This window comes from Parambassis ranga, chromosome 19, assembly GCF_900634625.1.
Source record: "Parambassis ranga chromosome 19, fParRan2.1, whole genome shotgun sequence".
In the NCBI taxonomy this organism is placed as follows: domain Eukaryota; kingdom Metazoa; phylum Chordata; class Actinopteri; family Ambassidae; genus Parambassis; species Parambassis ranga.
In genome coordinates, this window is record NC_041039.1 from 18021263 (window position 1) to 18165441 (window position 144179).

Below are 144179 nucleotides of genomic sequence, written 5' to 3' on the forward strand. Positions count from 1 at the left end.
TATAGAGTACAGATTTGTTGTCTAAAGGGAAGTTGCTTTAAAGGAGCAGTATGTTACAGCGCTCTGGTTAGCATGCTCGCTTTACCGCAGCATCACAGATGTCTTTGACGAATCAGGACAAAATATTGCTCATCTAATTCTTGTATGTGTGTATAGCTCTTTTCAACAATTACACTCATGCCATGCCTACCTAAAAACTGATCAAGATAGAGACTTTAAAAAGTTTGATCGATACTAGTTGGGGATTTTCTACCTTTTTTTCCTAACTGTGCAAGAAAGCTTGTCCATCAGCTTGCTGGCTATACTCCACACACAGCCGTGCACACAAACACAGACACACATTTCTTCCCTCTTTTCATGTCGACCGCAAGGTTGACCTGCTGGCCTCTATTTCCTCTGAAGAGGATATCCCCCTTCAGTAGAGCCTTAAAATCCATCACAGCAGACGACTTGAGATCCTGATGCATGTGCCCCCTCCTTTATCGTCTTTGAAGCGTTGGAAGGCTTTGGCTGGGCCCTGCCACAGCGATGATTGCCGTCTGATAGTTAAGCTGTTACTAACATGCTCCGAGCTGGCTGTGTGTCTGATGCCTTCTGTGTTTGATGGGGAGAAAGGTTCTGGCTCATTGATAAGTGTAATTAGGAAATAAGGTTTCGGTAGTTGCGCTTGCTGTCTTTAATTACTGCTGCACCTTGTTTCCCTCCATAGTTACTCAACCAAAGTCTGAATAGTTTCCCAATGTTCTAAACTGAGAACCATAAGTGAATGCGTTTACATGTATATTACAGCTCACCTAAGGGCCACGGGAGGACAGGCTGTTACTATATGCCTTCAGATATTATTGGGTGCAAAATAAACAGTGCTCTAAACGTCACCTTGGAGACGGACTTGCCACAGAAAAGTAAACCAGCCGAGATAGTTCTGTTCCTGTGTCTCTGTTTGTTATCTAATATTGACAAAATCTGAATTATCTAAATCAACTTGATTTCATCACCCAAGATATTACAAATCTCACAGGGTTTCCGTGACCTTAGTACACCAAGGAAAATTATAATCATAAATACATGTCACTGTGAGGAAATACTGAAACAAATACTGTAACTAAAATAGTGTTTATTCCATAGAAAACAAAACCTACGTCATCCAAGGCACACTGGAAGAAAAAAGTGGGTGTTACAATAGCATAGACTTATTGTGTCATGAGAAGTATATCTTCTTATTTTTCCTAGACCTCTCTATATGCATGCACGTTCAATTTAAAATAGATATGAAAGAGATTCATAATAACATAACGTTTCTCAACATTTGTGCACTTAAGACTGAGCTTGCCATTGAAACAAAAAGTCATGCTCTCATCCGAAGCAGCTTCTCAGCAAAAAAGAAAAACCTTGACACTGATTTATGCATTGATGTAAGAAAACCAATGCGAATGATGGTTGTCTTAATACTGTGTAGGTGAAATCTGGCAACCTGGCCTTTTAGAACCAAAACTCAGAGACAAAGACATGAACGTTGATGATGTTCTGGCCCGAGTCGCCCTGAGTGTTCAGGTTGCGCATGGAGAGTTTCAGTATTGTTGCCAGTGGACCAATCAGAGACTTCACCTGGCGAACAACACCTAAAAGAGACAAAGATCATAAAAAAGGTGTCACAAAAAAAAGAATATGTTTCTGTTTGTAGATATAGTACAAAAGGTCACCCTCGAATATGGCCTCTCTGTTACCCCTAACGATGCAGATAGTTTTGGTTTGTACTGCTGAGACTGAGAAATCCTTCTGCCACTCCAACACAACGAGAATACTGGAATTTATTTTGTGGTGTTCTGCCCAAAAATTGTATTTGTCATTTAGCAACAAAGCCTCTATTGAAAAACAGTGTGCTAGTCAGAAGCTGTCTAAAGCAGACACTCTTCAGTTGTTCGTCTCACACTTCTGACAGTTCTGCCAGTGTTTTATTTCCCTCAGTTTTATACAATACAGCTGTCCACATGGCTTTCACAAACAGCTCAGTCTTTATGTTTATGCATATTTCTCTTCATGTGTATTTACTTCTAACTAGGTTGATTGAGTGCACAGCTGTGCATCTAGAGTCAATGGTGTAGACATGATTTCATGCTGCGGATTATATCATTGATCCTGTGCATTGGATCACAAATGGAAGGCATTTAATAAATTCAAGTGTCGACAATCACCAATAAGCACCCTTTTTGAAGTACTCTGGGTATCATTAGATCACATACGTTACTATTGTTTTTTTAGCTGGTGGGTGCATTGGGGGCATCAGTGGTAGAACAGGGTTGTCCAATAACCAGAAGGTTGGTGGTTCGATCCCAACTCCTCCCTAGTCATTGTTGTGTGTCCTTGGGCAAGGCACTTTGCCCGCATTGCCCCCAGTGCACTCACTGGTGTGTGGCGCTCATTGCTGGGTAGCCTTAAGCAATTTCCCTGATGGGATTATTAAAATAATTTTAAGTAGAGGTGAAAATTTTAAAAGGCCACCACCACCAAATTATCAGCAGGTGCACCCGGCAGCCAAATTAACACATGATTTCTGATGAATTCTATAAGTAACGTGATAACTGCATGCCTGTAGGTGTGTGCACATTGTGACAGTAGTGTAATCTGTAAATTTGAATTGGCTTTAGGTGTAATGTGAACATGGCTGTCTGTCTCCGTGTTAGGTCTGTGATTAACCAGGTTACTTGTCCAGTTTGTACACCACTACGCCCAGTGTTAGGGTAGGCTTCATCAACACACCCCCTTTAAAACACAGCCTAACTCTGAACCTTCACTCCTTTTTTTTCAAAATAATATTAACAAGCTAAAGGCCTGCCCATAACAAACCTCATGAACAGTAATGGTAAAACAGATGGAAGAATAAATTTCCTGCAACCGAGCATTACTGAATTCCCATGGAATTCACTGGGTGCTCTTTTTAAGTGAACATGCGATTACAGGAGGGAAAAAATGCCAGTGTTTATACAGGCTGTCAGTGGACCTTTCTCTGCAGAGAGCTGGTGACATTTCAGCTCTGGCGTGTTTGAACAGCTATCACCAGAGTGCAGTCAGGCAGCACAATCACATGACTGTCCTGGTATCACACCTTCAAGCACCTTCTGCCTTTTTCCGATTGACTTGTGTTGTTCTTATTCATTACTGAGTCAGTAAAATGTCCAAGTTTTTAGTAGGATGACTTAAGAGTTTAGCTCAGCATGGATCAAAATGATGACAGATCACTGCCTAGATCATGCTGAATTATGAGGCTCTTTGCTGTGGTACTTGTAACAAAGCAGTAAAACCCATTTGGTTGTCATTCACTATGGGGGGATGATGATCCATTCTGCGCCATCCGCTGGGTCCTTTGGGACACTGGCATTGTATGATGGCAAATCCCCCCACCCACTCTTTCTCTTTTTTTTTCCCCCTCCGCTCTCTGCGCTTCCTGAGGGGGGCCTGGTGTTTGTGGCACCATCACTGTGGCCCACAAGGATAAATGAGTCCCATGTGTTTGATGGAGGGGAGCAGTCGCAGTCACGCGATACAGCCATGGAGGCATTCCTCCAAGAATCCATCTTTAACTCACTGTAGGAACGTGAACTGCTGTCTCTTTTTCTCTCTGTCACTTTATTCTGCTCTCTTGTCCTTCTTTTAGTAGGATCTGTGGGCACACGGCAGATTCCAGAAGATTCTGCCGATAAGCACTTGGAGGAGTGTGGAATGGGGCCCACTCCTACCAGGGTTGCCCCCTTGTTTTGGTGTTTTGGGATTCTGTTGCATAGTGACACTAGGCTGAGGGGCGCGGGTCTGAGATTTTATTGTTTCCAAACCATCAGAAAGAACTAACCTTTGCTTAAACTTAACAGCAGATGCAATATTAAGAAAATAACTGACATGGAAAAACAGTCCGAAAATCATTTTCAGACGCAAGCCAGTCGACATGGCACGCAACTCTGAGTTGACCGATGCAAATACTGTTCCAAAAGTTTCTTATTTGTCCATGTCCTTAAATCACAGAGAATCAATCCATGATGGGTTGAGGAAGCACGCAATGAAGACGAGTAAGATGTCATTATGAGCACAATATGGACCACCTCAAAGACATGAGTCCACATTAAGGCGTCTTTTTTTTTTTAAATTGCAATGTACAGTAAGTGGGGCCTATTTCTAATGAGGACTACACACTTTATAAAGAAGGTCAACGGGGGTGTGTTTTCCTCTGAAACTCCTGTTTCTATGAAAAGAAGTCTAACAGTCTCACCACATAAACATACAAGCACACATCACATCTAAAGTGGAGTTTCTTTTCTTTGTCTAAACAGGGCAGTATGTGGAATGTGTCTGAGGCTCATTAGAGTTTTGTAAATTTGTTTGTGGTCTAATTAGTACATGCAGAGGACACAAATGTGCTCAGAAATTGTTTTATGATGCCCAATAGCGCCTCCAAATCCCCAGATTTCCTCTTAAGCGTGTGGTCGATCATTTGACACTTAACATGATACACAGTTCAGTTTAATTCACCCCAATGATATGTAATTGTATTAACAAACCAAAGGGGTGGATCTTAACCTGTAAGAAGTATCACAGTCATGGAAGTGTTTGTGGCATTGTAAGAAACACCTCATTTGTTGAAATAATAATCTTCATTCATCTTCTAGCCTCTGCTTTACTTGTGTTTTTTTGCACAGCCTTGGGAACAAGAAAGGGTTATTATGTTATTACATTGCGGGTTCGTGTGCCCAATTCTGCACGAAGGAGCTTGATACTAAAGTCATTTTTACGTGACCTCTTGGAAGCCTCTGAGAAATCCTAACATGATGACTCTGTGTTTCCGTAAGCTTCCCATCAAAAGCACAGTGGTATCCTCAATGAGGGGAAAGCATCAGCTAACAGCTGGGCCTCAATGTACTCACAGTGAACCTGAGGTGAAACCACAACCGCATACTCATCTTTAACATTTCATCCAGGCTAAAGCCAACGGCCACAAAACAGGTTGACTTTGATTGCCTACCATACCACCTGAGATTCATATAAATAAACATGGGAACGTTTTCAACATGCTGCAGCTGACAATTTGCGCTGTGACTGGGTTGCAAGGTCATGTCATCTGAGGCCTGAGTAGAACTTCCAGTTGTATCACTGAAAAAAGGTTTGTGGTTGTGAGATATCTCACCACAGGGTGCAAAGGTGACCCCACTGGTTTATACAGTTACCATCAAACAAACAGCTGCACAATCTGTCCGCTCTCCAAAACATTCCGCCGCACCATGAAGTAGCCCCTTAAGTAGAAAATAGCCTTAAATAAATGCATGCTAGTAGCAGAGACACCGCCACAAAACAAAGTAAAGCAAATGCCAGGAGGCATTTGTCATCCTTCATGGCCACGAGGTCTGCAGTATTGAAGGGTTACATGTAAACAGTACAATTTCAGGGTTTTTTGGTTTCTACAACTCAGCGAGGAAGTGTATGACAAAATCCAAAATGAACGGGTTTAACACCAGAGACAAATGAAAAGTATGCATTGGCCTCACCACAGTATTGTATAATGACACGCTGGTTGTGGCGCTATGCATGCTCACTGCAGTGAAACCATTGGAGAGCATCCAGGTGGTTTACAAAGTTCCAGTATACAAAGAGGGCACTGGAGGGCATTCTTCAGTATCATCACAGCTCCAGCTCCGATATGTTTTGCATCTGCATTCTGAGTGCTGCTGGCATAAATATAAACAGAGCAAAGAGTGGTTTCTTGTTCAATGACTCTTTCTTTACTGCCTGAAAGATTTTCTCCAAAACGTCCATAAAAGCTAGAGGGCATGCCAGAGAAACTGCTAACTAGCTCCCTTGTTACCCCATTAGTAAAACAACCAATTTCAGTTTTGATAACTTGTCAGTGTGGCTGAAATATAATCCTCTCAAATTGCCAGGCATAACAACATAACTAACTCTATGAGTAGAGAGTGCACAGGCCCCTCAGGGAGCAGATCTTTGTCACTGGTACACGGATGGTCAGCGTGTGTCAGGCTGTCCAAACACAACCCTGACCACTCCAAAGAGGGGCTGGGATCCACGAGCACCCCTTTGCCCTGAAAGGCCAGCTTGTGTGGCTTGATATTTTAAGGTCAATTAACAGTGATGGGTCATTGTTGGACAGTGCCACTCACTGGGTGGTGACATCACTGAAAAGTAGCCCCCGGGGAATCGGCTGGTTCTTTTCTTGGACTATGCTGTTTAAGCAGTTGTGGGCCAGAGCAGCTGAAATGACATAACATGCACCATTATCTTCACCACAACCTTTGCACTACATTACAAGTGACCTTTCAAAGCAAAGAACCATAACTAAGAGGCATAAAATAGACTTGAATGCAGACTACATGGAAAGGATATGAAATGAAAAACTGCTTTGTTTGCTTTTTAAATCCAGATTATTTATTATACTCTACCTCCACATTATAAATGGAGTAAAGTACACAACATGATTGAGTTTTTAAGGTACTTTGCTATCTGTTTTGGCATGCCACATTTCAAAAAATGCATTCATTTAACATTTTGAGTGGTTAACTAAACAAAGTTGGATTTTTTTAAAGCACAGTGCCTGAAAGCAAAGAGCATAAATGAAATACATTACTAATCCGTAGGAGATAAGTGCATCATGATGAGTTATTAAGACATTTTTATTGCAAGTAATATGTACTGTATGTGTTCACACCAGTGTCTTATTGACTGTGTATGTGGCATGCATCACTATCTCTTCATCAGTACGTATACGTTTGCGGCAGACCACCCGAGGGGGAGCGTTGCGTGTTTGGCTGTGGGGTTGTCAACCGGAGGAGACCCTGTTTTGATTAGCCACACTAATCTCTAGACAAGAATTCCTTATGGGCTGGGCGCACTCTGGTGGGCCCGCCGCTGCCATGTCATGATTCATCCAAATGACAGCCACTCAAACTGGAGGAGCTAGTCTGTCTGCTTATCTACAAGGCTGTCCTTAGCTCCTCACAAGTGCGGCCACAAGCCAGAGCCACAAGCTCGGCTGGCTCAGACGCAGTCATGTCTCACACAGTGGGCTCACATTCCACCGGCCGCTGTGGATGGCAGCACCATGACTACCTGCACAGAGACAAACTGTCCGTTTCCTCTTCTTTTATTCATCTAGCCGGCTTCCTTGCTGGCTGGCAGCACTGCCAGTGGCAATGCAAAATATATTTTTTTTCATTGAGCAGTAAATAAACCACAAAGGCATATTCTCACCTGTATTAAAAAAATGAATGGAACTTAGCTGTGGTGTCTTAGACTTTCAGTTCCTCTAGAGGATGGGTATGATTTATGAACTGAAGATCTGTTGCTGTCCAGTAAGATAAACAGAAATACTACATAATAAAATCAATTTCTCCCAAACTAGACAGCTGTGATTAATGGCTCCATCCTTGACAAATAATTACTCATGAAGAGGAGTGAAGTTGGACTCCACCAGGGGACGCCTAAATATGCGCTGACTGTTTAATTCCACAGTTGGCTACTGATTGTAAATCAGAATGGATTTACACACAGCGATAGTAGTCAAGGTTGAGTAAAGACACAAGTTACTGGTGTGCAACATTTCCATCCATAAAACATCCATCAACAAGCACTAAGTATTTGTTAATGCAAAGCTGAAAGAATGCATGCTCATTAAAACTGATCTGGATAAATGAAAAATTAAAAAGGAGGACCAGCGTTTAATGTGGGAGATAATCAAACAAGGGAACCAGCAACATTTTTGGACTCACTTCCACAGCACCAGTGTTTTCTAAAATAGGGCTCATCTGTCTACCTACCGACTGCCAGAATGAATCATCCCACTATCAGTTCAATTCAAACAACCTGTTTATAATTAAAAGTGGATGTAGCCTGAGTAACGCATTCCAGCCATGTTTATATATCCAAATGAGTGTAATGGTGTGTCACAGGCTGTCTTTGTTGGAAATAAACATCACTTTGGTGGTTTTAATGTGTGTGTCTACACCTGTAGGGTGGTCTCTCCTGTGCTCTTGTGGTTGTCATGGGGAATTTGTAAGACTCTGATTGGTTCTGATCATGTTTTCCAAGTGCTGATGGATGGTTGTGTTTGCACAGATGCGTTAGGCTGTCGAGGTTGTCATCCAGATGTGACAGTGCTGGTAAAGCCAGTGATGGATGACCGGGAAGTAGGAAAGAGTTGTGTGGCTCTTGTGCTGTGGTGTGCTGCTGTTAGCCAATACTGTATGGTGCATGTGTGTGTGTGCATGCATGTGTGCATATACTGCATGGCTATGTGTGCAGCCAACTGTTTTTCAAATAGAGTGTAAGCGAGTGGAACGGAAAAGAGTGTCAGCCAACCAAACCTTTCAGGAATCACTTTTTCAAGTTAGCTACAGATTCTGAGGATTGCTAATTGCCTCTTTTGTCCCTTTCAATAACACAAAAAGTGTCCAAAAATAATGACCAAAGTTAGTTTGACTTCACACACTTGTTCATTAGTGGAGCCTCAATGTCTGCTACTCTTCACATCCCACCACTCTGTAATACCACTGTTGGAGCCACAGGAGATACTGGAAACTAAGCTTCCTGAAGTGACACGTCAGCCAGCCTCATACAATGGTTACGCAACAGCAGCATCTGCGGGCCAAAGCACCAGCAGCACAACCCTGTAAATAAAACCAAAAGAGGGCCTTCATCGCACCATGGACGCCACACTTCACAGTGAGTAGTCAGTGACCAAAGGCTCCAGTGCACAGGGCCTCAATTTGGATCTGCGATGGGCAACTGGTGCTAACATGCAAGAGCTGCATCCAATAAGCATCCAATGGGTTTGGGAGAGAAGTGGCTCCTCACAAACAGGCCTTTCATGTGGTTGTCAGTTTAAGTGCTCTAATGCTCGGCGAGACACTGAGGCCTAGCGTGGGGAAATGGAACAATACATTTAACCACATGAAGCACAGCGCCCAGGATTACTTCTCCACATATTTTCTCTCTCTCTTTCATTGAATTACAGTCTCTCACTTTGTCTTTCTCTCTGCAATTTCATTCTCTTTCCTTCCCTTGCACACACACACACACACACACACACATTGCCCCTGCAAATGAGCGCCGCTATAAACAGGGAATTTCTTTTAAATCCTCTTTAGACACATGCACACAGACACACACACACACAGTCGATGATATATTACAAAATAAGGCTTATCACTCGTGCAGAATTACACCATTGTGCATTCCAATGAAAACATACCATTATAAGACAGGACAATATAATTATAACTTCTTCTACTGTGATTTATGTGAATTATTTCTGGTGATAAACACTTTTCTCTCATGTGTCTGTGTGAAGTTGGGTGTGTTTGATAAGCACACATCTGTTTCTGCAAGTGTACAAGAGAGGAACACTTGCGTGCACCCTTAACCAGTGACAGCCACACACTGTCTCCTCCTGCCTCACTCCCTCCTGCTCTGTAAAGACAGATGTGCATACTGACAAGACTATCCCTTCATCCATCATTACAAGAAGACGAAACTGTCCTTCCACTACCAGCCTGCATGCATCTGAGCATACAACCAACACAAAAACACCTAGGCATGCCCAACAATGTGTCATCCTCGGGCTGAGAACACCCTCATTCTCCCGAGGACATGGCTCAGTTCAGCTCGCCTACAGGCACGCAGCAGCTTCGGGTCAACACCAGACTAAAGGATGGGACTGGCTTGTACCCAAACATGTGTTGTTGTTAAACACCACCAGTGATGGTATCTGCTGCTCCTACTTGCAGGGCTCTTATTTATCATGGTGGCAGTCACTGAACAGGTAGTTATGATGAACTGCCTGTCAACTGTGATCCCTCATGCATCTGAGTACACAAGTGTGGATTTATACTCTCCATTCCTGTACATTCAGGCCACCATAACTTATTGTGGAAAGTAATGATCTTTGGGGATAAGCATAGCCGTGGATAAGGGAATTAAATGGTACTTTGTTTAACCACAAGACTGTGAAAACTGATGCCAAACATTTGGTGAGACAGAAACAGGCCTTCGTCTGTCTCACAGAGCCACTCAGAGGACAGCTCTCCACACACAGACACACAACAGTCCTCGTGGCAATGATGACAGCTACATGATGCTACCACGCTGCAAAGACCATAACAGCCTGTGTCAGATGTACTTATGTCAAGGAGTCCCGACATTCTTTTTGTACCTTTTTAAGTCACACATGTGCATTTGATTTATAATAAAATAAATATATTTCAACATGAGATCTGAGTTCAGCAAAACCACCTCCTTTGTCAAAAAGAAAATGCAATTTCCAGTCGCAGAGGCCATCGGGTGGTGCACTCTGCATGTTATAACACTGTGATTATCAAAATGTGCCAGGTTGGCTTAAAGTAAAATCACTATACTTACCCACATACATTCCATTCTCTATTCGCTTAATGATGTCAAAGGCATTCTCCACGTTGCCTTCCAGGATGTTAAAGTTGACGTCGTAACTGCCTAAGTGATAGGACCCGTAAGCCGGCACCGTTGTTTTCAGGAAAACAATCTCTGTTGGAAGATAACAATTAGACACAAAAAAGCCTTTGGAGCCTAACGTCTCATTATGCCAAGCTAAACCTGTGCCAACTCCTCTTGTTTTTCTCCTTTTAACAGAAAGACAATAAAATGGGAGACGGAAGGACGTCTGTGTTTATCGTACACTGAGGGGGTCACAGAGAGGTTGAGGCTTCTCTGTGCTGTTGTTCAGCTAAAGGCCCTCAAGTCCTTTACACCCCAACTTGGAGCTTATGAGAAATGACAAGAGCTTAACTCCCCGTGACGTTGAGCATGAGTGTGTCTGAGACATGGGCTGTATGCTGGCCAATAGATGCTTGTCAGCTGTCTCTGCCTGCAAATGATTACCGTGGTTACTTATATTCAACCAGTATGGCACTTACACTTCAGTGAAGGCCAGCCAAGCTCGGACTGCATAGAAGAGCATCGCGGAATAGCTAATTTGGGGGTCAAGGGTAGTCATACGGATTCTGACAACTGCTGGGAATTGCAGTTGATGGGAGTGCAGAGATTTAATGGGAAAAAGCTGAACAAAAGAAAAAAGTAGAGCACCAAAAAAACACACACATTGTCATACTGTCCTCCTATTTGTTGATCCGCAAGACTCCCAGGAAATATTTGCTTCCTTGCTAAGAGGGAAGAGGATTGATATGTTTTTGGCTTAGGAAAGTCAGCCAATAAGGTCAAAAATGTATGTAGTACTTCAGTGTCGGGTAACAGACAGTTCTTACAGTTGTCTCAGCATCATCTCAGTCTCAGGGGGCATATTATCCGAGGAGGACAATGAGGACATGGTATGCATGGTGAAAAAGAAGGTTGCTGAATTCAGCTGTGGCAGAGAGAGCCTGGAAGATGACCCTCACCCCCGTCAGTACATCGCTGCTCTATTCAGCCGACTGGTCATCCTCAGACTACAACCTTGTCCTTAAGGTGAAGACATTCTTGCATTTTGATAAACCTGATTTCTACTGAGAAAGGATTTGTATATTTTACAATTTCTGGACAAAGTATGTAAATGTAATGTAAGACAAAAATCAAATCAATCACACCTGGCAGAAACTTAGTGTAAGAGTTGCTTCTGTTGTTAACATATGAATGTTTTTGTCCCTTTAGTCACTTTTTGTTCTTGCCTGGATTAAAACATGTTTTGTATGACTGAAAGGGAAAAAGGAACTGGTACCCTCTGGCCTGGTGAGTTCTCTGAGGGTGGGCAGGGATATGAAGGTGTGGGACACTGAGTGTGTGGGATTCTGGATACAGGCAATGTCGTTGGCTTGACAGGACTTCATGCAGCGGATGGTGTCAGACCGTTGAAGCCTCTGCATTCTGAAGAACAGAGCAAACATACACACCCAGAAAAAAAAGAAAAAGAAAACACAAACACACACATGGCCTCTGACCTTTAGGTACCATCTTTTTAAAGACTTCACAGTCAACCACTATTTGGTTTCTAAAGCTCACAATAACAGGGCATCATTGGGTGCAGCCCACTGCAAGAACTCAGTGGGACAACTCCAATGGCCGCTACACAAACAATATCTGAACAAGACAGCAGGGGCACTGGATATAGCACTCAACATCAAAAACAATCAAATTCTATGTGGTTTGGAAGAATAATAAACCAACAATGGCCAAAGCTCATGCAGCAGCCAAACTCTGTAGCTTGTGGAGACTGCCATTGATGCTTTTCTGACGCACTATTTCAAGCTGTGTGGGAAATGAATTACTACACTCACGGAGAATGATCCACAACCTGCTCAGGAAAATATTTGGATTTGCGGAGCATCCCCGGCTTCACATCAGATAATCTCTCGAGGAGGATTTATGGGGCAAGGGAGTGTTCTAAAAGACTCCTAAATTGTGAGGAACATGACTAGACAACTCCCCAGCCTCTCCCCAGGGCAGCTCTCATCCTATTATTTAGGGCTTTGTTTATTCCACAGACTAATCAGTGACAGGTCGGAGGGGAATGAAGGGCCCACGCTTGCTCCTAAAGCGAACGCCACCTGAAGCATTGCCATTCACTACCTGTCTGCTACAGGAGGCTTTGAGAGAGGTTTCTAAGGCATTAACAACCTCATAAATCAGCACTTTCCCTTTGAGGGACTTATGATCAAGAGGGGGAACTTTGGAAACAAAATAAAAGCTTTGATTATGACATTCAAGATGTTAAACTGAGACTCGGCCTTCACAAAGGAGACAAGTCAGAACATGGTTATATTGGGTTATGAAAACATCCAAGTTGCCATGTGTAAGTCCAGTTAATGTGCGTGGCAGCCTTATAGCCACATTGTGAGTCATGGGCCGTGGATCTCTGGCGCTCCTCGGGGGACCTATCTGCTGCAGCTCAAAGCGCAGGCCCAGCTTGGGTTGCAGGGCTTCTTTCATGGAGAGTGAGGAGAGAAGCCCCTGACAAAAAGTCAAGCCACCACTGGGTAGGGGCTTGTAATTAGCAATTAGCGGGTGGGTCCAAGTTTTGCTTTGGCCCAGGCCAAACCCACAAAATGTTCTCCTAGTTTATAATGCCACGGCCTGAGCTGCAGAAAGACCCGAGCGGGGCTCTAGAGGACGAGGTGAAAGCTGTTGGGTTAGAGAGTAAATTTACGAGAAGATAATGACCGAGGCTGAACTGCCCCTTTTTACACACACTTCAAAGTCAGGGCAGCAACGAAAGGTAATTACAGTTCTGTGTGTGTTGGTGCATCTGCACCAAAAACACCTCTTTATGTTCACTTGTGAATATGTCCATGCAAAACATGCTAGTGTATATGTGTATGTCATGCACACGCACATGCACACTAACATATGCACGTCTCCTTCATCTCCCCATGCCTCACGTGGCCCTGCCCAGGAGAAAAACCCCAATACTTTCAGACCAGAAAGAAAAACAGACTTTTTGGATGAAAGTCCTCTGGTCAAGCGTAGGGCCTTTTATTTTTTTGGTAATTATTATTTATAGTCGGCACATTGATAACGCCCCAACACAAACACTGCAGGGCATCATTCATTTTGTGCGCGGTGATGTTGCTGTACCACAAATTGTTCAGACCACCGGCCAGAGCCCAGAGCCCCATAACTCAATGTCAAAGGGGAGGAAAAAACTCCTGTGCGCCACTATGCTCTTATTTTAAGGATATCCCCACTAGGGACCAAGTGCATCCTTACTGGCCTGACAGCTCAGGACAGGAGGAACCTGGGACATCTGAATTTACAGTTATTATAAGCCACAGCCCTCGGGCAGCAGCCTCACAGCATGTCAAACTATTTATACTCTCTCCTGCTGGTGCACATTTCCCTCTCCTTTGCCACTGCATCCCATCGCGTGTCACATACTCAGCCTTCGTTTGGATTATCTGTCTGCTTTGGGGTTTACACCCGCAGTATGCAGTGGAAATCTGTGCATTTCACATTAAGCCCAAAATGTAATGGGAGCTAAAGAGCATGTGCATGAAAATAGCTGCCACAGAAAAGATGTAGCTGGCGTGCACGGCTACTGACGTTTGGGAAGCGGGATTGTTGCAACAATCTGGTTCATGGCTGGAATTTGAAGGTATGGAACTACTTTACTGACCCTATAAATAGTGTGATTTCAGGGTGTATGCATTAATTTTTTTTGTTTAAAAATATTTCTGATGCAGAGGGATATTTAAAATAAATCAAACAATAATTAATAACCATATTATTATATTTTCAGATTATATGTATTAGAGGACCCTATATCATACCCTGGATTATTTTCCACTCATATCACTGAATGCACTCTTACATGCATATAACAGGAGATTTGCATGCATCGTTGCCTTTTACTGAAACTGTTGGAATAATAGTAATATGAAACTATGTGAGGGGAAATCTTCATGCCTCCATCTGTGATTTGGCCACACATTCCAACTGCTCCCTTCGCTGTATTTGATTAAACCCCACAATGCACCATTATCAAAAACTGGATTTGACTTGAACATGTGTTATTTCTATTTCAGTTTTAATAGAAAACTGTTCATCCAACACATAAACCATAAAATACTGCAAAAACGTCAGACTTTATCATGCAACCATCATCAAGTTACACTCAGTCGTAGGCAGACCTGGGTTGTTACCATTTCGTGACTTAGCCTGATCTAGAACGCCACCTACAGTAGTGTCTGTGACAATGCGTCAACTCATTCAGCTGGATAAAGATTCGAAAGTTTAGTGTTTAAAGAGTTGACTAAGTAAAATGCTACAAAACTAAAAATGGTGCTTCTTTCCTCTGATGTGTGTTTATTGCATGTTTTGATATGCAGTCTTAAAAAATGATGTGTCATGTTTAACCTTCATTCATTTGGCACCTGTATTTGTTAGTGGTCGATACATATACAGTTGTACAATCTTTTATAGATTAAATGCTACAGTAGTCGAGATTGCATCACCATGCTTTACTAACAACATAACATAGGAGCGCCTTGCAGGTGTTTTGTGATATTAGACAGTTAAAATGACACATCGTTTTTAAGAGTGTAGCAATTTCTGTAAGCTCCTGTGCTTATTCTAGTAGGGGATTATAAGGTACTCTGGGCTCCTCCTGGGTAACAAACACCATCACTTTAGCCATGTATGTGGTGACTGTGCCGTAGCGACGCAACCTCAACTCCAGAGACAGCTCAAAGTCCTGCGGTTTGTTGATGAGCTTTGCCACAGACATCACACCACCATTGGGCATCCGATCAGCCTTGAAGAAACCGCCCTCGTTGCCAGCGAGGATGGCAATCTGGATGTCGTCTCCGGGCACGGTGTGGGAGGGGCCCATGCGGAAGATGTTGGTGAGGACGGGGATGTTGGTGGGGAAGGTGAGGTGGTAGTAGGTTATTCTCAGGGGCATGGTCAGGCACTCGACAGAGTCATTGCAAAGCAAGCGTTCACAGCGACTGCAAAAAGAGAGGAGAGTGGAGCGGGGCAGGGCAGAACAAAACACAGGCACAGAGAGAAAGAGAGACCGGGTGTGAATTTCATTTGCCGTGCAAGGCATGCAGTGAAAGAAACGTCACTTTCAGCAGCCTAATGCCAGTTATGGTGCCCTCTGTGGAGGAATCATGCAAGAGGTGCTTTGTCAATGGTGAGGATACAATGTGTGCCAAACCTGAGACTGAAACAAATATCAGTATGCATTTCATCAACCTAAAACAACAGAACATGCTACAGCCAGCATTGAGCATACTGGACATGCAGGGCCTTGAACCATTCATACAAATCAGGGTTGGTTTGAAAAAGCCTGAGACTGATGTACCTGAACACAGCCCTTGCTCTGTGAGGCCTTCTGTGTAACCGTCTAATAATCTTCGTATTTTTTTTGACACACATACAGATTTTGATGATTAACACAGTGATTCAGATACTCACGTCTCTCCGACGCGTCTGTAGTTGTTCGGACACTCAAAGGACAGACACCTGAATCCTCCCTGTACATTGAAGCAGCTCTGATTTTCTGTGCATGTGTGCGTTCCTGTCACACATTCATCAACATCTGGGAGACAAAAAGTGTTAAAAAAAAAGTTTTCAAAAACATTCACAACAATGTGATAAATACCAAGATTACACGAAGGACCACTTCCCCACAATTTCCCCATTGTGGGACTAATAAAGGTTTCTTAATCTTAATCACCCTGGCAGTTGCGTCCATTTAACGCCAAAGTATAGCCATTCACAGGACAGGAACAGTGGAAGCTACCAGGGTTGTTGTGACAGCGATAGGCGCAAATGTGACCTCCAGTGGGCAGGGCACATTCATCTATGTCTGAAAGGATCACACAAATACAGAGGAAAGAGTCAAACCAGAGAGCATCCAGTCTCTTAGAAAACTACTGCATTTATTTACCTTCACAGGTCATGCCATCTATGTCACTGAGCTGGTAGCCACGGCGACAGTAACACTGGTAGGAACCATACACGTTGGCGCACTCTTGACTGCATGGGTTGCTCTCACACTCGTTCAAGTCTGCACACAGACACACCTACTGTTATTTGTGCAATGCTGCAGGCAAGACATGCTCTGTAGGCCATTAAGGAAAACTCCAGACATCAAGAGAAATGTCTGCGATACAATGTGTGGCTCTTCAGAGGACCACGAGGCCTAGAGGTTGGAGTAGGCCAGTTATCACTAAAGGGTTACTGTTGCAACACGGAGGAAAATTAGGAATGACGAGAAGTGCCCTTGAGCAAAGCACTAAAGGCCTTGACTGATCCCTGTGCGGTGAATGCAGCCGCCCACCGCTCCGGGTATGCATGTGTTGACTACGTATAGACAGACAAACGTAGCAAATGTAATTATTCCAATTATTACATGGCTTCTTGCTAAAGAAACAAGAAAGCCTTGATTTAAAATGAAATTTACATGGTTCTCCTCATCAATCAGAACCATTTCATAGCATCGGCCTGTTATAGACAGGAACACACAATGCAGACTACTGTCTGCTCTGATAAAGTCCAGTTGTGTACTTCCTAAGTCAGACATTGATTGCCTGTCTGTCTCCAATGCTTGAGGACTAGAAAAACACCAGAGTCAAATATGGAAATGAATCAGGAACTTTATAAGTTGTCCAGCTAAAAAAGGAACAGTGGTTTCTATTGTTTCAGATACTGGGAATATAGCCATTGTAGAGCCTGTGGTACGTATGCACAATACACCCTGTGTACCATATGAATTCGCCTCAATTAGATTATTTTCTTACCGTCACAATTCCTGCCATCAGCGGCTAATGTAAAGCCCATGGTGCAGCTACACTTGTAGGAGCCCAGAGTGTTCTCGCACTTATGAGCACACAGGCGACCAGGATGGTGTCTGCACTCATTCATGTCTGAAATACAAATATGCCACAGTAAAAATCACGAGGAAACACAAATGCTGCATTTATTGACACTTTAGCTACAGCAACATCTAGATCTACCAACTTACCTTCACAAACCCGAGTGATGCTGTTAAAGAAGTAGCCAGCTTCACACTCACACCTGAAGGAGCCCAACAGGTTGATACATGTGTGACCTGGACAGACATCAGGGCTCTGACACTCGTCAATATCTGTTGAAGCAAGAAAAAAACACCATCAGGTCCGCCTCAGGTCGCTCAGTGAGATGCTGTGGGTAGAAAGATTTTCAGGCGTACCAATGCAGCGACTGCCCTCTTCGTTGAGGTGGTACCCTCGACCACAGTTGATAGAGTTCCTCTGGCAGATGTAGGAGCCAACTGTGTTGATACAGACCTGTCCGCGCTGACAGGTACCTGTCTGGCTAACGCATTCATTGATATCTGAAAACACACATAGTTAAATTAAAATCAAAGACTCATTAGGCAGATGGTTGTCATGACGCCTCCCCAAAAGTGAGGTGTGATGGTTTGCGGCTTGTTGACTAATGTAATCATGCTGATCTGTGTTCATATGCTCATTTTTTAACATGTTTGAATTCATATAGTTTGTATTTTTTGTTCCAGATGTCACAGTAACACTGGCTCCATCGGACTGACTTGTGGCACCTCCACAGTCTTTATCTCACCAATGCAGTTTCCAAGGGCGTCCTGGATGAAGCCAGCTGAACACTTCACCTTAGGGATGCAACGGAATGAGCCCTGGGTGTTTTGGCACTCGAACTCTGGGGCACAGTTGTGGATACCAGTCTCACACTCATCAATATCTAGATGAAGATATCACATAAAAGTTCAATTGAACCAACATGCCAAAAACTTGACTTAGATGCACAGATCAAAGTGGAAACAGTAGAAGACCTTTGCAGTTGTTGGTGTCAGTGAGTTCATAGCCGGTCCCGCAGCTGATCTCTCTCTGGCAACGGAATGCGCCCTCTGTGTTGATGCATCGCTCTCCGCCTCGGCAGTTGCTGGCTCCAAGCAAACACTCATTGATATCTAAGAGAGAAGAGGAAGACAGCCATTACCGTTGTCTGAGGCCCTGATAACTGACACTATTAAAGTGATTATTTTGAATTACCTTCACAGCTCTTTCCATCTGCTTTGAGTTTATAGCCTTTGGAACAGGCGCAAGTGTTGTTGCCCACACAGAGTTGAGCACATTTCCCTATAAGAAGCAACACAATCACACAATGAAAGCTCTTTTAGGTACGATCACTTATAGAAAAGTGTTTTTTATTTTACTACAGTACACTTTACCATTGCACTGATTAATCAAAACTGAGTTAACTCCATTGTCCTTGCTGTCATCATGGTTAGGGACTATATGAGAAAGGGAAGAATAAGCTTATTAATATCTTATGCATCAAATATTACAGCACAACCATCAGTTCAAACGAATATCTCCGTGCAGTTTACAGGCGATAACCACACATATCCACCAGGAGGCAGTGTGGGCCCATATTAGAGTCCAATGTTTTGCTCAGATTGCCCATTACAGTCTTTGCTGTACAGTAATTAAACCTCTTTGTTAGAGTGTTGTGTATTTTTTACCCACATTCAGCTTGGTGTGTTGGTGGTTTCTGGTTGTCTGGGGATCCATCAACACAACAGGCCCTGGAAACCAGGCCACACTGGTAACCCAGGGACAGGTTGTGATCACAGGGTAGGCCCTGCTCCTGAGTTGCCTTCCCCAGAAGACAACAGTCACAGCACATCTACACAAAACAGAAAACAATGCTTTAGACAGCGCTGGTGAGTGAATCCAGTGTGAGTGGGGAAAAAAAACAGTTGGTGAGGAAGGAAGAGGAGATGGAGATGTGCGTCAGTAGACTTGCTGGTAAAACACAGTAGGTAGAAGAAGCAGCTGCCTCAAACAGGCTCTCAATCAACTACAGAAAAGGATGAAGAAGACCTGACAAGTGCCAGGCTGCACACAGACAGGATGCAAAAGTCAGTAAGGACGAACAGACAAAGACGAGATGACATCATCTCCCCTGGCTGATGCTTGCTCAATCAATCCTTATGACAGCTTGGTAATGTCAGTCAGTGAGGAGAAAGGTGCAGAATGTAGGGGGGGATGGGCATGTTTGTTTCTTTAAGGGCAATGAGGATATACACCTGAAAATGTGTCATAAGCACGTGTGTGTACTTGTTTGTCCTTAAAAATGAGCCTTTGAAGCAGTGCAGTGGCAGATAAAACCTAAAGCTATGCGTGCTTTTTGCACCTGGGTGAGAAAAGTCACACAGCAGCCATTCTGCTATTTACACCCAGATCTGTAGAGCAGCCCCCTATACTGTACCTCCTACTCTCTAACAGAAACCCAATGTATACAACAGGTTGAGGTGAAGGAATGTGTCAAACACAGAGACACGGGGGTTAATGTGAGGCTGACGTTTAATGTGAGTCAGTTGAGGAGATAGAAACTTAGTAAGACTTAGTAAAAAGAACAAAATATGTAATAAAACTGATCATTCCACAACATGTTCCAAACTTTGCTGAGTAGCACTAGGTGTCACTAGCAACAAACGCAAAGCTGACTATTGATCACAGAAAACAGCTGTCACATATCCACAGCTGCCCTGACGAAGGCTCGCATTGTCTCCAGACCAGCAGCACACAATGCAATTTTCACTGCCATCCCAATATTCTATGATCATATGTTCTTGTTGAGTCCATACCTCATCAGCTCACTGCCCTTTAATCTGAACAAACAGATTGTTTGCACAAACCCAGAGTCAACGTGCATGCGTCTTTTGACCTTGTAGGCTTGTTTTCCCTCATATTAAGTAAATGCTTCCACTTCCACAGAAACCTTTCATGCTTTCCCATCCTTGTCTCACACTATAATGCCTATCCGCCCCTATTTAAAGAGAATGAAATGGATCCTGCAGAAAACACAACACCAGTCGGTATTTGTGGCATGACTTCAGCTTGTAAAACGATCCTGTTATGTTAGTTGTGTTGGTTTGGCTCAAAGCTTTTAAACAGCCTAACAATAACAAGCATGCACTCAAACACACAACAAAACTATCCAAAAAAGGAGTATAAGCACCTCACCATAGATTATTCTTTTTTTCATATTTTGTGTTGTTTTTGTTCATTATACAACAGTAACGGAAAATATTCTCATCCTCGGATAACAATGAGCTGAACATCTTCAATAGTATTTATTTTATTTAACTGTTTCTCAAGCCACATGGGCAGTCATCACAACACCGGCTCAGCTGGGAAGTGTGAGTTTTTTAGTTGATTGAAGCTTTTAATTTGATTCCAGATTCTTCACAGAGTCCAAATATGAGCAGGCTCAGACTTGAACATGGTATAAAAATGATGGGTGTCACTAAAAATATGATTTTTGCAGTATAAGCAATGGTGGAGGAAGAACTGAACCAGCAAAATATATACTTGAGTAAAAGTAGAAGTGCTACATCAACAATCCTACTTAAGTAAAAGTCTTAAGTACTTACTTTTAAATGTACTTAAAGTATTAAAAGTAAAAGTACTCATGCACTGAATACATATATTTGATTTCCATTGCAAAGGATATATGAACATGAACACGTGTGTCATGAGGCAGGCTGTGGGCATCAAGTGAACAGAGAGGCTGCTGATAACAAACAGGCATTCAGCATGTTTACTGTGTCAGTGTTCCTGCTGTAGATTCATGTTATGATTCATCTTCATCAGACATTAATGGATGGACCTGTGTTAGCAGACAGCAGCTAACTAGTTAGCTCACTGAGCCAGAGCACCGGCATCATGACTGAGGCTCATTATAGAAACACAGCTGGCAGCATGACACCATCTTCATGTCTGACCTCTCATCAGTCCAGCACAGCTGCATGAACACAACTGTATCATAAATGTACTTGTAACTACAGACCTTTTAAAATTTGTAGTGGAGTAAAAAGTACAGATAACAGCTGCAAAATGTAGTAGAGTAAAAGTATAAAGTATGCACGATTATTTTTACTTAAATAAAGTATAAATACATAAAAATTTACTTAAGTACAGTAATGAAGTACAAATACTTGGTTACTTTCCAACACAGTAGTAAATAACATACATTCAATACTGTGAATGTAGTGAAAACAAACCTGGTATCTATCAGAAAAGATGAAACCAGGTCCTTCTCATCTGTACATCTTTTGTCTTATTCACCTCACCTGGGCACAATTATGCACAAGCCACTACCTGCACGTTACAGCTGATCAAGCAAAGACAAGATGGCCCACTGATATTTACCTCATCCTGCAGAAAACACATCAGCTTTCACCCCTAGCCCTCCCTCCTTTCCATTTGTCAGCATTCATCCCGGTGATGTGTTGCTGTGATGTGTGTTATATATATGTATAAAGGGGCACAGAGGGTTTGGATGAGAGGGAATTTAAAAAAAAACAATCCTTGGCTGTGAGCCTGTGAACGATTCTACAGTCTTTACGGGGATGAATTCATATTTTATAATTATGACAGCAACAAGCTCCACTTCTCCCTGGAGTGACATGCCTCATCCTGCTCATCGCACACAGACACACACACACAGACACACACACACGATCACACTCACCAATCATTCTTCATGACTGTCCAAGAGAGTGATGTAGAGTAGATTGATGGAGTAGAGGAAGAAATATAATTCTGTTCTGTCTCTGTTTACAGTTAATAAAATAGATATGAACACACCTTTGTGGTCTTGGTCTCACAGGTGTTAGTGTACAGAAAATCACAGACTCCTTGCTCTTTGGCCGTGTTGATACCAGTGCTGCACATGTTATCCTCCAGCACTGTTACACAGCACTGCTCTTGCACTATCCTGGAAAAGAACACAAAAACACACACACAAACACACAAAACACAGGTGGTGCATTTAGTCTCAGCTCTATCAATAATTTTCTTGCAGCAAAGAACCTCTGCCCATTAAAACCAGCCTCAGGCACAGCTGAAGGGCATCTTGTGTCACACTAAAAAATGCGTGGTTGAGTGGTTCCTGAGTGGGTGAGAGAAGGGGAGTGGAAGCGCTTTGCAATGCTGACATCTCAGCAGTATTCCCTGAGGGCCTTAGTTCTGTTTTACACCCGAGTTAAACCAACATTTCGGTCCTAAATTGATAGTTTGTCGACCTCCACATCTCCTTACTTACTGTGGGATTGTTGGTTTTTGAATCACTAAAACAAACCACTCCCTTATGATAAGCATGCTGGATCCTGTGAGGACAGAGAGCAGTTGGGTGACTAACAGTTGCCAGTACATAGAGTGTGCTTGTGGTCAGTTACATCAGGGCAGAATCAGTCCAACACTGTATTTCTTCAGAAAGTGAGTAACATGTTGATACAGGAAATCCTTCAGCTAACCTCAGCCCCTTGGATTTTGTCACACAGTCATGACTATAGGGGCCTTATGCCACCTAAAGGTTATCATCCACCATCCACTAGGGAATTATAAGATAATGTCAGTGTTCCAGGTCATTGTAATGAAAACTGTGCCTTTCTGTGATTGTATGAATATAGTAGCCAAAAAATGGAGGAGTGGATCTGTTTAATCTCAAGAAAGGCCTTTCCTAAATCTAAAAGGGAAGTGGCATGATGTTGTGGAAGCCACATCCACAGGGGGACACGTCTGGAGTAAAGTAGCAGCTACCGTCAACCCCTCCACCTCCATTTGTAAACCTTTACACCTGTGTACATCAGCCCTGTGGCTGATTACTTTAGGACTTCCTGGTTTTGTTCATTCTACTACACTGTCTTGTTGCATTAAAGCCAATCTTTAAAGCAAAACTCTACAAGTCCAGGCGCCTTGCTTCAGTCTTCTCTACGTATTATGACCTGGATGACTGAGAATCTTCATCAACAAACCGCTCAGGTTTCAAATGACCAGAAAGGAGATCATCCAATGAGAATATGAGAATGATGTGAGATTATTGTTTAGATGTCAAAAGCAACATTTATTATGAATGCATTGGTTATTGGGTAACGTTTCAGTTCAGATCAGATTTCACTGCACTGTGCAGCATTTGGAGTCCAATCAGTTAAGAGAGTCTGGCTGTTGCTGTCTGGTCTGTCTCAGTGCAGTTTTACAAGACAGACAGCATAAAGTCCCCCTTTACTTCTCTCCTCTCATTTCCAACAAACCTCTTTATCAACTCTTACCAGAAATGACTTTCCACATAAACTACTGTAGATCTCAAATTCACGTCAAGGCACACACCTCCTCTGCAGAACCTTTTAAGGGCACAGTTGTGGTCCTGGTTTTTTTTTTCTTTTCTCTTCTCTCCTGTACATTTTTTCCCCCTTTGGTGTCTGAAGTAATCGTTCAGATTTCCTGTTATTGCCTCTCTCCATCCTCCCTCATTGCTGCGTTTCACCTCTAAGGTATTTCCTGGGTTTTGAAACAGGCATTCTTCTGACCTCCCCTACACCATCTTTCTCCCCCCACAAATCCCTGCCCCTCTTCCTTTCTTACCCTCACACTATAATTTAGACAAATTTGGGATCACTTAGGGTGGCTGTAGTAAATGTGTTTGCCATCAGTGTTCACAGCAGCATGTCACTGGCTTATGGGGCCTGAACCTGTGGCAGCACACCTTCTAGGGTTACCAACAGACCTCTTATTATCCAATCACTATTAGCGTTTCCTGCTCTCACGTGAAGAGAATAATGTGCCTAGAGGTTTATGGGAGTAAGGTAAAGCGATCTCATATTAAGGGCCTACAGACATTTCTGCAGGCCAAATCTCTTGGGGCCACTACTGCAGGAGCCTCTGTAGTGCAGATAGGAAATGGGTAAAGTAATATTTAATGACTTATATATCTGAAAAAAAGGCCCCCGTGAGCATTCATACCGGCCGTATACATTCACAATCACAGACAGCAGCTTACCTGCATGTGGTTGACTCGGATATGAGAGGAAGTGATGAGCAGTCTTCGTTGTCACTGGCGCGTTTCAGGCCGTCTTTACAGCAGTCCTCAATGGACATTTTCTCTGCTCCTTGAAAAAAAAAAAAAACAACACAAGGTGTGTTTGCATGTGACAGAAGTACATTTGTCGTAAACAGTGCAGGTCAGGAGACGTTGCGTCTGACACCTTTATGATTGAACACACACTCAAAATTCACGATCATTGTTTTCTGACATGAAGCATGAACACAGTACTTTGGCAGGATAAATAAAATATAACACATACACATCGCTCTTGCTAATTGAGTTATGAGCATCTTTGGCTGTCGAACCCTAAGAAATGACAATCTTGATTCGTCAAAATTAAAATCTGTCTGACAATTGAAACAGCTTTCAGTTTTTGTTTTGTTTTGTTTTTGGCGAAGACTATGAATGATGACTGTGTTGTTGCAGACACAAAAGAAAGGCTTTTTGACTGGAGCACGACCAACTCTGTGATGATCTGGCTGTTTATTCATGTGGATTAGAGAGCGTGGAATGCCTCCACTCTGTAAACAATCAGCCCGTCGCAATCACATCAACTACATTCATCCACTTGTGGTTTGTGTGATCTGCCAAACGTGAAATAGCTTTGGCAGGTCCACTTCTCAGGCGTTCCTTGTGTACGGTTCAAACCAATAAGAGGGACATGAACTATGTCCCCTGAAGGAAAGCAAAGACAAAACAAACTCACCGTGAAATAAATTGTGTTGATCCACTGCAGCAGAGGACGAGTCGTAGCTGGTTAGTGACTAAATACTTTGAATTATTGGAAATCATGATTGTGAAACACACTGAACAAATCCATCTGTGTGCGATGGACCGTCTGCTGTGAAGAAGTCTAGCAGGAGTGAGGCAAGTTTCGGATAAAACCTTAGATTAGGTGGGGAGGACAAGTGTCTGGAATAGCAGACCTCAGTTTTAGAGATTTGCTGCTTTCTCCCAGAGGTGAAGGTGGAATTTTATTATAACCATTAAATCAGAATCATCAGGCAGAAGCAGGAATAGTCATTATCGTAAACACTCTCTGTATTGATAAACACAATAAAAAGTGCTGCAGTAAAACAGGTCATTTCTATATAGTTTAGAGGGGTCTGTAAATGTTGTTATATGTTAATGAATATGGGTTCGTTGAGGCTCAGAATGAAAGCACTGTGCTGCCACATGACAGATGATTCACCTGGCAGAATAAGGTGAATAAGGATAGAGGATTTATTACTAGTAGACAGACACATTAGCTGACTCACTACTGACTTTTGGAAGTCTGGCACATCACCGTATCCTCTGGCCAATAAACCTTGTAGCAGCTGGATGAAATGAAATAGCATATTAAAAGACTTTGAAATCAGTCTACCAAGTAGGTCCTCTGTCTTTCTCTCTCTCATTTACACACACACATTTTCTCTCTCTCTTTCTGCCTGATTTGGGCTGATAATCTGTACATCATCAATGGCTCATATTAAAGCATTAATGACCCTGTAGAGAGAGTCTACCCACTGTGTGTATGTTGTATGTTTTTCAAAGTTTTTCCAGTAATTGACATCCTCCTGACACTCGTATTGAAACTGGAAAGCCATCCAAGAAGCACCTTTTCCGGATTTTACAGAAAAACAGAATCTTAATTCTGCCTCTCCGGGGGTCTCTCCACACTCCGTACATAATAAATGACGTAACTGCTCCTGGTGGTCTGCTTTGGAGCTTTCTTCCCACAGTAGCTCTCCCTCTCTCTGTGTGTGTGCTGATAACTAAGTCTAACCATCACAGAGTCATTCCAGCGTCTCTGCTGTCTGCTGCTGGCTCCTTGTGTTTTATCAGAAGGAGCAAACCAGGCGCAGCCTCGCTCTGGTTAAGATGCCGTGGTTCTGTGATGTATTGTCTGTCTGGAGAAGGCTAATTTCCATTTTGGATGACGATGCTGGTTGTGAGGGCCGTTCTAGTCTTGGCAGAGCAGCACATGGCTCGCCTGCGTCTAGACGCCTCATGTAAACAAGGCTTAATGAGCCCACTGGTGGAGCTCCGCCCAGACTGAGTAGTTGGCCTGAAACAGACATCACAACAGAAGTGTGCATCTCTTTCATAGGCACTTTCTGGGGCTTTTATTTAGGGATTTCTCTCAGTCTTGTTTATATAAAAAGGCTGTTACACAACAGATAGTCTGTCTGCCTGCCTGCCTGTCTGTCTGTCTGTTTTCACACAGTGGTTGAGCAGAACCATCCTGAATTTTACCCCAAACTGACCCATGGCACCACCCCCCACAAAGACGGCAGCTTAGAAAAAAGTGCCCCTGCTGACTGTGAAAACTGCCCCATATGTGACCAGAGGCCCGGGGAGCATTTGGATATGGCTCATCCTACACCTGTGTGACCCTGCTGTGGGTGTTCCAGTATAAATCACGCCTGTCTGTCTAGACCTTCCGGTCCTAGTGAGACACCAGCCATTCTGACGCAGCATCACAGCACACCAGGACACTTGGCCTTAAAGGGAGGGAAGTACAGAAGCAGTGTGGCCAGAGATAACTCTCAAAATGCATTTTAACACCGCTTATGTGCATCTATTTGTGGCATAAATAGTGAATTAGAACAAAGTTAAAGGGACAGTTCACTTTTTGTACATGTATACAATATTAGCAGTATGCATATAGTTTGTTTGTAGGAGCTTTAAGTTAAGAAGCAGAAAACCTGTAATCAAATGACAGAATAAAGAATTTAAGCCCTGTTTAATTTCACAGATGTGCTCCACTTTGAAGCACCCAGCTTTGTAGTCTGTGCTTTTATCACATGCCTCAACTAGTCCCACAAACGCATCCCTTCCCCTGAGACTTTTAATCTCTCCTACTGTAAATTCCTTGACATATTCATGCATTAAGATGTCATCACGCTGCATAATATTCAACTTAACAAACTCAGTGAGTCCAACACGTAGCTTTTGCTTCAATTAAAAGTCGTCCCGCAGGACTGAGACACACACACACACAGAAAGGTAAACCTACCTTGGCCATAGAGAGCTCCGAACAGAGAGCAGAGCAGCAGCACTGCACGCGGAGCCATTGAATGAGCAGAGATTCAACTTCAAACTGAAGGGGGGTGAAAAAAAGGTGTTTCGTGCTCGCTGGACTTCCCTGTGATGGCAGTTCTGCAGGATGTGTGAATAAACGGTAGTGCTCCTTTTAAAAAACAAAAAACAAAAAGAAGAAAACAAGAAAAAAGTCTGAGTCCGCGGAAAAGAAGTGGATGTGATGGAGTCGCAGTTGCAGCGTGACTGGAGGAATGAGCGTCTAATTATGGCACCGTGAGGGGCGGGCTGGGGCCACTGACACCGACTCATGGCTGATCAAAACACTTTCCCCTACTTTATATATTACTCCAGATTAAATCAGTTAGTATAAACACATTTACATTGTGAAACAAAACAAAACATTATTCTGCAACTATTTATTTCCAGGCATAATGACACCTATAGTGAGCTTATAATGTAATATATCACAGCAATGTTTACACAGATTCACCTAAATATTATATAAGAGCCATGCATGTCAGTATAAGCCCTAAAATACTGTCTTGCCTGTCATATTTTGTTATGCACAGCCTGCATTAAAGCTTGTATCTTCAGGCTACTGTGCCATGAAGTATGCATGCACACATGGAAATTGTCTTGCCATCAATGGCAGGAGTAGAATTTTCTGTCTGACTAATGATTGTAATGATTACTCAACATCTGGAGCTGGTTTGGGGGTATTTTAGAAATGTGTTGTGGCTATGTCCAGGCTGTAAAAGCCACTAGTGGAACCTTTTGGATATCTCAGTTAACAGAGGAAATAATGGTAAATAAATAAAAAAAAACATATTTATATTTTTACTATCTGCCAGTTATTTACCGTGTTTGTGATGCAGCCAAACGACATGTAGTTCACTCCAATCTCAATATTCTTGAGTATGTTTAGGCATGAAGGTGGTCCACTTTCATAGATCCTTGTGGTTCATTGCACAGATTGGTACCTGATGCAGGGATTTCTTCTTTCCTACAGCATCTTATTGTGTCCGGTTAGTCTCATTTTCTGTAACACATAGAATTTCCACAGTAGTATCCATGAAGGCCTACTACTAACATTTCTCTATTTAGGTTAATGACATAAAGCGTTTGTAACTCTAACTGTCAGCCAAAGTGATCATGAGCTGTGAGAAGGGTCTGGGTATAAACAAACCACAGACTCACACACTCACACACACACGTCTGCCACAGTTGGCAAGACATGGAGAAATAATTGCTAGACTGCATTATAAACATTTTGTACCAGCTAAAGGCCCTCTGCAAATTCAATCAGTCTACTGACTCTGGGCACGGTGACAGAGAGAGGTTAAATGATCTTCTAATCAGAGCCATATGTCTCCACCACCAGTCTAGCCAGTCAAGAAACATCACCAAAGACTTGATATCGGGACACCACAGGCACACGGGAAAGCCCACAAAAATATGACAGTTATAAATGGATAACTGCTCCGTTAAATGTGTAGTTCTGCAGTCTGAACTGCACGTTTTAACAGACCACACTAATCTTTTGAATGTTTCGGCTCATTACAGTCCATGTGTGAATGTTGTTTTTTCTTTCCAGACAATGAGCGTCTTCTTTATTTATCTGCATCTTTTCAGTCTTTATATTCAGGATTCAGTTTTTCATAGAAACATACTTGAAAAAACATCGTATGTAGTAGTATGTAGTGGGCTATGAGCTTGCAGAGAACTTGCTTGGGTGGGTAATCCATCACAGTAAACACTGTGCCTGCTTTTATTTTTCTCTTGCAGGTTTGTGTTTGTGTGTAATCTGCACTTATATTGCCTCACCACAGTACAGCCTTGACATGAAGTAAAGCTTTATATTGCGATGGATTACCTACCTTCAATAAGTTTTCTGCAGGTGCAGTGCCTGAAAGATTGGAAAGACAATTTTCAAAAGTATAAACACAGCAAACCCTGGACAGTGATGCAAAGCGTCATGAACTAGCGCCTCTATTGTATCTGGCAGTGCATTTTGGTTCCTCCACTTAAGAATGTGGCAACACAATGGCAGATATCACAGCAACAACAAAGAGAGGAGATGTCTTTAATCTTATCTTTGTCTAGTGTAGTGTAAAGGGATAGAGATAACACGCCATATAAGGGATGAAGAATGCCCAAAATGAGAGCCAGACCACTACCAGGCACCGAGCCTGGCTGGCTGCAGCATAGCAAACTTCCCTGAGAAGCAGGCCCTCCTCTCCTCTCCACCTCCTAATCTACATTTGGGCTTTAACGAGAAACAGCAGCATGAGCTGACCATAGGTGGAGGAAATTAGAGTGGCCGAGGTCACATTCAAACCGTGTTAATCTTGTTGTTGTGTTGCGGGGGGTGCAGTACAGTTCCTTTGAAGCTCAACAAAGCCTGTCTTGCCACGTCTGTGTCAATCGGCAGAGGGCCACTTACACAGCCAGGCAGAGTGAGAGGGCTGCCCTGTGGGGCCTGAAGGGTGAAGACTCACTGTTTCTCAACACTACTTGTTAATGAAGATGCAATTTTATTGTAAGGTACCCTATTAAAACCTGCAAGTTTAATTACATGCGTGTAAATGAATGGCTAAATGTTTTGATTGATAATCCGGATGACCTTCACATACTGTGATTAAGCATGGCAATGAACTATGTTCTGTAGCCTACTATTCTAAATGGACAATTCATTTAGAGCAAGAGCTGTGTTTGCAGCACCTGTGTAGCTTTACCCTGCAAATACCTGTAAACACACAAATGCTGCATGTATATTACTGCATCATCAAGTTTTTGTCAGAAATGCTACAAGAAATAATTTAGTGCTATGTTTGCAATACAAGAGCATATAAACCATTTTTGGTGCCTGACGTCAATCGTTTATCACAAATGTTTGTAATAAAGTGTTACACAAACCACATATTATCCGGTGCTGGCAGTTTTGTTAAATATCTAAGCCATTAGAAAGATTTGTGCTTTCAGGCAACGCCCTCCTCTCCACCGGGGCAGCGTGGTGCATCCTGGGAGTCTGGAAATGTGCACTGGTGCTTTGCAAGCTGGGGCCCATTGTTGTGAGGTGAGAGCTGAGAGTCAGGTGTCATCTCCAGTTTGATTTCTGGAAAGATCTTCTCTGGGTATATGAGCTTCAGGTGTTCTTCAAACACCTCTTTAAGTTCCCCACATGTTACAGTGATTTCAGTGTTCGCCTATCGAGGGTGGAAGGGGAAGTAAAAGAGTTTGTTACCAGGTGTGGAGAAAAAACAAGATGCTGGTAAAAGGACGTTTTGTAAACAGTTACCTCACTGAGGACTGCAGAGTTTCCGAGGATGAGCCTGATGTCTGACACAAACTCTGCAGAGCTCTGGTAGCACAGACTTGGTTTAGCCTCCAGACGTTTTTTTACAGTGGAAAGATTCATTGGTCCCTTTATCGTCAGCCTGTCATTAACACATACCTACAGTATTTAGAAAGGGAGGGATAATAAAACAATAAAACTTCATGGGCAGATGTTGAAGTAAAATGATTAATATATTGTATTTATAAAGTATTGCATGTCAGCGCTGTGCACAGGAGGTAATGGATCTTTAATGAGTTTTATTATGTGCATGTGCAGCGTTCATTCTGTAGTCTGTATAATTCTCTATATGCACTTATTAAAAATAAGAAATAGTGCTGTACTGAAAACTGAAAAATATTACACGTAATTAAAATTACAGTAACTCCATGTGACGCTAATCCTGTGAACTTTTGCTCCCTGTTCAGTTGTGCTTCCAGACTCACCGAGGGAGATAAAGTCTCTTGAAAGCTTGAAGCCAGCTTGTTGCAAAACAAGTGCAACAACAGCCTCTCACACTTCTGCAGAGGAAGAATACAGTTAACAAAGGTCAACCAAGAAGATGGTTCTATCCAATAAAGAATTTAAGAGCACTTTTTAAGCATAGACACAAGAACAGAGTATTTCATACTCTGTCTATGCTCTTTAATTTATTTAAAGGTAGGGTAGGAGATTTCATTCTGATGCACTTCATCATTCATTTCATCATTTCTTCGTCAAATTAGTGTAACTTCTTTACAATCCGATAGCAACCGATTAGTTCGGCAGTTTCTCATTAAAACGAAGAATATGAATCATCTGTGGAAGCTATAAAACATAAAAACATCAGCCAATCCTCCGGGTGGACCCTGCGCGGAGTATTGGCTGGTTGTCACTCTCTTCCTGCTCTGTGCACCAGAGAGCTACGTGCATGATGGCCGAAGTCACAGACCGCAGCTCGTCTTCAGGTGATGTGCGTCCATGTGATTGGAGGCGTGGCTTCGGGGTGAGCTCCGAGAGAAAGGGGCGTGTCTTTACTTTGAAATCTGGCTGAGACTCACTGAGTTTTCAAAATCTCCTTCCCTACCTTTAATTTATTTAAATTTAGACCAATAAACATGGAGGTAGAGGACGCCAGCCTAGCCCATCTTGAACCAGGCTTCAGATAGAACAAGGCATAAAGGAGCAGGAGGCAGTTGTTTCGAAACATAGTACATATAGAGAGTATTTTTGTGTTGCAACTATGTTATAATTTAACCACACTTATTGTACTTCTACTAGTACAAAAATTCTCCAAAATAAAGCACTCACTCGTTTGTCCACAGGGGCAAATGCTCCTTCAAACTCTGTCTCCTTTTTGATGGTTTTGGCATCAGACTCGCAGTCATACTCCATCTCAGGCACTAGCAGGTCACGGCAGAAAGAGCAAAACCATTCCCCACTGAGAAGAGACAATCCAGAGACTCAATGAAAAAGCCAGTAAGCAGGAACATATATCAACAAGTGCTTAATGCTGCTGTCAGATGAAAACCTCACACCTCCCAAATGTGAAAATAACTTCTAGAAAACAGCCTGATTGTTGAGAGCTGGAGGGTTTCTATTTGTCATTCCACACAGGACCACAAGTCATTGATTCTTGTATAAACACACACAAGATGAAAAGACATGGGTTCTGGCATTTTCATGAGACTAGCAATAAATAAGTTTTGACAGAGCTTGCCTGGGAGATTTGAGGAGAGTTGGAACGTGGCACGTAAGATGAAAAACTCTGGGACACTTGTGGCAACACAACAGCTCTCCACCAGTCTGACATACAGCACACAAGAGTTCATTAGAGCCTTCCAGCCGCGCTTGATCTAGTTCTACCTGCTGTTCTTCTCCCACTGTACGGGTGTGACTGGAAGCTTTGCTCTTACTCTCGTCCCACAGACTGCTCGGAGGCTGTGAAGGGCTGCGTGGAGTTGGGACCCTGTTCCCTTCAGATGGTGAATTAATTTGGGGTTGGTCATCTGTGCTGTCAGGCAGGCTGGCTCTTTGATTGGCATGTGCCTGAAATACAAAGAACAGAGAGAAGAAAAACAGTAACTGCATGAAGCCCCGGGCTAACAGGGAGAACAGAATGCTGACTTAATAAGCAACAATTCTGCAACTGTGGGGACAACAACCCTTCACGTTTCCCTTAACTTTTGCTGTAAAATAGTTTAGATTATCTGACTAGGCTGTTGGCAGTTTGCTTCATGGCCTAACGTTTTTCACCTCAGTTGGTTGGCTGAATGGCTGAAATTAGGTCAATGTTCTATTCAGTCCCCACCTGGTAGAGGACCACCCTGTGACATTAGGTTTATGGCTTGATTCTGGAAAAGCAAATGGCTCTGATGAAGTGCAGGCCCTTGTAGGCTTCAGTTGTTTTATTGTCTGTCCTCACCATGACGTGCTCGTCTTTCAACAGCATGGCAAAGTGTTTTAGCACTTTCAGGAAAGTGAGCAGCTCCAGACATTTTAAGTGGAAAGATGGAGACTCGGGCCATTTTCCTTCCACAACCTGACGCACTCTTCCCCCATCTGTGCTCGGATGCATCTGTGTTCACAAGTCACTTTTCCTTGGGGAACTCATGCTGACAGGACATGAGAATTTCTACTGGGAGATCCAGCTGTACTTGCAGTGGAACTCTAAACTTGTTCTGACAAACAGGGTTCAGACAAAGCTGCATGAAGCAAGGTATCACAGCAGGGTGATGGAGCCCTGACTTTAACTTTTTTTCTGCATCATGCTAACATGTTAATTTTGTAATCACACTGAGCAGCGAGTGCCAAAGACATTTACCAAAGACGTATGGCCTTTACAAGGAATACACCCAGAAGCAGGATTTCTTGGAGGACAAGGGTTTACATATAAACCTGCCATCCAACATAACCTAAGTATAGAGAAATATTTCTGACAGACTGCATCGTAAGATTGATGGATGTGCATGATCTTGCATCAGCTGTTACTTGCAGCAATATAGGGTGCAGGTGCTGCAATCATATCACGTTTAAGAACCTTCTATTTTAAAATGATACAGATCTCATACCATACTGAGAAAAAATAGAAACATACATAACTGCTGTCATCATCTGGTTCATCTTTGATGACAATGACTGGCCCAGGAGAGGACCTTCGTCTCTTCTTGGCACCAGAAACCACAGCCTGGTGTGTTTCTGGAGTTCTCCAGGAATCAGTCCTATTGGAGACAATGTAAAAAAAAAACAATTAAAATGAAAAAAATACACTGAATACTGAATCTGTGATTATATAAATGTGTGTATGCACAGCTGCCTACCCTGGTTTTTCCTCCTGGGATACAGATAAATTCTGCTGTCCTTGCACTTAGGAGACATCATTTGGTATATTACTTGACATTTCCATACATATATTCTGCTAAAATATTGCTAAAAACACTGACAGAACAGGCCACATACCATTTCTGACTGCCAAAGAAGGCGGCAGGCTCCGAGGATAACCTGGCTTTGCCACATAAATAGGATCAGCTGAATCGTTCCTCCTGTTCACAGATGTGGGCTCAATCTAAACACAGCATATTGTACCATTTACTAAAAAAAGTAGATATCATGCAATGAAAGAAATCTACAATGACGTGGCTTACCGCCTGTTGTGACTGAGGCGACCTGATGCCACCAGTGATTGGCAGTGGTGTTACATGTGTATATAGAGGCGAGGAGGAAAACACATCTGTCGATTTGGCTTGGTAGCTGGAGCTGCTTCCCATCCCCCTCAGATACTGCTAAAATGAACAAGGAAAATACTGAAAGCAGGAGAACAGGCTGCTATCATTTTAATGCCACATTTCCTGTGTGTCTCTGCATGTGTTGATGGAGGCGGAGATGAAAAGGTGCACTTTTATTATACGGCCCCTGGCTGTGTGGGTGATGCTTCAAGAAAAGAGGAACAAATATGGCATGGCCTAAGAAGACCAATGAAGACATGGCTGCATGTCTCTAGGAGAGTTTACCTCTTCCACAAGATGAATAAGGATCTCAGTGGTCACCATTTAATGTAGATTGTATGATTGTTGCTGTGGACCAACGCCTGAATGCCCAAGATGCTAACTTCTACTGAAACGCACTCAGTGGAGCGGGTGTGTGAAAGTAGAAGCAGACTAAATGAAAGAATTCCTCCTAACTAAAGCCAAAAAGATTGCACTAAAGATTGTAATCTGAAAACAAATTACAACAAGCTTTGCACAATATACACGAGTTCTAGTGAAAACACTTTTTATGCAGCTGTAACAGCTTGCTCACATCCCTGTGACACAACGTATGCGCACACGTCACACAACACTATTGTCCTGAGAATGATCCAGTACCTTATAGCCGGGAACCAAAACACTCGGGAACTAGACTAAACAACTTGAAAGATAAGATGTTATCAAGCCCCTCGTGTGGAACTTCGGATCCTTTGTCACACACGTGTCACATGTTGGCCCCCACAGCACCACAGACTTAGATGATATACTTTATGATTTTGAGTCATAAGCTCATCCAAGACTAAAATCTGTCCTGACAAGGAAAGACATAAATTGCCCAAGATGTGAAGGCTGTCAGCTCTATTTAGGACAATGCCATCTGCTGTCTGTGCTTGTTAAGAGGGCTTGTCAGTAAAACAGGCACATGCGCACTCAACACAGTAAAGCACAGTAACTTGGGGAGAAACTCCAGGCTTCTGTAAACTGCCAGTAGGGCTGACATGGTCAGGTGGAAGCTCCTGAGGTTTACAAACCTGCACGGGTCTTGGAACACTTCGCTGCAGACGGACACTCTGGTACCATGTCCAGGGTGGAGGAGGTGGCTGCGGCTGCCAGTGGGCCTGCGGGTTTAGTTTCTCCACTTGCATCTGGAGCTGGGCCAGTGTGCTGTGGGGAGCTCCCAGGGCAAAGCTGTGGGGTGAGCCTGAGGGGCCTTGTGAAGGGTGAGGGAGCTGGTGAGGGATACCCTGAAAACTGCCCAGCTGGTGGCCTGGTACGCTCTCCACCACTAAAGAGCCTGAGGGGACATACACACACAGAGTCGTGACAAGCATAGCAAGTGGTGATAAAAACCAAGAAAAATACAGAAAGAAGCAACATACACAGCCCTTTGTTAATCTCAGTTAATCTGAAGTAATCTCTTTTAAATGATAGTTAGTCTGTAAAACATAGAAAACATGTCCATCAGAAGTGGAATGTGAAAGGAGGCATCAAATTGCTTCTTATAATGTTCCAAAACTATAGGCTTAAATTTACAATGATGTAAACTGACAAGTGAATCCCCTCAACTGGATCTAGACAATGTCTGGAATAAAAGTAATCCTGCCAACATTTCTTGCAATCTGTTGACTGATTTAGATGAATCTCACATTTCAGGCGCAGATGAATTGCAGCTGCTGTAAATGCCAAGCATTGTGTCCTGCTGTTAAGCTGTGCCCACTGAATCCTGCAGTTTTACCCATAATTCAGCATTCTTCATCCAAGTGATATCACTTCCAACAATTGGTTATCCCTCATGTTTGTTTAATAACTCCTCTATTTGTGCAAGTGTAGCCACAATCTCCTGGCAGGAGAGTGTTCTTAGGTGCAAAAACAGTGTGAATGAATATCTATATTTGCAGTGCGTTGCATTAGCTCATTTCTTTCTGTCTTACCCAGATCAACATTTGAGGCCCAGTAAGAGGCTCGGCACTGGAAGCGTACAGTGCTCTGCGGTACAAATGAGGCACTGCATTTTGCCCGCAGGAGGTTCCCAATTTGAAACAGAATCTGCAACAGAAGGGATATCATTAATAATTTTCAGGGGAGGACACTTGTGTTTTACAAATAGCATATGTTCCCACTTCATCACATCCAAGGCTCCTGACTGGCCTTTCAGGGCAGAGCTGAGAAAACCAGATGATTGCACGGGCCTCACCAAACGTTTACAGTACAAGAGAGCTGTGCCTCCATTCCTGGCTGTGGCCCATTTGGTGAAGTTGATGACATGATCCAGGTGTCCGGACAGATAGCCAATGTCCTCCTGTTGTTTTCGCAAGACGCTCTCATGATCCTTTGTTACAGACTGGAAACAAGAGTTTTTATTCTGATAGACACACCACAAGAAACTACAGTGCTACAGCATGTGGTTAAATTGTGTTGGTCATACCTCCAGTTGATTAAGTAGCATCTTTCCCTTCTTGTTTATCTCCAGAATCAAACTACAGATGGACTTCTTTATTTCATTATGAACAGATGTACGGTTCTGCTCAACCAGAAGAAGTCTGCAGAGCATAACGGTTCAACTGTCACACAAATGATCTCTCATGTCAAAAAAGAGGCACGCTGCTCTGCAAAACACATCAAGACATCCTATAACAACTGCACGGTTAGCCAATAAAACACACACCCATTGGTTATGGAGTTCGACACCTCTTCAATCAGCTTCTTTTTATCTTTCAGCTGCTGGGTCAAATTCTCCATGTGCTGTTTGTGATTTTTATAGGCGTCTTCAAGAAACTGGTAACTACAGCAAAAACATGTTAGTGTCAATATGCACATAATGGAATATTAGTAAATCTCTTTTGCCACACTGAAGCATAAATTGTGATGTTACTTGTGATCTTTGTGCTTGACGAGTTGGCAGTCGCGACAGGTAAGTAGGTCGCAGGTCTCACAGAACAGTTTGAGTGGCTCTTGTTTGTGGACGTCACAGAACATCGGTCTCTGAGTCGACACACCGTGGACCTCTGGATAAAAAACATCAACAAAAAGCTCATCTTTTGCATCGTTTATTTAAAGGGATGCAAAACTACAGCACTATGCTGCACCCTGTATGGATGTTTAGCTCTTGCTTTTGCCATGGAAACAGAACAAGTGTTTCACAGAAAACAGGTTATGATACCTTGTGATGCTTCTGTCTTCTGCCTAATAGTGTGGTCTTTGGTAAATTTGACTCTCTGATGGGCCTCCACACAGGTGGCACACAGGTACTCCACACAGTCAACACAAAACCCAGCAGCCTCTGTGTTGTCATCACAGGTCATACAGAGCTACAGGTGAGATGAGAGGAGGTCAAACACATTGCACTATAACACACTGAATGCCCAGGTGTGATTTCATACTGTGTTCCCAGTACAAACCCCCCAGGGCTTACAGTATGCTGACCCTGCTAATCATGGAGTAGATGTTGCAGCCATTACCCTAGAAACTAGTAACAAGGCTGCCCCCCTATGGTAATGTATTTTGTCACCAACCTGAACCGTCCTCTCCACTGTGCTGCTGGGAGCCTCCACCGAGTCCTTCACAAAGACGTTATCCATCACATCTACCTCCATACACTCCTGCCTGCACACCGGACAGCGGATCACATTCACTGCAATCAAACAGGAACACACACACACACACATTAATCCAAACCAATGGTAATACTCACTGATGTGTTGACGACCCCTGCATTTAGTAACAGTCCATACAGCTGTGCGTAAAATGCATTAAGCTTTTTCTTCACTGCACAAATTGTGATCATTGATAATCGATCATCCCCGGCCATTGTTTGTAAACACAGTGACTCACGTGGTTTGGTGGCGCCGTCAACCTGGCAGTTCGGCGGCTCTGTCATGGCCAAATTCCTCGAGGGTGAGGGTAGACATTTCTTGCAGAAAGAGTGCAGACACGGCAGAAGTTTGGGCTCTCGGCTGTGAAAGTTGAGATGGCAAGCGGGGCAAGTGTCCAGGTAATTACGGTCGGATGCACCGGACCTCTTCTCCTCCTCCTCCTCCTCCAGCACTGGCAGGCTCTCTGCTTCGTTCTCAACGATGATGACAGCTGTATCCCCAGACTCCTGCTTCCCTGCACATCCCTCCATCGTCGGTGTACTTTTATCTTCCAAGGCTCTGTTTCTCTGAGATGTACCCACACATGTGAGCAGAGCTGGATCAAAAGAGTCATAAGAGCATCCTCTCACAGCCGCGTCATCCTCCTCCTCCTCCTCCTCCTCACTTCACACTTCACCATAAATAATCGTTATGTTTATATGATGCATTTTCCACAGCGCAGCGTCTGTGAGAATAAATCTGTAGCACCACAGATGAGACGCGCTTCCTCTGCGCTAGGGTGTTTGCACGCTCGCGTGCCGCAGATGTTGCTCAAACGCGCTGGTTGCGGCACGAGAGGGGTGGGGTCACCGTCCTGATAGGAGAGACAAACTCCACCGAGCAGGAGCTAATGTTTACCTGATCCGTCACTGAGGAAACACCTGTCTTCATACTGTGGCGCAGCTCTTAAAGGCTTTTTATAAAAACTGTCAATATTATTAAATCTACTGCTCTATTGCTATTTTCCTGCAAAGGAATAGTGAAAGAATAAGAATAAGAATTATAGCCTACATCTAGTATTGGAATATTATTTGGAAATACAAATAATACATACTAATGGAATGAAACAACATTGATCCACTTTACCATAATAGAGTGTTGAACTGGTTAAGCCACTCACTCTTTGCGCAGGAGATAAAGCCTGAAGGCTCAACGGTCAAGGCTACAAACTGTATTAACACTTAGAGAGACGAGTAAGCAGTTCAGTGATCCACAGTTGCACACACATGAATCTGACAGCAGAGAACCACAGCGTTCCTCTCAGTGACGGGAATCATATTCCACTCCTGGGACTGGGCACCTATGGGGACCCTCGAACGGTGAGTGTTTGGAGACATTACCACAAACCAGGACACAACCAAGTCAAATGATTTTCTGTGGATTCCCAACAGACTCCCAGAGGGACGGCACTCGAGTGTGTGAAGCAGGCCATAGATGTAGGCTACAGGCACTTTGATGGGGCACTAGTGTATTTCAATGAACACGAGGTGGGTCAAGCTATTAGAGAGAAGATTGCTGATGGAACTGTTAGAAGAGAGGACATCTTCTACTGCGGAAAGGTACAACACATGCCGGAATGTGTCCATTTGTTCCAATGACCTGTGAATGTGTGAGCACTTGTCTACAACTCTGTACTTTGAAACATAAAGCGCTGCTCGTCTTCACTACATATTGATTTTCCCGTCTCAGCTCTGGAACACCTTCCATCCACCAGAGTTGGTCCGACCAGCCCTGGAGAGGACACTGAAAGCCTTGAAACTGGACTATGTGGACCTCTACATTGTTGAGCTCCCTATGGCCTTCAAGGTTTGGATACAGTTTACATGCACTGCATTAGTGAGCTCAGCTATTCAGTGAGGACAACAGAAGAAATCTTCCAACAATATACTTAGTTGTGAAATAGCTGCATAACAGATGTGGCTCATGTTTAGTTTAACTCTTGTTTAAAGTTTTGCAGATGCAATCAGTTGTTCTGGTTGCTTATTTTTTATTTTTTTTAGCCTGGAAAGGAATTCTATCCAAAAGACAAAAATGGAAAATATCTCTACCACCACACAGACCTCTGTGCAACATGGGAGGTAAGTTCTCCCAACAAAACGTCTGCAGCACATTGTAGACACGTTTACTATCAGAGTAGACAAAATAGAAATACACGTGAATCTGTGCCATATATGAATGTCTTTCAATTTGCCCTAAATTTAGTAGAACAGACACGACCTTTAGGACAGGCTCGATATCAATAGTGCCTTTGAATTCATATTATAATCAGGAATGGACAGGCAATCTGGCGTACCGAGCGATGGAACATTTTTGGGCCACGGATGTCATCATTTGAAAAAAAAAAGTATATTATAAATATTCCGAACATTGAACGTTTCTTTCTAATGCTATATATAATGCTATATATATCCTAATAACGCAAAAGATAAAACACACAAAATGTCCCAGCAGTAAGCAAAAGATGCAACATTTTTTCCTCAATCAAAAAAGTTGTTTGAAGATTAGGTCAGGGTACTTTCATTTTATTTTATAGGGAAATAGTTTTAAGGCTGCTGCCAGGCAGTGTCATACAATGACTAGCAAGGCGCGCCACAGGCTAGGGTGTAGTGTCTTGCCCAAGGACACACAACATTGACTTAGGGAGGAGTTGGGATCGAACCACCAACCTTCCGGCTATTGGACAACCCATTGATCATTATAATTTATATTATTATAATTATTATTTACTGTATAGGTCTTCCTGTCCATGCACATTTAACAGACCTTTTATTGTGTGGTACATAATACAGATCCAAAGAATAATATTGGCCTTGGACATCTCTTCAGGGATGTAAAACTTTTCATCTCCACAGGCTTTGGAGGCTTGCAAAGACGCAGGACTGGTTAAGTCCCTGGGAGTCTCCAACTTCAACCGCAGACAGCTGGAGCTGCTCCTGAATAAACCTGGCCTCAAGCACAAGCCTGTGTCCAACCAGGTGACCAAGGCTTGTTTCTTTTGAACCACAGAAAGCAAATGATGGAAGATTGATAATAAATAAATCTGTGAGCTAAATCTGTGAAATAAGAGCACAGAACACTGGTTAGAGTTTACTTTCTAATGATGTTTCCTTCTTACATATCTGTAGGTTGAATGCCATCCATATTTCACACAAACTAAACTTCTCGAATATTGTCGTCAGAATGACATCGTGGTTGTTGGCTATTGTCCAATTGGCTCCTCTAGAGATGCATCCTGGTATGTAGGATTCCACTAGCACCTATAGGCTACATTTAGCTATACACTAGCAGCCAGAAGTTTGGACACACCATCATTGAATGAGAAGCTGTGTCCAAACTTCCAACTTGCAGAGTATGAATTATGAAAGCTAAGGTAAATGACCCTCCTCCTCTACTTCCTATCTGATTAGGGTCAATGTGAAATGTCCTCCTCTGCTGGAGGATGAGCTTCTCACATCCATTGGGAAGAAGTACAATAAGAGCAGTGCCCAGGTGGCTCTGCGCTTCAATGTGCAGAGAGGAGTTGTGGTGATTCCAAAGAGCTTCAGCCCCGAGAGGATCAAACATAACTTTCAGGTATATTACCAGAAGAATTTTTGTCGGGATGTGCGTCATGTCTCTTATTTCAATAAAATATGAACTATTTATTTCGTCCAGATATTTGATTTTTCACTCACTGAGGAAGAAATGAAAGCCGTCGAGGCGCTGAACAAAAACATTCGCTTTGTGGAGCTGCTCATGTAAGTAGGAGCTTTTCAAATTTTGTAACAGTGTTTTCATAAAAGTTCAATAAATACTGATCATAATGCTGAATAATAATACATTTTTGTTTTGATACAGGTGGAGTGACCATCCAGAGTACCCCTTTCATGATGAATATTGAGCTTTATAAATTTCTCTGATCTTATTTTTATTGTTCAGACTTTTTCTCACATTAAACACTAGAGGGCTGTAGCTAACAATGAATGAAAAGAGGAAGTAAAGGAAGGTTTAGGGAAGACCTAAGTGGAAGTGCTGCCCTGATGCAGACTGTGGAAGTTGTTTTAAAACATCTAACTTTCAGGCTCATGAAGCATGTGATGCAATTAAATAAAAGGTTTCAGACACAATACATCATGTGGATTATATCATTTCTGGTGTACAGACTACAAAAAAAAAAAAACTCAAACTCAAAATCTCAAAAAAAAAACTCAAAATCATTTTAAAAGAATCAGAAGCCAGCTTTTGTAGGAGATTCCATGCAGTGGGGGGGGGGGGGGGGGGGCAGCAGAATGAATAGCCTTCTTCGCCAGCTCAGACCGAACCTTTGGAACAGACAATAAGAACAAGCAATGGGAACGGAGGCTGTAGGAACCTACACTTTACTGGGAAATAAGCATGCCTAAGCAGGTGGAAGCTGACCCAGTATGATCAGGTGCCAACGCTTTACAACCAGATGACAAGAAAGTCCAGATAACACAAGCGTGAAGCACACAGTGATGGAGCAGAGCTCTGAGACCTGCAAAGAACCTCAGAGCTCCATGCTAGGCAGCGTGAAGAGCTCGTAGACTCTGAGCAGATGCATGCATATACATGACATCAACATAATCCAACACCGACATAAAGGTGGCAGCAACAAGTCTCTTGATGGCAGCTGTGCATGTGTTGCCTGGTTGTTTGAATTTTAACCATTTCATGTGTAACTGAGGTTTTTTGGCTTTTGCCCAAGCCAGGTTGCGTTCATGTAACAGTTTCGATAACTCTGGGGTAAACCAAACATTGTTCTGTCCTTTTACTCTGAATTCTCTGAATGAGGCATGAATACCAACAATAAACATAAAAGAACTTTCACACACAATAGCCCTTATTTTATCCCAATTAAAGTTATATAAATCATGAAGAAAAACCTGCTCTGAAAGGTGTTTCATGTCCCGTTTCATGATGAAACGCAGTTTTGATTTGGGTAACTTTGTATTCCGGACTGTTGGTCTTTGAAACTACAACAACAAAGCGGATGTGAATGGGACAGGTTTGATGAAACTTCCAACATAATTCAGCCTGCTGGACCAGAGGAGCACATCCCTGTGGTGAAGGTATGATTAACCCTGTTTATTTTAAGGGAAAAAATAAGTGAGGCAGACCATCAGGAACAGCCTCAGCTATGACATGGCTGCCCACAGTGAACACTGCAGCTGGTGTGGATATAAGTGCATGTCTGTTTCAGTTGAGGACTGAGATGGAGTATTAAGTGTTGTGCAATACAAAATAACACAGTAAGATGCGTCTCATCCTAAACCTGGCTCCTTAACTTAGCAATCTTGATCTTAGCAGCTCATATTTATCAGCGACACACAGTATTTGGAATTTGACTGTTAAAAAATACCACCACTTGTTTTTGTAAAACTATAGAAAAAGGTTTGTTTTGGTTAATAATTCACAGCTATTATTAGTCTAGCAAGTCAGGAATTTATAGTATGAGTTAAGGTAATTCTGGTTTTCAGGTTTTGTTATCTTCTTACTATATTTTACAGACTAGTATAGTTGGGTACAACTGAAACTGTAATAAATCCAAAAACTGTCATTTAGACTTTAATATGAATCATAATGTCTGAGCTCTATCTGTGTTGTTTGACCAGAGAGGGTATAAGAGTTTGATCGGATCAAATCTGCCATCACGATATTGACACACTGTGTAATCTTTGTGTACACACCTATTGCCTACTTTAGTCTTCATGGCCGCTGGCTGCTTGTTAAGGGCAAAAATTTTCCACCAGGAAAGAAACAGAGCGGTTAGAATCAATGTACAGATTTACAGTGAGTTAACTCTCCATGATTTTTTACAATATGCCACTATCAGTTATATCATGTTGCAGACTCCTGCACATGGGGAAAAGACGCTCAGTCCTTTGTAGCATCAAGCATCCTAATGTTGAACAGGCAGCCTTGTTTAAATATACAATACACCTTTCTTCCACTGACCATAGGTCTTTCAGATCAAAATGAATCATTAACCATCCTTGTGAGCAAAGGCCTCCACAAAGCCAGAAGTTTAGTCTTTAGTCACCTAAATTTTAACTTCTCATGATAGGAACCTTTAGGTTGGATGGCTTTACATGCACATCTGAGCTCGATCTGAAGAGACAGCGTGGACCCTTCCATTCACACACAACAATCAGAGCAGTGACCTGTGGCTGTACAGTTACAGAGAGCAGCAGGGAGCTGCAGAAGGAAAGAAGAAAAGCAGCTCATGGACGAGCTCTCCTCTGTGCTTTGTTTGTTATTATTATTTTATCTGATGTTTATTTGCAAATATAACAAAAAAGACCTTTAATCCGAGGGAAGATCTTTTCTCCTTAAGTCTGGGTTAGAAAGAAAGTTAAAACACAGCCAAAATGAAATTAAAAGTTTTGTCATTTTTGAACTAGTTCACAAAACGTCATAAAAAAAAGTTCATCATACCTTAAAATTTGACATTTGTAAAGCTAATGGGTCTGTGTCTTGCATTATAATTTAATCTGACAAAACAAGGAAAAAGAAAAAAGAGCTCACCCTGAAAGATTTCAGACAGAAAAAGCAGAAGCACATCACTCCCTCCCCATCCCCACCTCTTTAAAGACCCTCTGGATTGTGACCTTATAACGAATGCCTTGAACCAGGCCACTCTGGACCCCTGTGGTGGGAAAATATTCTGAATGGGCTTCTGGGTCTGTTAGGAAGGAGTCTAGTTGAGGGAATAAAGGCTCTTTTCCGGAGGCTGAATTAAAGCTGTGTTCGGATCAGAGATTTCGTGAAGCAGGAGAGAATGTTTAGTAAGAAAAGATGCAGAAATACTAGCATTGATTTCTTGCACAAATAAAACAAAGCATTTATGTATAATGCATTTTGGGCCTTTAAATGTTTCCTATAGGCATTAAGAAAGTCAACAAGATACCCACAATCTGAATGTCTGATCAAACTCTCCTCCATTCTATCTGGATGCTCTCTGGATAGGCCCTGTGAGAATGTGTGTGTCAAAAGGTTATGCAATCAGCCTACCACGCTGAGACTACACAGACCTCTAGTGTGCTGCAGGGAGTGAGTGTGCGTTGTGTGTGTGTGTGGGGAGTGTGAATGGAACTGGATGAAGGGGGGGGACGTTAGGGGTTTGTGGGAGGTGGAGTGTCTCCAGTGAGGGGCAAAGCAGAGGGAAAATCTCACTGCAGATTCTTAGATCTCCTACTCGCCCCTCCTACTCCATGCATGCTATATAGTGAAACCTGAAACGGCAGCAGGCCTGCATTTGATGCCTCTCTGTCTCTTCTGGAAACTGTAATTGTACAACAACATAATGAAAGGTGAGTGGTTTTGATTCCTGATCATGTCATAGATAATAATTAATTAATTTATTGCTGTTGGTGATATAATATGAAAAGTTATCTTTATTGGCTGCTGCTTAAAATGATTTGCAGTGGTGGAGGAAATATACTGAAGCTTGGTACTTAAATTACCCAGCGAAAATATATACTTCAGTAAAAGTGCTACATCAACGATCCTACTTAAGTGGATGTCTTAAGTACTTTTAAATGTACTTAAAGTGACACAATGAGTTGTCTCAATATCTAGGTGGTGCCATTTTCATAAACAATATCAACATATCTTTTAAATACGCCCACTGGTGGCTCAGTTAGGTTAGCTGCATAAAGCCCAGGAGGCCAGCGACAGTCAAGTCTACCGCGGTGCTGCTATCATTGGAGCTGATAGGTTTAAACTTCAGAGATAGCAACATAATCCATATTTTTGTGTAGGTTCGAGGCAACATTTTGGCGAAACTGTATTCATAAAAAGTAATTTTATTATTGTAGAAATGTAGTGGATAAGAAATAATAACTGCAAAATGTAATCTAAAGTAGTCTAAAGTATGCACTATTATTTTTATTTAAGCATAAATACGTTAAAATGTACGTAAGTGCAGTAAAGACGTACAAATACTTTGTTGGTGAACACTCAACACAAAAAAGACATGAATGATTCTTATTTATTTAAAATATAAATAATAAGAATTTTTATGTATATAATATATTATTGTGAGAGCAGATTACTATATACTACTGTAAAAAATGTGTGCTTTTAACTTTTACCTATACTTCCATGAGTAATCAGTACCATGCTGCAGCTACATGTGAACCACATGTGCTACACAAAGTGACTTATCCAGTGTTGTTTTAGTTTGGACATTGTGAATATATAACTCTGAGCTGCATTGTGTGAGCCCACAGTTTTCCCTTTGTCTATGAGCTGCCACAAAGGCTCACAGGACTGAGGGACCTTCACTGGCCAGGCTTTTGTTCCTGTGGCACATTGATAGTGTCGGACTGACTTCTGTCTAGCAGGGTACTCATTTTACTTTCGCCTCAGTATCAAAGTGCAGACTCTTATCTCGGTTCAGGTCGCTCACACTGCAGAGTAATGGTGCATAAAATTCAAATCTGCATCACAACTAAAGCCTTTTTTTTTTTGAAGAACAGCTGCATCTTTGAGCATGCTAACTTCAGCTGGTATCTGTACACAGTGTAATACATGCTATAGCTGTTACTGTTACACATGGTTTGGATAATGTTCATTTTTAACAGTGTTATATACTTGGACCTTTAAAGCTGTTTTTATATTTATACATGCAGTCAATGTGTCAAACCCAAGGCAGCGTTCTATTTGGCCCACACCATGATCAAGCCTAGATCTATGTTGTCTATGTTGATCTATATTGTAAATGTAAGATTTTCATTTTCATATGATTTTATACTACCCACAACATTTCACTGATTAAACCACAGTCATACTAACAAAAAACGATTTAGTTCATACAGCTCAATTAAACACAGAGAGCAGAAGGATCAGGGAGACCAGAGGAAAAACGAGGCACACAGCTTCAGAGGAGGCTAACATCTTAGCTTCAAATACCCAATAATAGTGAGTGATAACTGCAACTTCAAGTCCAGTACATGGTGTTTAGGGCTGTTTTTAGGCTTTAATTCAAAGAGAGAGAGAGAGAGCATTTACGCACAGGGCACAGCAGCGAGTGGCCCCCCGTCAATTTAAGTTTGACGCCTCTGGTCTACAGGGATTCAAAAAGAGGCGATGCTGGCACAGTTTTCCAGGATAAAGCTCCACTGTGTCTCGATGAGGTCACCCTCAGTCCTGGCATCATTTCTCACAGCGTGGCTGAACTCGGATGTCCTGTGTATAATGTGTGTGACCACCTTGTGTTTTATCCATAATGTTTTATCAGAATCAGAAATACTTCATTAATCCCAGGGGGAGTTACTCCACCATTTAGTCCCTGCTGTTAAAATGACGTGTTTTTAGGTGGGGTAGTTCACATTGGAGCTGTGAAAACTTGAGTTGAATGGTGTTGTGGCTTTAAGGCCATTTAGGATTCTCATTTGCCAGCACAAAGGAGCGGACCAATCTGCTTTTGTTGCACTAAGCCTTTATCCTCACCAACTACCTTCTGGAGACAAGGAGCTCTATTTTTACCTCAACCGCAATTTGGCTCCACTGCAGCAGGCTTTGGCTGCTCAAACAAATCATGCACTGCACATACAAAGTCACACTTGTGTTCCAACTCTGCCCTTTGCCAGTGGGAGCACATTCCTAAAGATGCCTTCACACAAGACTTTAGACAAAATGGGATTCCCATCCCCTGTTTCACAACTCAAGAAAACGGACAGGTCTTGTGAGACCAGCGCCTAAACATTTGTGTTGATGTGAGAGAATCAAGAGTTTGTGTGAGCATGTTTTCTGTAGATGTGAGAGCAGTTTGTTGTGAGGGTTTGGACTGCAGCAGTGACCACCATATGTTGTGGAGAGAGGAAAAAAGGGGGTAACAGAAGGGTTGGTGAGAAGCTTGTTAATGCAACCTGACAGGAGTGAGCACAGTCAGTGAGCTGTCTGTTTCCTCCACAGAGGGAAATTCTTTCAGCAGCATTGGCCCTGAAACAGGGACTGGCTGGGGGCTTGACCAACTTCTAACGCGGTCACGTAACCTCCAAGTCATTACTGACCTCATCAACACAAATGGGGTAACATGTCGCATATTATTGCTGATGTAAACATATTCATACATGAACAGATATTTGGCACAGGGAACTGAGTGAGAACGTGCTGAAATCCCCTTTCCCCTTATCTTAATATTTATTTAGAATTAGTCTTCAATTTCTAAGTCAACTTAATGTGCTTAAGAATCGCACAAAACATTAAAAAGGGTGGGAAACCAATTTAGTCACTGATGTGTTTTCATCACTTGTTCTTCTTCTTGTGTCTTAATTTGTTTTCAAGCTAATTCACTACTATTATAATAGTTGAATACTATCTGTAGTCGATCATTTCATAATCATCCTCCAGTGTTTCTGTCTCTTATACTCCCTCTGGTCTGTCTCACAGGAGAGATGGAGCACACGGCAAAGGTGGAACCTTCCAATGGCCACAGCAGGCCTCTGGACATTGTACCCAGTACGGAGGAGAAGATGACAGACAGGGGTCAGTGGGGCAACAAGCTCGAGTTTGTTCTGTCAGTAGCTGGAGAAATCATCGGCCTGGGGAATGTCTGGCGTTTTCCATATCTTTGTTATAAAAATGGAGGAGGTGAGTGGTAAGATTCCCGTCTCTGGTTTCAAATCTTATTGGCTGTGCAGCGCAAACACAACACTCCCATCTCCGTCTTTGCTTGCAAAGCAGTTACACAACCAGCTTCTGAGAGTCAATCATTATAAATTTGCTTAGACAGTAAGAATCTTTGGGTTAATACGTCATCTATTAAAAAAACGGTTATTTAGAGAAGGTAAAAGACAGATTTTGACGTTGTCTGTGCCGCATGTTAGCGCATGTTACGAGTCAGTGTTTATTAACTTATAATAGAAACACAAAAAAACACAATCAAGCTAACATGTTATTTAAACATCCCAAAGTCTCTGAACTGTTACTTTAATGTGCTTTTGTACAGGCGCTTTTTTTATACCATACCTCATCTTCCTGTTTGCGTGTGGGATTCCCGTGTTCTTCCTGGAGACAGCTCTGGGTCAGTACACCAGTGAGGGAGGCATCACCTGCTGGAGGAAAATTTGCCCACTGTTTGAAGGTAGTCTACATTCTATCATCATTATTAAAGATCATTTAATGTTCAGACACTGTATATGTGAGTTGAATTTTGTCCGACATATGTACATCATAGACTCCTGCCCCTGAAGCTACTTTGCTTTCAAATGGATTCATGATTTGCACAAGCACATGAGAAATAGTGGGATTATATAAGTCATTGTATTTCAAACAGAATAGGGTATAAGGTAACAAATGCAAATGCATGCCATGGTCATCAGAATAAAAGACAGATTACAAATCTGTAGACTTACCGGGAGGTGCCTTTGGAATCTGAGGTCGCCTTCTTGCAACCACAGATTGGAGCACTGCAGTAGTTGCAGATTGCTCTGTGGTTTCCATGTGTTGTGGGGATTGTCCCACCAAAATGAACAAGCACAGGTGTCCTGTTATGTGTGTTTTTGTTTTGCATGTTGCTATAATCACAAAAATCCAAAATACAAACCAGCTCTGGCCTTCAGTTAGCTCATTTCACTGAAGTGCGCTCCAAGCAAAATGGCCCAAATGTTTGGACAACCATTTTGAAGACTTGGATACAGCAAGGTATTCTGGGAAATGAAGTGCTGTCCTGTCAATTAGAAAGTTACAAATTTAACGATCTGTTTTTAATGTGTTAATAAAGTAGGCCTAATTGCTATAATAAAGTATTGTGTACATAAAGTCCATACAATAATATTTGTATAAAATTCAGGTTGTAATATCCACTGTAAAGCTTCATTGTTAAATTTATCTTAATTATGTATCATGAATCTTTTGGAATTTCATGGAATTCCAATTCTACTTCCTGCAATTTGAATTTGAATTGCAATTCCGCTTCCTGTTTGCGATTTCAATTCAAATTCAGATTCAAGAACTGAAATGGAATTCAGGCGTCATTCTCAACTCAATTCTGAGTTTTGTACAACCCTGCTGGACACGTCACCAGCACCAGTATTATAGTAGAAACTCGGAGCTTCAGGTGAAAGACGCTGTGTGAAGATGTCTTGATGTTATCAATGTGCTGCTGACTTATTGAACTCAATCATATCACTGCTCATGCAATAAATGGCATATTTTCTTTTTCCAGGAGTGGGATATGCCACCCAGGTGATTGTTGCGCTGCTAAATATCTACTACATCGTTGTATTAGCATGGGCCATCTTCTTTCTGTCCAACTCCTTCACCTGGGATCTGCCTTGGGCTTCCTGCAACAACACATGGAACACAGGTGAGACATGCTCACTCAGCATTTTAATATAGGCACAGTGTTTTAAGTGCAGTTGTAGTTTGTCTTTCTTGTCTTTCTGTAAATGTCAGCATAGTATAAAATGATGTTAAAAACATTACCCTGTGTTGTTTTTCTGGTGCCTCCTTCATCATTTCCTTCATATATTGCGGGGGCAGTGTTTGTGCACCACTTCACTCCTTTGCCTCAGTGGTGGCATTGTTTCTCTTGCCTTTGTGTAACTTGGAAACCTCAGAGAAAGCTTGGATTTCTTCACAGGATTGAATGTGTTTTTTGTCTATCCTTCATTCAAGATTCCTGTATGGCATTTCAGAGGGGGAATAGTTCCATCAATCTCCATGAGAACGCCACTTCTCCTGTCATTGAGTTCTGGGAGTAAGTGCCTTTTTGTTTCACTGTGTCCTCATATGGCCTTACATTCATGGGAGAAATGATTTAAAAATCCATTTTCATGAAATCAGACTTGTTTTTTCTACGATACAACCCTGTGCAGAAGCTTTAACTGTTACCTGTGTGTGTCCTCCAGGCGCAGAGTGCTGAGAATTTCCTCAGGTATTGACCACATTGGCTCTCTGAACTGGGACCTGGTTATCTGCCTAGCCATTGCTTGGGTCATCTGCTACTTCTGTATCTGGAAGGGAGTCAAATCCACCGGCAAAGTGAGGCCTCCCACCATGCGCACTGACTGTGTATCAGTAATAATGTGCAATATTAATATTTGAAGTGATGTTGTTTCCTTGCAGGTAGTTTACTTCACAGCCACTTTCCCTTATGTTATGCTTGTGATCCTGCTGATCAGAGGGGTCACACTGCCAGGTGCCTCACGGGGAATCCACTTCTACCTTTACCCAGACTTGGGACGGCTTGCTGACCCACAAGTAGGTTGAAAAATGTAGAAAAATGAACAGATATGCAGCCACATCTGGTTAAATGATGCCTTGAATACACTATTCTCAGTAGATGATCTCAGGTATTGTATCATGCAGACAAACAGGTGGTGATTATTCAGTGTGAACTGGTGTCAAATTAGCAAAAGTCAGTTGTTATAAGTTTAAGAAGAGAACATGAATTCTGACACTTTACTTCCTGCCTTTTCACTAATTTAACAAGCAGTTTAAGCAGCTCTAACAAATGAAGAGTGGATCTGGAGGACTTCTGGTAGCAGGAACTTTCACATTTTCTTCTTCCCTCACTATAAGACTGCGATCAGAATGACAAGGGCCCCCCTTCATTCTCTCTCTAAGGGGCTCAGAGGATGAATACAAGAATACAAGTCCCATGTGTGCAGGCCAAGTCAAGCCAGGCTGGTGGAGTTGATGCTTTGGGAATACCTGCCTTTGTCTGTTGTGTCCAGAGCTTGTGCTGTTGGTTGGATCCTCTGTCAATCAGGTTCTCATTCCAGGCTGCCAACTATCTAAAACATGCCCCAGTGCTCTTGGAGCACTTTACCAGAATTACAAAAAGAAAGAGAAACCTAATTTGAATTTTGAAGTGTGTGAGCAAGTGTTCAAAGAGTTACGCCTCAGAGGTGGAGATGAATAATAGGCTTTGCTGGGTGGACGATGTCAGGGTGGTGGGGGGGGGGGGGGTGAGAGGTGAGAGCTTTGGGATTTGATGGATGCATTGGAGTTAGATTGTGTTTGTCAATGTGGAGGGAAAATGAAAGACTGTGTGAAAATCAGGCTCACAATGCACAGCAGCGGCTTCACAACAGACTCGTCTGAGCACCTGTAGAATGGAAGAGTCAGTCAGGTCTAAATTGTTGAGGACACATTTGTAAGACATTACACAGTGGGCACAGCAGACAGTAGATATATTTTCAAACCACCCTTTGACTATATTGTTTCTGTCCCATTTAAAGGTATGGATGGATGCTGGGACTCAAATCTTCTTCTCCTATGCCATCTGCCTGGGCTGCCTCACCGCCCTGGGAAGCTACAATAAGTATAACAACAACTGCTACAAGTGAGTAAAATCTCTAGTCCTGGTAATATCTGCTACTATTTTGAAATGTATCACTACAAGCTCCTACTGATCATGATATGTCCTCTCTGCTGTCTCCAGGGATTGCTTGTCCCTCTGTTTTCTGAACAGTGGTACCAGTTTTGTTGCAGGATTTGCCATCTTCTCCATCCTGGGATTCATGTCCTACGAGCAAAATGTGCCCATCTCAGAAGTGGCTGAATCTGGTTAGTAGCTCCTTTAATGTTTGACTGCCTCATTGGTATTATTAATATTATGAAATTGATTAATCTGCGTTTAAATATGTGTTATATCAGCTATTTAAGCTCAGTTATTCTGGAATTATTCATGCATTCTGGTAGTAATTTAGACCGTTGTGTGTCTCTAAGAAGTGGCATAAACATAATTATTATTCAACCATGAAATATTATTTTCATATTGAAATTGACTGCTTAAGAATGTACATTCTTCAAAACAGTAGCAGTTATTGATCACTTGAAAGCTGGCTTTTCTACGGCCTGTAAGTTTAGACAACAATACTGACTTTTAATACATTTTCTGTGCATCCCAGGTCCAGGTCTGGCCTTCATAGCTTATCCCCGCGCGGTGTCCATGATGCCTTTTTCACCTCTTTGGGCCTGCTGCTTCTTCATTATGATTGTTTTTCTGGGACTGGACAGTCAGGTGAGGCCAGGCATACACATATCGAGTGGTTAATGACAGTGGTATTAGCCATGTTATGAATAGCTTCTGTTGAATGTTTTCTAGTGATTTATAGTCGTGATTTAAGTCTAATACTTGATGTTGTTTAACTTGCTGGTTAGTTCGTGTGTGTGGAGAGCCTGGTGACGGCCATGGTGGACATGTATCCCTCCACGTTCCGCCGTAAGAACCGCAGGGAGCTCTTCATCCTGGCAGTGGCTGTGGTATCCTTCCTCTTGGGGCTCATTATGCTGACTGAGGTGAGCCTAAGATTACACAATTAGCATATCATCACAATTCATAACAACCATTATAATTTATATATGACATCTTGTTCTGGCAATATTACCAATTAGGAACATAAAAGAGAATAAAGTGACATGTGAATGTGAAATTTTAGAGCTTCCGGGCATTTGGGTTTGAATTTTAAATGAAGACATTCTTGTCTTTTATCATTTCGCTGTGGTAATGATAGGCTGTCTACTAAACTCCTTTAAGTTTTATCCACATGACTGTGAAATGATTCCTGTTTGCACCCACAGGGAGGCATGTATGTGTTCCAGCTCTTTGACTACTACGCAGCCAGTGGGATGTGTCTGCTCTTTGTGGCTATATTTGAGACAGTTTGCATTGCTTGGGTATATGGTGAGTGTGTTAGTAAGGCTATAAGACTTAATTAAAATGGGTTTAATCTCACAGCTCATATTAAAAAATTAACGGAAGATGTATTTATTATTGATTTGAATACAATTGTTCATAGAAAATTAAGTAATTGATTATATGACAATATGAAATCATTTAGTAATTAGTGTCAGACTAATGTTTCTCTTCGGATCTCTGCTGTTCAGAGTGAAACTGATGTCAGTCTCCTCTGATTACAGGGGCCGATCGTTTCTATGACAACTTAGAGGATATGATTGGCTATCGCCCCGGCCCTGTCATCAAGTACTGCTGGCTGTTCTTCACCCCTGCAACATGCTTTGTGGGTTTTCCTTTCAACATGCATGCTTGTATCAACCCTTAAAGAACAGCTACATCTGCTGGCTAACATTGAGAATACATTTGAATTTGCACACATATCTGTAGCTCACACACAGGATGTAGAAGCATAATAAATATCCTTCTTTGTCTCTTCATCAGGGAACCTTTGCCTTTGCCTTGATCAAGTACTCACCTCTGAAGTACAACAATGAGTATGAGTATCCATGGTGGGGGCATGGGATTGGCTGGATCTTGGCACTCACCTCCATGCTTTGTATCCCTCTCTGGATTGCAGCTAAACTGTACTACACCCCAGGAACACTGAGAGAAGTAAATCTTACTTTAAAACAGTCAAATTCTTTTAGTTTAAACGAATAATTGACACAAGATTACTTAATATTTAAGTATTAACAACGGATATATGAACCAGACAATTTGTCCTGAGCTTTATTTTGAAGGTGTTTTAGTTCAGTAATAAACAGTTTCTGTATTTTAAATATGTTTATGTTTCATTTTTCATTCACAGCGAATCACTCTCTTGACCACTCCTTCCCCTGACTTACCGAAGACAAAGCAGGAACAGGAGAGGATGCTGGCCATCTTTGCAGCAGACGGCGACAGCCTCCAACAGAGGGCGCCCCCCACTAAGGACGGCTACTTCCCCGTGGATGAGAAGGAGTCTCATTGCTAAAGACTTGAAGGCTGGAATAAGAGCCCTGCAGGGGTCAAAGATCACTCCTCAGCTTTGACACTTTGGCCCCATCACAGCTCTCTCTGCAATACCTCACCAGACAAGGTGGTGAAACAGGCACATAGTCACCTGTAACTGTGTACTTGCTGCTGGAGTTTGGTGCCTTCAGCATGCAGAATGATGATGGCAAACTCATCCTAAGATTTACAGCCTTTTTTTCTTGAGAGTTGGTCAACATCTCATTTTTCCAGAGGCCAGAGTAACACATACATTCAGAAATGTGAGCACTGTTGTTACACAGTGGCTGCAATATAACATTGCTGCTTTCTAAGGAAGCATTTTCTTCTGTTATAGACATTCTCTAATATTCAGCTTGTCCGCGTTCATTCCAGTTACTCTCTACATTTCTAACAGCTGTCTGCAGCAGATGGAGCTCAGGAGCTGCTAGAGGAGTGGACAGTTCATTAATGCTAACTTGAATAAAAATCCATTTGTGTTTTAATGCATTTCTTTGATGTATACAGAGTGCAACCAGCACTGACAGCTTTTTTTTTTTAACAACAGAAAGGTGTCATCTCAGGATGATACTTTAAAAAAAAAAAAAATAAAACACATTTATACAAAAGTATACTAATCTCCAAAAGGATTGGATTTTAAAATGTACATTTAATTTTTCAATGTATTATGATGTATTTTGTGTTTATTTCTTCAGTGTTTTCAGTTACATGTTTATATTTGTATCAGTCCTCTGACAGGATCTTAATTTAGACAGGTTTCCCTTATCGCTAATGTGCTGAATTATATGAAATTAAAATGTGCCTGAGAGGGGCCAGTTATACCACTTAGATTATATCAGAAGGGCCGGTTGGATGAAGGCTTCTATTCCAAAAACAACATCATCTTATATTCTGCCCTAATATAATGAACTTCACCCTGTGTCGGACTGAATATGATTGATTACTGGTTAGAGAATACTTCTAGAAATGTAATTTTTATATGCTAAAACTATTTTTTATGCCTAAATAAAAATACTTTCATTTCAAACCTACATGTTCTGTGGGATAAATTATTCTGAAGGAAATGTGTCAACAATTTAGATCACGTACAGTCTAATGAATTACAAACATACAACTATTTATCTATTAAATACTATTGGATTAAATATTAATAATAATATGATATGAAGTATAATGAATGTAAACAGTCTACTGTTTCTTAGAGCCTTACTTCCCTTAAAAAAACAGAAGTACTGCTTTGTCTATGACAAAAACACATGTTACACTATACTGTATTATACTGTGTATCTAAAGTTGGTGCTTTAGTCATCTATAATGTTATATATTGTTGTAAGAAGAAATTTAAGTCAGTGTGACTGTATGTTAAGTATAAAAATATAATCACAGTTTGTGTTTCTAATATACATTAGGGCTGAAAAAACTAAAATCTGAATGGAAGTCATTATTCATAGTCGGTGACCCTGAGGAGACTATGATCAGCACAAAGCTTTGCTCTGTCATTTCTTCACATCTCAGACTATGTAAATATATTCATAAATAGTGGGAATTTGCTTGGGGTGTTCTCTTTTAGTGCTTTGACAAGACGCAGTGTGTGCTGCTTGAAAGAAATATCACACTTTGACATGTAGTGCATACAGTGCTTGATGGGGGTGCCGGTCAAAGCTTTTGGTTGTCAGTGATAAGCAGGTGACTGTTTTCTAAAATAAAGTATGAATATCCATTCCAAACACAGACCTTTGAACCATTATGCATTAAGCAACCTGAATGTAGCTCCATCTCACCTGTATGATATGGAAAGATTTTCTGTCCTCTTGTTGCTCTCATTGCTGTTTTTTTTTTCCCCTTTCATCACACATCAGAAGCATTGTAAGGTGTGTTAGTTTGTACTCCAGCTCCCTGAAGACAATCGTACTTTCATCTGGAAGACAGCAGCGAACTCCTGCAGCCTGAAGAACAAACAACAATCGGTGAAGGGCTCCATACGAGGCACAGCCCCAGTGTCTCACAAGTTCAGTAACCCTTAAAAACAGAATGGTTTTGATCAGAAAGTTAAATTAATATATTTACTTCTGAAACTTTCAAGTGGAGAAAAGGAATCTGGGTCAGCACAAGAATAAGAAACGTGGTACAATTTGCAGAGAATGTGGGCTCGGCCTGGTTGGCACTGTGCCACTATAGCCTCAGGGAATAGGTGCTCCTTTTTACAAGGTCTACACATATCATGTTCCAGACTCAAGAACAATAGCAATGCTGAATGGTGCACTTTTCTATAATCAGTTAAGTGTAAATAGAACATCTCAAACAGAAACTGATTATATATGATTAAAAAAATCAAACTAAGAAGGAGCGTCCCCAGGATGTAGTACTGACATTAGAGTTTTAATTATTATTCATATTACTTCACTGGTGGTGGAAGTATTTACCTGAGTGAAAATAGCAATACCTCGGCAATTAAAGAATTGGCGCACACCCAAGGTGATTCTAGCAGTCGACAGGAGTTAACAGGCATGCAGAATGTCTTGATCAAGTGCCTCCTCTGCTAATCTGCTGTTAGCATCTGGGTGAACATCCAGCATCTGCAGGTGGACTTCAGTCTTAGGAAGCAGCTGTTGCCAGTCATCCTGGTCCTGTGGATTGAAATGCAACAGCCAACACAGAACCCATAATAATCACACACACAACCACAATGAAGAACTATATCCGTGGATGCTCTCATTCATCCAGGTCATAGTCATTTGCAAGAGTTTAAATCGAGGCAACTGGACTCAAGGATTGTTTTTTGAAGACGTTTCGCCACTCCCCCAAGTGGCTTCTTCAGTTCTGGGGGGAGTGGCGAAACGTCTTCAAAAAAAAACAATCCTTGAGTCTAGTTGCCTCGATTTAAACTCTTGGAAAAAGCACAATGAAGAACCTGTAATTGTATTATAAATTCATCAATAAACATCAGTTTGGCTTTGAACCATACTTCATCAGCACCCAGATTTTTACACATGCCCTTTCTTTTTCAAAAACCACTTATTTGTATTTTAAACTCACCATTAAACAGACCCAGATGTCATCAAACTGGTTTTCAGACACACACTTTCATTTGCAATTAATACAGTTTTACTTTGAACCATACTTTATAATTCTTCTTTTCCCAATATAAATTATGCAAACACTATTAAACAATTCAATTAATCCATCATCACTTTTTTAAAAATGTAGCACCTTGCATTGAATCTTGTGTAAATGTTCTTGAATTACCAGCTTTTTAATTTAATATTTCAACCATTCTGCAACCTGTTGACATTTTGGAGACTTTGGAGAGATTTACCACTGCTTTGCAGCAATCAAACTAATAATAATAATAATAATAATTGTGAATATTTTTAGAATATAAAAATATGTTTTCTGTTTCCTATCCTGATCAGACATTATGGCCTCACAGCGGTCATGCATGGTCTGACCAGCAGGGGTCGCTGCAGCCATTATTCTGAATCCACCACTGTTTACGGAAGTCTGACTGACGTGTCACTGTCCACCAGAGCATTGTGGGAAAGAAAGTGGAGCTGACACGGCCGCTGATGGCAGACTGCTCAATTTAGCAAATATCCTCGACTTGTGAGCAGCGTTATGAAAACAGAAATTCAGAGTAACGATGCCGCTCCTCGAAGCTAATGTGAACGTGCTGTGAAGAAGGCGAACGTATGCCGGTGTCATCGCTGCTTTCCTGCGCACAGGCGCCAGAAGCAGAGAAGAAGTGGGATACTGTGTCAATGGACCGCGGCGTTTTTATTTTCTTTTCCAAGGGAAGCGAATAAAGTAGCAACGGATTATATCCCCGCGGCGGTGGATGGGTGGGGGGCGACTGCGCTCCTGCATTCCCTAACGTGTAAAGTTTTCTTAAGAGATTTCTGTCGAAGACACCGTCAAAGATGTCGACGAGCAGTCCCGAAGCGGTGAAGAAATTGCTGGAGAACATGCAGACGGATCTGCGGTCTCTCTCCATGGAGTGCAAGAAGAAATTCCCCCCAGTCAAAGAGGTTAGCCCGGCTAGCTAGCTTCACTGAACCGCCACCTCGGTGTTTAGCACCGTGTTGCATTTCTGAACCTGGTTTTATGTTTTTAATAATGTAGATTTTTACATGTTTGAGTTTGCTTCTCCATGAACCGGGCCTCTTCTGCTGTGCTGTCTGCTGTGGACACTGTCCTCATACTGTACCTGGTACATTAAAAGTTAGATGAGGTGCTGGGCCTTGATACAGGTGTTTTTATTTACAGTTTAATGTACACGTAGCTGTTTATTTTAAGGGTTCATTCAGAGGCAGGTCTAACTTCAGGGGACATTAGATGTAGTCCCTACACTGTATAGTAAAGTTGATGGTGCTTTACATGTGGCAGTCTTTACCTAAACTAGTTTCCTTTTAGCCCTATGTTAGAGTGCTTCAACAAAAGTATGAGAACAGCCCCTCAGGGCTATGATATATATCATGTGCTGTCATATGATATATATCATGTGCTATCATATGATATATGGTATAATGATGCCTGTTGATGAGTTTGGGATCTGACTTTCAGAATGGGTTTCACAACAACCTTGCCAGTGTTGACAAAGCAAGCGATTTCATTCTGTTTTCCTTGGGAGGACTTACTGTGCTGTTGGCACATGCAGACTGAGGACATTTTCTTTTGACGTCTGAGGACAGAATAGTACAAGGAGGTGCAATGTCCAGGTCCTGAACAGTGCTTTGTGTATTGCACGACTCTTACATGGAAGACAAGCTCGCTTTTATGACTCCACTTTGCCCCTGACTCGACTGTGCTCATGGCTGAGTTCATGTATGGCTCAAAGGCAGTTTTTAAGCATCATTTAAAGGGCTAAACAATAATAGGGATATAATTACGAGGCCAGAAGTAGATGAACATAACGGTTCGGTTTGTTTTCGGCCATGGTTCCCAACTATGTGTACATACAGAAAAAGGCTGACATCATCTCTTTACATGAATTCCATTTAATTGTAACAGTGGTCACACAGGTCATCTGTGGCCCATAGAAAAAAGAAAGATAACCCAAGAAGTGCTGCTAGTTGTCCCGATTCAGACTGCAGATTTAGTCCCTTTACTTAAATACTTGATATTTTTTTTACCCAATGAGTGGTGTGGCTGTGTCACACAGACCCATAAAAAGCAAACAGCTGATCTCGCATCTCCAGCTGCTTGCTGGCCCTTGTGCCTGGAGGCCGTTATAAAGCATCTGCTTCAAATATTGATTTATCATCACCCAGGTTTCCTGGTCCTTAGCAGCATCCTTTCCTCAGGGATCATACCAGTGAGCAGAGGTCCACTTTGATGTTCCTACAACCTCAGCTCACTCACACTCTGATTGATAGCGTTGTGATTGTAACATCCTTTTCCAATCCAAACTGTCATGGTTGTATTTGCTGGGATGTTATAGTGCAGCAGAAAAGCCGAGTACCAGAGGTCACTGTTTGAATCCAAATGATTTGTTGAATTATTTCAGTGCAGCGATGCGGTTCTCACTTCCTTTTAAGATGAGATTTCAGCAGAGGTACTCTATTTCTAACAAACATTTGTGTTTTAAATAAAGAACATGTTTAGAATTGAATTCAATGATATCTTGTTGCGAAAAGAGGAATATGCGAGCCTTCTCCTTTAGTTCCAGGCAATCCTCATTCCAGTTCCTCCTGCTTTCTCAATCCATCTCCCACAGTGACATTGCATCACAGCCAGTGGTTTCTCAGGGTTAAGAGCAGCCAAGAAGAGTCCCATTGATTTTTTTGTTTTCTTTTTTGTATCATAAAATCTCAGAACTCATCTTGGCAAGTATCATTTACTGAACTGCTAGTGTTGCTTTCTGCTCTGCTCTCTCTCTCTGTATAAGAGTCAGGAGCTGTCTGCTGTATGTAGCCTGTAGATAAATATTACTGCCCGTCTCAGGCAGTCCTGCAGAATTAATAAAAGCATAATAGAGGAGAGCCTTTGTATATATTTCTCCTACTACATCTCACTTGCTAAACGGGTCATGCCGACTGTGCAGAGACAAAACAACCACACAACATGTAGGGATGATTTGGTGAACTGGCACTATTACACTGAAGAGCTGTCTGAATAAGCCCCTTTTCACTTTATGCTAAGTCAGTTCCAGAAAACTGCTGAGTTCAGAGGGTTTCAGAGGAAGTCAGACTGTGATGAGTTTAACTAATGTTACTTTTCAAAGAGGTGGTCCACAGACATGGATCAGTTCCACTTTATGCATCCTCGTGAAAAAAAAAGACTCTTGAGAAGAAGTGAAAGCATCGAAAACGTTTTGCCTTTGTGCCTTGTATGCCCAAATGCCACAATTATAATCCTCTCCATGTTTTGTATTTAGTATTTTGCAAATATGAATGTTCTTTAAAAATAACAGCCATCAGGTCATGCCTGCAGAAGTGTGTCTCTCTTCCAAGATTAAATTCTACAATGAAAACAAACTGAAATTAATTATTTATGGAGGAGCAACCAAACTTATTTATTGACCAAGCATTCACTGCTAGATACGTTTTGTTACCCAGGCTTTGCCACATACTGAGAAAGACCTGCTATTGTGGCTGTACCCAACACGTACCAAAATACATTGGTATTTCCTTTTGTAGCAATAAACCACAGCAAACAGTGTGTGATAGTGATTGAGTGGCTGTGTATGTGTTGAAGTTGACCAGCTTAATGTTACTTCTTGAGATTTCTGGCCTTAGAATAGATACAAAACCTTTGCTAGCAGACTGGGGCTTTATAGAAAGACTGCTGTAACCGCAGCCTAATTCCTGCTGCTGCTCTGTCATCAGTGGTGTTTCCGTCCACATGGAGGTGACTTCATAATTTTGGCAGGTTTCAGAGAGACATAAAGGCTTCACTTTACACCTGGACACTTTAAAAGCCCTTAATATAAGAAGTAGGAGGAAAAAAAGGGAGCGATTTCACCCTTTTCAGTCAACCAGTCTGCAGCAATGATCTGCCCAATATAAAAAGCATCTCATTGTGAAGAGTCGGTACGATTTTTTTTGAGAGCCGTTAACATTTCTCACATGGGAGGATGCATTGTAATGAGTTTGAAGATGAAGCACATGGTTCTGCTGGAGGCTGAACAAAGGAAACACAAACAATCTGCTTCTAATTAAAGGCTTTTATTGGTTTCCCCGGTTCTGTTTGACCGACTCAGACTCTGCAGCAGTGAGGAAAACAGAATTCTGAGCAGTCACAGCAAATAGATGACATTTTCCAAGATTAGATTTCAAGAAGTTGGCTCATAATGACAGAATACTATTTTAACTGCCTGCAAAGAAAATAATAAAAAATGTTGCCAGTGTGCAACACACCGACTTATTTCTGTTGACTAGATTGTGGCAGGTATGTTCTGTTGTGCAGGCTCACAATTGTAAATACATGCGAAGGCAACATTAAACACAATTGACTGTTACATGCGATTGGTTATTGCCTTGTTATTTCCTGCCTAATTGGTTTTATTACTGGTTTTTATTTAACTACAGTACATGGCAAACATTAGATTTACAGAGATAGATTGCATATTGCAGATATTGTTTTAATAATTATATTAAAGGTTCTGAGAAACACCGAAATTCTGCAAGAAGCACTCATTATTGGAGACCTAATGTTCCTAGTTTGTATAAAAGGTCTAAAGCATAACCTGTAGGTTACACAGCTGTTTTGTAACCTACAGGTTATGAATTGTTGAGCTCTGCAGTGGTGCTACCTTGTGGTTGTTCAAATGACACAGTAGAGTGGTTGGTCTAATATCATCGTGGTGTCGGTAGCACTTTCCTTCTTTAAACTTGAACCTCTATTTTGTGGGAGTTAGCCTCCAGTCAGCTGTTTCACATGCATGCTCACTCAGGATGTAGTCAGACCATGCAGCCACTGTATGAAAAATACATCAAGGCCCATTGGCTGCTTGCTCAGTTGAGGATGTTGCTGCTAATACTAATGTCTGTGATATACCAGGTACGGTGTTATTTTTGGTACTAGAATAGAACAATAAGGTGTGATGGAGAGAGTTCCAGGGAAGTGAGTAGCAGAGGTTGGAAAGAAAGACAGAAGATCTTGACAGGCGTGCTGTGGCCTCCGGTCAGTCTCAGTTTTAACCGGTGAACCTGTTTCTCTCACACAAACAAGGAAGAGCTCACATTTTGTTTGCAAACCATGATATTCCCTCCTTCTGCATTCACCTTCTTTCCATTTCTTAACATCTTACCTCTGCCTTGACTGCTCACTGGGGAAATCACTCTCTGCTACCTCATCCTCCTCCAGTCAAAGCCCATTCTTAGCACATTTACCAGCCTTCCCTATATCTGTGTGCAGCCAGGCTGTCCCGTTTCTCCCCTGTGGCCATCATTACATCGAAGTTGTGTCTCCCACCAGTAGTGCAGTAGTCCTGCAAAATCAGCACCTTTTGATACATGGTATGGAGACCTAAATGTCCATCTCTCTCTCTTTCTTCTTTTTTTTTCTCTAGGCTGCAGAGTCTGGCATTGTAAAGATTAAGACCATTGCAGCCAGGAACACAGACATACTGGCAGGTGAGTGCTAATGTTTACAACAAGTGACACAGACACTGATTTTTCAGACAGACGGTGCAGTGTTATCTGCTCCGTCAGAGCATAAAACAAAAAAAAACAAAACAGACATTGTTTTCTTAAATCTAACACAAATATAAATGATCAAGAATTTCCCCCGGCATTAATGAAGTTTAACATGAATGATGTTACCTGATGAAAGCAGACAGTCTGTGAGTCATAGGATAAAACACAGATGAGTGTGTCGTCTCAGTGTTTACAGGCCTGTTTTTATCTAAATTTCATTGCATCACATTTTCAAATAGTCTCCCAACACTCGAATCGGCATTCGTGATAAACGGGTCCAGCTTTTGGTAACATTTGCAGAGTTGACACATAGTTGACATTTTCCCAGTTCCACTGATGACTGACTGCATCCACCTGCCCCTCTGTGGCTGTAGACTGCACAGAAGCTCGCTGCTCAGCCGTTTCTCATTGTTTAATGCATTCGATTTAATGGTGATTGTCACAGCAGCTTAATACATTGTTTTGAGAGGAATGAATGGTAAAACGTATTGTGTGTAATGATGATTGAAGCTGAAAACTATTTCTCACTCTGTGCACAAATGTACCAAGGCCACACTCTCCTTTTGCTTTTTTTCATGTCAAAATGATGCCATTTAACCTTTATTCATAATAAAGCCCAGTAGAGATTAGCTTTTCAATGGTAGAGTTTTATAACTCCAGCATGAATAAAAGTCTAGGGTAATTGTTAAACAGTGTGGTCATTAGTCTACAGATCTATATGTTCGACATTGATTTTTTTTGTAGGTTCCTATTTAGATTTTGATTGAATGTGATGTGAACCATCTCACATTACAGCCACTTAAATACTGTTTGTACTTTTACAGTATCACAGTACAGCCACAAGTGTATACAGTCCTTATCTGTGTCCTTTTCCCCGCAGCGCTGAAGGAGAACAGCTCGGAGGTTGTGCAGCCCTTTCTGATGGGCTGTGGCACCAAAGAGCCAAAGATCACCCAGCTGTGTCTGACTGCTATTCAGAGGCTTATGTCCCATGAGGTGGTTTCTGAGGTGAGAACCATGAGCTAGACCTTTGAAATGCTAATATATACTCACAGTAGTTAACACAAATAAGTGTTATTATAAATACAAAATACGTTTGTTCTAAAGAATGTATAGAATATCCTCTTCTGTGAGTTTAACTTGTATAGTCAAGAAGGAGCCTTTACTCTCATCTGGATTCCTCCATCATGTGTCATTTGCACTTCAGATGACACAAGGTGGCTGTCTGAGAGTGTGAAGTACTGTAAATGCTTGTGTCCTTGTGGAGAATGTTTTTCCAATGTAGGCGTTAAGAAAACAAACTTCTAAAGAACAGGGGTGTAGAAAATGCATCTTAGGAGACTGACATGGGCTTTGAGCCTGAAGGTAATGGAGCCTATAAATGGCATAAAGCAGATGTTTTCTTTGTCTGGCAATAAACAAAATAATATATGTGTAACTGCTGCCTTAAGGACTCTCTTTCTGATGTCCTAATGGTGATTAATTCAGATCAATACTAGAATCAATGCAACACACCAAACCCCAGTCAGGCAATGTAAATATTAGACTTTTTACTAAATCCTGTTACCGATGGCTACATCTGAAAAGCACCAGCCCCACTCTACCTCTTTCAGTGCTCGTTTATGTCGAGCTTTCAGTAGAGTCTCTGTATCGAGGAAACCACTGGCCTAGAAAATATATATACAGGGCTGCTTGAACACTTTTAGATGATCTGTATGTGCTGTGGCAGTTAAACAACCCTTAAGAACTTGTGGGAATAAGGTATCCTCCCCAGTAAATGTCTGTCTGTAATAACTTCTTAAATGAAAATGTAGTGTAATATAAGCTTATGTGATGGGTGAAGTGGTTTTGAACCTTTTAAATAACCCAGCTGGAGTCAGACCTCAGACGAGATGATGCCATTTCCAAGCCGGTACTCTGCCTTGGTTAATACACCATAAAAGAAGCTAACCCATGCTTTTTCATTTTGATATCCAGCATTTATTTGATTAGGGTAAGAAAACTGTATTTGTACTTGCTGGGAGATCCACCACAGGGGGAGTGAGGCAGATTTTAGCCCCTTCAAACAGCATGTTGTGTTCATTTCCTTTTCCAGTTTAAAAATGCTCTGCCAGAACTCTTTATTCTTGACTTGGAGTGGCTGCACCCAATGACATACTTATTCTGCAAAATACCTTCAGATCCATTCAAGATACTACCTGCTTTGCTTTGTAAGCAGCACTCCACACACACACACACACAAAAGTATAAAACCTGAGGACCATGATAAACCTGGCCTTCTGTCTGATTCTGAAGGTGCCATCGGGGGAAACCATGACAAATAGTTTGTTATGCAGAGAGACTGTGGTGCTTCTTAGTGTCACTTTGTTTCCTTGGGGATGAAAAAAAAACTGCAATAGAACAGAACGTGCACTGAAGTAACTCTTACTGATGGCGCCTATGACGGCATCTGGTGGTGCGGAACACCCTACGAATGAGTCTTGGCAGCATTTTTTTTTTTTTTTTTTTTTTTTAACAAATCCATGAATCAGACTCTGCTTCAAAACACTTTAATATACAGAGGAAGACGTTTAAGAACACAAAGTAGTTCCTGTTGAATGATTTCATGATGTGCAGGTGCAAAGCTAACACTGACACAAGTCCCAACTGCATCCAAATGCCCTGTAGAATTATTTGTTAGCTGCAATGTCAGGAAAGGTTCTACAGTATGTTGAAGTAAACAAAAAAGGAAAGAATACATTGATTAAAAATCAGATGTTCACCTGTGGCCACATCCATTTAGTGTGATGACAGAGCAGCTCACAGGGCATGCATGCAGAGTAGTTTTATTTTGGACTGCTTGACCTAAGAAAGGACATGCAGTGTCACGTACTGTCAGCATCAATGTTAACTGTCAGCTAGATCTGGTGTTGAGCTCTGCCATGTTGTGACCCCTAAGCACACACCAGCAGCTGGTCCTTCAGATGTCAGTGTGTGTTTTTGGTCGGCACGCCACCTCAGGCAAATCAGAGAGTCCCCATCTCGACTTTCTTCCAGTTGTAACTGGTGCAGCACCTTATTTTAAGCTGATGCAGATGTACGCACAGTCTAAAATGTTTCTGTTTATTTTACAGGCAGCAGCAGGGAACATTATCAACATGTTGTGGCAGCTGATGGAAAATGGTTTGGAGGAGCTGAAACTTTTACAGACTGTGTTGGTCCTTCTAACCACCAACACCGTCGTACATGATGAAGTACTTTCCAAGGTACAAGGACAACACACTCATACATCACTCTACTTGCTTCTTTCTGTACCTAACCTATTGTGTGTGCGGTCTAAACACTGCAGGAATTCATAGTGAGTCATCTCTTATGTATTGAGGCTACAGTATTGTATTTTGTCCAGCGTTTTGAGATGCTTCTGGTCCATTGCATGCAGCATCTGAACTTAGTGGCAAATTCATTGAGCTGTCACATGTTTTTCTTCACTTTGTTCTTGCTATATGTTGGAGGACATAATGCATTGTAAAGCTTAAGCTAACCAATCCACTTTCTAAAGTCACTTCACTAGACTATGTAGCCTGGAATGTCAGAGGACACAAAACTGTTGAAGAATTCACTCTATAATGAATTTTAATTGTTCTCTTTTGTCCCTGCTCAGGCTATTGTGCTGTGTTTCCGTCTTCACTTCACTAAGGACAACATCACCAACAACACAGCTGCTGCCACCGTCAGACAGGTCGTCACTGTGGTGTTTGAGAGGATGGTGGCCGAGGATGAGCGCTTTAAAGGTTACAGGATGCTATCACTTAAAAGATGAGGAGTCCTTGCAGGAAGACTTGTACCCTCAATCTCTAAAATATGAATTGTATTTAATCTCAAGGTATTGTGGAGCAACCTCCACCTGTTCAGGGAAACACCAACCGGCGGTCTGTCAGTACACTGAGACCCAGTGCTAAGGATGCATATATGCTGTTCCAGGTATGTCCACCAGGGGGCAGTAGCCTTCCACACAGTGTTAAGCCCTCCTCCTGTCAACTTGTGTGAAATCTTTGGACTTAGTTGTTGCTTTTGATCTCATCATTTGTGGACGAGAGACAAAAAAAAAATACAGAATAATAAAAGCATATCTGCTTTCATCTCTGCAGCAGAGTGAAACTTGTAAGAAGTGATTCAATGGTCCCTTGTCTTCAACTCTCATGTTATTTTTCACCCACGCTGCACTTTTATGTGATGACTCTTACCCTCCAAGCAGTGTTCAGTGAATGCACTGTTTCAGCTGCTGTGATGTGAGCAGAACATAACGGTCCATTGTTTTGAATACTGATGCGGACCTTCCTACAGGACTTGTGCCAGCTAGTGAATGCTGATGCCCCCTACTGGCTGGTGGGAATGACAGAGATGACCCGGACATTTGGCTTGGAACTGCTGGAGTCAGTTCTTAATGATTTCCCTGGTGTTTTCCTACAGGTACATACATTCTTATAATGTGTATAAGGTGTTACGTACACTATTATGCACCTCGTACTAGTAACAGTATGTATCTTGCTATTGCGTCACCTAATCCTGATGTTCCTTGCTCTTTCTGTTTCAAACAAAGCACCAAGAGTTCAGCTTCCTGCTGAAAGAACGAGTATGCCCTCTTGTCATCAAGCTCTTCTCCCCCAACATAAAGTTCCGGCAGGGCAGCAGCAGCGCTGCCTCTCCAGCACCTGTGGAGAAACCTTATTTTCCCATCTGCATGCGGTTGCTCCGTGTGGTCTCAGTCCTCATCAAACACTTCTACAGCTTACTGGTAAGGGGTTAAGATGCAGTGATGGTCGACTGGCCAGAACTGTTGCCTGACGGATGCATTATATCTGAGATATCTTAAGGGATTTTTTAAGCACACAGCTGACACACTTAATTGATCTGGTCTGATTAGCATTGGATTAGCATATCAGTAATTTTGTCTTAGTTCTGCACCAGACACTGTAATGAGCTTAGCGGCATTTCAGTAATTCAACATTGCAGCTGTTTTTATTTGGGGATATCAAGACTTGAGATAGAAATTTGTCAACAGACACCCATTCTGTGAGATCCTTCCTAAGCCAGAAGGGACTCTGGGATTCTGTTTTCTCTGCCCAAATGATTTTCCCAGTCATATATGTGTGTCTGCTTGCTTTGCAGGTGACTGAGTGTGAGATCTTCTTGTCTCTGCTGGTGAAGTTTCTGGATGGGGAGAAGCCACAGTGGCTAAGAGCAGTGGCCGTGGAATCAGTCCATAGGCTCTGCGTGCAGCCGCATTTGTTACGGTGAGAAAACACTTTTACAGTGTAGAACAATTCCACTAATATTTTGCAGTTCTGTACTGGAAAGGGGTACAATCAGCATTTGTCAGGTCTTTTTAGTTTCTTGTATTTTTTAGCTTCAGTTGCCATCAACAGCAATGTGACTGTAATACATTGGTGTGAATTTTCACCTTGTTTCCTGCTGCACCACTTAGTAAAGTCAGCGACTACTGGCATTTAACATGTGTACTGGCCTCAGTTTATTAGGATGTTAGAGAACTGGTACAGTACCAATGTTAGATGCTGTCTCTTAAATTCATTGTCTCTTTTTTCAGTTCTTTCTGCCAGTCGTACGACATGAAGCAACACTCTACTAAGGTATTCAGAGACATTGTCAATGCCCTGGGATCCTTCATTCAGTCCCTCTTCATTGTCCCCAGTGTTGGCAACCCTGCTGTTGTCAGTGCACCTGCTGGTCAGTTAACTGAGTTTTATTTGTAAAGAAATAACCTTCTAGCTTGTTTCCAACCTCAATCCTGACTCTGACTTCCTGTTCAGGTGGGTCTGGTTCAGGGCCCCAAGGCACAGCACAGGGTGGCACAGGACCAGGAGGGGTCAGTGGAACCCTGACCACACAGGCGGCGTTTGAATACCGTGGTACCTGGATCCCCCTTATGACTGTTAGTGTCCAGGGCAGCGCCAAGGCCACCTAGTAAGAACTGTTATTTCACATACTTATAAGTGTTCAGCTGCCTCTTGTCTTTCATGCGTATGCAAATAAGAAATGCTTCAATGACCACATAATAGTCCAAATGTATGCTAATTAGCATAAATGTTATGTAAGTACTTTAATTTCCTCACAGACCTTATCATATTTTGCTCTTTCTATTTTTTCCAGTTTAGAGATGCTGGACAAAGTTGAGCCTCCATCCATCCCAGAGGGCTATGCTATGTCCGTGGCCTTCAGTGCTCTGCTCGACCTGGTGAGGGGCATCACCTCCATGATTGAAAGAGAACTGTCCATGGAAGAGGAGGCAGCTGCTGAATTCAGGGAGGCTCACCCAGACCAGGAGTGGAAACCACAAGCTGGTGAGAACAAGCCATCATGTTGATGGTATAGACTCAGCAAATTAAATATATATAACACTAGAGTTGTATCTTAAGCTGCATTTTAACAGTAAAATGTTTATCTGTACAATCTACATAATACTTTTGTGTTTGCTGTCTGTGTTTTACTGCAAGATTGCTAAACCTATTGAAAGTAACCCTTCTCTGCCCCCTAGTGGCCAGATACCCTTTTGATTTGTTTCTTTTACCACGACTGAGGTGAAGTAATTCCTATGTAACACCAGTAATATTTTGTCTTTCTGTCTTAGGAGCCCACTTGGTGTGGGAGGAGATGGTCAGTGCCTGCTGGTGTGGTCTCCTGGCTGCCCTGTCTCTGCTGCTGGATGCCAGGTATGTACAGACAATAAAACTACACACCACAACAAAGAATATATTCCTGGACACAGTGTGTATGTATAAATTGCATTTAGTTTAATTTCTGATGCCATATTTTTTTCATATGCTTCACTTTTCTCCCTTGTCTTGTGCTTTTTAGCACGGATGAGACGGCCACAGAGAACATCCTGAAGGCGGAGCTAACCATGGCTTCGCTGTGTGGTCGCCTGGGCTTGGTGACACCGCGTGATGCCTTCATCACAGCTATCTGCAAGGCCTCTCTGCCACCACACTATGCCCTAACTGTTCTCAGCAGCAATGCTGCTAACCTCTCTAGCAAAGGTACAGTTCTGCAGTTGGTGAATTAGATTTTGCTTAAAACCTAATATAAAGCAAGGCTGTACTTCTTGCGTCACCCAACCCCTTACTTGTCCGTATGCACTAACCATATCACCCAAAATACCTGGAGAGCACCGTAAACCTCTCCACAACCCCGAGGATGGCCTCTGGTCATGTGTGTTTATGTCAAATTAATGAGCACCTGTCCCATATGGAGAGATGTTCTCAACATGTAAACTGCTGGCCTGTCTCTGCTGGCCTGCTCTTATTGCATTAATCCATAACTTTTCACTTTTTTGACTTCTAATTAAGAGCGGCAAGGAGACTGTGTCTGGGGAACATAGACAGACATACACAGCTGCTCTCTAACCAACTGCTCAGACATTCAGTATTTGCATATCAGCTTGTAGAGATAAAGCTGGCAAATTGGGTCTTGACTCACGATGGGTGTTTGCCTTGGAGTTAATTAAGAAAGCTTTTCTTGCATGTCATAAGCTTGTTACAGAACCAGTTTGTGTTTGTTACTGAGCCTCATTGAAAGACTTTACTCCCGCGTGGGCGTGTGCTTGTGTGTTCTCCACAGCCTACTCAATCCAGGGCCAGAGTGTGCAGATTATCAGTCCCTCCAGTGAGTCTCATCAGCAGGTGGTTGCTGTGGGGCAGCCACTCACCGCCCAGCCCCAGGGCACTGTGGTGGTAAGGACACACACACACACACAATTCTGAAGAGGCTATAGTAACACTTGACTTGATTTTATTTTTGTTCTGGAAACAAAGCTCACGAACATTATTATTGTGGAGACAAATTATACCGAACATAATTATCCAGTAAGGAGACAGCTAAGCTGTTGCAGTTGGAGAATAGACACACTCTCCTACACATGTAGCATCTACACAAAAATAATCGCAGGTAAAATAAAATGCGAAGCAGAGCAATTTGTTTACTAGGCTCCCCGTGATATTAATATGCATATTATGCACAACACCTACTGATAACACCCACATAGAAATACACAACATTCAGGTAAGAGGAGCATGCAGGCCAGGTATGCTTATGCGTCCAGATTTCCCATGAGTGCAATCATATTTTAAAATACATGCAGAGTGACCTAGACCCTGAAATGGGTAATTACGCTGCGTTCACAACCCCTCCCTATAGTAATAGTAAGGTTAACAAGGTGATCTAATTTTTTGTTATTAATGTTAATGTATTCCACCTCCTCCATCACGACAGTTCATGTAGCCGTGACCGTCTTCACCAGTAATACATTTGTTTTATGGTAGTTACTTTTTTAAATGTTTTACCCATTATCAACAAAATGCATTGTATTGTTTACATCACAATGTGCTGTGCTCTAACTGTTTGTCCCTCCGTCAGCTGACTGCCAAGAACATCCAGTGTATGAGAACCCTGTTGAACCTGGCTCATTGCCACGGGGCCGTGCTGGGCACCTCCTGGCAGCTGGTACTGGCTACCCTCCAGGTACTACAACCCCCCCGCCTTGTAGCTACATACAAGTACAGTATGCACACCCACTCAGTCTAATTAAATGCGACACATATACATCCATTTGATTTACACATGCATAAATGCAGACATGAAAGATAATTAAACCTGGTTAATAGTGTGTACCACACAATGATCTTTGTGTATATCTAACAGAATAGTGTTTGTAATAGATTTATTTCTTTATTTATTTTCTCACCCAGCACTTGGTTTGGATCTTGGGTCTGAAGCCGGGGGTGGGTGGGGCCCTGAAGCCTGGTCGAGCAGTTGAGGGACCCAGCACTGTGAGTGTTGTCTATGTGTTTAGTGTGCCTTGTATCTCATTATCAAAGCCAGTGAGCTTACAGGCTGTTTGTGTCTTTATTAAAACAGGTGCTGACCACAGCAGTGATGACAGACCTGCCCGTCATCTCCAACATCCTATCCAGACTCTTTGAGAGCTCTCAGTAAGGATCAATGAACACCATCTCCATCCATCCATCTTCTACCGCTTATCCGGGGCCGGGTCGCGGGGGCAGCAGTCTAAGCAGGGACACCCAAACTTCCCTCTCACCAGACACTTCCTCCAGCTCCTCTGGGGGAATCCCGAGGCGTTCCCAGGCCAGCCGAGAGACATAGTCTCTCCACCGCGTCCTGGGTCTTCCCCGGGGCCTCCTCCCAGTGGGACATGCCCGGAACACCTCCCCAGGGAGGCGTCCAGGAGGCATCCGAACCAGATGCCCGAGCCACCTCAGCTGGCTCCTCTCGATGTGGAGGAGTAGCGGCTCTACTCCGAGCTCCTCTCGGGTGACTGAGCTTCTCACCCTATCTCTAAGGGAGCGCCCAGCCACCCTTCGAAGGAAACTCATTTCAGCCGCCTGTATTCGCGATCTCATTCTTTCGGTCACTACCCAAAGCTCATGACCATAGGTGAGGGTAGGAACGTAGATTGACCGGTAAATCGAGAGCCTCGCCTTCCGGCTCAGCTCCTTCTTCACCACAACAGACCGGTACAGCGACCGCATTACTGCGGAAGCTGCACCGATCCGTCTGTCAATCTCCCGCTCCATTTTCCCCTCACTCGTGAACGAGACCCCGAGATACACAAACTCCTCCACTTGGGGCAGGAGCTCTCCTCCGACCCAGAGAGGACAGACTACCTTTTTCCGGTCGAGAACCATGGCCTCAGACTTGGAGGTGCTGATTCTCATCCCAGCCGCTTCACACTCGGCTGCAAACCGTCCCAGTGCACACTGGAGGTCCCGGCTCGATGAAGCCAACAGGACAACATCATCTGCAAAAAGCAGAGATGAAATCCTATGGTTCCCGAACCAGATCCCCTCCGGTCCCTCGCTGCGCCTAGAAATTCTGTCCATAAAAATTATGAACAGAACCGGTGACAAAGGGCAGCCCTGCCGGAGTCCAACATGCACTGGGAACAGGTCTGACTTACTGCCGGCAATACGAACCAAACTCCTGCTCCGGCCATACAGGGACCTAACGGCCCTCAACAGAGGGCCACGGACCCCATACTCCCAGAGCACCTCCCACAAGATGCCGCGAGGGACATGGTCGAACGCCTTCTCCAAGTCCACAAAACACATGTGGACTGGTTGGGCGAACTCCCATGAACCCTCCAGCACCCTGCGGAGGGTATAGAGCTGGTCCAGTGTTCCGCGGCCAGGACGAAAACCACATTGCTCCTCCTTAATCCGAGGTTCGACTATAGGCCTAATTCTCCTCTCCAGTACCCTGGCGTAGACTTTCCCAGGGAGGCTGAGGAGTGTGATCCCCCTGTAGTTGGAGCACACCCTCCGGTCCCCCTTTTTAAAAAGAGGGACCACCACCCCGGTCTGCCAGTCCAGCGGCACTGCCCCCGATTGCCACGCGATGTTGCAGAGGCGTGTCAACCAAGACAGCCCCACAACATCCAGAGACTTAAGGTACCCAGGGCGAATCTCATCCACCCCCGGTGCCTTGCCGCCGGGGAGCTTTTTGACTACCTCGGCAACTTCAGCACAGGTGATGAACGAGTCCACCACTGAGTCATCAGCCTCCGCTTCCATAATGGAAGGCGTGTTGGTGGGATTGAGGAGGCCCTCAAAGTACTCTTTCCACCGTCCAACCACCCCCTCAGTCGAGGTCAACAGCTCCCCACCTCCACTGAATACAGTGTTGGCAGAGTACTGCTTCCCCCTCCTGAGGCGCCGGACGGTTTGCCAGAATCTCTTTGAGGCTGACCGATAGTCCTCCTCCATGGCCTCCCCGAACTCCTCCCAGGCCCGAGTTTTTGCCTATACAACTGCCCTCGCTGCAGCACGCTTGGCCTGCCGATACCTATCAGCTGCTTCAGGAGTCCCACAAGCCAACCAGGCCCGATAGGACTCCTTCTTCAGCTTGACGGCATCCCTGACCTCCGGTGTCCACCACCGGGTCCGGGGATTGCCGCCACGACAGGCACCAGAGGCCTTGCGGCCGCAGCTTCGGACTGCTGCATCGACAATGGAGGTGGAAAACATAGTCCACTCCGACTCAATGTCTCCAACCTCCCTCGGAATCTGGGTGAAGCTCTCCCGGAGGTGGGAGTTGAAGATCTCCCTAGCGGAGGGTTCGGCCAAACGCTCCCAGCAGACCCGCACAGTACGTTTGGGCCTGCCGGGCCCGTCCAGCCTCTTCCCCCGCCAACGGATCCAACTCACCACCAGGTAGTGATCAGTTGACAGCTCAGCCCCTCTCTTCACCCGAGTGTCCAAAACACAAGGTCGAAGGTCGGCTGACACGATTACAAAATCGATCATCGACCTCCGGCCTAGGGTGTCCTGGTGCCAGGTGCACCGATGGACAACCTTGTGCTCGAACATGGTGTTCGTTATGGACAAACCATGCCCAGCACAGAAGTCCAATAACAAAACACCACTCGGGTTCAGATCGGGGAGGCCGTTCCTCCCAATCACGCCTCTCCAGGTGTTACTGTCACTGCCCACGTGGGCGTTGAAGTCTCCCAGCAAGATGACAGAGTCCCCGGTTGGGGTGCCATCCAGCACCCCTCCCAGAGACTGTAAGAAGGTCAAGTACTCTACACTGCTGTTCGGCGCATACGCCGAAACCACAGTGAGAGACCTCTCCCCAACCCGGAGGCGCAGGGAGGCGACCCTCTCACATACTGGGGAAAACTCCAACACATGGCAGCTAAGCTGTGGGGCTATAAGCAAGCCCACACCAGCCCGCCGCCTCTCACCATGGGCAACTCCAGAATAGAAGAGAGTCCAACCCCTCTCAAGGAGTTGAGTTCCAGAACCCAAGCTGTGCGTGGAGGCGAGCCCGACTATATCTAGTCGGTACCGCTCGGCCTCCCGCACAAGCTCAGGCTCCTTCCCCCCCAGCGAGGTGACATTCCATGTCCCCAGAGCCAGTTTCTGTGTCCGGTGATCAGGTCGCCGAGGCCCCCGCCTTCGACTGCCACCCAATCCACTCTGCACCGGCCCCTTACGGTTCCTCCCACCGGTGGTGGGCCCATGGGAGGTCGGCCCCACGTCGCTCCTTCGGGCTAAGCCCGGCCGGGCCCCGTGGGGAAAGGCCCGGCCACCAGGCGCTCGCATTCGAGCCCCAACCCCGGGCCTGGCTCCAGGGTGGGGCCCCGGCTGCGCCATACCGGGCGACGTCACGGTCCTCGATTTTGTTTGCCTCATAAGGGGGTTTTTGGACCGCTCTTAGTCTGGCCCATCACCCAGGACCTGTTTGCCTTGGGAGACCCTGCTGGGGGCATTAAGCCCCCGACAACATAGCTCCTAGGATCATCTGGGCACTCAAACCCCTCCACCACAGTAAGGTGGCGGTCCATGGAGGGGATCAATGAACACTCTGCATAGAAAGGGCTACATTATGTTAAATAAATGTTCATATACAATTGTGTGACTTGAACAATACCACAACCGTGGTATTAAACACACACGTGTGTTTTTAAGCATGTTAACGTCTTAATGCTTAATGCAGTATCTGCACACACAATCCAAAATATCTTTTTTTGTGCAATGCAGATACCTGGATGATGTGTCCCTGCACCACCTGATCAATGCTCTCTGTTCCCTCTCCCTGGAAGCCATGGAAATGGCTTATGGAAACAATAAAGTAAAGTGCTCCTGCATCCCACAAATTATATTATTTAATATTTTGAGATGTCCTAAATTGGAATTTTGTTAGAAGATGTTTCCAGTATTGACCTTCAGTTTCTTTTTTTCTGGTCACGGTTCAGGAACCATCTCTGTTTGCGGTTGCCAAGCTGCTGGAAACTGGCCTTGTAAACATGGATCGTATAGAGATCCTGTGGAGACCCCTGACTGGCCACCTACTGGAGGTAACTTATACTTAGAACTAAAGCCAGTATTGTGATGGTGAGCACATAGATGCATGTGTCTTTTTTTACATAATCCCCAGAGTACACTGAATCTGAATCTTAAATAATTCAAGGCTGAAATGTCAAAAGTAATCTTAAAAAATTACTTTTTAATTTAATATTTGTGGTTTATTTAGGAGTACTAAAGCTCTCAGGTGACATTTTTCCATGGAGCCTGGTGACCATGAAAGCGAAATATTATTGAACAAAAAACGTTTTCATAGTTTTGACATTTTTTTATCCAAAGCTGAGATTTTTTAGGTTTTTCTACCTAGTCCTTGAAAGCTGTAATATTACAGACATTAAAAATGCACCCAGCTACACTACATGGTAAAGTTAATAAAATCTGTCAGTGCAAGTAACAACCAGGCTGGAACTGAATGCAAAAAAAAAATCATGTTGGGCCAGGATCAGTGTGCTGTAATCGGAGAACCGGTGTCATACATGTGTATAGTACTGTAAGCCTGGACTATAATTATTTACACCAGACTACAGAACTATTGCTCATCACAGGCAAGATATTATCAAATGTTTGTTTCTGCATCTGTTAGGGGTGGAACAGTTCACTAAATCCACGGTTCGGTTCTTATCACGGTTCTGAGGTCACGGTTTTCGGTTCGGTTCGGTTTACAATGTTGAGGATTTGTTATTTGCACGGCAGCATGTCATTTCTCTCTGTGCTGCTGTCTGCGCACAGAGACACATGCACAGACAAACACACACACAGACACACACCGTCAGAAAAGAGAACGTGTGTTGCTTTGTGCTAGTTGGATAGACTGAACTCTATGACTACGCTAGGTTAAGCTAACGTTACTGATTGAAATATATTATTTACATCCCGCTCTGTGAGCATTGACGGGACCAGCGGCAGCTTTGCGCACGTTTGGCCGCAGAGTGCTGTGGGTCTCTCTGCTCTGCTGCAGCTGAACCTGCTGCGTGAAGCTACAGAGACTGACCGGCTGTGAGTGTTTTGAGGCGGGGGAGGAGCTCATGGCCGCTGCTTCAGACAGTAGCTGACTGCAGAATGATTTCACGTCAGTCTCCAAAAGTCACCAGAGAGAGTCACTAGTTGCTTTTGATTAAAAAAAGTTTGAAAAGCCGCCAAATGTAGCGAGAGAGACGCCAAGTTGCCAACACTCGTCTCCATGCTGTGGTAAAAACGCCTCCCTGTAATACTTGATGCGCATTTCCAGAACCAAACAGAACACGCGCTCCGAACCGAAACAGGTGTACCGAACGGTTCAGATTTTTTTCCTGAACCGTCCCACCCCTAGCATCTGTGAGTGCACTGTACCAAATAAGGGGTTAGTACTGCACTCTAGGTGTTTGCAGTCCTGTCTTCATGTCGTCATTAGAAGATTCTCTTTTTATATATCTGTAAAGGTGTGTATGGAGGTTTTACTTCTCATTTTCTTTATCTATCTCCCCTCTCTTTTGCACTCCTGTTTGTTTTGCAGAAGGTAAGCTCAGACTCTTTCCCCTATAAACATTGGCTTTCCTGTCTTTCTCCCACTCTCTCTTTTTATTCCCATCTGTTCTCTGTGCCTCTCAGTCTGACATCAACATGTTGGAGTTGAGAGGTCGCTGTGTCAGAATGTGTCCACAGTGCGTTTTGCTCAGCTATCAGTGTTTGATCATTACTGTATGCCCAATCCAAAGCTCTGATTTGTCACCAAAAAGAATCTGAAGCTGCACATGAAAAGTATGCTTAGATGAAATGCTGTGTCTTTCTTTGTGGGCTTTTTCAAATTCAGTGCTTTGATATTGTAAAGAACTGCAGCACCTTTACCGTTTATAGATTACACAGAAGTATGTTGTCATTGAAGTGTGGTGCTTTTAAGTGGATACACATGGATCACCAGGCTGTCTTTATGTCTGTAAGCAAAAGTTTAATCGCTGCAAAAGTAAAAAGAAAACGAACAAACAAAAGTATAGATCACAGATGAGCTCCAATGTTTCCCTGGGATTCTTCAACCAGACCATACTCGTCTCTGTTCAGCCTGGCCTCTCCATGTGTATCTATAATTTCATGATTAAACTGTCTGTCACGGCATAATCTCTTGCCACAGGGGATCCCATGTCTCTATCGCACAGTCTGGGGTTTATTTCACTCACTTGTCTCATACCCACCCACTATGAGCCCCCTGCTGGGAAGCACTGCCTCTGCGTCAGATCTGTCATTATTCGCATGTGTCTGCATTTGTGCCTATATGCAATGTGTTCTGCAGGTCTGCCAGCACCCAAACTCCAGAATGAGAGAGTGGGGGGCCGAGGCGTTGACAGCGCTCATCAAAGCAGGGCTGGCCTACAAACATGATCCTCCACTGGCCCAAAATCAGGTAGGTCAGAGCATTAGCAGTACAGCGACTAAAAACTGAACAAAAATGAAGAAATGTGTTTGTATAAATCAACGCCAGTGAAACGGCTAAGGGGAAAAAATGGGGTCTGTATTGCAAAGCAGAGATGAGCATCTGCTTAAATGCCTTAAAACACAAATGTCACAGTCACTTTCTCTTGGCACACTCAAAAACAGTGTCTGTGACCTTCACCTTAGTGAGACAGATAAAGAGAATTGCAGAGAGCTTATCTGAAAGAGGGCAGAGGAACTGTGGTAACATCACACGACCATACATAGGATGTACTGTCCTACATTGGCTTTCCAAAGGGCTTCTTACTGTGTCATATTTTTACTTTCCATATGCATGTAAGGTCACGGATAGTTATTAAAAAATACAAAAATAACATCAACTCAAAGGATATTTAGTCTTAGCGACTTGCATACATGCAGCAGAATGCAGATATTGGCCAGGTTTTATTGGGTAATATTAATGTACAAATCCTCTTTAAAGACTGTCCACTGTAACTAAAAAGCCATTTGAGTAGAGCACAAAACAATAAACACCCTGATGCCATCTTTACTGCATGTTATTCCCCTGTATTTTCTATCTGTGTCTAAAAACAATAAATGATGATCCAGTGAAGCTACAGCTCAATATATGTACTATTTTTACAGTGTGGTAACATCAAAACTGACAAAGAAAGAATGTAATATTTGCAGATTGTTGCCAGTTAAATTAATTTCTGTCTGTCTCTTTTAATCCCACAGCGGCTGCAGCTTCTGTTGCTGAACCCCCTGAAGGAGTTGTCAAACGTGCTGCACGCAGACATCCGGCAGAAACAGCTAGAGTGTGTCCTGCAGATCCTGCAGAGCCAAGGAGACAGCCTGGGGCCTGGATGGCCCCTCGTTTTAGGTGTTATAGGAGCCATCCGCAATGATCAAGGGTAATCAGTTCATTAGTGTGGAAATCATTCTATTCTATAGTTGTTTTAGCAAATGTAAGAACCATCCTAAGATTCCCTTTTTTCATCCACACCACACGGGAGTCAGGAAACTAAATGTGTCTCGTTCCCCCTCAGTGAGTCACTGATCCGAACAGCCTTCCAGTGCCTGCAGTTGGTGGTGACAGACTTCCTCCCCACCATGCCTTGCACATGCCTCCAGATCGTAGTGGATGTAGCTGGCAGCTTTGGCCTTCAGAACCAGGAGCTCAACATCAGCCTCACGTCCATCGGCTTACTGGTGAGATAACGGATGTTTCTGGTTAATTTTCCAAGAGCTATCCTATACACACAGGCAGAGGCCCCAAGAGTGAGGAACGCTGTTCGATTGAGTTGTCTGCTGAGTTTTTGAGGGGCCAATAACTTGTAAATTAACAAGTGTGGGTGTGAGCGGGGCTGTGCTCACTAAGTATGACCCAAGTTTAATCTAATTTAACAGCACTTAACTGCTCCGCAGACATTTCATAGATCCTTTGTACAGTATTCAGGACATGCAAAACCATATATTGATCTGTGGTTTTCTGGATTATTTCACTTTGAGTGTGGCGGTTCCTGTGAGAGTACTTCATAGTAATAGATAGCAAAACCGCCAGAAGCATCTTACCAACTTTCCACTCTAATTTACACCCCACACCCCCCAAACTTCCTTTCCTACCCACAGTGGAACATTTCAGACTACTTCTTTCAAAGAGGCGAAGCCATCACACAGGAGCTGGAGAGGGAAGAGGAAGCACTGCAGAAACAAGCCCAGGAGAAAGGAGAAACCCTCAACAGGCCTTTCCACCCTGCCCCTCCCTTTGACTGCCTGTGGCTGTGCCTGTACGCCAAGCTGGGTGAGCTGTGTGTCGATCCGCGGCCCGCTGTGCGTAAGAGTGCTGGACAGACATTGTTCTCCACCATTGCTGCACATGGAACCTTGCTGCAGCAGCCAACGTGGCATATTGTGGTCTGGAAGGTATTTAGATTTACTTCAAATCAGATTTCCCTCCTATCCTCAATAAAAGTGTTTTAATGTGATGGATAAAAAAAATAAATGCTTATTCGGTGTCACCTCTAGGTCCTGTTCCAACTACTAGACTGCGTGAGGACGTCATCCACCACAGCAGATAAGGAGAAGATCGAGTCTGGAGGTGGGAACATTCTTATCCACCACTCACGAGATACTGCTGAAAAACAGTGGGCAGAGACGTGGGTGCTGACCCTGGCTGGGGTGGCACGCATTTTCAACACAAGGCGCTATCTCCTCCAGCAATTAGGTAAGCCAAATCAGTCACAGTGACACAGAAAAAAAGTGAAAAAGAAAAAAAGTCCAGAAACTGGCATTAAGTTTGTTAGGCTCCATGTGGATGGGATTAATATTCCACAGAGATATGAATAATAGTACATGAGCTCCTCATTAACTGCATTCAGCTTGCTCATTACAAGAGGTGACTCATAATATACAACACCTTCTCAGCACACTACACATAAAATCACTTAGAGGAAGGCTGCCCTTCCTACATACAGCCTAGATAAAATAAATAACGGTAGCTGGCAGTTTAATATCATCAGATGTGCCTCAGAGGAAGATTGTATGACATTGAAAATGGTGTCATATTCATGAGGACAAAATTAATATCAGGAAACAGCGCTTAGGCTGAATGCCCCCCCGCCACAGTTCCGTCTATGTGGCCTCTTTGAACTTCTGTTTGTTGTCGTATGTTGGTATGAGACTTCGCATGTCAAAGTGCTAATTGTCACACTTATTTCCGGTTAACACACATACTGCTAATTGGCCGCCTCACACTCTGTTTTGCCGTGTGTCTGCAGGTGATTTCTTTGAGGCATGGGAGGTGCTGCTGAACCACATACAGTCAGCAGCTCTCAGCAAAAACAACGAGGTCTCCCTGGCTGCCCTCAAGAGCTTTCAAGAAATCTTGCAGATTGTTACACCTGTAAAAGACTCCGACAAAGGAGGGGATGCTCTTGCCGCCATGGGCGTCCCCCCAGTGCTCATTGACCCCCTCTCAGCATCTGGTCCTGGCAGACCTCTGGTGCGTTCGGATTCGCTAGTGGAACGGTTGACGCGGTACAACGGTGCTGAGCTACAGGCGCCACCGCCTGGCGAGGAGTCAGCCTTAGAGGACTCGGCATTATGGTGGTCTGCGTGGAACACGTGGTACCGAACAGGAACGGACAGCACTAGGCCACCTAGTGGTCCGACAGAGAAGCTCTCCTTCATCCCTAGCCAGCCCTTCCTCACAGCATTAATCCAGATCTTCCCAGCACTCTACCAGCACATCAAATCCAACTTTAGTATGGAGGATCTGAAAAAGTTAGGGGTCATCCTCCATGGGGCCGTGTCAGTGCCTATCAGCAGTGATGCCTCTCCCTTCATCCTTCCCTCCTACACTGAGGCAGTGCTCACTAGCCTGCAGGAAGCTGTGCTCACTGCTCTGGATGTTTTGCAAAAGGTGGGAAAAGTTAATATCTGTTGCTTTTATTTTTGGGTTACTACACGGTATAGAATCTGATTTTTGTCATTTCCAGGTTTAGATCAATTTCCCATGCCAATGCAAATTCATTTGCACATTGCACAAATTGCCAGTTTCAGTGCTTAGTGTGACCTACATTACTATTTGTATAGCTCAGAATTCAGTGTTGTGAATGAGAAATGATGGATTCAATGTGTTTGTGTCTGTTCAGCCCTGGAAAGAATGTGTCAGTCTGCTAAATTATGTAATATGCAGTCCTGTGGTGGAAGTCAGCAGTGTTTGTTCCTCCCTTCCCTCCCTGCTGCAGGCCATCTGTGTGGGCCCGGAGAACCTGCAGGTCATGTACCCAGCCATCTTTGAACAGCTGCTACTTTTTGTGGAGTTCTCCTGCAAGCCTCCTCAGTACGGCAGGATGGAAACCAAACACGTGGCCAATGCCAAATACAACCAGGTAGGAAATGGAAAAACCGGCTCTTCCACTGCTCGGTTGTCATTTGCAATTTATTTCTTCTCATATGTTTGTTTCATAAGAATGTTGGTTGGCTTACACTGTTATTCAACATTCAGCTTTCCTCAGTCAAATCATACCTCTTGTTTGATGTTCATGAATCAGCTCCTTTTTTTTTTTCTACTCGACTTGAACTTATGAAATCTCTATCATGGCTCTTCATGAGGTTGACAGATTCTTCTGGACCCCCATCAGTAACCCTGAGTCATTTTTTCCTTTTAAATTCCCTTCTCTTCATGATTTATCCTGCTGGCTGCGTGCCAGAGAATGTCTCTTCATTTTTTCAGTTCTAAAACTTTTATCTCCAAGTCATCCAGTAATCTAGAGTAAGATTAATAAATTTAAAGTATTTTCACATCTTCTGTTAGATAATGCTCTGAGACTGTTCAAGCTAACACAGGCAGGCTGCTGTGGTTATGACTGTCCATTAGTCCTGCATGTAGGAAACAAACTCAGCTCTGGATATTTTTGTTGATCTGAAAATTGTTTAAGATTGTCAAAACAAAATTCCCACCCGACCAAACAGATGTTATGGGTGGTCTTCATTGCCTTTTTGTCAGATTGCCTTAAATGTCCTTGGTGCTAGGAGTGAGTGTTTCCTTCCCCCTAAATCATTCCAAGTTATTGAATCTCATCAACAAACCATGTCAGATTTGTCTTTTAAAAAAAAAACAACAATTTAATTGCAGTCTTCTCTCATTCTGTCTCTTGAACTACTCACTGGATAACCATATTTAGATCCAGCTGTTTGCACCGGTGAGTTTCATCATCTCTTTCAGTTGTACTAAGCTGTGCTCAATGCTGTTGTCCTACTCTCTGCGGTAGATGTGATATCACTCCGCACGGTAGGCTCTTGCGTCTCACCTGCGTCTCTCTCTCTCACTCACTCCATGCTCCCCTTTATCAGCCTGCCACTAACTTGTGGTTATGCCTCTGTGTGCGCTGTCCCTGTGGAGTTCATTTTCAGTTCAGTTTTTTGGTGACGTCCATACGCACATGTATGATTCTGTTTGTACTTCTTAAAGACACACTTTGTGGAAGCTAGTCCTTTGTTTGGCTTTAACATTTCAGCTGTCCTGCTCATATAAGCCTAACAAAACCTGAAATGGAATTACAGCCATATTAACACTACAAAAGGAATTTGTATGGTATTTTTTTACAAAGTGTGCCTTTAAATCTTTCAATGTTAATACGCCAAAAGTTAAGTTTTTGAATTATGGTGGACTAAAGGTCATTTCTGATTTTCCCTCCTTTGTGTAATCTTCACAGGCAGAATGGGTTGCCTTAAACTACGTTCCCTTTGCTGAGCGTTCCTTGGAGGTGGTGGTGGACCTGTACCATAAAACAGCGTGCCACAAAGCCGTCATTAATGAGAAGGTTCTGCAGAATATCATTAAGGTATTTTCACAAAGACTGAGTGTTAATAGTTTGCATGCTCACAATTTTGTAATAAATGTGAAGAAAAGAATCAAACATTTACTGTTAATTCCAGAGACCTTCTTTCTGATCTTTGTTTGGTGAGCAGTGCTCCAGACTGGAGGCAGCACTGAGCATGTTCGTTTGTGTTTCAGAAAGTGGCCCAAAAACTAAGAGAGAAAGAAAATGAGTTTCTCCCGGCCGACCCGTAGTCCTAGCTATTGTTATTTAAAGGTTACATTACTGCAGAATAAGGCAGGACTGCAGCATTGCTATATGTAGGATTCAACTTTAAGGCAAGTTGAAGTCTGGTGTAGCCAGTCAGTGATTTCAGCTCACTTTAGGTGTCTAAAACTTTACATCACAGTGTGAGTGATCTGGTAAACCCACTATAATCAATATGTACACTACCGTTCAAAAGTTTGGGGTTACTTGGAAATGTCTTTATTTTTTTAAAAATATGTTTGTTTTTTCAATGAAGCTAACATTAAAGTAATCAGACTACAGTCTAGACATTGTTAATGTGGTAAATGACTATTCTAGTTTTAATGGAATATATACAAAGGTATACAGAGGTGCTTTACCAGCAGCCATCACTCCTGTGTTCTGATGCTACATTGTGTTAGCTAATCAGGTTAAAAAGGCTGATTGATGATTAGAAACTCCTGTGAAATGATGTTAGCAGAACTGTGATGCTGATCAGAGAAGCTGTAGAACTGACCTGGTGACCCCAAACTTTTGAACAGTAGTGTATAAATTATTAGATGATATGACTGCATGTATCTATCGGTCCTTTATGGCCACAGCAGGCAGCTGAAACCAGAACCAGCCAGAAAAAAACCCCACATAGACATGCCATGGCCAACATGCAGTAGATTTACAGTATTGTAGGATGTAGCCATGCAGGTCGAGGGTCAGACATCTATGCTATGAACAAATGAGGAAGGGGAAAAAATCAGGTCGGCTAAGTGACGAGTGTGTTTACGTTTTTATTAAATCAGTTTCTCCAGGTTGTGAGTCTGTCCATGTCCATCAGCCTCTGGGCAGATTTCTTTTACTCCCTCTCTGATCTGATATTATTGATCTCATCACATTGTCCACATTGCAGATGTAAAGTGCACTTGTTGCCTGACATGTTGCAGACATTTTCCAAATGAACATTAACATAAACATTTTGTTAGTGTGAGCCATGGAGATTCTTCCAGCTCTGACACCTGCGTTTAACTGCTCTTTTCCCATAGTTTTCCCCTAAATTGAGGAGGGTTAATTTGCCAAGGAACTATTAGCAGGGTTCCCTACAGACTCATCTAAATCTCGCCCTCCTCCCTTTTTTGGCTCCAAAGCAAGAAGGCGATACTTGTAAAATCTCAACCTTGGGGAGCCCAGCTGCTCTCAGAAAAAGAGGACTTTGTTAAAATGTGGCTGTATTTTACTCGAATAGGACCCCAAGTTGTTAGAAATGTGTCCTGAAATACAGCTTTGATGTATGAATTCAACTCTCACCTTATAAAAAATCATGTTTTGGAGTTGTGCTGTTTGAAGATTTATTTGAAGTCTTTCTTTGTGTATCCGCCTCAAGATCTTTTGTTCTCTTATTTCTCCTTCAAGACTTTACGAATGCCTTTGGGTTTGAAGTACGCCTGTCCGTCTGAGAGCACCTGGAAGCTCGCCGTATCGTCTCTGCTCAAGGTGCTGTCTATTGGGCTGCCTGTGGCCCGCCAGCATGCCTCATCGGGGAAGTTTGACACTATGTGGCCAGAACTGGCCAATGCCTTTGAAGACTTTCTTTTTACCAAAAGGTACAGTTTTTCCTAATACTGCATCTTCCTGCTGGAAGTACCAAGCTACAGTCATGTTTGTCCCTCTGTAGCACTCCTCCAGATAACCTGTCTATCCAGGAGTTCCAGAAGAATGAAGCCATTGATGTAGAGGTACATATTTGTTTCTAGATCCCAGTACTTCACATGACTGTGTGACTTTTTTTTCTCACATCTGAACTGTGTCTTCTTCATTATAGGTGGTCCAGCTGATCAGCACAGAGATTTTACCTTTTGCCAATTTCATCCCCAAAGACTTTGTTGGCCAGATCATGGCTATGCTCAATAAGGGTTCCATTCACTCGCAGTCTCCCTCATTCACAGGTAATAATGGCAACTAAAACAATGTGACTCCAGCTCTGTTCCTCAGTGTTTCCTTTATTTACTTTCACCGAAGAAGGTAACAGGCTTGATTTGAAACTCTCTCTGACAGGTATATATTTTTAATGTTTGCTGGCATCCAGGTCATTTGTCATTCAAGACATTAAGCCAGGGCAACAGAAGAGTTAGTTTGCTGTATATCATTGATCAACAGCTGTATGTTTTACTTTTAACAATAGTGTAATAGCCGGGTAACTATGTAATATTGTAACTAATAAATTTGTGACAAACGCCTTCAGCGAAAGACTCTTGTGTAAATCACTCGGCAGTGAAGAGTCTAAAATTGAATGCATACTAAAATGCTTCTTCTCTTCTCAGAAGCAGAGATAGACGTGCGGATGAGGGAGGAGTTTTCGAAGGTGTGCTTTGAGACGCTGCTGCAGTTTTCCTTCAGCAACAAGGTTTCCACCCCGCAGGAGGGCTACATCTCTCGCATGGCGCTCTCTGTGCTCCTCAAGAGGTCCCAGGATGTCCTGAGACGCTACGTAGAGGATGAGAGGCTGAGCGGACGCTGCCCGTTGCCAAGGTACAGTCTGAATAAAACGTATAAACAACAGACACCTGCCGAAAGCACAAATGACTGTCGTACTTTTTTTACAATTGTACCATGCTTTTAAAAATCAATGTTAAATTCCAGTGGCACTACAATTCACTAATTCACTATGCAACCAAAACTAAGTGGACACTGCAACTTTGGCTTATTACTGGTCTGTTTTAAGATGGGAAGTGCTGCAGTCTACTAGATCTGCAGCTGATGATGTGTTCATTATTGATCAGTTGTCCATGATTAATCAATCCATGTGTCCTTGCAGCTCTCTATTGTTGCAGCTTTGGAGGTTTAGATGATAACTGTGTGTTTGTCAGCTTCCTGTTTTACCACCGCACCTATCTTCCTGGGTTGGGGTGGGAAAAGCAGCCTATCCTGACCTCAGGGCCACTTGGTGCCTGACCTCATTAGCTTTCATCAGATTTTACAAATGCTTAATAGGCTGGAAATGGAACCAGAAAAATGGAGGGCAGCGTGCCCTCACACTTTTATCCATATCATGATGTAAGACATGAGAACAGCTGGGATTGCTTTATTAAAGGGAAATATTGTCTGTTTCACTCGCTCTTTCTCTTTTTCATTTTAGGCAACAAGTGACAGAGATCATCTTTGTCTTGAAAGCTATCAGCACTTTGATGGACTCACTTAAGAAGACACAGCCAGAAAACGGTTAGTATTAAAACTGTGTCACAACAAAGACAAAGACATACAAAGATTAAAGAACGCACTAATGCCACCATCTCAGATGAATGTGTCAGCTGGGACCTGCTTCAGATGAGTTTTATCTCTACTCTGGGTGTTTACATTTCCAGCAAGGTCAATTACAAGAAATTATATATATTTTTTTCATAACTCCAATATTTTGAAATTACGTTTTTGAAGTGCCCTTCAACATGTTTGCATTAAATTGCCCTTTATTCAGAGCAAAGCTCATTTCCATGTGCCTGTGGGATTTTTAGTGAATTATTTCTTTGATTGCCTCATATCATAACTCATATTCTCCCCCCTTCCTCTCCGTCTCCCTCTCCTCCCTCGCTCCTCTCCTCTTGTTCTTGTGTTTACCGCCTGCAGTGGATGGCAACACATGGGCTCAGGTCATTGCCTTGTACCCAACGCTGGTGGAGTGCATTACATGCTCCTCGTCTGAGGTAAGCTCAGCCCTGAAGGAGGCCCTGGGGCCCTTTAAAGACTTTATGCAGCCACCCGTTTCCAAAGTCCAGAACGGAGAGTCCTGACCGGGCTCCCGACCTCAGCTCCTTGTTTTTATATGAAGAAATCTTGAATGTGTCTTCTCGACCCCCCCGTGTGCGTCAGAGTAGCACGGACGTGGACTCGGCGTGAGCCCCATCTAACGGTGACACAGTGCAGAGATTGGAGGCTGCGTCAGACCACGTCAGTGACCCTGACCTTCATACGCATCATCGTATGCTTCTCATGTGAGCCGATAATGCTTGACCCCCCCTCCCTCCTCTCTCCCTCCTCATACAGACTGGCTGCACTCGCCTCTTAACCACAGAGATTTAAATAATAATAATAATAATTTGCAGTGTTGCCTCTGGGTTTTGTTTTTGTTTAATTCTCCTGAAGAGGCTGCGTCGATGTACAGTGTGTGGTGATAGTGTTGATGATGTAATTTAAAAAAACAAAAAAAAGAAAGAAGAAGAAATGCAAAAACTGGGGCTGTATCGATCTTAAAAATAAACATTTAGACTTTTGCAACATTTTCAACAGTGAAGATTTTATGCAAGAAAACAAATCTTACTGTAACATTCCATGTCATCGTTAGCCAGCCATCTGAGAAGGGATGTATGTGTCTGTATAAAATAAATGGGACAATTCTACAAGCAGCTGTGTACTGTGTGTGTGTGTGTGTGTGTGCGTGCTCCATTTCAATGCATGATAACTGAGGCGTTCTGGCCTTTCACATGCAATTTCTAGTGTCCTTATAATAAATCAAGCATTAGAAATATATAAATAAATAACAGGAAAAGCCCTGTAGCCTATCTTTTTTTTTTTGTTGCCATACTTAAAAAAGCCTGTTTATTCCTCAAGGTCTAAATTAAAATGTGTGTTTTCTTTCAGTTTCCCTTTTCAGGCACATTTAGTATTTCCTAGTATATTTCTTTTTGCAAATTACAGCTTAATAAATTGTCAGAAAAGCAGTGTTTGATTCATCAGCCGCTACATTTTATTTTTTGTGTGTCGTTATTATTGGACAGATCATTTAGTCCTTTTTAACACATTCTGTAATAGAAGCCAGTCACATTTTAAGCTTGTTTCTTTCGTGCCTCTACCGTTGCCTTATGGGGTTCCATTTGTGCCAGAATCATGTCAACGTTGTGTCTTATAGTGTCACTGCAATGTCACAAGGATGTAATGCTTTTTGACAGTGAACCAGCAAGTTACGGGTGCAAGATCGTGACTTTGTGTTATCGCATCAATAGTATAAGGCACTGAGAGACATTAAGCCTTTAAAGGTCGGGTAGGAGATTTCACTCTGATGCACTTTTTGTTAAATTAGTGTAACTTCTCTTTACAGTCCGATAGCAACCGATTAGTTCGGCAGTTTCTCTTTAAAACGAAGAATATGAATCATCTGAAGCTATAAAACATAAAAACATCAAAGGGGCGTGTGTTTACTTTTTCCAAATCTGGCTGACTCTCCCTACCTTTAAAGAAGCACCAAAAACTGCAGTTCCTCAACTGGCAACTTGAGGCCGACTCTGAGTCAGTCCCCATGCAGAGACTGTAGAGAGATGGACACTTTAACAGCTCCCTGAAAATGAGGCCAAAACATCTTGGTTGCAGTAAAGGTGATAAACCCCACCATGATGGTGCATAGGACACAGACACATAACTAAAAAGTACTCCTCAGAAAAAAACCCAGCAGGGGTTTATGGTTCAGTTTGCATCATGCTGATCAGGTGCAGGTGCATGTTTGCGACACATTTCATTTTAATTAGTCATTGTTGGTTACAACAGGATGAAGTAACGTCACAGCGATGGAGCAGCTGAGCTGCTGGCTCGAAGCACAAGTTGAAGAGTGTTCGGGGTGTAACTGATGACGCAGCTGCACATCTCTACACATTACTGGTTCCAAGATGGCGTCTTTATCCAACATGGCAGCACCGTTAATCAAGCTATCCTGGCCTCACTGGAGATGGAACTGCTGTGTCCATCTGTCCCCATGTTAAAATGCTCCTCTGTACAGCATCTTGTTACCTTTTAATTATCTGCATTAAAGTTATGCACACTTAACTTCTATTGGTGAGTTCCCAAGATGGAGCCGCTCCAAACACAGACCTGTGGGTGACACCACTGAAACCTTTCAGAATGGCTTCTCAATTATTACTAGGACTGTGACGTGTGGTATTTTCCCCATACATTTCCTCAATATATCCATATTAACATTAACATACTAATCATTGCCTTAGACCTTCCTGAAGAGAAGATGTGATTATTGTGGCTCATGTCTGTATGATGTGTCTTCGCTGTACAGCAGGTGGGGTCATAGTTCCAACCTTAGACACGGAAAACACCCATTTAACGTGAAACAGCATGCTGTTCTTTGAGTTAACAAATGAAGCGTTCTAAGGGCCCCTCTGCTCTGTGCATCTGTAGGCCCCTGAGTTTGGGTCACATGAGGGGAAGGGACCGTTTTATGGTTTGTACTGGAGACACTGAGGAAGAGGAGGGAGGAGAGAGAGAGAGAGAGAGGGAGGATGAGTGGAGAGGGGAGAGCAGGTCTGCTTGGGCGGGGTTTCCCTCTTATTTCAAGTCTGCACAGTGGAGGAGCGGAGCCGGAGAGGACGCACGGTCTGCAGCTGCACGGGACTGTCGCTGTGGTGCATTTCTTTCGATTCTTTCGGTTCTTTCTTCACCGCCTGCTCTTTTTCCATCCCGTTTTTTTTTTTTACCGAACCACGTACTGGCTGAGGTAGTAGTTTGTGCTGTTGGTTGGGTTGTGACACTGCCCGCTATGGAGATGACTGCGCAAGCTACTGCCTTGCCAGTGCTGGTGCCTCCACTTCAGCCCCAAGGAGAACATAAAGAGCCCTGCGTGCAGCGCGGTTACACGGTTTTACCAGGTAATTTACAGCGTGTTCTATATCTACGGAAATGCAATTTACTGTCTTAAAATGGAGATTTGGAGCTGAAGCTGTTATTATCTAATAAAATAGTCAATGACTGTGGGAGAAAAAAAAAGCATTTTTGTCGTATGTAGTTTTACTCATGAACACTGTGACTGAGCCCCTCTTCTCTGCAGGATGGGGGAGAATGCTTGCATGCATCACATGTGCTGTATGGATCTGCAGAGTTTCCAGCGCCTCAGGCGGAGCGTGCTATGTAGAAAGCATGTAGGTCAACAGTGCTGTTGCTATATGAGGAGAGGAGGAGTGACGTGGCTCCCGCTGCCCACAGAGGTGTCCTACAACACATCTGCTCCGATACCCCCCCCTCCTCCGGCGTCCTTTGTGGGGTTTTATAATAATGTCCCTGCTGCATACCATCAGACAACTGATAGCTCCTATTGTACCTGAACGCCTCCTGTCTTATTCTAGGTTGGGATATAAATCTGGGTGACTGGGTGTGTGTGTGTGTGTGCAGGCACAGGCCAGGCACGGCCTGACCCTCATGAGGCGGCGTCAGAGCAGAGGTGTGCTCCTCACATGTGTGAGTTAACCTTTTGAAATCCTCCACAGCATCTGCCTGCTCTGTAACACATTAGTATGGGCCGTCAGGGGTCTCGTGATGGGGGTGGGGACCAGATTGGATAATGAGTTTTGATTGGCTGGCAGCCTGGGTCGATGAGAACCAGTGCAGGGGGCTGCAGTCTGTATAGAGATGAGACCCCCCAACACACACACACACAGAACAGAGCAGGCCACTCGCTCACACACTGACTGACTGACTGAATCCTGCTTTGACCTTCTAAGAAGTCTCCTATGAAATATTTATGAGGTCACACTTGATAGTGTATTATGATAAGAGTAATGCTCATCCTGGGCCACGGCTCGGCCCACTAGCATCTGTGCTGATATTACACAATACATTCTACTCCCGCTACTCATTGTGGAGTTGCACGTAGGTTGCAGATATAGGGCGTGCTGACTAGTAAATAAACCACAGAGGAGCAGCTTGTAGCTGAGCACCTACAGGTCTGCATTACATTACACATATTCAAATAAGTGTCTGTCTCAATGCAAGTAATCCAGCCTGGAGGGCGAAAAAATAAATAAATAAATAAATTGCAAACATCATTCATCATATCCTGCCTGCACGGAGAGAGCCAGCCTACGGATCAGTGAGCAGCACAGAGGCAGCCCTACAGCCTGTCCTCCTCCATCCATCTTTGTGTCGAGGCTCTCATTCGAGCTGGACTGCAGATAAATCATCTTTCAGGCAGCTGAAGCCCCTTAAGCAGTAAATCTGAGGCCCCCGCTCGGATGGGTTCATCACAGCTGCACCGCTGAAGCCGCCACCACACCTCCGCCCTGACAGGACAGTCCAGCCTTGTCGTCCAAAGAAAGACATTCTTAATCAAAGCTTCTGCAGTGCAAAATGATTTGGTTACTATTTAAACAAGGATTTCCTGCTTTTGTTGTTTGTTAATGTTTCCAGTTTCATACTAGAAAAAGACTTTTGAAAGATTTTATTTCTCTTTTGCATTTCTTACTAAACGATTAACACAGACCTGAAATGGTTGCAGTATTTGTAAGTGAGGAAAACCTTTGAAAAAAAGTACCAAAACAATCTTTTCACACTCCTCTCTGAAGGAGCCGTCAAGGCTTCGGCCACGGCTATCCCTTGTTGTACTGCAGTGAGATATAACTAACGCGTCACCTTTCTATTACAAGAGATGAGTATCTCACTCCAAGCCCACTCAGCATCTCCCTCAGATTTGTCCATGGGTGGGGTGGGAGTGCTGTGACCTTGGAAAAACAAGCCACCCACAGGAATGACTGTGTCATCATTGCCGTCATCCAATCTGGACCACACACACACACACACACACACACACACACACGTGTGGAGAGTAGGAGTGGAGTGCCAGATCAGTGCTTGGCCTGACTGGAGGAGGATGCGGCGCTGGCCTGTGGGGACCAGATGGCCCTCCAGCTCCTGCAGAGGACCCAGGAGTGAGAGACTCTCACGGCAGCAGTTTTTACGCTCTGACTATGTGTAAAGGCATTCATAAATGCCTTTCTTATCTCCACATGGGAGTAGGATCATACATTACAAAAGTGATAAGAATGTTTGTCCATATGCCTGTCCTGATTGGTGCCTTATTATTTACTATTCCATACATTTTAAAGCTTATTTCACACATCATGCTTTCCAAACTTGAACCAGAAAAGAGTTAAAGGATTATTTTCTCTTATCTTACATATTCACTGAACTAAATGCTACAGACCTAAATGCAGTGATAATACTAACACCTAGAGTGTCAAGGGAACTAATATCAGTAAGCTGATCTTTGCAAGTGGCATGTTACCCAAACGATTGTGGGGGAATTTGAGGTTTAAAATGTTGTGTGGCATTCAGGAACAAGCGTTAATTTCACTTCCTGAATTTCTACACTATAAGCACACAGTATATCTACGTGTACACAATAATCTACATACTAATAGATAATCATGTCAGGCATCACTGTCATTCCTATATTATGTTTACTTAGCACCTTACATCTCCATATTGTATCCATGTATCATATATTGTGCTCATACCGCGTACTGTACTCTTTTTGGATTATAGTGACACTTATACTCTGTACTTAACTGCATTTAATGTAACTTAATACCTCTGGCACAAGAATTTCCTTCGGGATTAATAAAGTTTTATCTTATCTTATCTTATCTTAATCTATTCAAATGCTTACATGGGAGACATTTCTACACACACAGATATATAGACACATAAAAATATGTGTGCAATAAAGCTCAGCTGCTGAAGCTCAGGTATGTCACAGACTGTTTAAACAACCTGGTCCTCGGCTTTTATTGTCACTTTTGTTAGTCTGCTCCCTTCCTACACGCTCTAAGGCCATGAAAACCTTTAGACTAAACATGTAAATATAGGAGATGGATTAGCTAGTGCCAAAACCCCATCAGGGCTCCTTCTCCCACTCACTGTGGAATGCATCTCTTTTCATTTGATTCTGCTGTCATGTTGAAGTATGAACGTTTTATCCAGGGATTTGATCTCCCTGGTATTTCAAGTATTTGGTATCGCATCACTTCAGCTTTACACAAGCAAGGTTTCTTAACTGCATCTCTCAGTTTAACATGTATAAATACACTTTTTAATATTTAAACTTGAGGTTAAATCTAATTAAAATGGAACTTATGAAGTTTTGTTTTTTAGTCACGTGTGTGTGTGAATGTGCGTTCAGTGTCAAATTGCAGCCCTTCCAGCAGCCCCTCCACCATAAAACCCTCTATCAGGCTGTTCTGTGAACTCATCCCCATTTTCCTTCAGGTCCCAGTGGACAGAGGGTCAGAGTGGTGGTGGTCTGATTCTGTACAGCAGCTCAAAATGAATTCATTTATCAAATAAATGCACTTTGAGTCTGGATGAATCAAAATGTCTGTTTTTTTCCTATACAGTTATTAATGCATTTTTACTAATAACATGGCAGAACATGGAGAAAATGTCAGAGATCGCCTTTTTTATTAGAGCAGAAAAGTGATTTTTAAGCCATTTTACACTGTTTCTAAAACAGTAAACAGAAGTTGTTTTGGTTTTGGTAACATATGCTTCACTTACAGTGACAGAACGGAGAGGAGTGTCCACCGGAAACATTTTTTTTTTACTTTTTGTTTTTTTACATGGTAGTTACTCTATTCCAAACTTCAGTCACTTGTACAGGAGTTAAGACAAAAAGAGTGAAATAAACTAATATGTGGAAAAACCACTGAATCAAACAGAACTATACTGATTGTAGAGAGACACAGAAGGTAAAAATGTAATAGTCCTTTTATACTATGTGATGCATTGTTAGAGGCACCTGTTATTCAAACCTTTCTCTTAACGGAGGACAATATATCTGAGAAGTTTCCACATTTAAAGTTTGACATAATAATGGCACGGCTAGCAGGTGAGGATGCACCTGATGTAGCAAACAAACAGCTGCTTAAAAAGAGGACAATGACATCATGCATTAAAGGACCAGTGTGCAGGATTTAGTGGCATCTAGTGGTGAGGTTGCAGATTGCAACTAAATTAATATCCCTCCCTTACATGTCCAAAAGTTAAAACAACCAGGCAATTGCACAAAACTTTTGTATGTGATACGTCCTTGATGAACTGCACAGACATCCCTCGCTCGCTAAATTGCACATGAGAATTCAGGCGCTTCACCTTGTAAAGCTGCTGGATTCTTAGGAAATTTGTGATATCACAAAGTAAAAACATCCAACATGACGTGAACGCCCCTCATTACAGGCACTTTATCAGATGTGGCCTTGAGGGGAGGGTTTGTATTAAATATTTGCCATGCCCTGTATTTGCTAATAACTGCTTGCTAGATTTTAAAAGATGTTTTTGGCCACTCATTAATGGATTGGTTTAAAAATGGCTTTTGACAGACAGGGACCACAATATGCTTCATCCAATCAAATCCTATTACCGTATTTTTCGTACTATAGGGCGCACCGGAGAATAAGTCGCATCAGCCAAAAAATGCGTTATGAAGAAGAAAAAAGCATAGATAAGTCGCACCGGACTATTAGCTGCACCAGCTACTACCTTTTTAGCGTAACGTTGCCTCTTGAATTCCTCTTAAGTGGTGCGGCAGCAGGGCATTGAGAGTGAAACACGCATTTCAACAAGTCCTCACATGGAGAAATGATTCCCTTCACCGCACAGAAAGTCCTATAAACATCCTGTAAATGAGTCAAAGGCAGACTGCTGAGCGCTCATATAGCTGTCTGGAATTAGCGACATATCTACCAGGTGCGTCACCTATGCTTGGAATGCGAAGTGTGAACAAGCTGGAGGTGGACGAGAGCCATCAGGAGAGGGACAGAACAGCTGTATTTGTAATGGGACGTCAGGACACAAGGATAACTAATTGATCTGTTTCCATAGATAAGTTGCACCTGAGTATAAGTCGCAGACCAGCCAAAGGATGAAAAAAAGTGCGACTCATAGTCCGGAAAATACGGTAACTTTTTCTGTCCTTTCCAAACAGATGCCTAGTACACCTAGTCAGTCCATCACACACAGACACCTCTTATGGGCCCATTTAAAGCTAAAACATAAAATAAAAAAAACAATCATGCCACTTTATTCCACTAATAGAGCCACATAAATCACACACACTGGTTCTTTAAATAGAATAAAAGATGCAGCTGGCAGAACTGTAAGAATTATTGTCAGATCAAAGGATGCGATGAGCCGAGAAGCGCGTTTGTTGCATTCTTCATTAATTGTTTCTTCATTTTCCTTAAAAGCGAGTACAGTACTGCAATGGAAATGGAACTAATGATTGAAAATAGCAGGAGCACCTGCTGAAGGCTGCGTTTCCTTTCAACAGGTCACTTTCAATTGCACATGACTAAACCTGGCTGAATTAAAAGACTATATGTAACAGGTACACGGAGAGGTACAAATCATATATACAGGACATCAGTCGTTTTTTGTTTTTTTTGTTTTGTTTACACTGTACAAGTGTTCAACCAAGCACAAATATCAAACGTCTTAACAGAATATTTACATTTTCACATTTTATAAATATTGTGCATTAGTAACATAAATCCTGAGATGTATGTCATCTTCTCAACCACCAGAGTCCAGGCTTTCAGCTTTTCAACATATTCATGATGGCTTCCTCCTGAATGTGACATTTGAAAATCTGTAGTCATCCCGGGTCCTTTCACGATTCAATCTCCTATTTTTTTTAAAAAAAAAAGGACAAAAATGGACCACCCTGATTGAGGATGACGAAAAGGAAACCTGGACAGAAATCCCATCTCTGACCAGAAACATCTTGGATCCCTCAGCGAAGGAGGAAGTCCACACTAAAGCACTTTAAAAAGAGCACACAGGATGAGGGAGGAAAACTGCAGCGGAGAAGTCAAGGCAGGATCACGTTTTCGGCGGCGGTGTTGTCACTTGGCTACTTCTGCTTGTTGGCGTACATGAGGGGGATGATGTAGACAGAGATGTCATCTCCAGAGCCTAATCTGTCGTTGGATATCCTCCAGCCTCGATCCTTCAGCACTCCTCGAGCTCTCATTATGAGGTCTTGGGCTGCCATGGTGTACCTGATACACAAAACAGTGATAAATGGCGAAGGAGTAGCCATTTCGCTGAAATATTCAACAAGACAAATGGTCAGATCTGATGATAACTATTGCAAGTACATCTACCCACAGCCAGATGAAAAAAAAATAAAAACAAGATTATGTTGAACTTTGGAAACTATGCTCACAGCAGAGGAAGTGTCAGATTTTCCTGTTAATACTCTGACAAGCTTTTCCTTCACACCAGAGAAATGACTTATCTAAATGTTTGGAAATTTGCATAATTACAACAAGATAACAGTGTTCATCCTCCCCAAACAAGAGAGGGGTGAGAGGAAGTTCAGCCATGTGTGTGTGTGTGCAATGACAAAGCATGCCTGTGCTGGTCATCCGGGTCGCAGTTTGCCAGGAAACACGTGACTGCTTCAGCGACTTCCTGGTTAGAGAGGACGTCCCACAGACCATCGGTTCCAAGCACCAGGACGTCATCGGCACCATGCTCAGACTGGGCTAAGGGGTAAACTCTGACCTGAAGGTGAAAGGATGAAATAAGGGACTTAGACACAGTCCTCCTGCATGTAATATTTGTGGTGTCACTGGACATTGCTTTCCCACAAAGCATTGCACACAAGCCTCATGTGTTGGTCCCCTGAGAGCTGAATTCTTAATTAATACAAAACACAATAATTGGTTGCTCTTTTCGGCACACTGGTCAGCCACAGGCGCTCCAAGCACTGCCATGATGTGTGCGTTTGCACTGTGACCAATCATGTGTGAGGACAAACAGGATCGCACATGGAGGAGTGGGGCTGACGGTCTGTTCTGCATTTCACTTTATTTCAGACCCACCGGGTTCAGTGTCTGTAGCTGAATGCTAATTCAATATAAATGAAACATTCAATACCGTCACATTAATACCTCTTTGCACCAATTATTGCCTGTCAGACTCAGTGTGTGTGTGTGTGTGGGCGGATATTATGAGAGCAAACCGTGATGTATGATGAAAGGGAATAGAGCTACAGAGCAGCAGAAGGAACGCTGTGGAGAACGCTTAGGTGGCCGTCGAGGAAATGATGGATGCAACCAAGTTTTGTACTCTGACTCTCTCTTTAAAGACCTTTGCTTTTAGTTGTTGTCTTTGTCCTAGAAAGAGTAGTAGTAATAAGCTCCAGGAAGTTGGAGTTTGCAGATAGGGGCTAATGGAGATGCTATTAGTCAAATCACACACACCGGGAGGACGGTGTACAAGGATGCAGAAAACTGAGATATGACTACACAAAAAACATATGCACTCCTGACCTGTTGCGGCAGCCATATTTTCAGCATCCACATAATTATTTTATCCTTGTAACATCACTCTGAAGCTTACTGAACTAATATCACACATTCATTTCCTTCAGCTAATATATGTAAAAGGCTTTCTCAGTATTTTAAGGTTTAGTAGTATCAGTTGACATTTGACTGAATAATAGGTCACCACATTGCTAAATTAGGCTGCCAGAATCGGGATCGAGTTATTAGGATTCATCTTCTGGAAACAATGAACATAATATCTAATTAAACACCAGAGTCAATTTGTGCGTAGCAAAAAAAGACTCAAGTCTCACCACAAACAATAAGAATCTCTCAAAGTGCTCAAACTATAACAATGTGCATGATAAAACAAGAGGTAAATGCTTATTATTATTATTATTATTATGTTAAATGTAGCTTAACTGAGCATTTATTTCTCATTTTCTTAACACGTCCTCCGGTATAAACTGCTCTGAAAGCTGACGATGGCCTCAATCCTTTAGAGATATTCTCGAGCGAAGACGTCCCCATGTTACTGTGGCAACTCTTGTAAGGCACAATCTTTCAAATTACTATGGTCGAACAAAGGCGTGCTCTGAAATAGCAAGCAAAATAATACCCAGTGGCCTTGGGTTGCCTTTGTTTGGTTGCTTCAAGTAATTCCTTTGCAACTGTGGGGGAGTTGCCTATTCACAGCTGACACACACACACAATGTACTGCTGAGGCTACTGTGCAAACAACTGCACAGCACACAGCGGCTGTAAGCGAACTGTGTTTGTAAAGGAATTGGGTAGAAAAGCTTCCACCTGCATCCTGAGTGGTAAGTTTTGCACCTGAGAACATAAATGAGGGAATCAGTGAATCAGTGGGTCTGGGAGCTTCCATGTGTGTGTCTGTGTGTGTGTGTGTGTGTGTGTGTGTGCTGGACCAATCACAGCCATTTATCTGATATGATCATGTTCTACAAGCTACAGTGAAAAAGTAAGTGAATTCCCATGGAAACGGCTGGCACTTCTGGACAAGAAGAAACAAAACAAAGCAAAGGACCCTCCTTGAAACATTGACTATGAAAAAAAGTGACACATAAAGTTGACATTTTGTGGTGTTTTTTTATACTTTAAATACATATTTAAAACATGGGAAATGAAAATGTGCTTTTACATTTTCTGAACCATAAAATTTGGATCTGATAAAATACCGATAATGAACCACTCCCCTGTACAGAAAATCAAATAATTTCTGCCAATTTGTACAGAACTGGACGCCCAATCCCAAAGCTGACCATTCGATACAAAAACAAGTCTCCAAGAACCCCCAAAAGGATCTGAAACCTCTAGCTGCGCTGATGTCAACAATCAGAAAAAGCATGGGAACGACTTTGATTAAAGCCCAGGTTACATATTCTGGGGTTTTACAAACAGGCAGCTGACCTAACAACTGAAGGAATTTTCCAGAATGGGGGGGGGGGCAATGTCAGAGGCTGATCTGACAATTATGCAAAACACCTAAAAACTTCTGAGGGCAGGGTTGTTCGATAGAGAATCAAATGTTTACAAGTGCCAAAACCTGCAGTTCCTTGAATGGCCACTTGAGGCTGGATCTACAAGCAAGTCAACCCCTACAGACTCCATTTTAAAATGTCCAACTTAGAAGCAGAAATAAACACATCTACAACCTGGTTCAAAGCCTACCTCTGGACAGCAGGACAGGAAGGGCTTAATGTAAATGTTGGAGTCGTGCACTTTGAGGTTGTGGTCACCGAGACCTCTTGTAACCCCGATGGTCGCCAGCACACGGGCCTGCAAAAGATCAGGGAAGAAAGTCTGAGACAAGCTCATTTTTCACATATGATATTTCAGCACTGAAGGGGCCACTTCAGCACATCTACGTACTCACTCAAAGTGATTTTGAAAGAAAGTGGAAAATAAAAATTCAGCAGACGAAAGGCCTTAAGGAATCCCTTTTTTTGTTAAAGCTTGGATTCACTTGTGAAGCAGTGCCCATCGTTTCTGTTTGTCATGAGAACTAGCACAGATAAGATGACAAATCTGTAAACCTTAGATTTTTACCATTTATCTTGATTTGTAACCAGGAAGTGTTTCACTAAGGTGAGTTTAATTAGGTGAGTATTTCAGGAACTAAACCTAGTAAATGCTTATAAATGTTTTTTGCCTCCCTAAAAATGGGGTCAGTCCTTTTACACTTGAGTAGACTTGAGTACACTTTGAATTGGAGAATTTGACCAATACAAAAGGATCCAGAGGGAATTTTTGGTTAGTGTAAGCTCATTGTCAGCATCTGACAATCATCCTCCAGTTTATAATACCTGATTCATACTGTCTGGGCAGATTGTCACTGCTGCACTCTAAAAATGGATGCAAGCACAGGCCTGTGGAAGTGGGTTAATCTACTGTACAGAGAAAGGGCACATAAGTACGAGGGCAAGTGAGAGCTGGTAGGAGTGAGCTTGGTGGAGAGAAGGGAGAGCGTTTCAAAGTGGCAGCGAAGCTCCTCCAGCAGAGTAAAGGAAACATCCTGGGATTAATTGTTGAGCGCTGGAGCCCAGCAGGCTGCGCGCCGGGCTTTGAAGTGCTCTGGCGTTCGTCTCCCTCACACAAAGCTCCCTCGCTCTATCTAGCCATCCATCTCCGTGCCTCACTTCAAAGGGAGAGGACACGACGTGGGCACGGGGTAAACCCGACTGCGGTTGCAGGCACCATGGGGCGGCTTGTGCCCCAGTCATCCGTCAGACATAAATCTACCGCCTGCCTGTGCTGAACTGAGGCCGCAGTGAGAACATATTCACATCTATCGTGTTTCCTCTCTGACCTTTTCAGTTCAACAAGGACAAGATACTGAACACTAGCACATGTACAGCATCACTGAGGGAAAGGGAACTGTCATGAACACTGACGCTCCTGACCTTTTCTTTTCCTTGTGTCAAGACAGTGCCAATATTCTCCGGCAAAGTCACTGATCCTATAGCCCAATTAACACATGCCACTGTTTGGACACTTTCTTTCAACAAAACCATCTCAAAGGGCGACCTTTGACCCCTACCTGTGCTGGTGCAACATTTTACCTGCTCAGTGACATGAAAGTCCATTAGAGCTTGTGCTATAGACTGTTGCAGGATGCCAGTCCTTGCGGAGGAAAAAAAAAAAAGAGGTCAGGAATGCTTTCCACTGGCTGCCTCCTGCACATAGTTGCGGGAGGGGGCTGACTAATGGTGCCCTGGTGAGCTTTGATTACAGGCGAGGCACACAAGGCTGTAGGAGTAACTCTGTCAGCAAGCGGCTGCCTGAGCACTTCTTACCTTCTTCCCTTCGCCATAGATCAGGGGAAACTTCAGGTCATCATCCTCTATGGTTTTATACGCCCTGCAAAGAGCAGAGAAGACACTTTAATGTTTTTTTTTTTGTTTTGTTTATGGCAGGCGGGGTATACACGTGTCCTGGAGATGCATCGCATCGATGCCCCTCCACAGGCCCTGCTGCTGAGGCAACTGGCACAGAGAGGAAGACGAAAAAAAAAAATCATCACAGAGGAAGACTAATCTTGTAAAAGTCTCCCCAGCGACCAAGAGTATGTGTCTTGGTTTACTGCTGGTTTTCTGTGTGTGCCTCTGAAAGTCTGGATGTAAAACCCCTGAATGATGCAAGAGTATCCAACGTTCATATTCTCCTGTTCTCAGAGAAATGTTTAAACTTCCTCATCCCATGAATAATTTACCATCTTCACACTGGGAGCAGGCCAGACTGCAGCATAAGGAAGAGGACTGTAAAATATTGTATGTATTTGCCCCTGGTTTAAGCATAGACTTTTTTCACCTTTACAGCTCAGAAACAGTGCTTAAAGAGACCAACAGAGAGCATTCGCTTTTTCATCTGTCATCGGTTGTACTTCAGAGGAACAGCTGTGTAACCGTACTGTACCAGAAACATTACAAATTTGAGCCAATTTCCAGAGGAGCTGCCAGGACAAAGTTTTCCATTCACAGCTCACACCAGGTGCTACAAATAAAAACCTGGCTCTGGACGGAGTCCCAACCTGCATCAAATAACATTTAAAAGCACAGGTTATTCCTTATTTCATCCTCTAGCTTGGAAGATGTGATGGAGGAAATGTCATTAAAATGCTTTTGTACAAAACAAACCTGCTATTTGCAAATATCATGTGACCCACAGCGCAAACCCACACTCACACACACACACACACACACAGTGCTTCAGCTGCTGTGAAGCAGATTAGCAGGGACCAGGCTGGTTTTTACATTACTCCTGGTTCCACTCAGAGCGACCATATGTTTCCACCTTAGGCGAGCGCCTCACTGCTGCACTCAGCACTTTTTTTTTTTTTTTGGAAACTGTGCAGAGCGAGGACTATCACAGCAAACACAGGCCACAAACTCAGAGATACAGCCTGAGAATGGAGACCTGTATGACAAAATAGAAGAAGTGGGTCATCACTAATAGTTGCGGAATAACATGAAATTGCAGTTTGGTGATGTGAAACTGACCAGTAGAAGCAATCTACATTTCTCCTCCTATCATTTCCAACTTCCTTAAGTTTTGTATTTCACCTTCAAAAAGTCTGTCCTAAAAAACCTACAATATAGAGACACTTTTCTGTCATTATTTCAAAGATGTCTTGGTTGAAATCCCCTGAGCCTGCTGTCGGGGACAGCCTCCCTCCTGAGACGTGTGTTTACAGCGAATCCAGCCTGTCACAGTTGAGATAACGAGTGGAGTGTGTGACAGAATGAGAAAGATACACATTAATCCTGTTATGATACCTGCTCCCTGCTCTGGGACACGGAGTTCAAAAACCAGTAAGGAGAGTCGCTCAAGGGGCCGTACTGTTTGACCACAACACTGAGTGCTTTCATATTGGAGGGCTGGATACACTGCGGCGTGTGACTAACAGAGAGAGACTGTGTGTGTGTGTCTGTCTGTGTGTGTGGGAACTGTATCATCTTCTCTGCAGGTGATTAAGGACAGGCGGGAGAGAAGAAGAGTGATGTCATCTCCGTTTTGGTGCAAAGAGGTGCAACACAAAAACATTAGCTGTGCGTGCACAGCATTGTAATTTCCACATACAGTTGTATACATCTTGACGTAAGTACAAGCAGACACACACACACCTGATGACAGGCTTCGAGGTGACATTGTGGCGAGCTTGTGTCAGCACCGGATGAGTCAGACAAATTGGTGAATTTGACAGTTGGTTTAAATAAACTTTTCGGCTTTTCATAGATTGAGTGCTGCTTTCAGGGGCAAAGCAAGGCCAGAGTAAATAGCAGTGACCCAAAGACTCTCCAGATGAAAGCGGAAGGCATCGGTCATATGGATGCAAAGACACAATGGAAAATTAAAAAAAGCAGGAGGGAGAGAGACTGGAATCATACAGTACTGATAGATTAGGGGTGTCATAGCTGATACGGACAATAATCATTTATCTATCCATCTATTTTCTTAATCTGCCGTGTCCTGTATACAGGGTCACTGAGGTGATGGAGCCTACCCAGCCTGGCAATGGGCGAGAGGAGGGGGATACACCCCTGGACAGGTTGGCATTCTGTCACAGGACCATAATATTTTGAAACAAAACAAAATTCATAATCATAATTTCCTGTCTCGTGTCATACAAAATCACCTGGAATTATATGATGAGGCAGAAGACAGTGAGACTGGCAAACTCCACAAAGATCTTCCTCCTGCCCTGATGCCTAGTTCATAAAGTTTACTGACCTAAACTTTACTTGTGCACAGTATAGTGTGACAGTGATCAAAGCTGTGCTGGTCTGCTTCCTTCCTTATCTATAAGACGAGGGGGAGGACGGACACCCCTGTGGACACCAAAGAGAGACGGCTTCAGAACTGTTCATTGTAATTTTCCTTTGTAGCCACACACCATCTCTTTTTTTTTAATCTTTACATTTTACTAACCTTTTTTTTCCTGTCCATCTACCCTCCCTTCTATATCTGTTTTCTGTCTTTGCAGCTTACCTCAGTCTATTTTTTCCTCCCTCTGTCCTCTCCAGCCACCCACCATCTTCCCCACTCTGCCTCCACCTGCCTGCCTGTGCTACCGTGGCGTCTGGATCATGTTGAACATGGCAGACTGCTCATAATCCATCACTCTGGGCAAACAAAACCGCCTGCCACCCCGGACAGTGACCACCATTACAGCCTGCAATGCCAAGGCCAACTTTCGCTCTGGTCCAACTCTGGCCAAGAGAGAGGAGGTAGAAGAAAGCGAGGGAGGAAGGCAGAGAGGTGGGCTGCCGGCCTGTATGCCTTCATTAGAGCACAGCCTTGATCATGGATGCCTTTGAGGGAATTGGACGGGAGCGTACACCCACACACACGCAGCATGTGGGCACACAGGCTGCACACGTACACGCACAAACAGAAAGCTGCAGAGACATAAAGAACTGATCTTTGTGCCTATGGAGCATATGAACTGCACCTATACAGGATGGCACAGTTAAGTCGCACCCACACACATCACAGCAATCGGCCACGGTGGCTTACGCGGTGATAACTTAAGACCCAGACTCTCTCCGGGTGAAACTGAAGCAGAACTGGGTTATGGGTAGAACCTGATTAAAAATACATCATAAGCTGTCTGCGCTGCTGAGACAGTAAGCAGCCAGACGACAGGCTGAGAGTTCTGGGCCCGATGAGGAACGCAGCCGCTGACTGACCTACATCTGCTGAGGGGAGCCGGCACGGCATGGAGGTGGTGTCAGAAAAAGTACTGCTCATCTTCGTCAGTCAGTCGCTTTGTCCTCTGTTCTCTGCTTTACCTTCACTGAAGCGCTGCCATTCATACACCGCATAGTGTCTACTGCATCTGTATGCACCTCACACCAAACAAAAAACAGCAATGTTATGTAACCACAGCCTGTTTCTGCTGGGAAAACGATGTATTTGTTGGATTTTTGACCTGCTGACGTGGGTCTCATCACCATGGTAACAAGAAAATGGCAGAGATGGTTGTTGCAGATAAGCAACACTCAGATGAGGATCTTTTCCCATTTGTAATAAACAAAAAAAATACTTATTACAAAGTAAAAAGTAACATACTTTTACTTAAACTAAATAGACCGTGTATACATAAACTCCTTATTATCACAGCTTCTGTCGAGCGTATGGATGCCTCCTTTGTAGAACGACACAGCAGCAATGTGGAAATAAAATGAAATCAGGTGAACATTATGTGTGAATCTGCATTCCTGTGTGACTGCATGAAAACCAGTCCATCTCCATCTTTAAAATATATGACTTAATAGAGATGGAGGGATGGAGGGATAGATGGATGGAGGGATGGATGGATGGATGGATGGATGGAGGGATGGTTGGATGGATGGATGGATGGATGGATAGATGGATGGAGGGATGGATGGGTGGATGGATGGATGGATGGATAGATAGATGGATGGAGGGATGGATGGGTGGATGGATGGATGGATGGATGGATGGATGGAGGGATGGATAGATGGATGGATGGATGGATGGAGGGAGGGAGGGAGGGAGGGATGGATGGATGGATGGATGGATGGATGGATGGATGGATGGATGGATGGAGGGATGGATGGATGGATGGATGGACTTCAGACATACTGTGTATAATTACTGAGTTGATTTGCATGTCCATGTAACAACAGTCATGTAATTCATTTTCTGCCATGCACCTATCAGTCAGCCTTCCACTGCAGCCAAACGAGCAGCAGGTGTCCACTTATATTCAAAATGTGTTCTGGTGTTGCTGTGGGTAAAGTCTGTGTTACACAATTCAATTAAATGATCAATCTCCTGATCATATCTCTGCATATTTAGCATCGCCTCCCTTATTCTTTGTCTCTGGTCTTTCCATTCGCTTCTTTTTTTGCATGTTTTCTCTCTTCTTCCTTTTTATTCCATCCGTATTAATCTCTTTGACCTTTTTTTAATCTAATCTAATTAATCTATATGGTAACTCTGCCCACAAATTCCTTCAGACCTGGACATTTTCTGGCCGCCCTCTGAAAGTGGAGCTTTTCTTCCACATTACACATTCCGGCACAGCTAACTGCTATTAGTGAATACCTTCATAACCTCTGCATTGCACAAAATCAGATAACAAGTCATAGTAATGATTCTGACATAAATTCCTCACAGAGGTCTCCTAAATGGATCCCACCTGACACACGGTGTAAAAAAAATGTTAAAAATGTAACAGTAATTTTAACAGATGTGTTTTGCATTAAATAATTCACAAGGAAGGCAGATGACAAATACCCTGATATACATAATAAAGGAGCAGACCGGAGGAAAACAAACTTACATCGTCATGTAATGTGTCACATGACATCCAATCAGTAAGAAAGTAAAAAATAAAACCTACCATCCTGACATGGTGAAGTCACGGTACAGCATCCTCTTCCCCACCTCCTTCCTCTGAACTCTCCTCGGGAACTCCAGATGTGTAAACTCGTTTCCTAATAAGTGGGGCTGCATGTAGGCCTTTGATATGGAAAGAAAAAAAACCAGTAAGAGGAGAAGATTGACATACCCAAGGGATAGGAAAAACAATTCCATAGTCTATTAAGCTGGCAAAGAGAGCAGAGAGAGAGAGAGAGAGAGACAGAACTAAGCATAGACGTTGTCTCACTATAGGAGGGGAGGTCAGCTCTGCTAATATCTGACAGCTGTGCTCCCTAGGAAGGAGCTGAGGAAGGTTCTTTCTTACCAAGAACTGCAGTCGCTGTCTCTCTGACTCTGGTGTGAACTCTGCTGACATGGGGATGACTTCGCCGGCCCGGATAATGATAGCTCTGAGGGAGAGGAGCAGACAAAGCAAAACTCTGTTATTTTAGTAGGGGACACGACTACAATCATGTGTGTCTGCTTATACAGTCAAAGAGTGTGTGTGTGTGTATCATACCTGCTGTCGCCAGCGTTCCCAACGTACAGGTTTCCAAGTAGATAGAGGACCACCAGTGCGGTGCAGCCGCCTGAGACGTTGTAGACTGCCTTCTCCTTTTCTATCTGTACATCCTGAAAACACACACACACACACACACACACACAGATGAGAACATATAATCCAAAACCCATTATCATCACAGCCTGCAAAAAGTTTTTCCTATCACGCAGCGACGTATAGCATTTATGTTTGAGCCTAATACTGAGTAAATTATTGTCCGGATACTTAAACCCCGCCATGGTGCTTTTATTAATTATAGCACCACAACGAATTCATTTATCAAGAGTACCATAAGTCAAGGAGCAAAAAAAGAAAAAAAAAGAATGAAAAACCAAAAGGACAGAAGAGAAAAGTTTGGAGGGGCCGCTGGTTATTACACCAGTTAATTAGCCCAGATTAATTTGGTGCTAATTAAACCAAAAAATCATTTGAAGAAAACCATGCTATCAGTTCATTAATTAGATGAATAATTAACCTGTCACTGAATTAATCAAAACCGTAACATAAATTTCAACCAAGGCAGCTCAGACGACATTTAACCCTTTTTATGCTCACATGCTGTTGTTGGTGTGATGGTAGCGGCTCCTCGGGGGCATTTAACCACTAAACAGAAGCAGGAAATCATGCGCCCCCCCCCCCCCCTCAGGCATCTCATCCGTGTCCCTCCATCACCACCAACACCTTGAGCTGGGCTGAACATTTTGTAAGTCCATCCCTAACATGCTTTCCCTTCAGAGACACCTTTCCCTCCATCTGAATGCAGCTCAGTGATTGTGAGCGTTTCCTTGTGTGAATGTATGTGTGTTATTCAGACAGGAAGACATGTGCATACGTGTGTGTATGTTTATCTTGATGCAGATATGGTTCTGCACTCCAGCAGACACTCCTGGCAGACACTACTACACTACTCCTTTTTTTTTTGAGGCGGGGCAGGTGGGTGAACAAATGCGTTCCTTCACCCTAGATGAATTATGAATCCATAGTGAGCTATACATATTTATCCTCGCAGTATCCAATACCTCTTGCTGCAGGCAAGTCTTCAATAATGAATATGTCTGCATAAACATCTACACCTTCCTCTTCCTCCATTCAGCAGGGGAGAATCCAACAACAGCTACATAACCAGGAGGCAGAGAGAGACACACAATTCCCATACATCCCACTTTACCAGGCTACCAGTTTAGCCTCTTAAGTGTACCACCACTAGCACAGTAAATCACTGTATCTTGGCAATACAGCAGAATGAACCATACTTCTCTTATTCAGGTAGAATTAGTAAACCAGGCACACCAAAGTGAGGCTAATGTTAATTATCATACTCATACACGAGTTCCTAAATTCCAGTGTTGTACAAATTAAAAATCCACATCGTGGGGGAAAAAAATGTGGATGCAATTTTATTCAACATGATTACCCCAGGCATCCCCTCTCAGTGCTGTTAGCGTTATCTGTTAGTGAGAGGAGAGTGTCTGAGAGAGAGTCTGGAGAGTCAACAACCGAGCCCAAAGGCTGTTAGACCTGAAAACAGGAAATAAAAAGAAGTAACTCAGCGGGCTGGAAGGGGAGGCTGGATGTCAGAAAAGATGAAAAACTCTGATGATGGACAGTGTGGCAGGTAATTAACTGAATTAATCAAATTCACTAATTAGCCAAAGGAAGCAACGTATCAGTTGTTTTTGAAGACAAGAAAGACCTTTGGGCAAAAGCTTTTAGAAAATTGGCTCCTTGAATAAAAAGCATTAAACACTGGGCAAACACACACACACACACACACGCAGGTATATTTTGCAGCCATTTTGTTAGCATCTCAGTGCTTGGTTTCATGTTGTGGTGTTAGTTAAGTGTTACATCTTTTCACATTGTTTTCTTGTGCAGGTTAACACTAAACAACAGCAGAAGTAATGAAATCAGTGCTTGCTCACGCACATATGGAGTGCAAGAGCATAACCACAAGCATCAGACATAGGAGTCACATTAAGGCCCAGCTAAATGGCTACTAAAAAAACCACAGAAGCAAAATTATGAACTATTCCTAATCAGACTGAGCCCCTAAGCTCTGACAAAAGGGTACAATATGCTTCAAAGCTCAGCTTGATCCCAAACACAGAACACAGACAGGAGGAAGGCCACATGAGGCCGGTGATCTCACCGCCTCTTATTCCCGTCCTGACTCAACATACAGCCCAGCTGATAAGCCTCTGTTGGTTAGTTATCATATTTTCCCCTCCATGACTATTTATCTGGCCTCAGCAGTCACTCCTCTTCCATAGGAACGCAGTGAGCTGTGTCAGAGTCAAGCTGATAAGATACAGAGGCTCGATGAACTCTGAGACAGAGATGTAGAGTGATGGCAGACCTTCCCAAGAATTCCTGACACTTCCCATTTTCTTAAAGAATGAGCTTCATTAAAGAAATAAGACGGGGGCGGCTTTTCAGGAGGCGACACTCTGCCAGAATCCACTTTTGGGGCGTACCTCAGCAGAGGCAGAGGCGACGGTGTTTTGGTCCATAAGGAAATGTGTGCCATTTAAAGCAAACTATTGATTCTACAGAACTAACCACCATTCAAACTCTGGTTCCATTATTATTAACATAAAACACATTCATCAGTACTCTATGAAATAAAAAAAAACACCTTTTTTATGAATTTACAACAGATCCTCCAGTGATTAAAATGATCATTTTACACCTAAACACAAGACACAATCCACTATTTGTCTTCTTTGTGTAGACGTTCCCCTCAGCAAAAACTATTAATTGCACACTGCCATCTAGTGGCCACGACATGGAAGCACCAGAAAGCACTTTGAATTTATCTGAGAGACTCATCACTGCCCTCTATCAATATGTAGTCTCTACTACAGTGACCTCGCCAACAACACAATGTGCTGTGCAGATGTGGAGCAGCAACACAGAGCAGAGATTAAACAGACCGTAGTAAAGATGGCAAAGATTATACCATCTAACTATCAACTGAATTCCATAACAAGAATGCTGCAGTCTCTCAATAAAAGCCCACTGTTTGGGCAGTGCAGGGACAGTCCAAAAGCTCCAAAGCTGAAACTGAAGCCTGTGACCTTTGACCTCCCTGTGTCACACAGGCCTACGCTGTTTTGATTGGCCCTGCTCTCGATCTCTTGGCCTCTCCGTGAGTTAAGCCTCCAGCATCCACTTACAGCAGCCAGATGGTGAGAGTGTGTATGTCCGTGTGTGACCTAAAGCAGCTTGAGGGGGAGAGCACATCACTTCTCCTGGCTCTGGCTGACTGACTAACGGTGTGTGAGTAATTAGGTGAAAAGGGGCAGGACGAGTTCAACTTCACAGTCTTTGATGAATGTTTAGGCAATGAACTTATCAATTACAGCATAAGTAAATCCCTTAAATGTAACCTTTACGTATCAAAACATAAACCTTCTATAGGCTTGGTTAGCGGAGCATCCTTTATATTTGTACAACATACTGAGAAAATGGAAATCGTAGTGCTGTGAGGAGTCTTTCCACTGATTGGATGTTTGATGTAGAACACAGAACATTATTAGAAACATTGAACATGAAGCTGGGGTCCCTGTGTGCATTTCACTTAACCGTCTAATTACAGTGAATCAATATCAACTGATGCAATTAGAGCCTAATGGATGTTAAGTAAACCTACTGATTGCACAGTATGTGCTTTGTTACTGATAAATGTGGCAACCTGTGAATGAATAGTGGTTTGGAAATTCTTTACTTCCAAACCGGAGCATCAAAAGAAAAGTACATTCTATCAACATCACTGTAATCCACATTTTAAATTGTGCACGTCTCACCATATCTTTAAAGGCGTTCTCGATGGCTCCGATCACCAGGCTCTCGGGTGACACCTTTTTCTCAGTAAAGAAGCGTGTGGGCGGGGTGCTGGGGGAGCCTGGAGCACCTGCGGCTCCCCGGAGCGATGCAGCCCTGGTGAGGGCGCGCTGAGACGTTGGGGTGAGGTGGTGATTGATGGGTTCCTCACCCAAACATGTGGGTGGCTGCAGGTTAGGAGTGCAGAGAATCTCCGTTACCTCCTGAAGGTGCATGGCGATGTGGTGATGGAGGAGACGTGAGGCCACAACAGCCGCCCCAGAGCCAGCATGCCCATCAAACAACGCCCAATAGTGGAAGGTTAGGTCTTCAGAGCTCTCCTGGATGAAGGGTAAGAGACGGATTTAATAACTTAGTCACATCAAATTCAGGATATATCAGTTAGACTTCATAAGCAAACACTTCTAGCAGACTGCAGTAGCCATTTTAATGAAATCTCCCCTTGGGGGTGCAAGAGTTCCATGGTTGGATAAACCAGGTCTGGTATCATGTTTATTTTTGCTCTAACATCAATGTATGAGTCTTTCATTGGCCTGAAATAATTAACATGTTCCAAAACGGTCCTTTGTGTGGATCTACAAAGTGTCGCCCTCTCTATATGATGTTCAATCAAAGTGTCCAGTGAGCTGCTTCATTTATTGCACACCTTTGAGTCTGCTGTCTTCACAAACCACAGCAACTCTCTGATCTACTCTTATCCTGGAACCAGGGGTGTACTTTCTACTTTGACACTAATTTAGTTATTTATTTAAGCTCATTTATCTGCAGACACACACTGCCATGTGCCTGTGCTTTCTTTATTCTCTCCCATATTTTGCTATGTTCCTGGACTGTAATCTTTGGGCAGTGGATGAATAGTCTCCCCAGCCAATAACAACACAGCCACCAGGTGACATCTCATTCTCTCTCCTCTGCTCTCCGTCATGTCTGTAAATAGCTGCAGGTCTGTGTTTGTTTAAGGGTGAAGCTGAGCTGCACACACACACACATAGACACACAGACAGAGACAGAGCAGAGACGAGGAGCCACAGCAGACAGGATGACGTGTGGCCTTTGGCTGCACTCACACAAAATCCAGCAGTACCTTCTTGATGCTTGGACAGAGGTGCGGGACACGTGTTGGTGTTTTTTTTCCCCCCTCACTGCTTTGTTCTCACTAACATTGCCCCACTCTTCATTAACTTTCTGGATAACTCAGCTGCTGCTGTTCTCTCTCTTAAGTTACATTCACTTTGACATGAAAGCATTTTTGAGTCAAATTACATATTTGTCTAAGTAAGTATTGCATCTCATTATGCTGTGATGCACAAAGTAAAAACAGTGTACTGACTTTTATTGCATTTGTTCTGGTTTGCTGAGTGTAGATCATTGCTTGCACATATCCTTACACACATAAACTCTCATTTTCTAAATATAGTGCAGGCAGATTCTAAAGCATGAGTCTATGAAGCAAGCAAACAGCACTGGAAAGGCTCCGCACTACTCGTATTGGTCTAGTATCTCTGCAACAGTGAGTCATGAGGTACTTGCATGAGTTTGCTGTAGGCTCTGGGTGGGCCTTAGTAGAGTATTAGTGGGCTAAAAGAGGAAATGTTAGCAGCAGTATTATTCCAAAATTCTATGCAAAAATGTGTGTAGTTGCAAGCCTTGTAAGAAACAAGGGCATAACAATGTACTTCAAAGCCTATATGTGTGCGAGTGTTGTTGAAGGCCGCTGCGGACACAGCGCTGTACGCCCCAATAAACTGCTGATGGAACAGGATGAGAGGGACAGTGGGCCCAAACAAGAGGCCGTGGGGACATTCAAGGACTTAATTTGTCTAGGCTGTAGACTGGATCTCATTACTAAACACGTAAATCCATCATCAGTGGATGAATATTGACATTTTAGTAGACAGGTAGACATCTGTGTGGGTCAATATTTAGATTAAGTATAAAATTTTGTTTTGATTTGTTTTTAAAATATCACAAATTCTCACATTACTAATCTTCTCCTGTGGGGTTAATGTTTTCCTGAGACGTTTCACTGCACCTGATGGATTATTATTTCAGCTGCACACGTGTGTATCCATCCAGCCAGGTTGTGATTACCTCCAAGGATAATAAATGAACAAGAAAGGCTGCGGGTAGTGTTACAGTTTGTGCAGGATCCTTTTAAGCCACCCCTTCCTGAGGTCATAAAAACATGTACCTGCAGACTGAAGTGAAGTGGATATGGTGGAAAAGTTATAGATTTACTGATGGAAACCTTCAGTCAGACTTACCAGGTTCTCCCAGAGGCTCAGGCCCTCTCCGTTAGGCAGGGAAGACCTCCTGCGGGTCATGGAGGTCCGGTTGGGTGTGGAGCATCCTGCAGGTCTCCTCTTGACAACCAGAACCTCACAGCAGGCTTGGTCCTCGTTTAACGTGCTCTTCCCTGCATTGATCACTCTAGAGCGAAAAGAAGAGACCAGAATGTAAAAAAAGGGCCTAAGACAGTAAAGACAAGAAAAAAAATACACTTGTTATGCTCATTCCCAGTTCTATACTTGTAATCTCGGACACCACTCCATAGGATCCAAGAGCAACAAAAACCTGTATTTATGTATGCTGCTGCTTCCATCTGAAACAAGTAGTTTGAGCTCTGGTCTCTTTAAGGACACCCTTTCCCTGGATGCACACTCTTTCTGACAGTGTTTGCAGGAGCCTTTGCTTTGAGGAAATGGTCAAACCAGTGTTAACCCCAGTGTGCATGCTCCAGCTGCAAATACAATCCAGAACACAAGAACTGACAGCACAAACATAACATGATATCTGAGTGTTTGAGACCGATGAGTCTGGAACAGATGACTATATTAAGCAATCAATGAGCTGGACGTGAAAGATCTGGAACCATGTTTGCACTTTTGTAAATATTTCTGACGTGCATGAAATACTGTAGCTAGGTACATGAGAATAACACATATGCAGAGCAGATATATGTACACATCATCATACAAGTTGTATATTATCATTTATTGTCGTGAGAAATTAAACTAAAATCAAACAAAGCCTCGGGGGGATCTGTGTGGATGATCTATTTCTAAGACATCAGCTGTCATCTTTACACACATCACCTCAAGTACATCCTGCTATCAGGGAGAGACACAGTTTAGGGAGGGTGCGTCCTATATTCAGCTTTACAAACGGTGACTGGAATGTTTTTTTTTTACTTTTGTAAGTACAAATACATACATACACATGATGTCAATAAGGAAATCAATAAAAATAAAATAAATACACTGTTTAATTTGAGTCTCGAGCATGTAGGACAGAGGACAGAAAGTCACATAAATACTGCATTATACAACACCTGGCAGATGGTGCACTACTGCTGTGAGCTGCTGTAGTCACGGACAAGCACACGCTGCTTGACAATACCCCAGGCATTCCTCATTTAGCCACACCATAAGAGAAGTTGGGTCTGTTAGAACTTTGCATATATTTGGTAATACAATCAGAGGACCAGAGGTTAGGTAAGTAAAGGTCACACTGTGTTATCATATGAAATACAAAGAACTCTGTAACACTTCTTAGTGTGCTCAAAGACATTATATACATCACATCAGGCTGTTCTCAGTCTGAGGTGTCCAGTGGGAATTAAGTAAATCAAACAATGTGACATGACATATATGGCTGCATGTTGACATATATGCTATGTAAATAATCCTCAGAGGTCCTGAGGATAAACATGCAGAGCAGGGAGGTGGTTTTTCTCCAGCTAAGAAAACACTGTGAACATATTATAAAACTGAAAGGACATTGATTGAGCCTCCTTAAGATTGATTTTAATTGCTGACATATACAAAGATCTGTTCACCACTTCCCTGTCTTAAGCACTAATAATAGCACACTCTCTGCGGTGAGTCAATAGCAAAGGCTACAAGAAAACACTTTACTTGCCCACACAGATCTACAGCAACACAGAAGGTAGGGGGTGGTGGATGATGGTGATTAATACAATCTGATTAAAATAACATTTAATTTAATTTACATTTAATTAGGATACTCTGATCATTTTGTTACATTTTACTGTAAATAGTTTTTAAAGATTTAAAGGGCCTTTGTGTAAGAATGTTTGACACCTAGTGGTGCCATTGTAGATTGCAACCAACTGATGACACAGTAGGGGAACCTATGGTGGCCCCCACTAAAATGTAAAAAAGGTTTTCTTTTGCACTGTTTTGCCCATATGTCGATAAACTGAGTTACCTGGACTCGTACGTATAACCTGCCAAGATGGGGACAATAGGGTCTTAGCATCAACACCACATCATAGAAACTTACAGGTGGGGTTCACCCCACTTCATTTCTGCTGATACATACCCCTAAATTCAACGCTCTGGTCCTTTAAATTTGTTTTTCCACAACTTTTAAATATAATCTTGCTGAGACTGGAAACCTGCTTTAGACAGTTGCTTAATCACAATAGCTGGCTTAAACTGTAGAAGTATAAAGACAAAAATCATTTGACATTTGAAAACTGTTATAATCAGCCCAGTCAAATCAAGCTGACAACCGAGTCTGACCATCATTTAAGCCTTCTAAATGCTGTAGTACTACAGAGTGTACAAGTAGGTCAAAACAAAACCACAGGATGTACTTCTAGGGTAACAACCTTTATACAACATCATGTATGTCTGAGACCAAAGCACTGCAGAAGGTGACGTTGATTTGACCCTGGAACATCAGAAGATCGCCACCATTTGAGCTTCTAAGCCTCTCATCTCTGTTATAAGAGGGGAAAAAAAACCATCCACACCCTGAGGCACGAGCTGTGTACGAGAGCAGGCCTGTCATATTGGGTTACCCCCTTTCAGTTCTTCATGTTTGAGACAATGGCATGACCCTAATTATCTTGTCAGAGCTGCAGCATTTTTCTCCTTGGGTTTTTTCGAGATTTCTTTTCAGCAGCAGAGCATCTGAAGTTCTGCTTGAAAATTGTATATTTTGCCACCCTGTTGCATCAAAGCACACAAGCTAACCTGAGGCAATAAACACAGACGATCACAGTTTTTCAGGTTAGCTATTGAAACACAGCATTGTGGATAATGGGTTTTGAACATTCAGCCTCCCTTTAATTCAGTTTTTCTTTTGTGTTTATTCAAAGTTGTTTAATCACATCTCCAGATGTTTGACCTTTACTCTACGTCTACATTATATTTTGACTGTCAGCCTCTCTTTGCTACAGTCATCTGTTTCTTTCTGTTGTGGCTCACTGCTCCTGTTATGGCCCCTTGTGCTTCTGTGTTATTAATATTAACTAATGATTCCAGCTAACGATCAAGATATTCATATCATGATAATGTAATTTGGGAAGATGTGCAACACGTCTCTTGTTCAGCAGTTCAGTGAAGGCTGGCACTGAAGCAAAACCGGATTACGCCGTTCCTGCCTCAGAGCGATGTGCCCGGTTGATGTAGCAGAAACAACACAAGAACATGTGCCGCATCATGTGATGGAGCACTGGAGAGCTTTGTACGTATGAAGTGCTGCTCGTGTGCCTCCTCTCCACAGCTGAGCATGACATCACTTCATGTGGCTTTAGCAGTGAATATATTAAAACTGTCCAGGATTTACAGAGATGATTAAAAAGTGCATATTTTTTAATATTCCAAACACAGTGTTTAGCCTTAATTTATTCAGCAGCACACTCTGCTTTTGTCTGGATGTAAGCCAAATGCCCTTCAGTATGTCTAAATGTCTCAATGTCTGATGACCTGCAGACAAAACAGTGTGCAGAGGTGGTGCTAGTGTTTAGCTTACAGACACACATATTGATCAAGTATTGACTGGACCACTGCTGAGGTTGCAGTGTTAATGGTGTGGAGTCAATGAGCCCATGAATGAATGAATAAATGAATGAGTGGGTGCTTTGCACTTTAGAAATTCCTTTATATGTTAAACTTGAAGTGTTTAGTATGACTTAAGACATATTTAGGCTCATTTGGACAACGATTGTCTTTAGTGTAACGGTGATGTTTACTCTATTTTATCTAACTGCCTTTCATGTATAATCTCATTCAGTGTCCTGCACAGATCAAATTGTGCTTTTCCTACTGAACTGTGAATTCCTAAATAGCTGATCTAATTATAAAATATCAGACTGTAGATTGTCAGAAAAAAAGCACGTATTGATCTGTGCATTGATCTTTCATCGGAGCCCTTTCACAGTTGATTAAATTACGTTTCTAAACCAAAAGCACTATGCAGGAAAAGTTTAAGAAATCAATTTAACATGTGTTTATTGGCTTGTGGTCATAAACAGACAGACACATGGAATTAAATTACTTAGAACCTACACTGTTAAACAGATGCCAGAAATCCCTTCTTTGTCAAATAAAGATGTTTTTTGTATAATTCGGGGTAAAATGTTTATTTAAAAACTCATTTGAATTTACGTGTTATAGACCAGGCTCGAGATGTAAATCAGGCAGCAGCTTGTTGTCAACTGAATCTCAATCTCCGAAGCAGTTGCAATGCATTTGATGCTGCATACTTTTCTGTGTATCTACAAGCTTTAAATATTACCACATAGGACCATAGCTCACTTTATATCTATATCTCAAACAGATATTTCTATAATACTCATCATCAGAAAGATATTACATTTGTCCTCATCCCTCCCTGCAATTCTTATATATGATAGCAAACGATCAGTTCAACTAGGTGCAGCTCCCTTCTTCTTCTTCTTCTTCCCCCTTTTCCCACCAAGCAGCATGAAGCATGGCAGCATTTCACAGAAGCAAGAATCATTAATGTCCAAAATGCCATGTTAAATGTTGTCTCCCCTTCAAAACTGTGCCGGAGAAGTGAGGGTGACACAAGTTGGAGTGAGCAATACTCACTGATCCATTCAAATGACCGTGCTTACTGGACCAGACAGAGCGCCCACTCAGAATCATCCTCATGAAGCAGAACTGCTCATCCTGACTCTACTGGAAGCAACGCAGTAACCCTGGATAAGCACAGCATTAGCTCTGAGAGGGGACAAGCAGGGGGTGTGAAGGAGAAAAACAGTGAAGTGCAAGTCATCCTACACTCGGTTTTACCCTCCTTTTCTAATCCGACTGTGGATTAAACGGTCAGGATGTTAAATTAAGTGAAGCGAAGTGTTTCAGGGCAACACTAGCAGATTTAGTCACACACTGCAATAAATACTCTATCTTATGCTAGTCAATAAGCTGTTCCCACTTGGTCAGATTCATCTATTCTAGCTTTTATCAAAGTGATCCACTGGTATCTGACCCAGCCCCCCCCCTCTGGGTGGATATGTATGGATCACCACATCTCATGTAGACTCAGGTTTTTCTCCTCTGGCGGTGATATTTCTCAACAACAAAGCCTGCTGGTCAGCCAGCTGTTGACAAATCCCCAGGATGGCTCAGTCCTGGCTGATGTTGCGCCAGGCTCTCTCTCTCTCACACACACTGTTGGCAGGAGCAGCACATCTATTCACAAAGTAGGGCTGCTGAACTGATCCAGCCGAATTATGCATCCAATTTAAATATGTTCATTTCAACAACCACTAAACAACCACTCCACAGAAGAATGGCTCAGCACAGGAGAGCCACCTCCTCAGGACAAGACTCAGCTGTTCATCCTCATCTCAAAGAAAAGGGACACTCAGCTGAGGACAACAATGCTCATGTCTTAGACAGAGAGGACAGGTGGTTTGACAGAGGGGTCAAGGAAGCCGTCTATGTTAAGCTGGAAAAACCTTCCCTTAACAGAGGTGGTGGCCTCAGGCATCATCTTTCTACCACATACAATGCAGCTTCCATCTATTCCCAGGAAGTTTCACTCCCAGTCACATGTCCCCAGCATGAACAATGGGCTGTCCACCTTTCCCCCCACCACAGTCCTGTAGTCTCATAGTCAACAGCCAGTCGTTAGACACACCAGAGACAGGTAAGTATGGAGACATTTAGAGCTCCACCCACTGAGGTCCTCCACCACATGTAAACTATGTTTCCCCATCAACAGTTAGAACTGATGAAGCCTCTCGGAGGAGCAGTGAAACCTTCAAGTCCAGATGCCTCGCTTGAACCCTTTGAAGGAAAATGACCTGGATGACTGAGAATCTTCATCAACATTTCTATAGAAACCTCAGCATATGCATAACGAGGACCCTATAAAAATGATAATTTTGAATAAAACTGTGAACATGTGAGAGGTTGGTGGTTTCTAAAAACAGAAGCGAATTATCGTCCTTTCTTTTCAGCCTTAAGATTAAAAATTTTTCACAGCAGATTAGCAGGAGGCAGCATGCAGGAGGGCGTGTGTACAACGCAACTTGACAGGATTTCTTCATCCTATAGGAAGCAGAGACCTTATAGAGCTCATCTGGTTTCAAGCAAGGATGTCATGTTTCTCTGGCCCTGCTTCTAAAACATGAGATTATACAGTGTGTGTTATATTGTAATTAAAAAAGCCTACAGGAAGTTGTTTATTCCCTGTTACTGTCTGATATGGCACAGTGAAAACAGCAATAGATGATTAAAGTGTTCATCTTGTGAGGTGAGGAGTGATATCAGGAAGCCCTTCCTGCCCTGGGATGTTATTATTTTCTCCTCTAAACTGGGTTCACAGCAGGACAGCTCAACTGGAAACATTAGATGTAAGAAGATAGGGGGAGTTTCTGCCTACAGTGCTCTTTGTTGAACATCTATCGTGATTAGACAGTAAAGCACACAGACTCTACACTCTATCATCACGACCTGTCGAAGAATTTGATCAGACTTTATGCCGAGGCGATGGCTGACTGTTCTCTGTGAATTCAGGTCATGAATCTCACCTGTCACTCACTATGAAGTTTGAGGACTGCCTCCAGGACTGAACTGTGGACTCTTAACATGACTAACCAGAGCAAGGACTGCAAAGTGATTGTGACTTTTGTGTCGACTTTCTAGAGTCCTAGAGTCGTGTCCTGTCTCTAGGTAAATACATGTAAGGAAAGAAACAGGTTAGTTTAGATACAGTTACAGCCTGAGGATGGAAACAGTAAGCACTGCTGAAGGAAGTCAAAATATATATTTTTTTACTCTGTTTGTGGAGGTGCCCTTCAACAAGCTGCACAGCTGCTGTTTCCAATAGGATATGTTCATTTAAAATTCAACACATCTTTGACAGGAGGGACGGAGGGAGCCAAATGGACTCTGGGCATCTAGACCTAAGAAGATGTGATATTAATAATACAGGAGATGATCTTAGATTCTGGTCTCTCAGGTAACAGCAGTCTGACATGTCAAATATATTTTAAGACTCTAAAATGATCAGAGGTGCAGAGATGTCATGTTTACAAAAAAAAACAAAGGGGGAGGATCAGTGACTGTGCACTGTGAGAGCTTCGGGTGCACTCCCTGCTCCATGAGTGCATCTCCTCTCCACCACAACAATAACATGGCTGTGATACTTTGTGGCGACCTTCAGCTTAGCTTATGTGTTTTTATATGCTGTGGTCCTTCCCCAGAGGAAACGTGATGTTTATGTTGGAAGGAAAGGCCAGCTGCTGCACACATAATGCAAACATCTGCGGGTCATAATAATACTATGCGAGCGGCGGCTGCTCGTGTTTACGCCTCGCTGACTGATCCCAGTGGTCCAGGAAGGACGCGCTCACTTCCAAAGGATGCTGTGCAAAAAAATGGACGCATACAGGTTACTCACTCTGCGTAGCCGGTGGACCACGGCAGCCGCTTGGTCTCCTTCAGTATGAGGATCGGTCTCGCGATGTGATCCGCCGAGCACTCTATCTCGTCCGGCGACAGTCCCAGGAACTCCGGTCTGCTGTACGGGAATTTAAGCGGCAGATCCGAGCCGCCGGGATGGTCTCCGTTGGAACCACCGGCCATCATCCCTCCCATAAAATTGGCCACCGCCGATTTCACCCGTGTGAGCATGGTCCTGCGGCAGCAGCGTGGTTCCAGACGATGCGATTGCGTGAGAGAGTCCTCTTCCCCCCGCCCGACAGATCCCCGCACGGAGACGCAGTTTCGCGGCGTGGAAAGCAGCAAACCCACAGCGGCCGTGGAAACTCATTCAGTTCTCATCGCTCTATCTGTGAACGCGGAAATAAAAAGCCAAATGCACACACACACACACACACACAGACACACAGGCTGCGCTGTACGCTAGTCATGTGACAAACCGGTTGCTGCTGGTGGATTTGGTCTCGCTGGCATCTCAGTGAGCTGCTTAGTGTTGACAGTGCTGGAGGTCAAAGGTGCGTAATCCTGAAATGACGATTACTCGTGGAGAAGGTGCAACGACACGCAGGCTGCTGCCTGACCCCGCAGAGGGCCGGCCTGCTGATGAGGACCATCCACACTGGAACCTTTGGCCTTTATCAACCTTTAATGCATCATTCATTATCAACCCATGCTTTCTGGAGGATGGATGCACACATCTGACGGTGTAACTAATGCAAAATCAACCATTTGGTTTCATTTTTTTTGTGCAACAAATTAACATTAAAAGTTGCCGGCACAAAAATCTATGCTCAGTTTATATTAATAAAATTACAAAGAAATGTCTGTATATGTAATATTTATTTTAACATCTGATAAAGGCAGCAAATGCTGACTTGACAGCATTATTATCATGGTTTTTGTTCTATTACCTGATTATTTCAAAAACCAGCAATTAGCAGATTCATGAAGTGTTTAGCTGACTGTGCTCTTTTTAAGCTGCTGATGACGGCTCCAAAAAAGAAAGTATACGGTAAATAATCCACTTTATAATCAGCTCTGTTCAACAAACACATACATGAAATGATAGCCTGGAGCAACATGTTTGCTCTCATATGAAAGAAAGAAAGAATTACTAAATGAAAAAGAAAGTACTTCACACACTAACTCTCACGATGTATGTCTTTCTCTTCCTGCGTTTTTCTCACACACACACAGGAAGACACTGTGGGGTCTGTCAGCTGACTCTGACATGTTCTCTGTATACAACCACTCAAAATTTGACCACTGAGGCATCAGTAATAGAGTATAAAGCAGTTTGATGTTAACAGAGACCACTCTTATTTTACTACAACTACACTACAAGTCTGGCCTGAGCTGATATCTGATGGTGTGCCTAATAAGCCAACCTGCCAGGATGTGTGTCTAGACATAATGAACTTACAAAAACACTCATGAGCTGCATTTTAGAGAAGTAAGCCATAAAAATCACCCGTTATACAATACCACAGTCTGCAGACCAGAGAACCCACACAGCAGACTCAAAGGCTTCCTTTTGTTCATGCTGCAGGGTTGAAAGGTGAGGATCTATTCAAGTTCTATCAAGTTGGAGATGAGGACCCCAGAGCACAACTCAGGAAACAAAGCTTTACTATAAAGTATAAGCTTATTAATAAAGACAGGCATGCACACAAAGCTGAGGTAAAAATCCAAAACACTTGCTTGCAAAAAATCTGCAGCAACATGGCCAGACAAATAGGATGAATAAGCTACTGCAGGCTGGGAGTAGTACTACAGTATTGACTAGCTGAGTGGAGAGGAGGGACGGGTCGAGTGACACCACTGGAGGGGAAATGAGTGGTGAGAGTGGCAAGGTGAGTTAAAGCATGAAAACAGAACTGCAGTCCCATAATCTGTAGCAAACCACACATTAACACACTGCTGGTAATGAAAGCGCGCTGTGACCATATCTGCTTTAGCCATATTCTCTCTTCCTCTGCACGTGCCTCATGTCTAAAACCTCTCCGTGTTTTTTTTTTACTGTTACTTGATTTAGGTTAAAGGTAAAGCATGGCCAGACTAAACCTGTTTGGTTGCCCCAGGCCATGACTTCTAGCACCACCCACTGACTGTGGGTAGAATGACACAATATTTCACATATTACACAGTAACATACACTGTAGTGTCATATTTATATACTTACTAAGCATATTTGTAAAATTTCCTCCGACACCATTATATTACCTACTAAGACTGACCAAAGCCAGCTGTGAGCTACAATGCTGAATAGCAGTTGCTGCACTTTTAAGGACCAAACACTGGGTGGCAGTATTCAAATTCACCATTTCAAACCCTGGATATTTGCATGCTCTCCCATGTTCTTTTTAATCTTTAGAAGCTTACATGCTCATTAAAACCGAGAGCTTCCTCATTATACAGAGAATACTCTCCAGTGTAAATGAATGAACTTTGATGAAAGCGCACTTTCAAAATTGGCAGACTGTGTCCAATCAATAATTCATGAGCGTGCCAGTTCTACTGACCTAATTACACACAAAAATGTGTGAGCTGGATTGTAAACGTTACCTGGACATCTGTAGTTTCATATTTAGCCAGAACACTGAATGAAGCTCTTTCTTTCTGTAGTTGATGAAATGTCAGTGTCATTTTTACTTTAACCTTAAGAAGAAGATTAAATATATGAAATTAGGTTTCCAACCCAGTAATGCTGGAGAAGGGACTCCACCTGGAGTAGTTCAGGGTTAAGTTACTCATGCAGCCATAAGTAACATGGCACAGAACTTCCCCCTAGCACTATGTGCTAATCTAATCTGCGACCCAAGACCCGCCTGCACTGAGGTCAATAAAAATGACTTCAAAAAGGCGAGGTGAGATGAGAAACTAGGATTAGTGAAAAATATTTTTGTCAATCAACACTGCCTTCTTTACATATAAAATACTCAGACATGCTACGCAAGACATCTTTGTAAAGTAAAACCAAACCACTGAGGTCCTTTCATTTCTGAGACATTATGTAATAACTAGAAAAGCATTTCCTGAAGAAAATGCAAGTTTGATTGCTGCAGCTGAATCATTGCTTTGAATGCCGACATGAATGATTGCTCTGACTTGCTGGAGAATCTGCAATCTGAATTTAATCCAATCAACACTTGATCCTGGCAGACAGGTGACAACATAAGATCAGCAGCCATGTCTGCATTTTCAGTGAAATGAGCAGATCTTTTCTAAGACCTACCCAACAGGTGATTTACATGCAGCCACCTCTCGTGCGTTGGCGTTGTTGAAACGGTGTGTTTAACATTCTCTAGTAGAGTAGTTTACCATTAGCAGGACTGTAGTGCAGACTGTAAATTGTTTGTTTAAATCACAACAAGGTCCATCTGTCCATCTGTCTGCAGATGGACAGCCGCTCTCTGTATGCATCTGCGGATTGGCACACTGCTGCTTACAAAAATATTAGCTTTGCTACTACAGTCGGTAGGAGCAGGGCACTACTGAGGCTGTTACACCAACACTTCTATTACATCGTTTTAAAGATGAATCTGAATTACTTTTATATCTAGGAGCAGGCATGGGGCGACCTGTAAGCATCTTGTGTCATTTTAGGATTTTATAGACCCTGACTTTACAGGCCATTAGCGTTCAGTGGTCTGCTTTTTGTCAATTTGAAGATGTGACTGAGCAAACAACAACTAACAATAACCACAGGAGAGAGAACGTTCATGTCTGCAAAGTTTAGTAAAACACATGAAGACACATGAATGCGACACTTTACATGCACAATCAGCTCGACTGGCAGCAGAGTCTGTTCCATGTGGTCCTAAATCTGGCTGTGCCATTACAAAAGGTTTCCCCAAACATCACAGACCAGTATTGATCATTAACATTACACACACACTTCCTCGTGTAGAGTTCAAAGGTCAATGATTATAAACTTCTGATCAGTCATCTTCAACTATTCATGTTTCAAAAACAATCAAGACTAAACAAGGAACTGACTATTAACCATGAAGGTATACATTCAGAAAATATGATTAAAATGATAAGAGTCACCAGTGCGAAAGTGTACGCATAACTAATAAACTATAACTAAACGGCATTGCTCCAACGATTATCCGACGGTGGTGACACCACCAAGCCTTCAGATTGCACGTCACATCACTGGATCCCTGATGCTTCGTCAGACCCTCCTCTTCCTCTCAGCCTCTTTTATGGACAGGGGGCAGCGTTCGGCGTACACCCCAGGAAATTCCTCTTATTCTGGCCAGGCAGCAGTCAGTGTTGACCTCCGGGTCAGATCCCTGGTCCTCAGCCACAGCACGCAATCTTCATGAGAACAGAGGTCGTCAGGCCCGACCCTCTGAGCAGCCATCTTGGAGGTCATCATGGACCTGAGGACAGAAAACAAACAGCCAGCAAAGATTCCAGAGTAATCACAAAAACCGCCACAATGACTCCTCCTTTACATACCTGCATCAAAGAAAGCTGTTAGCAACACACCTAGAGAAGTAAAAAGGTTATAGTCAACAGCTTCCTCTATACTTTGTTAGAGTTAGTACAGGAGGTAATATGTGCTTCCTCACTGCCAACAACTGAGGAAAAAAAAAAACCTGTGTTCAACACACCAAAACCAGAATTTTTAGACTAGTCTCCTTTCAGTCCTGGAGACTCTTGTGGATGATACACAGCTGTTACCAACACTTCAGTCAACAGGTCAGGTCCCTTTGAATCAGTCAACAACCAGCTGCAGGCAGCTCATAAACACTTTGGGCTGTTGTAGTTTAGGATTCCCTTTTTTGTGTGTGCATTTGAATACTGCACATATATAAAACTCTTTGAATGTTAGAAGACATTGAGGTCAAAGGTCAACATCCACCCAATTCATTCCAGTACTCGAGTAGAGTTTTACCAGCTTGGTTTTCAGTGTTATACTCTGAAGGTGACACACATCCAAATCTTGGTTTCAAACCTTTCACACAGGTGATAGCTCAACATGCTAATAACCACCTAGTCCAAGACACAAGTTAGGGAGGCAGACCTGATAAAATAAAGAGATAAAGATTGAGATTAGAACAATCAACACAGCACATTTAATGGGAAAGAGGCAAGAGCAAAAAGAAAAGACAAAGAGTTTAGCAGAAATAACACAACTTTACAAAAGCTTTATCACAGACATAAGAACGAGCCATCAGCCACAGCATGACAAGGGAAGCATCACATTTAAGAATCCCTGGGCCTCCTGTGGATTGGACAGGCAATTAGCAAAGGACAGCCGAGCTAATCACTGCACACCACGCACTGAGCCTGTGAGGAAGAAGAGAAGGAGAGAGAAAAAGAGAAGAGCGAAAGGGGACAAAAATGGACCCCAATGGCCATAGGCCGTAACATCCTTGTTGGATTTGAATAAATCAGAATCCACACAGAGCAGGCCTTTCACACCTAGGACCATGGCTTGTTGATCTTCTGGAAACGCACCACAGCATGAGTATTGCATTTCCTTTTTTTACCCAATGCAAAGGCACCTCTTTCACAAAAGCGGCCACGGATTCTTTTACTGGTCTGAACGACCATAAATATTTCCTGACCGCTTGAACTTTTTCAGCAGAAAGATCCAAGCTGCTGTGAACTGTGGTTCTCCTTAGCACATGAATAGCAAAACCGGGGGATGAAACGTCTTCAAATGGGTGCACGGTCGTTCTGTACTCTCTCAGGCCAATCTCCAATTGGCCAACACAGAAAACAAAGGAAACCTCCGTCCTCTTCCTCCACCTTGACCTGGTGAAAAATGGCCTGTATTTCATCCACAAAGGCTGCTGGCTGGATCGAATAAGGACTCCAAAAGGACTCAAATCCTTCTCAGCCATAAAAAAAAAAATCCAGGACCTTGAAATCAAAGTTTGGCTCTTTAAACATCTGAGTACAACATCAGCTGGATTAACATTGCAGCCAATGTGTTGAAGCTTGAGAGTTCTCCGATGGGCAGAGATCGTGGCAGTAGACGTGGAGACGCTCGTCTTTGTTCATGTATTTCAGAACAGATGTACTATCTGTCCATGTCAGCTCCATCTTGAACAAACCAGATTCCACAAAACCCTTTCTGTCTTCATCCACATTCAGCACATTGGTTCCTTGATCTTGTGGAAATGTTTGCACTACAGCAGGATCCATTGCTCCACTGTGAAGCCACCTCTCCCAATATGCAGTATGTAAGTTCCAGTAACATTTGCATAAGGCTTTCTGAGCAGAAGGTAGCCTAATTATCAGGATCCAAGAATGCATGTCTGTCATTTTGTTTGCTTCAACTTTTCCTGCACAGGAAAAATGGAGATTCCAGTGATATGGCCGACCATCCCACATCCAGACCGCAAGCCAAAAAAATGACCTTAAATGAAATGCTTCCAATAAAGCAATAGTTGAGAGATTGTGATGGCAGAAAGTCTTCAACCCTTCAACATCTGATGACTGAGCTCCATTAAAAATGTTTTTGAGCCTTAGAAAACCAGCAGCAGAAACCTCAAATCTCCTCGAACCTAAAAGGAATCCTCAATGACTTCATGCAGAAATATCCCTTTTCACCTCCGGGTCATTTCCGTGCACTGCTTCCTCACCAAGAAGGTTTTCTGGCAAATCCTTCCGAGTCATCAAAAGCAATCTGGGACTTTGAGTCCAACTTCTTTACAAACCTCAGAGACCTTCAGTCCTCTGGATTATCTTTGAAGCCAATGTGTCACCTGGAGATCCACGTCTTTTAACAGCTTGAACCGTTTCAGCAGAATTCCAATGCATCATCATCTGCATCTCTTCTCCAAATATATGTGCCAATATGTTGGCCAACAAAGGGAAACTTCTGTCCTCCTCCTGCTTCACCTGGTGAAACAAGGCCTGTATTTCATCCACAAAGGCCACAGGCTGCTTTCTGAACATAAACTTTAGAGGACTGGTGAGGTTTGGATCACCAACGCACTAATTGTAGCGAGACAAACAGGACTTGCAGTGAGTCCTTCCTGGGATGGTAGACGCCACACAGTGGCATGTACCAGAGCTTTCCAACGCATAATGTAGCTGTTCCTCAGAAATAAGTTACAGTGGTTGTTCAACATGCAAAACGAGTTCCAATTGTGACGTTCAGAGCAGATAAAAATCATTCGGGCCACTTCACACCCCAACATAGAATATGTTGGAGACCACCCTGCCTCATTGCTTTAAAAAGAACACGTTTTTCCAGCAACATTCAACCTCAGCATGAGGCTGTCTGAGCAGAACAAAGCCGAGCTAACGAGGGGAGCGTCCGTGTCACTCCACGTCCTTTGTTTGACACAGAAAAATGCCTGCACCTCTGGTCCCTCTGTGTTCAAATGTGAGGGACACTGCACGTTTTAACGTTAGATGACCCAATATTGTGACACTTATTTACCCACAATGGAAATGCTGCCATCACGAACCCGCTCATTTTCAGACACACCCTTTCATTGTCATTAACCACCTCTAAGTATTTTCATTCAGTTCACCATTAACCATCATTTTTGCTTCAAACCGTATTGCACCAACACCATGATTTTCAGACACTTTCATTTGGTATAACCACTTATTTGCATTTCCAGTAAATCCTTCATTAATTATTTAAACCATATTTCATGATTTAATAACCCAACACAGTGTCATGCAAACACCTGATTTCAATATACAACTCAGTGAACCCATCAAGACCTGTTTGTACCGCTTAACATTTACCAGCTCGCATTAAAAGCTTGTGTTGTTTCCCTTGAATGAGCGGTCTTTTAAAGTTCATCTTTCAACCATTCTGCACCCTCCTCAAATTTTCAACCAACACCTTTGCAGTGTTTCACACCACATTTACCACCTTACCATTAACCACCTCTGCGTTACTTATCACCTTATATGGCAGAGACCGCCACGCTCAGAGCAGTCATATGATCGACAACAGCTCTCCATCATTGCTGGAGGTTAAAACAGTTTGAAAAACATCATTCTCACAGCAGATGGCAGGTACAACTCCTGCACCAATAACCATCCTTTTTGTTTTCAACACACTGATTTTTTCTGACACACGCTTTCATTTGGTATAACCACTTATTTGTATTTCCAGCAAACTCTTCATGATGTTTGATTTGAACCATATTTCATGCCTCCCTTTGGTTTCTCTCACACAGAAACCATTACACACCTCAAGGAACCTTCTTGTACCTTTGAACCTTTACCATCTTGGATTAGACGTGTAAATATTTTTTGAATTACCAGCCTTTCAACCAGTCTGCAACCTGTTCAAAGTTTCAACAAACACCTTTGCACAGAGTTTCATTTGTGTCACCTTGATGTTCCAGCATCATACGCAAGACACATCCTTTGATTTTCAATAACCACTTATTTGCATTTTAACCCTCATGCATTGTTCGCAAACACTACCCTAATGTGTTGTTCGGGGACAAAAACGTCCTCTAACTTTAACGGTTTTAAAAATATATTAGATAAATATTTTTTTGAAATTTTTTTGCATAGACCTTTTAATTAACTTCAGTTCTAATCAACAGTAGTGAAAAAATCATTTTCCCCCAGGATTTTAACCCTTTAATCACCAATTTTATAAGGGGTGGTGCTGAAGATTGAAAAAAAAACACACAAAATGGCTCATTTTTAATAGAAAAGGTGAATGTGGACTGGATTCTTTTGAACCTTTATTACAGTCTTGGTCATGTCAAACATCAGTAAAAAAATTGACTTGATTGCATTATTAGTTTTTGCACAGCACTGGATTTTCTTTTTTTCTCCCTAATGTGTTGTTCGGGGACAAAAACGTCCCCAAACTTTAACGGTTTTAAAAATATATTAGATAAATATTTTTTTGAAATTTTTTTGCATAGACCTTTTAATTAACTTCAGTTCTAATCAACAGTAGTGAAAAAATCATTTTCCCCCAGGATTTTAACCCTTTAATCACCAATTTTATAAGGGGTGGTGCTGAAGATTGAAAAAAAAACACACAAAATGGCTCATTTTTAATAGAAAAGGTGAATGTGGACTGGATTCTTTTGAACCTTTATTACAGTCTTGGTCATGTCAAACATCAGTAAAAAAATTGACTTTATTGCATTATTAGTTTTTGCACAGCACTGGATTTTCTTTTTTTCTCCCATTTTGTCCCATAGACTTACATTATAAACACACTTTTTTTGACTGCACAGCCATGGCACTACATAATCATGCATTCTTGATTGTTGGTGGTTTACCCTGTTGGTAGGAGGTAAAATTTGTGATTTTTACAGTTAACAACTTAATTACCATATTAACCCTTTACCTGCAGGCCTGTGCTCATGTAGTGTAGTTTCTGGCTTGTATATGGAGTTATAGGGAGTATTTTAGCACATAATTGTGTGTCTACACACTGTGTGTGTATGTTAGAGAGGAAGAGAGCCATTTGCACACTGATCTTGTTGTCTGTGAGTACACACAACCACAGAGTCTTCATAGTAAACAAAAACAAAGAAAGTGTTGCTATGCACGTGTGGCCCTTTGATGTCTACAGGTGCAGACTAAACAAAACAAAAAGGCAAGTGGTCTTACATGTGACCTTGTGGTCATTTGATGGTGAGAAGAGCAGAAAGCAACATGAAGAGAGGATTCACTTGTGCACAATCTCTGGAAATGATTGTGCAGCCTGGCTCTATGAAGGGCCAGGCTGTGAAGCTGTGAAGGCTGCACAAGTAGATCCGTCACTTGTTCACAAGCGAATCCTTCATTCGTTCACAAGTGAATCCTTCACTCATGCACAGGTGAATCCTCTCTTCATGCTGCTTGCTGCTCTTGTCACCATTAAATGACCAGGAGGATGCATGCAAGTCCACTAGTGTTTTTGTTTTGTTTAGTCTGAACCTCTCAGCATCAAAGGGCCCGGCACTTACTTTTAGGGCTGCAACAAATTTACTTTACTTTACTTTACTAAACTACTTTTAATACTAATTTTAGTAGGGGACTAAACTGTAGATTAGATTTGGTTAGTCAATGATTATTTATTATGTTATCAAGTTATCTATCTATGGTGTCTATTTAGTAACATGCACATGTACGTATGGTCGTGTGGAGCGCAACACACCATGGAAAAGGGGCACTTAGACCTCACTTAGACTAATTCAGTGATCTCAACTGAGACACTAACCTAAAAGTAAAGTCACTCTACTGGAGGACGTGTTTTCCGAAAGCTAAAAAAAAAAAAAAAAACAGCTATTTTACCCATCCACAACTTCAGACGCCAGAACTCCTGGATGTTTTCATTTTACATGCTTATGCATTGCCGTTGTACGTCTGAATTAGGTACACTTCACTTACTTAGTAACTTTATTTTCCTGACTTTCCTTCCCTGACAGTGTGCAAATGGCTCTCTTCCTCTCTAACATACACACACAGTGTGTAGACACACAATTATGTGCTAAAATACTCCCTATAACTCCATATACTTAAGCCAGAAACTACAGTACATGAGCACAGGCCTGCAGGTAAAGGGTTAATATGGTAATTAAGTTGTTAACTGTAAAAATCACAAATGTTACCTCCTACCAACAGGGTAAACCACCAACAATCAAGAATGCATGATTATTTAGTGCCATGGCTGTGCAGTCAAAAAAAGTGTGTTTATAATGTAAGTCTATGGGACAAAATGGGAGAAAAAAAGAAAATCCAGTGCTGTGCAAAAACTAATAATGCAATAAAGTCAATTTTTTTACTGATGTTTGACATGACCAAGACTGTAATAAAGGTTCAAAAGAATCCAGTCCACATTCACCTTTTCTATTAAAAATGAGCCATTTTGTGTGTTTTTTTTTCAATTTTCAGCACCACCCCTTATAAAATTGGTGATTAAAGGGTTAAAATCCTGGGGGAAAATGATTTTTTCACTACTGTTGATTAGAACTGAAGTTAATGAAAAGGTCTATGCAAAAAAAATTCAAAAATATATTTATCTAATATATTTTTAAAACCGTTAAAGTTAGGGGACGTTTTTGTCCCCGAACAACACATTAGGGAGAAAAAAAGAAAATCCAGTGCTGTGCAAAAACTAATAATGCAATCAAGTCAATTTTTTTACTGATGTTTGACATGACCAAGACTGTAATAAAGGTTCAAAAGAATCCAGTCCACATTCACCTTTTCTATTAAAAATGAGCCATTTTGTGTTTTTTTTTTTCAATTTTCAGCACCACCCCTTATAAAATTGGTGATTAAAGGGTTAAAATCCTGGGGGAAAATGATTTTTTCACTACTGTTGATTAGAACTGAAGTTAATTAAAAGGTCTATGCAAAAAAATTTCAAAAAAATATTTATCTAATATATTTTTAAAACCGTTAAAGTTAGGGGACGTTTTTGTCCCCGAACAACACATTAGGGGGTAAAATTTGCCCACAGTGTACCGTTGACCTATGAAAAATTTTAAAATCATATTAACAAAATTTATGTAAAATTAAGCTTATTGAGGAAAAATGATTCAATTTGTCCACATATTGACAAAGTTATGGCCAAAATAAACAGAAAAATTTCTCTCAGAGGACAAAAATGTCCCGAACAACGCATGAGGGTTAAATTCACTGAAACATTTTTGCTTTGAACCATGATTCTCTTTGGTTCCTCTTGTGGCAACAAACCCAACACAGACAACACTCAATGTATTACATTATTCAGTGAACCCATCCACACCTGTTTGTACCTCTGACCATGTAGAGGAACTGAGATTGTTAATTGACTCTTCAACCATCCTACAACCTGTTCAAAGTTTAAACAAGCAGTTTCACTACATTTGTTCATTTGAGTGTCACTGTTACTCACCGTTTGATGTCAGCAGCCGTCACAGCATCTTTCTTTCGTTCATCTCTTCCATGACAGTCAGTCTGCAATTAAATCTTTCAAACACTACATCAATCAATGGATTGTTATGTCATAATGTGTGCATACAAGCCTTGATGGCCATCTGAAGCTGGTGGCTCTACTCACCTCCACAGGTGCACAATGATCACTAACATCCACGGCGAGATGCTGCTCCTTTGTTGTTAAATCTATTATAAAAATACAAGCTTGTGTTTTTTTTATTTTTGGTACTCTTTACTTTTTATAGAACACACCAAGAGCCACAGACAAAGAAGCAGAAACCACCATAAACACTGACAGAATGTCAAATTTAACTTTTAGACACCAGTGCTTTTAGAGGTCTGATAAAACTGAAGATGTGAAAATCATCTAAAACAGAGTAAAAGGTGCACGTTAAAACAGAAGAAACAACACAGGGTGACCATGAGACAATTACAGATGAACACACCCAGACAGAAGCATGCAGCCATCGAGCCCTTTAAGTGTTACCTTAAGTTTCCCTTTAAGCGTCACCGTCTGACCTCAGCAGCTGTCACAGCGTCCTCGTTCGTCTCTTCCATGACGGTCAGCCTGCAATGAATCCTTTCAAACACTACAGTGATCAATGCTTTATGTCATACTGTGTGCATATAAACCTTGATGGTCATCTGAAGCTGGTGGCTCTTCTCATCTCCACAGAATGACCATGATCACTGACATCCACAGGCAGAAGCTCCTCTACTTCCTGTTTTTATTGTGATTACCTTCCCTTCCTCACCCTGATGTTTTCATTTGGGTCTTGTTAACTCTTCTTTGTGTGTTTAAAACCTACCTTCTTCTGAGCCTTTTCCAATGAAACATTTACATTTCTTCCCGTGTCTGGAACCTTCCGGCCTATACACATCACCCAACGTGGCTCTAAAAGGTACAGCAACTTTAATTCAGATGTATTTTACAGTACATCTGCAACAGCAGCGCCCTGAAACTCCACCTGCTTATTTAATGGGAGAGGGGATCATTAAACTCTTCTGCAGCAGTTTTTTGTAAACGTATTAAAAATACAAGCTTGTGTTTTCTAAAATGTATTTTTGGTACTTTGTGACTCTTCGTGCATTCTATTAAAACTCAAAGAAGCAGAAACCCCACAACACTTCAGACGGAGGATATCAAATCTAACTTTAAGACACCAGTGGTTTTGGAGGTCTGATGATACTTGAGACGTAAGAAGTGCACGTTAAAACAGAAGAAACACAGGGTGACCGTGGGACAGTTACAGCTGAACACACAGAGACAGACGCATGCATCCAACAAGCCCTTTGTGTTACCGTTGCTCACCATCTGATGTCAGCAGCCATCACTCACAAGTCACAGCGTCCTGGTTCGTCTCTTCATGACAGTCAGTCTGCAATGAATCCTTTCAAACTCGACAGTGATCAATGCATTGTTATGGCATAATGTGTGCATACAATTCTTGATGAGCTGGTGGCTCTACTCACCTCCACAGGATGACCATGATCACTGTCTGACATCCATGGCAAGAAGCTCCTCCTGTTTTCATTTGGGTCTTGTTAACGCTTCTTTGCGTTTTAAACCTTCTTAAAATCTTCTTTTACAAAAAAGCTTAGCCATTGCATTAGGTTAGTAGTTGTAGGAGGTGGGCCCAGACTGTGTCGTTTTAGTTATTACTTTGTATAAGACCACTGCATGTTGTATTACATTACAGAAACATTACAATGAAAATTTCAGCTCTTGTCCTAATGTTTTGAGTCACACTTACATTTTACAATCTCTTGACAACATTACATACATTTAAAAGTAGTATAAACATTTAAACCTCATTACAAATCTAGCCGCAACTTTGTAGTCGATGACTCCTGCAGTCAGCATCCATGTTGTTGTCGTTGGGAGAACCAGCTCACCTGTAACAAAGAATGACAAAGAAGCTCTTTAGTGAATGCACAGACAGACAAACCCAAACTTCCAGCTCTGTTGACACAACTAAACAGTACAATGCAACTGCAGCTTTATTAACCAAGCTGACCAAAGTGCTACAACCTGAAAAACAACAATACTGTCAAAAGCAGGGATTTAGAAACGAGTACAGGAGGCCTGTTTATGTGCAAAGGCAGGTCATTCCACAGTTCCCACAGGGAAGAACCTAACTGCTTATCTGAAGCAACTGTTCAAAACGGCATTAAACTTACCCTAGGTTACTGCAGCAGTCTGAGCAGATGTCCAATGTTGGGGCTGAATGTGACTGAAAAACAAAGAAAAGGGACAAGAACATACAATCATCAGGTTTATCCGATGAGCATGTACACTGAGTAATTCAGCCAATCTTGGCTTACTCACCAGTTATTTATCCCCCCTCTGAATGCAGGAACGACCATGGAGGTCCAGACATCATGGCCTCCTCTCAGACACAAGATGCACATGTTACCAGGTGCTTTAAACTCAATCCATTCCAAGGTTCACATAATTTTACACACCTCCTTGGATCTTGAAAGCCATCTTCTCTTCTTCACGCTTTCGGCACCAGTCAAATTCGTTAAATGTTTAAAATGAAATGTCGCTTCACATTTGTCCAGTCAGTTGTTTTCGGATGTTGAAAGCCATCTTCCCTTCTTCACGCCTTCGGCGCCAGTCAAATTTGTGAAATGTTTAAAATGAAATATCGCTTCAAATTCGTCTAGTCAAATTCGTCAGACTGAATACCAGAGTTATTCTACACATCAGTTGCATTGCTTTAAGGGAGGGACTGACACGGCAGCCATGGAAAAACCAGCCAAAGAAAAAAAACTGGGTCTTACCTTTCGGAGATTTCCCTATGAGGAACACATGTCATCATGTTAGACAATGTGTATGTAAGAGTGTGTGCGGGTTTGTAGAAGAGAGGGTCTTCTTGTGAAGCTATCGATGATAACCAATTTGGGTAGTTTAGTTTTCATAGATTTAAACTACACAACATGGCGCTCTCAGATAACTTTACAAGGTTTGTGTGAGTATGGGAGCAGGAAAAGCGAGGAAAAATAAGTCAGAAACCGGCACAGACGCCATGACAGACAGAGAGAGGACAGCAAGTGATCAGGACCCATTTCATGAAGAAGGTTCAGCAAACTGCAGTTATATGTTGAAATGTGTGAAGAGTATCATATATTGCACCTAAAAACTACCAAACCTGCTTTGTGAGATGGGCCCCCAGTAACACATCAACATCACAGTGACAAAAGGTGGAAATAAATTATTTTCACAAAATTACAGTACGACGGACTAAACTAAAATAAATAGACTAATGACCCATCATAATGGGAGAGATGGAGATAGAAAAAGGGATAAAGGTGAGTGGCACACGGGCCGGAAAGCTTAGGAGTGGCACACGGGCCGGAAAGCTTAGGAGTGGCACACGGGCCGGAAAGCTTAGGAGTGGCACACGGGCCGGAAAGCTTAGGAGTGGCACACGGGCCGGAAAGCTTAGGAGTGGCACACGGGCCGGAAAGCTTAGGAGTGGCACACGGGCCGGAAAGCTTAGGAGTGGCACACGGGCCGGAAAGCTTAGGAGTGGCACACGGGCCGGAAAGCTTAGGAGTGGCACACGGGCCTGGTTACTTACTGGTTGAAGATCTTCAGGCAGATAAATGTACACCTACACTTGACCTAGTCGACGCAATAACGTATGTTATGTGGTGACCACACTGGACTGATAGATGAAGGCAGGGCGGCTCTCAAAATGGCGGTCATCTTCTGTAGGTCACCAAAATAATCTTCCAATTGACGCAAAGGATTAAAAATCTAATATTTACATTTCTACTATACGTTAACATATTCAAAGAACTGACACATATTTAAGATGATTTTATTCACATTTAAGAAAATCAAGATCATAAATATGAGAAAATTAGAGAAAAATTGTTGAAATGAAAAGATTTGGCATAGCAGCCAAGAAAAACCAAGAGTTAGATAATATAGAACAACCCTGTCTTACTGGTTGTTGATTTTCTTGCTTGTAGATCAGCCTAAAAAAAAAAAAAAAAAAAAAACAGCTTTTAATATCTGCAGAAATATGAAGCACCACAGAAAATCTGGTCAAGCAGATGATTAAATTAAAATTAAACCTCCTGATGCAGAGCAAGTTTGGTTTAATTTAATAAATCAGTACAAAATCAGAATATGTAGCCCCAGTTTCTAAAGTCAGTGTGTGACACAGCTGCTACCTTTTACTCTCAGCTCTAAACCAAAGAAAAGCATGTAAGCCGGAGGATGAGATGCATTTCTAAAAGAAACTCACAACAAAACATTACTTGCACCCATCACTAGCTGGATTTAAACATTTTTTAAATTGCCAAAACCTACATCACATCATTGGTTTTAAATTAAAATTCTACTTGGGGCTTTCTTCTAACCAGGGGAGCTGTTGCAGCCATCTCATTGTAGAAGTATAACAGTAGCATTACGCTAACCTGCAGTAAGCAGCTGCTCTGAAGAAAATAGTAAATGCATATTCTTATTCATTGAAAGCTTAAATTGTTTTGTCTAAAACTGCTTTCCATTACTCAGCATGAAGCCGTTTAGCTTAATGTAAATGTGATGTGTGAGCCTTCCCAGCATCAGCCAACAGCACTGAACATTAAACTGACTGAACATTAGGCTGTTATATTATAAAGCAGGATTCAATCATTTAATTATAGCAATTATAAAATTAGTGTTAAAATTTAAAAACATTATTAACACATATTAAAGCAAACTGGTACGTTTTTACTTGTATTTTGGTTAAGATCATGTTTTTTTACCCATTTTACCTAAAAGCAGGGACAGGGCTTGTGCGACAGGTTAATTTTGCCTCACTCTTTAACATTAAACTTCAAACATTCCAGGGAAAGCACTTTTATAGGGGTAAAAGAGTTAAAGGAAAATTGATACCAAAATAAACATAGCATAGAAACATTTGTATTGGAAATAGACTGGTATTGAAACAAGCATTAGCATGAAAAGTCATTTAAAGATAAAATATTTGCATAAAAAAAACTTGTAATTCTTATAATCTATTTTACATTATGTCTTTTAGCGGCACTTGGGACAGGAGAGATATGTTATAAGTATGGCTCCCTGAAGCCCCACCCCCTGCGCTAAAACAGTGACAAAAGAAATCACCTAAACAAACTGTCAAAAAAAGAATGACATGAAGAAAGAAATCTCTGAAGATTATCATTTAATAGATATTTTTTTTTAATTTATTAGCATTAGTGGCTAATGTAGCTTGCAATTAGTGCATGACTAACCTTTAGATGAGAGCTTCCCTTCAGGGTTTGGACAGTGTCCAAACGTCTCGAACACCGTGGAGCTCCCACGTCTGATGTCCTCACCTGTGGTAGAGAAAAAAGCCTGTTAAGATGTGTGAAGCTTGTGGAAACCAAAACTTCTTCCTACTAGTTAAATGTAAAGTATCGAGTCTTAAACTGGGGACACTACATGATTTTACCCACAATTCCCTGTCAGGCAAAGTCTGCACTAGTTGTGGACAGTCGCCATGTGTAGCTGGGCACCACAATCTGTTAGTGTGAGGGGAAACAGACCCAACCTCACTGCACTCAAACATGTTTAAATTTCTCAGGCTGAGTCTTGATGAAGTTGAGTAGAGTGAACTGATCACTACCTAACTGCAAACGTGTAGTCGACAGCCAATGAAAAGAGCGCGAGAAGATGACGGAAAGCAGCAGGAATATCAAAACAATGATCGACTCCTCCTCCCTAATCACTATATAGGGCTCTATATAGTGCCTCCGCCATTTTGTAGTGCTGTCCGAAATCTTAGTGAGAAATTACAGGGCCCACAATGTATCCCTTGTATCCCTTTATCCAAACTTTTTTCTACCTGATGTTATCTTCTTCTGCGAGTTTGTTGGCAGTTTGTAAACTGTCAGCAGTTTGCCGTTTGTGTGTGCTGTGCGACAAATCCTGTAGTCTGTGACCCCTCCTCATAAAACCAATCTGCTGATGCCAGGCTGTTAGTGTCCTAGTCTTTTCAAAACCTGTTAAGACTGGGAAAGTCGTGTAATGCGTCCCCACGCTGCCAGCTCCACTTTGAAAAGCCACTAACATGCAAATAGGGTGCACAATTAATTGGCTTGAAATGAGACTTATGCACCAACAGAGCAGCCAGCTCCTGTAGGAGGAGTGCAGTTTTACGTTCGTAAACACTACCCGTTTACATATTCAAAAAAATATGATATATTTTTAAAACAGTTGAATTTAGTGGACATTAGGGTCCCGAACAACACATAAGGGTGTAAAATCCACAGTGAATTATTGACCTATTAAATTAAATAGAAAAATTACTCTTGGACAAAAATGTCCCAGACAATGCATAATAGTTAACCCCGTCAATATTCAAGGTTTTAGGTTAAATTGTCAAAATGGAACAAACTTACATTACCCTTCAACTAGTGGAGCAGAGTTGTGGCTTAAATCCTATTATTTCAATTACCACACATTCATTTATAGACAAAAAATAAAATATAGGATTAATAATTGGGCCCTGTGCAGCTTCACCCCGTTTAATGCATGTTAAACTTGCCAAATTAATTAAAGCATGGCATTATATCACTGTATAAAAGCCAGGAACAGGCCAACATCCATGGCACGTGGGTAAAATTAGCCTAACAAGCTAACACACCTGACCTGATTAGCATAAGTGGCTAACGTGGCTAACAATTCAAAGCATCTACTGAGGTGTCGGTCAGGTTCAACTCCTCTGGATAATACACCTCCTGCTGCCGTTTTGATGCTGTTATGTACCTTCACCCTACCTTCATTACCTTCATTAAACCACTGCAGTACAAACAAGTTAGAATTAGCCTAACAAGCTAATACACCTGACAACAATTAAGCCGTGCTGCTCGGCTAAGGGTGCTGGCAGTGACACCACTAACCTTTAAGTGAGTTCCAGCTTCCAGAGTTTGGACCGAGTCATAATGTCGGGTCCAAACCGGTCTCATGCGCCCACCTGTGGCAGAGAAAACCCGCGGAGATGTGTGAAGCTCCTGGAAATCAAACATCATCAGTTAAATGTCAAACTTCAGAAAGACTTACCATGAACACCGAGAGACGCTGCCAGCTCCACTTTGAAAAGCCGCGAACTGTGAGCGCGTTTAAAGGCTTGAACTGAAACAGCGTCTGTCCACACCGACAGAACCACGGCTCCTGTGAGGGAGGAGCAGCCATAGCTACTGCTAATTACTTATTAGCATCTATCGGCTCTAACGTAAACAACGGGATGACGTCACCTACGTTTTTTTTTTTTAGCTCTGTTTTATACTCAACGCAACGGCACGCAGACGTGCTATGCATGTAATACAGTACGTCTCCGGCGGGGGCAACAACTTAAATTTACACACGTTTGTTATATTTACAGAAGAAGAAGAAGAAGAAATACGGTAGGGGAGAAGGGAAAACTCCGCGAACTGCGAAGTGAGGTGCGAAGCAGAGAAGATGTGACTACCCACAGATCTTAGAGCGGCTTAACTGGATGAATGAATAAATAAATTATAAATTATAATTTAAAAAGCAAACAAAATAATAAAATAACGTTTGATCAGATAAAATAAAAGCCTAAACATTTTACTATTAATTTTAATTTAATATAATTAAATTACATTACATTAAAAATGAATGTAAGATGAGAACAATATTAACAAAAAAACATAAAATAAAAAATAATACACTATGATATACTGCTTCCCAGTGGCAAACCAAAGCGTAAGCTCTGTCAGAGGAAGCTATAATCATTTCCAGCTTGTTATAGTCATTTATCCGATAAAGATGAGAGCATAAGTTTGTGTCATTGCCAGATTAAATAACAGTGGATGCTAACTGGATGCTAAAGGTTTTGATTTTTCTCTCTCCTCAGGCTCTGTGTTATTCTTCACAGGATTTACCAGGGTCAAGATGGCTTGAAGAATGCACTCGTCATACCAGCTTGTGTGTGTGTGTGAGTAATCAGTACAGTACAAGTGAAGGCTGACTCACAGATGGCGCCCACACAAGAGGATAATCTGGACTCATGTGTGACCATGGATGATTGCTAAGGTCAGTGTCTGCTTATCTGAGTGTGAGACGGAGGGACGGATCCACAAATATAATGTCATGTAGGCCTATAGCTGCTGCTATCACTGCAATCCAACTAGTACTACTCCAGCTGGAGGTTAGGAACCACTGGATTAAAATTGCCCAGTGCACTTATAGCAGTTTAAACTAGTCCTTACGTGGCTGTATCATTTGGGGAAAGTTCCTGGCTTTGTTATACTAATTCCTAATATAATAATACATAACAATGGTACCTTAAATGTGTTAAACAGAAATGATCAAATTGGAATAAAGTTTAGTCAAATCACAGAAAAAAGACAACATGATATTAATACAGGCAATGAGCTGGACTCACCACTCCCATACTATAGCTTCTGCCACAACTGAAAAGAAAAGAATATAGTAATTTAAGTCTTGAAAAATAGAGTATTGTATATTTTGTGTAACCATGGGAGTGAATTTGCTTCATCTTGTCTGAATTATTTATTTTTAATTCCTATTTTTTCCATCTTTGTTAAGTCTTGCAGATTTTTAATAATAAACAAAAATGCTGATAACAAATGCTGACATACTTAAAAGTATCCTGTAAAATTAATAACTGTAGGTTCCTTGTGTGTGTCATTACAATCTCTCACCACCAGATGTCACCAATGTAGTGAAAATGTTCCTGCAAACTCCCAAATCAGGCATGACTTAGAGTTTGTGTGTCAGTGTGCATGCATGTGTGTGTGTGATGTTGTCTGGCTGAATATGATTCCAAACATACATGTACCTATTACATTTTTGTGTGATGCAGTAAAAGGAATAACATATCAGCCAGAAAAACACCATCAGCGGTGGTGCTGGTGTTGTAGCTGAGGATAGGTGAGATTTATGGGTGTCGAAGGGCCTGGATTTCATTCCCATCTGTGCCACCAGAGAGTTAAGCTGGTGGTGGTCAGATGCTTCACAGTCGGGGGCTGCCATGGCCATTTGTCTGTGTCAGAGCCTTCCTCGCTCAGTGGAAAACAGCAACACCTTCTTTCTGCAAAGTTAAACCCAGAGATGGCTGTTAAAAAGGGGACGTAGTGTAGTTGTTAAGCAGATGTTTGTGTTGTTTTTGCAAGCAATCGCACAAGTGATGCAACGCTGCTTCATGTGACAGCAGAGGAAGTGGGCTGCCGGTCTTCCACTGTTAAACTTCGGTACTATAGCAACAGGGATAGCTGATGGTTAAACAAGCTGATGGTGGCTGGTGGACTTTCTGCAGAGCAATGGGTCACTGTTTTGGTTATATCTCATGTTCTAACGGTGCAGCCATGCTGACAGACATCAGCTGCTGACAGTAATGTGAATTTATGATGCCTCTCAGTTGTGTGCAGTTTCTGTGATTGACAGGCGGTGGCAGTAATACGCCAAAAGTCACAATAAAGGAATGTTTGGCAAATGTTTTGAGGAGGAAGGAAATCCATTCATCACATTCAAGGATGCATTTATACATCCAGGACAAGGATGCACACAATGCATTTATATATGGAATGTAAACAAAACACCAGTCATAGTGTTTGGTCCTTGACCCGATTGTAATAAAACAATGCCATCCCTCTGATTGTGTTAAAAATTCTGGGAATATATAAACCTTGATTAGAGAGAAGAACTTCCAGTGATGCTAATGTTACAGTCAGTGTGGTCCAAAAGGCCTAAAAAAACGTCCTTCAATTTGATTTGCTAAAATAATACACCATCAAACCGCCATTCTCCTGCAGTGAAGTCAGGTTTTGGAAGACTCTTGTCGTCCCTGTTTATAATAACCCGTGGAAAATTTGACAAAGGCCTGGCTACTTATAACGGTTTCAAATTTAACGTCAGGTTGAATTCTTTAAAGAAACACAACGTGCTCTCTGGTTTCGGCACTCACCACACAGCACGGAGATGGGAAGTCAAGACAAAGTGGAGCCATTTCTAAGAAGACAACTGCTCATGATCACACACATGCAGCAAGGCATTAAGAGGTAACACCTCAGCGCCCTTCTGTATTGAGTGACATTAAGTGTCCCGTGTGAAGGTGGTCGGGTCAAGATTCTCCTGACCTGCTGCATACATGAGCAGCAAAAACTAATAATCATTATCCACAGAGACAATTGAACCTGCTGCTGGTTTCTAGGCAACAACGTCACAATGAAGACGTCCCTCTGTGGCGATGGTTGTGTTTGCCTTTAGTACATTTGTGTCTAAATAAACACATGTGTTGCTGAGCATTCCTCAGGCAGACGCAGACATTATGTTTGTGTGTTTTCTACTTCCACATGACACAAGGTGACATACAGGGGCTGTGAAAGGCTTTTGATTCTCACCTGGTTTACCTTCACACATCATCACTCATCTACAAGCAGCACGGTGCTGTGATCCCACATCACATCAAAGCAGCTGTTTGATTAGAAAAAGGTCCAAGGATGTGACCTTTCCTTCTCTCTACAAAGTGGGACCTAAAGGTTGCGTGCAGTAAAAGCTGGGTTTAGTGCAAAGCCTGAAAACAACAGAGCTGGAGGAAAGTTGTTTTTTTTTTTTTTGTAAAGTAATTATTGTTTTTATGGGTGTGGAAAACAGAGAAAAGGCAATGTGGGTGCAGCTGTCAGTGCCACATTCACACAGCCTGTTGTAGGTCTGCAGAGGCAGCAACATCTTCAGTCTGTGTATGAGCACAGGTGGATTAGAGAAGGGTTATTCTGTATGGCTTCAAACCACAATCACTGTGCAAAAATGTTTTTTTATTTACAAGTTAACTTAAAAAAACGATCATGCATATGGCAGCCGCCATGCTGATCCTACATCTGTTCATGTGTTGGTTGTTCTTCGATTAAACACATGTGTGTATGCAAGGTGAATGTGGGCTAAAGACACAAATATCATTTCAGAAGTTGGTATGAAAACCTGAACATTTTAAATAACTTCCACTAAAAGTCCACTGCATTACATGTAACCCCACGATCTGCCATGAGAACATGCTGTCTTATATTTCCAGGCCTAAAACCTTTACAATACTGGACCATGTCCACTTCCTGTCTCATTTTAGGCAACTCATAAGAACATTTAAGGGGGGGGGGGTGTTTGAGCATTCTTGTATTGATTGTTTTCACAACTTTTTATCACTTTGTGCGCATGTGTGGACAAAATGACTGAGCCACATAAATTATGAACGCCTTTATTATCACATTTTCAGCCTTTGGCTTTGGGGTTTAGCCTTCACATATTGGTGGTTAGCACTTCCAGCCTTTAGCACCAGTTATGTTTCATTTCAACCACCTATAGGAAAGAAACAAATTATACTCTATAAACCCATCTGCAGCCATATGACTACCATGCAGTCATTGAGTATCTTT

At 42.5% G+C, this 144179-nt stretch overlaps 6 protein-coding genes across 11 annotated transcripts; 3 read left to right on the forward strand and 3 right to left on the reverse strand.

Annotated features, from left to right (window-relative positions):
* Nucleotides 1–1094: 1094 nt before the first annotated feature.
* fbln1 (fibulin 1) lies at nt 1095–27668 on the reverse strand. 2 transcript variants are annotated; one of them, XM_028430585.1, is made up of 17 exons: nt 27374–27668; nt 24328–24436; nt 22137–22266; nt 19008–19167; nt 18710–18772; nt 18531–18617; nt 18311–18448; nt 18082–18219; nt 17693–17836; nt 17486–17608; nt 17262–17387; nt 16409–16528; nt 16196–16327; nt 15934–16057; nt 11738–11883; nt 10411–10551; nt 1095–1619 (listed from the first exon to the last, which is right to left on the reverse strand). In XM_028430585.1, the coding sequence occupies exons 1-17, from the start codon at nt 27429–27431 to the stop codon at nt 1480–1482; spliced, it is 2079 nt and encodes a 692-aa protein (XP_028286386.1). In that variant the 5' UTR covers nt 27432–27668; the 3' UTR covers nt 1095–1479. The 2 variants fall into 2 exon arrangements, with proteins under 2 accessions (XP_028286386.1, XP_028286387.1); XM_028430586.1 differs by lacking the exons at nt 1095–1619; nt 10411–10551; nt 11738–11883 and adding an exon at nt 14521–15461.
* A 2517-nt stretch (nt 27669–30185) lies between these two features.
* On the reverse strand, nt 30186–38616 carry LOC114452134 (E3 ubiquitin-protein ligase TRIM33-like). Its single transcript, XM_028431271.1, has 18 exons — nt 38290–38616; nt 37971–38089; nt 37619–37766; nt 37331–37463; nt 37124–37240; nt 36884–36998; nt 36653–36799; nt 36390–36504; nt 35490–35752; nt 34357–34494; nt 34172–34277; nt 34033–34078; nt 33810–33933; nt 32433–32761; nt 32024–32153; nt 31180–31254; nt 30698–30853; nt 30186–30605 (listed from the first exon to the last, which is right to left on the reverse strand). The coding sequence occupies exons 1-18, from the start codon at nt 38579–38581 to the stop codon at nt 30378–30380; spliced, it is 2781 nt and encodes a 926-aa protein (XP_028287072.1). The 5' UTR covers nt 38582–38616; the 3' UTR covers nt 30186–30377.
* A 551-nt stretch (nt 38617–39167) lies between these two features.
* On the forward strand, nt 39168–42198 carry LOC114452191 (3-oxo-5-beta-steroid 4-dehydrogenase-like). Its single transcript, XM_028431364.1, has 9 exons — nt 39168–39409; nt 39482–39649; nt 39780–39896; nt 40091–40168; nt 40943–41065; nt 41216–41325; nt 41498–41663; nt 41745–41827; nt 41928–42198. Exons 1-9 carry the CDS (start codon nt 39317–39319, stop codon nt 41968–41970), a joined length of 981 nt encoding a protein of 326 aa, XP_028287165.1. The 5' UTR covers nt 39168–39316; the 3' UTR covers nt 41971–42198.
* An 826-nt stretch (nt 42199–43024) lies between these two features.
* On the forward strand, nt 43025–55805 carry slc6a13 (solute carrier family 6 member 13). 2 transcript variants are annotated; one of them, XM_028431363.1, is made up of 15 exons: nt 43025–43159; nt 48486–48686; nt 49045–49179; nt 50263–50403; nt 50715–50796; nt 50948–51080; nt 51165–51299; nt 52283–52386; nt 52486–52610; nt 52955–53067; nt 53208–53345; nt 53628–53730; nt 53967–54067; nt 54226–54396; nt 54593–55805. In XM_028431363.1, the coding sequence occupies exons 2-15, from the start codon at nt 48491–48493 to the stop codon at nt 54755–54757; spliced, it is 1842 nt and encodes a 613-aa protein (XP_028287164.1). In that variant the 5' UTR covers nt 43025–43159; nt 48486–48490; the 3' UTR covers nt 54758–55805. The 2 variants fall into 2 exon arrangements, with proteins under 2 accessions (XP_028287164.1, XP_028287163.1); XM_028431362.1 differs by lacking the exon at nt 43025–43159 and adding an exon at nt 45226–45400.
* Nucleotides 55806–58303: 2498 nt separating this feature from the next.
* mon2 (MON2 homolog, regulator of endosome-to-Golgi trafficking) lies at nt 58304–88654 on the forward strand. Of its 4 annotated transcripts, XM_028431358.1 has the most exons (36): nt 58304–58799; nt 63284–63347; nt 64291–64418; nt 66524–66655; nt 67051–67180; nt 67273–67370; nt 67734–67859; nt 67990–68184; nt 68559–68683; nt 68995–69134; nt 69218–69371; nt 69558–69748; nt 70036–70117; nt 70263–70444; nt 71025–71137; nt 71820–71924; nt 72152–72232; nt 72321–72394; nt 75965–76055; nt 76180–76281; nt 77781–77783; nt 78552–78662; nt 79430–79605; nt 79741–79903; nt 80324–80617; nt 80720–80918; nt 81472–82115; nt 82444–82587; nt 83383–83400; nt 83914–84042; nt 85669–85859; nt 85931–85991; nt 86078–86201; nt 86577–86784; nt 87392–87474; nt 87877–88654. In XM_028431358.1, exons 1-36 carry the CDS (start codon nt 58692–58694, stop codon nt 88038–88040), a joined length of 5133 nt encoding a protein of 1710 aa, XP_028287159.1. In that variant the 5' UTR covers nt 58304–58691; the 3' UTR covers nt 88041–88654. The 4 variants fall into 4 exon arrangements, with proteins under 4 accessions (XP_028287159.1, XP_028287161.1, XP_028287160.1 ...); XM_028431360.1 differs by lacking the exon at nt 83383–83400; XM_028431359.1 differs by lacking the exon at nt 77781–77783.
* A 5835-nt stretch (nt 88655–94489) lies between these two features.
* Nucleotides 94490–121382, reverse strand: ppm1h (protein phosphatase, Mg2+/Mn2+ dependent, 1H). The gene is made up of 10 exons (XM_028431803.1): nt 120850–121382; nt 113427–113592; nt 111126–111482; nt 107278–107390; nt 107083–107167; nt 106738–106856; nt 101663–101726; nt 100038–100145; nt 97430–97581; nt 94490–97073 (listed from the first exon to the last, which is right to left on the reverse strand). The coding sequence occupies exons 1-10, from the start codon at nt 121080–121082 to the stop codon at nt 96926–96928; spliced, it is 1545 nt and encodes a 514-aa protein (XP_028287604.1). The 5' UTR covers nt 121083–121382; the 3' UTR covers nt 94490–96925.
* Nucleotides 121383–144179: the final 22797 nt, after the last annotated feature.

Coding starts and splice junctions, on each gene's coding strand:
- fbln1 (XM_028430585.1), bottom strand. CDS start 27,431: ATGGCTCCGCGTGCAGTGCTGCTGCTCTGCTCTCTGTTCGGAGCTCTC. Junction 16,058..16,195: donor AAATGGACGCAACTGCCAGG/GTGATTAAGATT, acceptor TTTGTCTCCCAG/ATGTTGATGAATGTGTGACA. Junction 11,884..15,933: donor TACAGACGCGTCGGAGAGAC/GTGAGTATCTGA, acceptor TCTGTTCTTCAG/AATGCAGAGGCTTCAACGGT.
- LOC114452134 (XM_028431271.1), bottom strand. CDS start 38,581: ATGGAGGGATGTGCAGGGAAGCAGGAGTCTGGGGATACAGCTGTCATC. Junction 37,241..37,330: donor GTCAAGCACAAAGATCACAA/GTAACATCACAA, acceptor TTTTTGCTGTAG/TTACCAGTTTCTTGAAGACG. Junction 36,800..36,883: donor TGCTACTTAATCAACTGGAG/GTATGACCAACA, acceptor TCTTGTTTCCAG/TCTGTAACAAAGGATCATGA.
- LOC114452191 (XM_028431364.1), top strand. CDS start 39,317: ATGAATCTGACAGCAGAGAACCACAGCGTTCCTCTCAGTGACGGGAAT. Junction 39,650..39,779: donor ACATCTTCTACTGCGGAAAG/GTACAACACATG, acceptor TTCCCGTCTCAG/CTCTGGAACACCTTCCATCC. Junction 40,169..40,942: donor ACCTCTGTGCAACATGGGAG/GTAAGTTCTCCC, acceptor TCATCTCCACAG/GCTTTGGAGGCTTGCAAAGA.
- slc6a13 (XM_028431362.1), top strand. Junction 48,687..49,044: donor TTGTTATAAAAATGGAGGAG/GTGAGTGGTAAG, acceptor GCTTTTGTACAG/GCGCTTTTTTTATACCATAC. Junction 53,731..53,966: donor TTGCATTGCTTGGGTATATG/GTGAGTGTGTTA, acceptor CTCTGATTACAG/GGGCCGATCGTTTCTATGAC.
- mon2 (XM_028431358.1), top strand. CDS start 58,692: ATGTCGACGAGCAGTCCCGAAGCGGTGAAGAAATTGCTGGAGAACATG. Junction 63,348..64,290: donor GAACACAGACATACTGGCAG/GTGAGTGCTAAT, acceptor TTTTCCCCGCAG/CGCTGAAGGAGAACAGCTCG. Junction 79,904..80,323: donor TCACGTCCATCGGCTTACTG/GTGAGATAACGG, acceptor TCCTACCCACAG/TGGAACATTTCAGACTACTT.
- ppm1h (XM_028431803.1), bottom strand. CDS start 121,082: ATGCTCACACGGGTGAAATCGGCGGTGGCCAATTTTATGGGAGGGATG. Junction 113,593..120,849: donor TGGTCCACCGGCTACGCAGA/GTGAGTAACCTG, acceptor TTTTCGCTCTAG/AGTGATCAATGCAGGGAAGA. Junction 107,168..107,277: donor GGGAACGCTGGCGACAGCAG/GTATGATACACA, acceptor CCTCTCCCTCAG/AGCTATCATTATCCGGGCCG.